The 144,179-nt window shown below is 39.8% G+C and overlaps 1 protein-coding gene and 1 long non-coding RNA gene across 4 annotated transcripts in view; both read right to left on the minus strand.

Annotated features, from left to right (window-relative positions):
- Positions 1-752: 752 nt before the first annotated feature.
- Positions 753-108,263, minus strand: pex5la (peroxisomal biogenesis factor 5-like a). Of its 3 annotated transcripts, XM_031307077.2 has the most exons (15): positions 107,731-108,263; positions 59,255-59,359; positions 46,425-46,536; positions 38,166-38,375; positions 36,469-36,586; positions 35,416-35,506; positions 35,104-35,133; positions 31,812-31,907; positions 20,683-20,799; positions 18,308-18,451; positions 16,111-16,181; positions 14,167-14,385; positions 12,167-12,329; positions 4,945-5,102; positions 753-1,406 (listed from the first exon to the last, which is right to left on the minus strand). In XM_031307077.2, the coding sequence occupies exons 1-15, from the start codon at positions 107,749-107,751 to the stop codon at positions 1,205-1,207; spliced, it is 1,857 nt and encodes a 618-aa protein (XP_031162937.1). In that variant the 5' UTR covers positions 107,752-108,263; the 3' UTR covers positions 753-1,204. The 3 variants fall into 3 exon arrangements, with proteins under 3 accessions (XP_031162937.1, XP_035862772.1, XP_035862771.1); XM_036006879.1 differs by lacking the exon at positions 59,255-59,359; XM_036006878.1 differs by lacking the exon at positions 35,104-35,133.
- A 33,988-nt stretch (positions 108,264-142,251) lies between these two features.
- Positions 142,252-144,179, minus strand: part of LOC118496266 — a 4,049-nt gene continuing 2,121 nt past the window's right edge. Inside the window, exon 2 of the long non-coding RNA XR_004898813.1 lies at positions 142,252-143,057. This is a non-coding gene — a long non-coding RNA (uncharacterized LOC118496266). The remainder of the gene's footprint in view (positions 143,058-144,179) is intronic.

The raw sequence follows: 144,179 nt of genomic DNA on the forward strand, positions 1-144,179 counted from the left end.
GCCGATCTGGAATCTGCTCCTTATGACCTCATAAGGAGCAAGGTTATCTCCCCTTTCTCTGCTTTGCCCGCCCAGAGAATTTGGCCCGCCCATGAGAAAGAGAGAGACATCATGGCTTGAAAACAATCAAAGTGGTAGTTGGTCAAGGCCACACCCCCACCCTCCACCTTGCCCCCCCCCTCTCTCTTCCTCAATAGCGAATAATAATACACAGAAATGGCACATCCTAAGGAAAGCTCATTGTGGGAATGGCTCTAGTGGCTGTAATTCTGCACCAAGGCTGAATTTCAGGAAAGAGACTTCAGATACAGTATTAGGGGATCACTAAGGCCTATATAAAAGCATTCAAAAAACAGCATGTCATAGGACCTTTAAAAAAATTAAAACCAGTCTGAAAATGGCTTAGTGTTTTTTGGTTGCCATAAAAATAGTATAAATAAATATTGTTTTTCGCATGCATTTGAGTAAGGCTTTACAACCTGGCTTGCACATTCCACTTGGGTTAAGAAAGTTATCTGTTTGTCTGAAGTGCAAAGGGAAAACTTCTAAAAGTGTGTTAATTTTAAACAAGAATCCATTTATGAAAATGCTTATTCATGCAGTATCATTATTCTCCATTGAAATAGGATGAAAACAAGCCAGGAACAGAATTTGGAGCTCCAGGTCATATGGTGCAGTCTTTATCATTTGTTCACTGAATCCAGCCTTTAGGAGGGTGAGACCGTCTTTGAAAGTAATTGGATAACGAAACCTTTTTTCTCAAAACCTCATCTTTTCTCCGCAAACAGCATGTGAGGGTTCCTGTGTGAGATTCTCAAGCTGCCTGTCTCTCCTGGCTCAGCTCTGTTCCACTGGATGAGTCAGTTTTTAATTGATGTGTTCTCTAAGGCATTGCCTGTACAATCTTTGCCCGTCCTTGTGCTCTTTAGGGAAATCACAAATTGCATTGCAAATCCATCACAAAGCAGTCACTTCAACCACTTGGAAGAACCTGTCCTCAGAACTGCTCCAAGGTACTTGAGCGAAAAATATGACAACTTTGACGACTGCAGTTAATTTTGACGTGCATAAAAACTACACTATTGTCTCTAACATCAGATCCAATCCACTCTGATGTGTGCACTTTGGTCTTTTGGCTGTTGGGTAGAAATCGAAGAGTACTGTAAATGAAGGGGGAAATGCTATTGTCACTACCTCCCATTCCTCAAATGTCTAGGTTAAAGGCCCGCATGAGGAGATCCAGGTCACCAATATTTGCAGCCTGGAAGAGTTCTGGCTGGTCCATCATGGATAAAGCTATCCTCAGAGCAGCCCAGATGTTTCCAGACATGACCTGGTGGGACTGCTGCCGACTCCGGCTTTTCCTCTGGAGGCTTAATGCAGTCAGAAAGTTACTGGCCGCCTCTCTGGAGAAGAAACAATAATAGGAATCAGTTTGGTTTAGGGCATGCTGTGTGGTTTGGGGAGCGTGCAAGGGTTGATCCCGCTCAGGCCCTGCACACCCAAACAGGTGATTTCACTTGTTAGGACTGAGTAAACATCTTCTTACGGCCCGGTCACACCAGCATTTACAGTCAGCGCATGCTCATGGGGGAGAAGTAAATCTGTGCAAGATTTTTAAAAGTGGTGGCCTTTGAGGGAGTGGAGAACCGAAAAGATTGAAAGTCCAAACCAGATGAACTATTGTAGCTTTTCAGCTGCTTGGCACAGTCTACTTTTATCCCATCTCCTCTGAAGTTAGGAGACAGAAAAAAATCCATCTTTCTATAAACTACGTGAACTTACTGTCCCGTAAAGTGACATAATGGTGCCTTCCTTGTTAGCTAAATGGTTACAGCCCATGCCATGAAACTGCAACGTCCCGAATTCAATTCCAGCCGTAGGACCTTTGTTTGACATTAAGATCTCAAGATAGCGCTGTGGATGGCTGTTTTGGTGTGTGGTAGTTACATTGTACATATTTACTTTTAATAGTATCTCCATAATTTTAATGTAATTTTTAATCTTTATTTATGTTCTTGACTGTTGCAATACTTGCCTACTGCCTTTATTTTTAATTCCATTTTAATATGTTTATTATTATTATTGTATGGACCGAACACCAAAGCAAATACCTTGTAAGTAAAAACAAACTAAGCTTATTTTGATTCTGGCCAGCTAGCTCAGAAAGCTATTGGGACTGACCATACAACTATGGGACTGACTAGGACTTGCATGTTTCCAACTGGCTAGCGTGTTAGCTTAGCAGAGGCAGTAGTTCACCACTAGTCCTGTAAATAGTCCCTCCGTCCGTCCCCAAGCTTCTAGCACTGCCTATTACATGGGGATGTAGGCTACATGAACTTCACTGTGCCTCTTTCTGGTGTAACCGGGCAAGACAATATGAGTGTGTAGCCTACAAACTGTGTTTAATTGACATCTCCCTGATTAACTTGTTAGTTTTTTGCACATTAGCTGGGTCAAATTACACCTGTAGCCAAAAGGTGATATGGTAATTTTTAACATGGGTACGGATCCAGTTTTTTTGTTCAGCGTGACTATAACGAACTGCTAGTTTAGAGAATATTATAGATCCATGACGAAACTGACAGAAGGGCGGGAAAAAGTCACAATTACAATATCATTAGATTATCAAAGGGCATGCATTTGGACATTTTGCTAACAAGTGGGTTGCATCCCCTCTCATATGCCTACTGCCTGTATAAGAGGTCTAATTAGCCAGAATATTGAAAACACCTGTGGGGGCGTACAGAACCTTAATGTATGCTGGTGATCTCATGCATGTGTGTAATTTGCCCAGAATGATATACACTGTTACTGGAAAGACATTGCTGTTACATTTGTTCAATGGTGTTAACTTAGCACCATAAACCAAATTAGGTTCACTTTTATTTTATTGGGATGAAGGCAGACATGTCAGAGAAATATTGAACCTGGGCAGTTAAACTCTACAGGTTAGGTGAGTCCTAATCATGTTTTTATGCATACAATGTGATGTGACATGTCATAGGCCTGACCGTGTTTGGATATTGCAAATGCAGCAACACCTGTTAAGCTAATTAGCGTTACTTCAGTGTAACCTTACAACACACTCTTCCAAAAGGTTGTCAGCTGTCAGTACTCCACTTGACCTCAGCTTCATTCATTTGCTAACTAAACTCGTGGCTGTGAAAAGTTGTAAATGGCTGCATTCTGGAGTAACCCATAGACTATATAAAAAGGAGCAAACATTAGCACTCATAGTTAGGCTACATTTTGACAGGAGGAGCCGGGTATCGAATCGCCGACTCTGTGATGATTAACGTTAGTTTTCATGGGTAAGCTGACCTCTCCGTTTCAGGAGTTTGTGAATGAACAATCATGTTTGTGTCGCAACAGACACCAGAGCCAGTCATTAGCCAATTGTTTGCCTCAACCCTCACTTCAACCCAGACACTGAGGGTTATTTTCTTATCCTTGCTGTCTCTAGGGTAGAAACAACTCTTCCATGAGGATTAATTATTCTCCCCTTAGATGCTGAGGGTCACTGCTTCTCTTCACCAAGCTAAGTGTTTGCCGTTTGTTGTGCTAACATGCTAAATTATATCTTCTGTGCAGTTGGCTTGCTAGTTTTATTGCTCGGACCTGGCTAACTATGTCTTGGCCTCTGTTGGCTACTGCTGCCCTGTAGGCTACCGCGTTGTTTGTACCGCATGTCTATTGTTTTTGGAAGCTTGTTTTCTTTTGGATGTTGTCTGGCAGGTGCATTGTGAGTCTAATGTTATTGATTTAGGTAGCTGAATATGAATACTCAGGTTTGGGTAGCCTATTATGTTATGGGCTGAATTGTTTTTGGCTGCATATTTACTTTTAGGTTTTTGCCATTTCACACAATTATGCTTCTGTAATATTGGGTTTTGTAACCCTTTTTTACACTTTTATAATCAGCCAAGCATTTGAGAAATGCTTCACTAAAAGCAATTGCAGCTACGCTTAACATTAAGTTTATATCTTATGTAGGCTGCCATATGTACTGTTATTCATCTGCTCATCACACTACTAAAACTACTAAAAATCACAAATGTTGGGATTTTGAATTAGAGCTGCAACCATTTTAATAATTGGTTAATTGTTTGTCATTTTCCAAAGAAAAATACCAAACATTCTCTGGTTGCAGCCTCTTTAATGTGAGGATTTAATGCTAATTATTATATTTAATGTTTAAAATAAGTCTGAATAATGACCATGCTGTGGGTAATTATAACAAGGATTTTTCACTATTTTCTGACATTGTATAGACCCAATGATTACCTACTTGTTTAATTGAGAAAATAATAGGCAGATTAATCGATAATCGCAGCCCTAATAGGTGGGTTGCTGAGTTTAAGGTATATTTATCCTTACTTCGCTACATGTATATTCTCTTCAATAGCTGGAAGTACCATTTGGATTTTTCTCCATGGGTGCTAATTAGAGATATTCCGAAACCGGTATCGGAATCGCCTCCGATACTGCCTAAAACACTGGTATTGGGAAGTACTGGAGTTTATGCACCGATCCGATACCACATAATAAAGCCCTAAAGAAAATCTACGTTAAAGTAGTTTATTTAGGTTCTTTTTCCGTTATGACTGACTGTCAAACTGGATAATACAAGAAAGTTCAGGCATTCATTGTTCATGTTTGTTCATGTTTCACAAAAAGTTTAACCTGAGCCAGGCCGTACAACAAATATCACATTCATACAGGGATAGTAGTATACAGCTGTTAAAACATAATAAAATATGACACACTGGTATCGGATTAGTACTTGGTATCGGCCGATAGGCAAGTTCAGGCATCAGAATCGGTATCAGGAAGCAAAAAATGGTATCGGACCATCTCTAGTGCTAATGAATTCTACTCCACTGCGTCAAACAAGTGTAGGAGCTCTGTCCCACTCTCCTATAGCCCCAGGTCACTCACCTGTGTGCCCCCAGGTTAATACAGCTGATGCCCAGGTTGTAGCGGGACCTGATAAAACCTGGTTGCAGCTCGAGGGCGTGCGTGTAAGCCTCCACAGCTTCCTTACTCCGGTCCCCGTTCGCCAGTGTGGCCCCCAGGCGGTTCCACAACAAGTAGTCCTGGATAGGGGGTGAGTAGTGGTGTTGGTTGAGGGATAAGCAATGTCAGAGGGTGATGATGAAAGATTTGTTTTTAGTGAAGTTCACTGGGATGTGTGTTAGATATGTGGCTTGAATATATATATATATATATATATATATATATATATATATATATATATATATATATATATATATATATATATATATATAATATATATATATATATATATAAAAAAAAAATATGGATGTATTTAAAGTAGCTACGAGGAACTTTTAAATGTTTCTGAAACATATATTCTCCATCTGATGTTCATAAATGACCTGTAACAGCAAACAAGACCAACAGTGTAAAGAAAGCTAATTTTATATTGTTTTTATTAATGCCTTTGCCTGGGTCTGATTTCCGCGAAGTCACAAAATGATTTACAGCAGGCAGACCGGCTCTACACTCACACAGTCTGATAGGTCACTGACTTCGGTCTAACATTGGAAAAGCCTGTTATTGTATCCAGCCAGGTAAAAGGTTGCAGGAGATTTCTTTATGTTGGCCTAATTGTATTTTAATTTTATTTTAGAAGTTAATGCTGATACTGGGGCAGGGCAATCAGACAAAAAGGAAATGAAACAAAGAACAACTAAAAGCTAAACGGAGAGTGACAGATGACGAAAACCAGAGTCAACTTGGTCGGGCTTGATGGAACAGATGGAGATTATTACGGGATTGTAAAGGATTCAGAACCGACCCTGAATTGTCTTTCTTCCTCCCAGACCAGAGGCGGCGCCAGGAAGGGGCTAGGGGGTGCTGTAGCTACCCCTAGAATTGCCATAGCACCCCCAAGAAATTGCTGTGGTTGATTTATAAATAAATAAAAAATCGTTAATGTGTAAAAAGTATAATTTATATTTGAAAAATGATATTACATACAAAAATACATTAATAAAACAAACCGATTATTTTTAGGTTAAAAAAACACAGGTGATCGTATTCGGCCAAAGGGTGCAGCACACATTGAACTTTTGACCTTACTTCCGCAGTAACGTATTCACACAGAAGAAGAAGAGCTCAATATTTGGAGCTGTTAGGATTAGAGAAGTGAGTCTAACGCTAGCAGTGGATAGTTTTTTACTCCCTAAACGTCAAGGTGTGGAGACTTTATCAAAATCTGTAAATGAGACTGAGAGAAATGGTGAACTTGTCACCAACCGGGACGAAGAAAAGCGACCGGAGGAAGGTGATCTGACCACGGCTGTGATTGCTGCTGAGGATGCTTAACGTCACCCTGCTGTACATGACATTAGACCAGGGGATCGCACAGCCCGGCCACAGTGGGTGAGTCAGCTGATAGGGGTCCATGCAAGAACTTTACTCTTATCTCTGTCTCGTAGAAGAGCATTACAGTGAACATGTGTTTTACAGAAATGTGAATAAATGGATCACTGAATCTAAAGTTATACAGCGCACTGGACATCGGTTTATTTTTAGCCCAGAAAACATGTTCGCCGTCAGTGGCTTATTTAGATATATTTAGTCACTACAGATATGACTGCATTATTTTGACCATACGTGCAAGTGTGAAAACTGTGAGGATACATGCGCGTGTGGGTGGTGTATTTGGCCTGCTGCATTAATCTTCTGAGCCACTGTATGAGCAGTAACGATTGTTTGAACCTGGCTTGTTGGCTGGTATTTGAAATATGTTTAGTGGCCTAATCAGAGTTCTATGGTGCTGCTGTGTCGGCAACTTTAAATAAATCTCTCTCGTTCGCTCGCTTAGTAAACCGCGCCGGAGATGTGTGGGCATCTGCGCGAGTGTGTGTAACGTTAGCCTATTTGTGTCGAGGTAAACTCAAAATTTCAGAGCACCCTCACTGAAACGTCCAGCAACCCCAAAGCACCAGCAAAAGAACATCTCTGGCGCCGCACTGTCCCAGACAGGTATGTAATGTGTCTATTTCATTCATAAAATAACTTTACAATGCGAGATGTGGTTGTATGCCAGTAGTTTACATGAAATTACATCCCCCTTCCATTTAGCGCCCAGTTTTTATTTCTTTTCAGTCCATGTTTGTTGTTTGTGTATTTTCTTTTTGTCCCCCTGTACTTGTGTAAATCGTCCTTGGGTTTCATGAAAGGCGCTATATAAATCTAAGTTATTACGTTGGTTGCTACAACAAACTCTTGTTAATGCTTTGGGTCGTGACACAGTGATACCCGGTTTAACTTACGATACATCCAAAGTAGGCTAAGTTACCGTATGCAACAATTGAAATGCAACAGTGCATTGGTACCGTATTATCTTATTGTAAATTAATGATTTTCTATCTGAGCAAAACATTCATCGCAACTATATGACCTCCCGGTAATGCTAACTCAGTAATACAGTGGGTAATAACGTTACATGCTTTCCTCCAGTGGACATTATGTAGTTTTTGCTGCATTGGGCACATTATTTTTGCCTTTGTTATTTTTGTAACTATCCCTAGATAATGGTAGATTTGTGTATCTAGTATAGTATTTATTCACGTATAAAGGTTTAACGTGGATATACTGTTTTGCAGCTATGCAAAAGGAAACGATCTTTACGACAGCAGTTGTGCTAAAGACACTACTGCTTTTGTCCTAAGGGGCCGCTAGACAAACTGAAAGTTCCTCGTAGCCACTTCAATTAGTAAACACACTGGCGAACTCCTTTTTGAGCCTGAAAAACTCATCTCCAACATTATCTTAGTCTAAAATGCTTTTCACCTCTGAAAGACCTGATCAAGCAGCAGACAGTGTGTTTAACAGAATCAATAAAATAGAGCTGAATAATCTTTGCTGCTATACAACACTTAACCTTGTATATGCAGAGACAGCATGACAAAGCAGCGTTGGAGACATCATTCTGTTTTTTATGTTTAATTTTTTATGCACAAAGGACGTGTTTGGAGCATTACAGCTCCCTGCTATGACATAACCTAACAAGGGTATTTTAAGGAGGGCTGAGTTACATCACATAGGGTGTCCTTGCCGTTGTTTCCCACCTGCAGGTACACAGACACATACAGAGGTCATGGTCTGCTACAGTATAGGGGTCCTTCATCTTTGGCTAAGCCGAGCAGCGGTATATTATTATCTCTTTGTGTTCAGAGCTATTTTTTTTCCAGCAGGGGAGCAGATATTACCAAGTCAAATGGGGAGGTTGGATTTACCAGTGAGTAATATTCTTGCCGGCCTGGGACATGATTTGCATGAAAAAAGATGCAGAGATGGAGATAAAGATTGTTGTAATGTACTGAGGTAGGTGTGTGTGTGTGTGTGTGTGTGTGTGTGTGTGTGTGTGTGTGTGTGTGTGTGTGTGTGTGTGTGTTCTTAGGCACTGACTGTTTCTCAGAGGCCAAATCAGTTTAGTGTCCAACAGACCAACCGTAGGAGGTAGCTAGTATTATGCTTATTATTGCAAATATTATCGTGCTTTTAGAAAGTAAAACAAAATGCAACAGCCATTAATATCTCAAAAAGTTAATTTTAGCTAGCATGCTGACCCTCCAGTATTATAAAAGTAACAGATTATCACAAATCCTGTATTTTCAACCAGTTGTGATGCAATTACTTCACTTCGCATACTTAAAGTTTGACATTTTTGGCACGTTTTCTACGCTTTAAAAAAAAAAATGTAAAAAATAAAGTGACAAACTTAAATGACAACAAAACTCAGAAAAGCTTTTATCGGGTGAAGAACCATATTTGGTAACTTAAACATTTAAACTAGTGTTTTCGTGCCTCTCCGTGAGGTCGTATAAACACGTTGATTTCACATTGACATCACAGTCAACCAATCTGACCAATCAGGAGTTGCCCGGCGCCTTCTAAACTTCAGTGACGTTCATGATTTTGGAAATTAAAGAAATACGCTCCTGCCTACTCACACTTCTACAATCACAACTTCGAAACCAACCATGGTAAGTTGATGAAACTCACACATTATCTGGTTGTATTACATGTTGAGATAGGTGTTGTTTGTGTAGGATTTCTATATATTAGTAAAACCTGTGGCTTGAAAAATGGTGAAACCATATTTGATTATACATTCACGTAAGACTAGTGCGAGTGACAGTGAGTCTATTTTTAGACATACGTCCGATATGTCTAGTAAGCCTACTTATTTTGTTTTACAATTAATGCATTATAACGTAGGATAATATTACTTTATAGTGCATTGTATGTTGCTACAGGTTTGTATAACATTTTATAGTGATCCAGTGCACTTAAAGTTTTAGTTTACAAATCACTCAAACTGGGCTTGATATTGACTCAAAAACGTAAGCTTTTTTTTTTTGCAGCAGCTGTCTACTCGGCTCTTTTTTTAAGGTCAAACGTGGTTTGTGGGGTCTGCCTGGTCCACCTGTGCCTCAATGCTGAGCACAACTGCTTCATAGAGTAACATGAAGCACTTGTCTAAGTGACTGGACTCGACATGTGTAAGACTTTTTTTTTTCCTTACATGTTACTAAATTATAATTTTAAATGTTAATTTTTAGGTTGTTATGGACTTTGACACGTGAAGAAAGAAAATGGAGAAATTTTTTTTCCTAAATAAATATTTTTGTTAAGTCATGTCCTCCAATAACACTCTAGGGTTGATTGTGAAATTTTTAATTTCCAAGTATTTCAATGAGTGCCCTATAAAGGGTTTATAAAAACATACAGTATCTTTGATATATGGAGGTCTAATATATTAACATCCATTTGTGAATACATTCACAATGTACCATAGAAAATATAAAAAAAATATTTTTGCAAGTTTGCTGTTTGTCATTTAATGTAATAAGCGTTACAAGTATTTTGTGCATTTAGTGCAAATAGCACATGTACAGTAATTGTTTGGCATCATCATTGGCAAAATCTCAATACTGTGTCGTTTTGGAGGAAAGTGTGTTGCAGTACAACTGAGTACAATTTATAGTTTCTGTTTTTAATTATCATTATTGCAACAACAAAAAAATCACAAACATAGGGCATTTTGCCGAAGATATTATGAAACTTTGCATGACTCCCTGTAATGTAGCAACGTATCAACAGCCACCAGCTAGGGAACGCAAACGAACCAGCATCCTTGGAGTCCAATAGGGCTGTCAAAATTGCTCAAAAATGACGTTCGAATATTCCCTCTAAAAAAACACATAATATTCGAACTATTCGAATCTGGTTGCGCATGCGCATTTTGTCAATGACGCGCATTACGTCAATAACAGGACAAATTAATACAAAGAGACATAACTACTTGTATAGGTAGTCTATTTAAGTTTAAACATATTTGACAACGTATTACCTACACAAAAACAAGTAAATCAAATGATGGCCAAGACCGCAGACCTCACGCTCGCTCACTCGCTCACTCGAGCACTTTCTCTCTCTCGCCCTCACGCTCTCTGCGCGATGTGCGGCTGTGCGCATAACTGTTTAAAATGAACAACAATAAACACATTTTGAGTGCTGATCAAGAGTTTTGTGCAAGCAATTTAAGGTTGCGACTATTGTCCCAAATATAGCAGGCTTCATTCAGTGATTGAAACAAATATTATTAACATTAATTGAAGTTTCACAGTAGCCTATATAGAACCGACATTGAACGCTCCGAGCGAGCTGTGCTGTGGTAAACATGGAGCTTTTCCTTGACATGAAACGGTAAATAATCAAACCAGTGGAAGCAGTGCACTTAACCTTTTATTCATGCATATCTATTCAGTCGTAGCATAGGGATACGGTACCTCGGTTCTATTACTTGACAGAACTCCCTGAAGCCTGCCCCATCCACGACACTGATTGGTCTCATGTCCTTACAAATGAACGAAATTAATTTCTCCGTTATGGCCTCTTGTCGTGTTGCAGACAAAGAGCTTGTGGCAGGCGGTGCAAAATACGTGTCAAGACGTGACTGTTTAGCTGGAGTTCCACACATTATGCCATGCTCATTTGGGTGCACATTTTCGAGATGTGACCTCATGTTGCTAGTGGTCGAATGGTATGCTAACTGTATTTTACAAAGCTTGCATACAACTTTATCTCAACTATTTTACCTCCTACCGACCAAAATCCAAAGTACTTCCAGACATGGCTTTTTAGATTTTGGAGGGTTAAAATCGCTTTCTCTGATGCAGTCGAGTTGGGCTCTGCACTTTCTGCCATCTTCCATGCAAGACAAATCAACTTTCAGCAGTGATGCTGTGCCAGACAGTGCGACTCCTGTGACCTGTCCCTGAACCCTCTGGCGCGCTAGCGCGCCCACTCGCAAAGCAGACAGCCAGACAGCCTGCTTTACGTTTTTTTCCACATTTTTTTTTTAATTCGAATATTAATTTTCACCTTCGAAATTCGTTTTTTAAAAACTATTCGAATTTAGAATATTCGTTGACAGCCCTAGAGTCCAATGCGGCAAAAATAAGCAGTAACAATTTTGTAAAATGAATTGGCTGTGAATATATGAATAAGCCTCTGATTAACCATTAAGTGTTTCCTGAAAGGTGCAGAGTTTACGTCATTGGCATAATAGCGTGCCAGCTGGAGTCAACCAGCTGTCGGACATGTTGTTTCTGCAAGGAAACTAGTGCATCCCATGTGTTCACCCACTACAGCTTACAGTCAGCTCTTTGCCAGTGAGTCCTCAGCACATGCTGAATGGCAGAAGAATTCTCAAAAATGGACAACTCAAAATCTCAAAATATTTGGCATGGCTGGATACCACTATGTGTAATTGGAAAATTACTGTATGTTGTGGGGTGAACTGACCCTTTTAAGAATGTGATGATTTTTGTTGTTTTACCATGTATTTCTCAATATGTCAGCACACTGTATGTGTGTTCCTTTAGGGATGACAAAAAGGGAACAAATTAGAATTTAAATATTTTTGATTTAAGATGCAGATTTGCACTTTTTTGCCTTTTACGTTTACAAACATTTTGCACTTTTTTCTTACATGGTTCCTTCCACTGAGGCTCAAATCGACCAGTGATACTATGTCTGCTTGCAGAGCATCTCTCAGTGTTTGTACAGCTTCACTCTGTCTTATCTGCATGTTTCCGTGTGTGTGTGTCCATCCTACCTCGGGCCGCACGGACAGGGCCGTATTGAAGGCCTCTACAGCTTTGTTGAACTCTCCGCTAAGGTTGTAGAGCACCCCAAGGCCCGTCTGCAAATCCGGGTCGACGCTGTCAGAGTTGTGCTGAACTGCTTCCAGAAAGAGCTCCTTGACCTCGGGCAGGGAGCTGTGGACACACACACACACACACACACACACACACACACACACACACACACACACACAGCTAAGGATTAATGTAACTTAAGGCTGCTGAGTAAGCTCTCTTTAGATGGCAGAACTATGATGTGCAATGTAGTGCATGTCAACTTTTATTCAGTGTAAGAAAACTAAAGTGGGAGAGATTGACAGGGGGGTAAATGAGAGGAAGAAAAGGGGAAATTAAAGAGGAAAAATGCAGAGAGACTTGAGTGAAAGGACTAGTTCTGTTTTATTTGTGTTTATTGGTTTAGTTTATGTAAATCAAGTCCTCTGTGTTGGCAGAAAACGTAGTTTAGTGTTTGGAGGCCTTGTATTTTTTTTTTTTTTTTTAAACTTTAAGTAGTTATTGAAATTAATAGCTAATGGAATATTTTTTTGTTTTTCTTTTGTTGATTGGTAAGTTAGTTTATTTGCAATAGACCTCCATACCTTACAACAATATAGGTCATGTATTTCTACCCTCCAATACAACCCATAAGAGCGTTTCATAAATCAGTGCCTCTAGTGGTGGCAGAACATAAGACCTACTGCAGCGTTTTCCGTCCTCCTATCTAAACCAGAGAATATAACAGTCGTGGAAATAAGGGGAGAGAGAGATGGGGAACACTGTGGTCCTGGTTGGTAGCTCCCAGGGCCGACCATGGCCACCCTGCGACGGTCTCCTCCCCTCAGCTGTGTCTTTGGCAGCTCAAGTTGAGTGTTTATGCTTGTGACTGTTTTTCTCTATTCTACCTAAATCTCCAACGTGATATCGAGTTCGCGTAAACATATACGCCACTTCCAAATGGCGTTGATAAACACGCTAAAAAGCGAGTATGCGTCTTGATAACACGCCAATAATGGCATACAAATTGGCATGTCATACATATGCCACTTCATGAGATCAGTCTGAAATCTCTGTAGTTTTAAGTTTAGTTTCACTCCTGTGTTCCTGTTTGGACTTTTAGATATCTGCCTTATTTTACTGTTCACGTATTGCTTTCAGGGATATTGGTGCTGTGTTAAGTTACTATTAATGCAAACTGAATCTTTCCTGCTGTTGCTGCTTCGCATTAAAAGCTTTCTATTGGCAAAGCAGCGGGACGCTTTATTTTGAAGAAGTTATAGGAAGTGCAATGTGTTTGTCACTTTGTCATATGTCAGTTTCCACAAGGCCAGTCATAACAAAGGGAGAGAGGGTAAATGAAAGTTAGAGAAGAGAGATAAAAGGAGGGGGAGAACTGCAAAGAGGAGTGTAAAGAGTGAGGGATGGAGTAAGAAGCAGAAATGAAAAGGATGATATTTCATGTATTTGAGCATAGACCACAGTAATTGTACCTGTATCTCCTCACAGTGACTAAGGGATTAAAGATTTGATAAAGTGCTGCTTTACTTTGAGAAACTACTTATATCTAACAGCCTAATTTTGTATGGTTTGGCAAGATGGATACATGTAGCTCCATATAGCCTATGCCGCCTTGCCAGTGAAATAACACCAATACCAGCTGTGGTTCAGAGACCTTGAAACAAGTTTTTGCTCTCCCTGATAGAGTAATAGCAGTTTAAGTAAAACAAATGAGAATCTGAGATGGCCAGTAAAGTCTGTTTTTGAGTGTGCAACATGCAGCACATGATATATGTGCATATGTTTGTCAGCTACTCAGTGACTCTGAACTGTTAGTTCAGTAATTTCAGTAATGTCAGTAATGGACGTTGCAAAAAAAAAAATTTCAAAATTTGTGACAGATAAAGAGGCTAAAAATACAGCTGACTGCGCTATTCTTTGTTTTCATCACAGGTAAAGTATTGTCTAAATACTCCACCTTTCGTGTCTGCCCACGTTGGGAGCAGTAGACATCCTGCATTGGGAGTTTGGGGATCCCATCAGGTGGGTCTTGCCCTTCAGCAGGTGCTTGTACTTTGGATTGTGTCGCAGCCAGCAGAGCAGGGCCTCGCAGGCATCATTTCGCATACCGGTGTTGGTCAGGCTCACAGCCAGAGCCATGAGGGCTGGAAGGTTGTTTGGGTGGAGCTCCAAACACCTGGATGGACACAGGACGCCGACATGGGAAAGAAGAGATGGTGTAAGGTGTGCACTTCAAAGGAAAATCTATATTTGACAGGCATTAATTGGGACAGGCCAAAGCAAGGGAACATCAGGTAGAGGCTAATGATTTCTGGGTCAGGATGGATGAGCTGCACCTCTCCTGATCTGCCTTTTCTGCAGAGGACAAGGTTTGCATGCTCCCCTCAGCAGCAGCAGGGTTAGATGATTTGCAATAAGTTTGCATTTAGGAAAAAGAGAAGCTAGGGATGGAAAGTGTTTGTAGCGAGTGCTAAAGTTAAATCACAAGTTATATCATTTGGACAACTGCCACAAAGATCTACGCAGGCTTTAGTAATTGAAAATGGGAGAGGAGCAGCATAGTGTTGGACGACCAACTTGGATTAGTTAGGAAACTGGAGGAGGCCAAAACAAGATTTAGCTTTCTTTAAGATCATTTTGAAGACAGATTTGCTACAGTTGATGCGCCAAATTCCTGAAAACCCTCATAATCTCAGTCGAACCAAATTATTTCAGTGCGATGTGTTGTTGTTGAAGATTACATAAACTTTGGTTAATCAAATCAAATCCACTGTACACTTTGTTTCTTGTGCAAAATGTTTAGTGTCCCATGCGTACAAGTGACCAGACAACCATGTCATCCAGGGACTGTCCCAGATTTGATTGAGAAGTGCTGTGAAGACAAAGCTCCATGTTTGAGTGTCAAAAGTGAAGCAACGAAAACTAAGCAAAAATGATTTGCATAAAAATTAAGTCAAACAAAAAGTTTATTTTCAATATAATGTCTGTGTGGCTATATTGAATGAAGTGGTTAAAAAAAAAAAAAAGCTGAATAGGGCAGGATAACATGCTGCTTGCCAACTGAAGAGGACTAATGCCAGTTAAACATCTAATCTCACTTTCTACCCAAACATCCCCCTTACAGATGGAACTATTACATAATAAACAAACTAAAATGTACACCATGCAAACTATGGGAGATCTGAATGGTGTTTCAGAATATGCATGAGTCTATTGGATTAAGTGAGATTCTTGCAGGAACTGAAATATAAATAATTCATCATCCTTTGTAATCTCATTTAAATAGAACAGCAATTAAATGTTTTTTTTTTTTTAATTTATTAGTATTTTATTTTACAGAATGGACCATCTACTGTATGTCACACTTAAACAAGTAAGGATGTTTTTTTTTTCCTGAATGGCTGTCTCCTCTGTGTTCAGTTGACTTGTCAGTGTTCACACTCTCAAATAGGTGCAATGTCTGGCTTCAGCAGTGTTATGAATGAAAGTGGGCCACCTCCCATTGAGGACACATACCCAGGCTCTGTGCAATCACAGAGCCTGGTGTCATGGAATCATGAGGTGTCTCTATTTTAGGAATACAAATCTAAGAATGTTTCCTTCCAATTACTGGTTGGTAAAGTAAAACAATTGAGTAAAATGGTGATGCCGTTCTTCTCGGGACTATAAATGCAGTATAACAAATATTTCCATCAGAATTTTGAATACACTTCTCCCATAAAGTTCATTGAAACCTCTCAGGCAAATTTCAAACGATAGGCTTCATCTTTTAACAATTCCACAGAGTCCCACTTGTGCAAACGTATGGTGTCTCCGCGCAATACCAGCGGACAGCTCCGCCAAGTTTGAGAGAGATTTTTTGATTTTAAAATGGTAATGTAATGCAGTTGTTTCTCCTTACCTCTGGAGGGAGACGATCGCTGCCTGCTCATTCTCATTTTCAGCCTGTGTGGTCCCCAACACTTGCCAAGCCTGCAGCAAAACAAAATACTGGTAACAGTAAACAGCAGGATGGGAACCTGGTATGCTCAAGGGGCTGCAACACAGTTACAGTGGCTCAGCATTGTCCGTCAGGCTCAATAAGTGGGATCCAGCACAGAGCGAATGATGCCAGTGTTTCAGACACAGGAGCTACAGTGCATTTAAACATTCAGAAGTCCTTTAATGGAAATTTTATGTTTTCAAACAAAGGTGCGTGCAATTATGATTTAAAAACAAAAAAGTGTTTAGCTTGGAGGGTTGTCCTTAGATACTCTCAGATACTCCATTAAATCATCCGAGCGATAGAATTCCATTTATTATTCAATTAAGCTATAAGAGATGACTTGCTGAACCACTGCTTTGTCTTTAAAAAAATGAAAGTGATAATTTAGGTGAGGAGGACTCATTTATTTAGAGCTGAACGATTAGTCGCTCAACATCAAATTAATCAGGGACTGTTGTGAGGTGGAGGACATTTGTCAATGACCTATCCTCCCTAGAGGAGCAAATGGCTTATTTCAAGCAGGTCAAGTTGTGATAATGGATTTAACGTTTGAGTCATTTTTCGGTCAGACAAAACACATGACTTCAAATCACAGTTTCCCAGAGCCCAAGGTGTCTTTTTCAGAATTCTTTGTATTGTCCTACAAACAAAACCCATTACATTACCAGAAAAAAACAAATATTCAATTTACAATGATATATAAAATGAAGAGAAGCAGCAAATCCTTTCACTGGAGAAGTTGGAACAAGCAAATGTTTGGCATTTTTGCTTTAAACATAACTCAAATGATTACTTGGTCCTCAACATATATGCACATTCATTTTGTATCCATCGACTAATAGAGGGACTAAACATTTGTTGAGTTGGGAGTTTTTGTTCAGTAAATGTTGAATGTGACTGTGTGCAGGCACTGTGGTTGATCTTTGAGCCAGTGTTGGTCCTCAGCAGGGACATACAAATGGAAAGTACCCTTTATCAGCACAAGAGGGCAGACAATGATATAACTAATCTCAAATCCAAAATGTGAGATTATGAGATTACTTCTCTGTATTTGTGTCTGTAAGGACACACTTAATAACCTGTTCTTAGGCTAATCTTTGTCTATGCTTTTTTGTTCCACTATTTCAATGAATCAATGATTCAGAGGTCTTCACAGTGGGGCAATAAACCACTAAGCGCCCTAGGAGGAATTTTGGAATCGTATTTGCTCCATACACCGCGGGATAATCCTCTCCTCAGAATAACTGGCACATTTCTGTATATTCCAGGGGATTCCGAAAGTACTTTGTATGAAAGCTTTGCTCTTTCAGCCTTCAAAGAGGTCACTTCTTTAGAAATGGGGAGAATACAAAAAGGAGAAAGAGAACCCTGCAGAATGAGCTATTATTCAGCTCACTGGGCAAATGGAAATTCTCATCAAGAGTATGAACAAGTATTTTTGCTACAGTAAACAACTCTTTTAGCAAGAAAAAAAAATCCTTTGCCCTCTACAGGCAATCAGCATCCTGCCTGTGGGTGCTGCCTACGAAATCTGCTTTACACAACCCATGTGGTCGGGGGCATTCTTCCTCTCTAACTTCTCTCAACATGAGGGAGTTATTTGGGTTGGATTTAACCATTACGTAATTTGCGATGAAAACCCACCGGTGCAGGACTTTAGTTTTATTGGCCATCGGTGCTGTAAATGAGCATCCATCCCCCAGCTGTGTGTGTGTGTGTGTTTTTTTATTTAACCTTTATTTATTCAGGGAAGGTTTACTGGGAGGCAGCCTCTCTTTTGCAGGATGCCCTGATCACATTCACACAGTTACACATTCTTACCTGGAAGCTGCCCAGTACAAACACAGTCTGATCTGCTGGCCACTGAGCAGCTCCACTGGAGCGGTTGGGGTTAAGTGCCTTGCTCAAGGGCACCTCAGTGGTGGTGATGAGGGAGGGACAAGTGCTGCTCTTTCACTTTCCCCACCCAGATTTTATCCTGTTAGTCTGGGGATTGGACCGACGACCTCTCGGTCACAAGCTCGCATCTCTAACCTTTAGGCCACCACTGCCGTGTGTGTGTGTGTGTGTGTGTGTGTGTGTGTGTGTGTGTGTGTGTGTGTGATGAATTCACCTCTGAATCTTGAGGGTCCTGCAAGACGGCTCCTTCCAGCAAAAGTACAGCGTTTTGCAAGTCTCCCTCTCGAGACTTCTTTAGTCCTTCTTCAAATGCGTTAGGCAAATCTTTATAAGGATTATCTGTGTGGAAGTAGTAACCCTGTCAGCAAAAAAAAAGGGACAGTGGCAATGTCAGTTTCTCTCTCTTTCATATTCAAATGAAAACCAGGGCAACTGTTCTGTGCAGTTGTATATTTAAGCAAAGCTCCAGCAGCAGGAATTGATCTTTTCTGTTTCACATCAAACCTAGGCTGAGCACCCAGGGGTTTGTCAGTTATCTTTAAATGTTAAACTTTGCATTTTCAAACTGTGATTACCCTGGTGTGTTGTTGACTGCTTCTGAGTGCTATGACTTTGAAGCTTTTTCTTTAAGAACTAGTTCTGCACTGGGATCAATCAGAAAGCCCAGAGGTTTGATCTCATATGATTCCCTTTAAGAAAAAGGTCAGCTGATGGGTAAACTATACTGCTCAGCAATGTGCTCTGTCCTCTGACACCCACAAACATGACTTTATATTGCATATGGTGATACTAAACACATAGGGTAGAATATAGGCTGTATTACATGGATACAAAATATTCTAAATGTATTAATTGGCGGAACATAAATCTGAATATTCAATACATTTAAAGTAAAAAGTAACCAATTTGTTTGCAGCTTCTGTTTCCAGCTTGCATTTTTATTATAGGTTTTAAATGTTTACTTCCTGTTAAGAGAGAGAAGTGTCCACACCCAACAACTGGGTTTAAAGGAATAGTTTGACATTTTGGGAGATGTGTTGTTTTGCTTTTTTTGCAGACAGGTGAGAAGATCGATACCACTGTCATCTCACCTCATGCATTAATATTGCGTTCCATTTACCTCGGAACTCGGAAGCCGGGCCTGGGAATGATGTCACACCGGAGTTGAATGCCATTGTTGAAATTCCATTTGCAAGTCAGATTTTTCATTATGGGGTAGGCTCTAGCCAGGTTAGTAGTTGTTAGCAATACCAGTTGATAACAACGCATTACGCTGTTTTGTGTGCATACAAACAGCGTACCAACATGTTCACAGATAGAAGTTTAACAGGACTGTGTATGACTGATTAAGTGAGACACAAATGAGACAAAAGTGCTAATACACTGTATGTTACTACAGCTTTCACTACCGTTGATGGACAGGGCAGCCATGTTGGATTTTGAGCTTGGGGTACTCTGAGGTTGTCTGGGGGCGTGTTTCTGACTTTGACCTCAGAAAATCAGACCTCTGAGTACAAATGGAATGCACTACAAGTATGAAACTAGGGCCTGGAAATTATCATCTTAGCACAAAGACTGGAAACGGGGAAACAGCTAGCAATATGCTAACTATCTCCACAATGAAAATCTCCTACCAGCACCACTAAAACTCACTAATTCAGACATTATATCTCATTTGTTTAATCCATACTTGTGAATGTAAATGAGTATGTGAGTTACTTTGACCTTCTAGACTCTTGTCAGAGTAACTCACACATTTTACGTTTGTATGTGATTAAATAAATGCGATAGAACATGTTAATTTGTGAGCTTTAGCGATGTTGGTATAAGCATATATTTGAACTTTGGACACAACGTGTTTTCCTTTGCTTCCAGTTGTTATGCTAAGCTAATGCAGCATTCCAGTTGAACTGAGAAGTCATTATTTCCGAGTTCCAAGTCAACTGAAGTCGAATTTGCGACTCGGAAAATTGGGAGAACCTCACCAACCCCGACATCACAATCCAACATGGCTGTTCCAAAAGCTGTAGGAATATACAGTTGTACACAGTACTGTCTCTCTTCTATCTGTGGACATGTTGCTACGGTGTTAGTAACTTTAAAATACCCCTATCTTGTTAAATATAATGGTTTTCCAACTTGTCACTGGTCACCCGGTCAACTCGGGTGGGACGTCATTCCCAGTTCTGACCTCTGAATTCCGAGGTAAATGGACAACATAAGCCAATCACTTACTGACTCAAGCTTTATACCTAATGTACAGACATGAGTGGTATTAATCTTCTCATCTAACTCTCTGCAAGATAGACAATATGTGTATTTCCCTAAATGTTGAACTATTCCTTTAATCTTGGGGGAATAGGTAAACGGGGATTTTGTGCTCTTTTCTATTGAAACCTCATTTTGGGAGTTATGCCTGATTCAGGTATATTTTACATAAAAGTATAGTAAACATACTTCGTATCACTTTTTTCAAATGCTGAGTAAGTAATTTTACAGTATAACTTTTGATAGGCATGCATTGTTTAGTCAGTACTGTATATCTCTACATCAGTGTCAAGACAAATTTTTGCACATGCTGATAGTGACCTTCTCATGTGGAGAGACAGAGGAGGGAATCTGCGCCTGCTCGTTTTCTGTCAGCCAGTTCCGCCGAGCGAGCTCTTCCCACTCTGCCTGCATCTTATCCCAGAATTCGGTATCTGACTACAGACGTCAGAGAGAGAGAGTGGGAGGAAGGATAGATGTGGGAGGGGGGTGAATGAGGGAATGAGTGATTAGTGCACACAATAAAACAACAGCTAATGTAATTTCCTGTCATCCTGTTGTTGGAAATGTCACGTCTGTCTGGCTCACTGCCTGTAAAGTATGCACAGTGATGTTAATAGGTAAGCGTCCCCGTTTTTTCCCTGATAATGCTACATTGTGAACAACAAAATCTGTGTTGAAATCATAAAAATAAACAACAAAACTTAAAACCACAAAAGAACGTACACACAGTTCTTATTAAACCTCATATATATGATTTGTACATACGTCATACATGACTTGTTGGGAGAGAAATTCTTTTTCTGTCCTTTTTTATGTGAGTTTTCTTCCAGCTGGCTGATTCAAATGATTCTTGGCTGTCTTCCTTTCAGAGGCAGAGCGAAGTGGGAAGAATAATGCCAAACAGAGCAGAACAGCCTCCTGTGACTTATTGAGTCCTTTTTAGCCAGAAACTCATTAGTACAGTACATGACAGCACTGTGTACAGTAAATGTGTGTGTGTGTAGTGACACTGTAGAGGGGTAAATGGTCAGAAAGATCTACTGTATGAATTTGTGTCTCTCGTAGTGTCAAAGGTCTTCTCATCTCCACATCTTAGAGGATTGTGTCCTGAAAATTATGTCTTGGTGGCTTTTAAATATGTATTTAATCTTATATCAAATTGCAATTTAAATTTCACAGTGTATGCAAAATTTATTACAATGCATTTTACAATGTAGTCTAACAACTCTTAGATTTACAGCCGCTTCTCTTCTAATAGATGTTTCTTTTGCAGTGGTGAGTAAAAGTAGCAACACTGCAATTAAAAATACATTTACATGTAAACATGTTACTACTGTAGATAAGGTAAAGTACATTAGTGTTTTTAGCTAATGTATCCAAATAAATGTACTCGATATGCAGAATAACACGTTTTATTATTCTATATTATATAATTGGATTATAACTCCGCCAAGGAGGGTATGTTTTCGCTTTGTTTTTCTGTTTGTCAGCAGGATTGGGGAAAACTACTGGCCTGATTTTCATGAAACTTTGGGGAACATACACAAAGTATTTTTCACTTTCCTTAAAAATTGTGAGATAGTGCTTGGTCCTCAGGGAGGTCTGTGCTCTCCCGAGGGCCCTTCCAGTTACTACTGCATTAATGGAAATGTTATAATCTATCAAAGAGAAAAAGGTCAATTTGTGCTCAAATTAGAGCTGGTATACTACTCTATTATATTGAAACTTGTTTGCTGCTTTGGAAGAAGAAAGTTGAATGTTTTCACTGTGTAATCTGGAAGAAATGGAAAAAGATTTCTTTTTTCTTCTGCCCTTTATACTCTAAACTTAGCTTTTTTGTTGAATGATATAGAGTAAGTCACTGGATATGTATGGTGTTTGAAAAAGAGACCTTCAAATTGACAGTTTACTTAGTCAATGCATTTTGAGGAAGAGAACCTTGTATCAGTAAGGGGTGGGTGATTACTATTGTTGTTGCTTTTTACTATTAGATTGATTTGTGAGCAGACCAGCTGGAAGATATTCTCTGTTGTACTATATTGATGTATTGTGAAGGTGTTTTATAATCCCATGAGGGATGGGCCATGAGATGCCAGGACACTTAAATTCATTCATGTGCAAACAGAAGTTTAATGATGTAGCTTGTCAAGGGGGAGCTATCTTTAAACTACTTTATATGTCGTTAGTTTAACCTGTAACATTATATCATAATTTATAAACCGCTCATATGTCTTGGAATTTGCAAAGCAACTAGAAAAGCTGTTGAGTAAATGTAGTGAACTACAAAACAGTATTTTCCTTTGAGATGTAGTGAAGTGGAAGTATAACGTGACATAAAATGGAAACATCCAAGTAAGGTACAATTTACAAATACCTCAACTTGTACTTACTGTAAGTACAGTACTTGTAAATGTACATAGTTACTTTCACCACTGTTCCTTTTGTAATGAATGTCATGGGACCAACTGTTCCAGCACTGCGGCACAATCCCTACACAGACCAGCACTGCTGCTGGCCTCTTGCAATCTTCAGCTTTATGCTCATGTGAATGGTTCCCATGCTACAGCCATGATGCTCATTTACATAATATAGTCTACATTTTTAGTTACATTATTTTCCATTGTGTTGTGGGCCTGTATTTGTACTGTGCCTTAGTCCATCTTCTTGTTATTTGCATCTCATAGACAGTCAGTTGTTTGCGTTGTGAAATCTCATCTGGTGTGTAACCTGTCCGCCCTATAATTGCACCACGTGCGACGACAAATTGCTTGCAGTATTTAAATGGAGTAAATATACGGATGTGTTTTTAATTTACAAGAAATCTAGTCATATTTCTTAATGCTGGTGCTTTTTACACTGGCATTGCCAGTTTAATTATGTGGAACAAGACAACGATACAGCGAGGCAATCTATATCCTGTGTATCACTGGAGTGAACCCATAGCTGCGACTCTAATTTCAGCAGCTCTGATGAAGTGTTATGTGAAATAGATTGAATCCAGAGTGCTTTCTGCTGCCAAATATGTCATCACTGTTTGGAAATGAAGTGGGGGTTGCAGCGTGGGGTGGGGGATTCATTAGTTACTTCATTAATAAATTATTGATATGTGCAACGTAAATAACCATGGCAAAGGTTACGCATACCCTCGACTGTTAGTGTCACCTTCTTTTAGAAAAGGTTTATTTATGTTTTGCCTCTAAAATCCAATTAGTGTTTCTTAGTCAGCTGGACGGAGGTAATAAATACAGTGAAAATAAATGTACGCTGCCAGAAAGGTAATTTGTAGAACTAAGAACTAAGATAAATTATGCCAGGTCAACTGAAAACACAGAAACAAATGCTTTTAAAAAAAATAAAGAAAAAATGGTGCAAAACAATTGCTTCAGACTATATTTCACGAAAATAGTGAATTGTACCCTGACTGGGAAAACATAATTAAAATGGATTATAAAAAAACACAGATGTATGTTTTGGCGTAGGAATAGAATATAAATAATTATTGATTATAATTAACAGCTCTCAGAAGATTTGTTTGGTGTCAGTTCACTGTCAGTAAAACAACAGTTATTCATTGCCAAGCAAACAAAATATACCCTGCAGCATTATCTAAAGATAAAGGATATGTATCCTGTGTTCTCTTGAATTTGGATATTACACAAATACAGATCATAACCACGTCTCAAATTATACAAATCTTTCAGTCAAATGACACTGAATAAATGCATAAAGGGAAATGTAGGCTTATAGACTACGAAGCTTTTGGCAACCATCAAACACGCTATTTCAGGCAAGTTAAGTGACTAATTCATGATCCGCTTACTCAGTGTTTTTACTGCTGAAATGAACATTTTCAAGACCCCATAAATTAAAGCAGCTCCCTTTTGTTGAATTGGTAAACCGAAGTGATGTTTGAATTTCCGTTAATTTGTTGCTTTAGTAAGATTTTTAAATTCCTGGAGCTTTTTTTTTTTACCAAATTATCAGATACTGTAGTGAGATGTTTAGCAAAAGAATATTTGATATAAGTCTTGATATGTGTGTTAGTGCTTCTCAAGTAGACTCTAACCTTATCTGTTTATGTCAGTTTGAGTTTTTTTTATTTATTTTTTTTTGTATTTAACTTTTATTTATTCACCTCTCTTTTGCAGGAACACCCTGATCACATTCACAAAGTTACACATTCATATCTGGAAGCTGCCCAGTCTGCTGCACGGCTGCTGAGCAGCTCCACTGGAGCGGTTGGGGTTAAGGACCTTGCTCAAGGGCACCTCAGTGGGGGTAATGAGGGAGGGACAAGCACTGTTCTTTCACTTTCCCCACCCAGATTTGATCCTGTTGGTCTGGGGATTGAACCGACGACCTCCCGGTTACAAGCACGCGTCTCTAACCTTTAGACCACCACTGCCTAGTTGTATTATGTTCAACCTTTGGAGGAAACTAAGGTTTACTGATCCACCTTGCCCATGGGGCTTACATTACTTAAAGTCTCATTATTTACCAGTGACATGGAGCAGCCTCTAAAACAAGCTCTCCTCATCTCCAGAGCAAGGCTGGCTTTTTAATGTTAATGAGCCACCCACTGCTCTGCTTGATAGGCCAAGTCTGTGGTCAGCAAGACAAAAATAGGAAGCTCGAGTCCCGATAATGTCACTCAGAAAGGGATACAATACCAATGTGTTTTGGCAGACAATGTGATTATATGGATGTCTGTGATAACAACACATTACATTACATTACATGTCATTTAGCTGACGCTTTTATCCAAAGCGACTTACAATTAACTGCTTTTAACTGTGAAGGTTCAAACTTCAGACAACAAGTAGTAAGTGCAAATACATTAGCTTTAAATAAGCAAAGCTACAAAGAGACATATGAAAGTGCAGGTTCAAGAATTTTTTTTGTAGTCGGAAGAGATGTGTTTTTAGCCTTCGGTGGAAGATGTGTAGGCTTTCGGCCATCCTGATATCGATGGGGAGCTCGTTCCACCATTTGGGAGCCAGGACAGTAAACAGTCGGGATTTCGTTGAGTGATTAGTTCTCCCTCGCTGTGAGGGGGCAGCAAGCAGTTTGGCTGATGCAGAACGAAGTGGGCAGGTTGGGGTATGTGGTTTGACCATGTCCTGGATGTAAGCTGGGGCTGATCCGTTCGTGGCCCTGTATGTAAGTACTAGTGTCTTGAAGCGGATGCGGGCCGCAATTGGTAACCAGTGAAGAGAGCGGAGGAGCGGTGTAGTGTGAGAGAACTTGGGGAGGTTGAAGACAAGCCGAGCTGCTGCGTTCCGAATGAGCTGCAGGGGTCGGATGGCACATGCAGGCAGGCCAATCAGGAGGGAGTTGCAGTAGTCTAGACGTGAGATGACTAGAGCCTGAACCAGAACCTGAGCCGCCTTCTGCGTTAGAAGGGGACTAATCCTTCTGTTGTTATGCAGCATGTATCTACACGATCGGGTGGTTGCAGCAATGTTAGCAGTGAAGGAGAGTTGGTCGTCAAGTGTTACACCCAGGTTTCTAGCAGTCTTGGTGGGGACTACCACAGAGTTGTCAATTGTTATAGTCAGGTCTTGGGTAGGAGAGCCCTTCCCTGGAAGGAAAAGGAGCTCAGTCTTGTCGAGGTTGAGTTTCAGATGGTGTGTAGACATCCAAGAAGAGATGTCAGTCAGACAGGCCGAGATACGTGCTGCTACTTGAGTTTCAGACTCAGGAAAGGAGAGAATTAATTGGGTGTCATCTGCGTAGCTGTGATAAGAAAAGCTGTGCGACTGAATGACAGACCGAGAGAGTTGGTGTACAGAGAAAAGAGGAGGGGACCCAGGACTGATCCCTGAGGAACGCCAGTTTTGAGTGGGCAAGGTTCTGAGCTAGATCCTCTCCAGGTTACCTGGTAGGTTCGGTCGGCCAGGTAAGATGTGAGCAATGAGAGCGCAGAGCCTGAGACACCCAGATTTCGGAGTGTCGAAATGAGGATCTGGTGGTTCACTGTGTCAAAGGCAACACAGATCTACTGTACTGTATCCAGAGCATTAATGTGGTCAATTGTGAAATTATGACATATTAATAGTGTTCTGATATGTGTTGTTGTTTGGTAATTGTGGGCTAAATTAAGGATGCTTTCACACCTGGAGTTTAGTTTGTTTGGTCTGGACCATGGTTAATAAATTACTGATTTTGAGCATTATTACTCGAGACTGCAACTCAACCTCATTTTATGAATATTGATGAACAATGTAGAAAAAGGAAAAGGGGCGTCTTTCATTGTCCTACTGTCCTTAAATCCTGTAGTTGGTCCGCTTTGTTTTCTCGCCACAAACACCATTTACAGTCTGCTTGCTGGTCTTTTATGTGTGAAAAGAAACCAAAGCAATGGCAAAATGCAACAAGTTTCCCAACCCATCCATCAGTCGGGCCAGAGCAAACAAACTATTGGTTTGAAAACACCCTGATACTCTTCTTTTCAGGCGTTCTTCTCGCTGCAGTTGTTTTGTCTGCACCAGAGATCGAATTACATCTTTTTCACCAGCCTAAACAGAATGAACCAAACAAACAACGCAAACACACCAGGGGTCCGTTTCAGAAAGCAGGTTTAGTGAAAACTCTGAGTTTGTTAACCCTGAGATGAGGGAAACTCTGGGTTTTCCGTTTCAGAAAGAGAGGTAACTTAACCTCAGAGTCAGTTACTATGGTAACTGAGTCTGTGAACCTAACCTGGTCGGGGGCAGGTTTTCTTCAAGAAACCTTAAGTTTCTCTCAGTCTCCGACTGAGAGAAAACTCAAGGTTTCTTCTCTCTCATTTCCTCATTCATTCATTCAGTCTGTTATCAGGCGCATTTTAATGCAGTTTGTTATCTGCATGAATAAAAAAAATTATTGGTTTATGTTAGTCATTCTCATTTTTTCTCAAACATGTCATGTCCTTTTGTAGACGATGCCGTCGTTGAAAAAGCTGTATTAATTCACAGAGAGTTTACGTCGGGAGATGATATTGAGTCCCGACTAAATGTATTTTCATTTCCACATAACCGATTTGAGAGGTATTTTTTTCACAGTCCATTAGATAGGCCTATGTAGATACTTTATCCGTCCTCATATCACTAACATCAACCATCGTGGACATGTTTTAACATCCCAGCTGATTCTTTGTGTCGCATTACGTTTTTTGCAAACGGCATTTATCTTTATTGGTGATGCGGAACATGCTGTAATAGTAAAGCCACTGTAGCCGTCAGAAAAGTGTGACTCGCTCTGAAACGTTTTTTTAAACGTTTTTTGTAGTGTTCCCTGGACACAAACCAGTGAGAGCAATTAAAAAGAAATAAATGTTTATAAATTATATTTCTGTTAATGATCATGGTGCTGCAGCCTCAGAATGGGATATAGTAGCTTACTTTTTCACCCGCAGGATTGCACCCAAATGAAATTATAGGTGTAATACAATTCCAGTTTTCACTAGTAATATTATAAGTTAACTGTGATTATATGAAAGTAATGCATTGTCAATGCTTATGCATTGACTCGAGCAGCAATTTTCTCCCACAATTCTCTCTCTGTTGCAGCAGCAGCCGCTGTCTTGCTTTTTTAACGAAATATATGTTCAAACTCGCTGTATGTGCGCATGAGTATTTCCGCCGACCAGTTTGTTTGTGGTTGTTACCATGGTGAATCGTAGTATCATGGCTCCATTCATGCTGCCTTTTTATTGTGGTGGTGCACGCGCGTGAACATACTCGGAGTTGATTGAACCAACTCATATCAGCTGTTCTGGAACCAAAAACTCAGAGTTTCCCATCTCAGGGTAAATCAACTCAGACATCAGGGTTAGACTCAGAGTTTGTTAAACCTCCTTCCTGAAACGGACCCCAGGTATAAAAGCACCCTAAAACAAAAGCCTTTCATGTACTCTGTCAACAACACACTTGACAACAATGTAAAAGGACGAGGTATAGCTTTCGTCTTCACAGTTTCACTTAATGTATTTTCTGCACTGTTACCTTCTTTGCTATATTCACCCCTGTATGCACCTCTGACCCCATTAATTTCCTCTGTGGGACAATAAAGTTACATCTTAATTTGCACTTGCCGAGTTTTTGGCAGATGCCTTGTGCACCCTCATTCTCATGTTGCCAGCTACACTGGAATGGTTTGAAGTTTGCTTGAGGACGCACTGATGGAAGTTGTTGAAGGAGGTGAAAGCATTACTCACTACTTTTCCCATCTGCATTTTCCCAGGATTAAAACCACTGACCTTTAAAACAAAAGCTCTAACTCTAACTTCTAGGCAGCTGCCTCTGCAATCTCTCACTAAACCAGAACTGCCTTAGACTAATATCTTGCAAGAAAAAAATGAACCCGTCCCACTGCTGTTTTAATCAAACAAGAGGTCACACAGTCACCTTCATCTCGTCTTTATCGCCACTGTGGGAGCACTTTCTCATGCCTCACAGCCAAAACACTGCTCCCTGAAATCACAATTTACCCTGCAGCTGTTCCAGCGGTTCTCTATTTAATAAAAGTATTATATTGTCATCAGCTCAGAGTAATTGATGGTATCCTCATGTGATATGGACAGTCATCTACTGAGAAAATATCTCTTCATCAGCCTCTTTGTAAATTAATTCAAAGCTGAGTTCCCTCTCAAGGCCCACTGCCATTTTATTCTCCCTTTTCAAGGATTTTTACACACAAACACAGTTTCTCATCAGTGCCAACTTTGTAAAATGGATGATATTTGGGAGCTTAATTCCTTGTCTACTCCCTCTGTGGGTCCTAATTTTCTTTCTTTCGGCTGCTTCGTCAAATTGAATGAATTGGCAGAAAGGCGGTGTGCTGATTTAATGTTATCTCTGCCGTCTGAGCTGTCTTCACCTCCATGTCTTCATAAGTATGAAACAGCATGCACATGCACAGCTTCTTGAATGGAAATGATGTGATTGTGGGCTTTGACATTGGCAGTTGAAGCCAAAATGGCTGACCCCTTGCATCACCGCTCCTCTAGAGTGGAGGCCAGCACTCAGGCTGCTCAATCGAAACTGTGAGATACTGTTACAATCGATGGTCCTGCTCAGACGCTTGTCCAGGAGCATCTGAGAATCTCATCACTTACCTGCCCTCTGGCTGACGCTTGTGCTTAAACTGTGCAAATATTTTGGAGGATGCAGTTTACGGGTAATACAAGATGTGACATAATCGCTAACTTTAATTTTGGGAAGGGATCCCCAAGCAGGCGGTCCGCCTCCTCTGCAGCTGCTTCTCCTACTTTCTCAACGTCTTCCTGTTCCTGCTCTATTATTTATTGACCATTACACATAGCTCAGTGTACAACAGTCTACTGTAGCCCTCAGTAAAGCTGAAGTAACTCAATAGTGCAGGGTTCACTCCCATTTTCAGGGAAAGGAGATGTCCATTGAGGGGTTTTACCGTGAGTATAAAACAAAACTTTCCTGGTTATCTAAACTTCTGTACAGTACAGACACTCGATGTAACCTTTCAAAAATATCTTTAGCTGAAAGAAAACCTATTGCAAAATAGGAAGAAAAAAACTCATTAAAGTGTGGATGAAAATTAATTTCCATCCATCTCATTAGTAAATAAAATAGTAACTTAATGTACGTTGACATCGAAGAAGGAAAGTTGATGAAAGTACTTCAAACTAAAGCGTATTCTTTCTCTGAGATGTAGGAGATTTTCAAAAAAGTAATTTTCCATGTTGTCATGGCAAACTATCACATCCTTGATAGCACAAGAGCGTCAGACATACTTCACAACTCAACACATGGAGGGTGTCGTTACACAGTCCTGTGATGAATTAGGCAATATATAATTACTGTAACTTCGCTATCCCCTCTGGTATCTGATATGTCTGGCGGTAAAATGACTGACCTATTTACCTTCTTATTGTTAGCCAGCTCAGTGTTGTGAATATGTCTCTGGGTCAAACACCCTGTGAACTTGAGTGTGTGTAAATTTAGCATGGACTATTAAACTGTCAGCTACCACCACAAGGGTGAAAACATTACAGGAAGCATAATAGTGGCCATTTGACAAGGAGATGAAAGGGCTGAAGGGGTCAAATGGAAATCCGCTCCACAGGACTTGAAGTACATACATTTAAATTGCATGAATGATATGAGGCTGCTTGGGCAATGATGTTGGAAATGTGATACTGAAAAAAGGCGTCTTGGCTTGAAGTTCACAGAATACTTTGTTTCATCTCCTTATTTAAATATTTCTAAAGAGCACTCTATGGATTTTTCCATCCCTTTCTCAAAAAGTTGGGGACGAACTGCAGGGTTGGAGTTACTACTGAGAAAAAGATGTTCTTTACTAAATAGGAATATGAAAAATATATAAGACCAGTTTCTTACATTGTATGATCAACACAATTCTCATTTGATCCGTCCTGGGTGGTCAAAGGTCTAAGTAGCTCCATTTATTCACTGCAGTGGAGTCATTGGAAACTGTTTGGAAAAGAGCCGGCACTTTAAAAAAAAAAAAATACCTGGAAGGTGATTGGATGAACCATCTGTCTATCATGTCCACCATTGTTGTTTTGAACGAACAGGTTGTGCCATGGTTGTGGCCGTCACACACACTTAAGCAGCCTGTAGCTGTCAGTAGCTCATCACCTGATGCTGATTGGTTCGGTCTGCTGCTGTTCAGACACAAACCCACTACTTGAAGCCTGACAAGATGAATTTCCGCATTATGTGATCCAGTGATTCTCACGTGATCATGTGATATCGCGAGAACTGGTGGTGGGGACATTAAGTGGATGTGCATTTGCCAAACCAACCTGTATGTCCTCATTCTTGAAACCTTTTCCATTGTAAAATTAAAACATGCTATTGAAAACCCCTCTCATAAAGGATAAATGTCAACTTTGTGTAGCTTATCCAAGTTTGTTTTCAAGTGTGGCCAGGATGAGCTCCCTGCTGCCCCTTGTGATAGATAAGGGAAATAGCTTCCACTACAGAAGCAGCTCTCAATAACTGTAGTTGTACTGTAGTATGTTTTTTGTTTCCAACCCTGTCTGCTACATTACTGCCCCAGTAATATGCCCAGTTCAGCTCTGAAATGTTTTCAGAAACTATATTTTGATTTTTAAAGAGGACTTTAAAAATAAGGGCTCAGCGGTTAGGTTGACAAATTGGCAAATAGGGCTGAAATCACAGTAATCTATAGAAGAACACTTTTTGAGCTGCTCGGGATTCAGTATCTTGCTGCTTGGATGCCAGTCATCTGTTTTAAGCAATATCTTTAACTACTAGACCACTCTGATGCTTCCAAAAAACCCAGACAAAGCTGTTAAGGACAGTGCACCGAGGAGACAAAGTTCTGCTGTTTAATATTGAAAAACCCACTTTCCTGTTAAGTCTTATTAAAAGTCAGTGGTGGAGATGGCTCTCTGTTGACAGGTGACAGATGTGAGGTGTACTAAGCAGCACTCTGCTTACCTCAACAGCAGCCTTGGCTCGTTCAAACTCTTCCTCCAGGGACTGATGTCTGGACAGGAGAGCACTGCCCCACCGCTGCTCCTTGCTTAGGCGAGCCTGACACACACACACACACACACACACACACACACACACACACACACACACACACACACACACATTTCATAATATATACATATATGCACAAACAAAATCCATTAAACATACACACTCACATTCACACAACACATCACAAGCAACCTCGCGCGCACACATCCACATAGCACACCACACATACACAATCAGCCAGAGGGAGAGACAGGCAGGGAGAGTGTGCAGGGTCAGCCGTCTCTGCTTTCTCAGGGACGAGTAAATATCCCTACCTCGACAAAGCCTCTGACATGCTTAGGAAGGCCAGCAGAATCACTACTGTCAGCATCTTGCCCCACCCCGTATCTGAATGCCATGCTACTCATCCAGCCTCTTGCAATTTCACTCCCCCACCCTCTCCCTTTCCCATGCTCCTGCACATGCAATATCTGAAATATGCTGATAGCCTCTCGGTTACAAACTTACATATAAAGCCTTGCTCTGCTGTGAAAATGAAAATCGACCAATTACACGCATGTGGTTTTGTGTTATGAGAGTGTGGAGTAGTTTACAGGATCCACATTACACCTACACATTTAAGTAGATGGTTTTGAGATACCCTGTCATGCTCAGATGTGATATGGGACTAGGTTTTCTGTAAATGGCTGTATGTATTCCAGAACTAGCAAATACATTGCAGAGCTTAGGGAATTAATTGCTCCATGTTCCCCCAGAAAGGGGCATTGAGTACCTGTAACAATTCCCATCTCTACAGACTGCCATAATGCAAAATTAATTGGGGTTACTTAATCTCAGTATTAATGGACTCAGAAGAAACTGCCTCATCCATTTATTGTAGATAACAAAAAAAAATAAAAAATAAAAAAAAATATATATATAATAATATAATTTATTTATTTATTTATTTTTTTTTTTTTTCTAAACAAAAATGCATGCAGTGTTAAAATACCACTCACCACATTTACAATGCTCTTTGCTGTGTTGTGTGAAGAAACTGCAGTATGCTAATAGGGTTGTTGAAGGAAAAATCCACCCCAAACAACACTATTTACAAAACCGGTATTGACCATTTTGTTGCTTTCTGGTCTTTCTGGTTGTAATTATTTATTTTAAATCCCCCTGAAGTCTAGCAAGAATTGTCATCCTGAGATTTCCAGTCTAGCCGTAGTTTAACACCAGAAACAAATCTCTGTTGCCAGTGTTTCAGAAACAAACGGGGAGTTTTTCCCGACTCAGTTTTTCATTTTCACTTAAATACAAGAGCGTCAATGTAGAAGAGGCAGTGACAGCAATCAGTTTGCCAACACAAGACTTAATAGACCAGAATGCAATGCAGCCTGTTTTGAATCAGAGGTGTTAGTAATTTGTTTTCATACTGTATGTCCATATGTATACCTTTTCATTTACAGCACCAAGTTCACATCTGTTCTTTTGGGTTTGTGGAATGGCATCATGGGAAATGGAGTCCTGAAGTAGACAAGGCAGATTGAGAGAAATTGACTGTTCGTTAAGCCCTGACCCCCTAATATACTGTTACTGTCCAACTTAACATTCACACACAGTACACAGTTTACAATGATGATGGTGGCAGATTTACCACTCATTGTTTTTTTATTTATTTAATTTCATACAGAGGCAAAAGCTGCTTGGCTGGCGACTTTCGATTATTCTGACTGACAATTACAATTGACAATACATTTTTGTTGTCAGACTTGATCAACTATAGCTATCTAGCTAATTAAGCTATCATTGCCTACATGAATTGGTTGAAAACGTTCTTTCCGACTGTCTTGTTAATGTTTCAGCTGACGTTTTACTTAATTAATCAGATTCCTGTAAAAGGAGTCTTTAAATACTGTATGCATTTGATGGCTACATACATGATGCTAAAAAGTCTGATGCTAAAGCTGCATGTCTCCGGAAAAAAATCAGCATCCTCACCAGTTAATAATTCATGTAGCTAGAAGACATGGAAATATAAACAAAGAATTGTTGTCTACTGCAGTGTAGAGCCGGTTAGATCACACTGTTGTTTTGTTTCACCATAAACCAGTTTGGCTGTTTAGCTTACATATTTGTTTGTATTTTAAACTGTATATTTTTACTTTACTGTTACAAGAGAAAAGACTTGTGATGAGAATTAATCAATGTGTATTACAAACATATCGCTATCTTGGGTAACATTGGCAGGAGTTGCTAAAGTGTAAACTGCCCTAAATGCAATAAAGAGCAGGACAGAGCTGCTAACTTAACCCCAACTTTAACAGCATCTAGGATCGGCTTCCACTCAGTAGGGAAATACATTTTGTCGTGAACATGGCTTTTTTTTTAAGATTTTTTTTTTTGGGACAGTGATAGTGGAGAGACAGGAAATGCGGGGAAAGAGAGTATGGGAATGAAATGCAGCAAATGGTCCGGCCAACCAGGAATAGAACCGGCGACTCCCTACTCAGGGCATTTGCGCCAATGTATGCGCCCTAATCACTCGGTTGTCGGGTCTTCCTGGAATCTATTGGGCTCTTTAAACTGATGATATTTAACACTGCATCATCATCTGAGGGTGGATTTTTCCTTAACGCCCAAATTGTTGGGCCGTTTTTGCATGTTGGTTGAGTGTGTGTAAATCTCATGCAACACAAGTCTCCCTTCTTTGCATGCATTTTCTGTTTGTGTGTGTGTATGATACCTGCTAAGTAGGAAACTAAAACCACACTTTACAGTGTCTCTGTCAGCTATTATGTAACTCCTGAGCTAACAAATTTAGTGTGTTTGTTTGCCAGTAACTTCCCTCGGTCAGTTATCTTTAATTCCATATTTTTTATTTATCAGAATGCTGAAAAGGTGATGTATGTTTAGCTAGCTTGGTGAGATCAACACTAATGAGCACAGAGTCAGGCAGCTGAATAATTCATAGGCTATTAATTTAATAATGGTGTCTGGAAACAAGACCCGTAATGCAGACCTACACAGAGACATCAACTCAGGAGGAAAGCACTTGACATTTGGACCTCGTAGCACCACAAGGGAACAATCTCAAGGCCAACAGTATATCTGGATTTCCTAAAGGTTGCCTTTTGGCTTCAATAATCTCCTCTTTTTGGTCTTTTAAGTCCAATTTCATGAGATGGTGCAATGCTCTTCCCCATGGTGCAAATGTATAAGTCTTTCAATATCATATGAAAGGATGCATAGGGAGGCTTACATGTCTTCCACTAATATACTGCCTGTTGAGCTGAAATGGAAGAATTGTAGGTGTTAGGACAAAATGATGGGTAAACAATTATTAGGAAGAAACTTTAATATTAAGGCTACGTTATCATGCATTAACACGCAGTTGCTGAATAAAGTTAAATTCATCATTTCAAAAAAATATTATGAGGGTTTCACCATCAGTCACAACAATATGTTTGAGGTGTGTGAAGCTTTCTTACTTCAAAAGGACGTTGATTTCAAGTGTAGACAGCGCATACAATAATGATGATTACTGCCTGCTCCTGTCACACTGAGCACTTACTTGAGATGCTAAAGCACACTCGGTCTCCACTTTGGTATTTGCTTCCAAGTTCTTGTTCAATGGCTCTAATTGAGTTTTACAGTCTGTGGACCTAAAGTAGAAGAGAAACATGGGGTTTACATGATACAGACACATTGAACTCAACTTTATCTTTTTTATTTTTAAATAAAGAAATATGTAATAGTTAATGACCACCCTGTTCACAATCCAGTGGCCATGCATGTACCCTATGACGTGTGTGGACTGGGGGATGTCTGGTGTGTGTGCTCACGGACGTTAGGCTAGGTTAAATAAGCGATGGTTTTCTGATGGACTTACGATAAAGGCACTTCTTGTTGTGGCTGCACCGTAGATATTATTCTTTTCCTTTCTGACGTTGTGATAGACATTTAATCTGTAACAACCAACCATACCCAATGCACAGTTTCTGTTTATGCATATGGTATAAATGGACTTCTTCTTGTCACATTTTTGTGGCTGCATGTGAGCTGTCCGGTGCTGAAGTCTTTCACCTTTGCACATGAAGGTTGTTTTTGTCTTTGCCTTGTGCTCACTTGTATCAGGCTTATAACTATTTTGTTGAATATTCTTTCACCAAATTTAATTCAAAACTACATTTATATCAAATGGCCTGTGTGCCATTTCTGCTTTAATGAAAAAACTCTGAAGTAACTCTGAAGTCATAAAAATCGCCTATTTTTGCACCCCACATATTGGTGAAGCTCCACCTTAGCACCGGGAGAGAAAAAATCCTGGCGTCAGCTATGAGAGTGGTGATGTTGGACCAAAATAATTAGCTGAAAGATGCTATAAAGCTCTGTTGAGGTGAGGGAAACTACGGAGTCGGCTAACAATTCTGTGAGTTCATCATTACAAGTGACCCCTTTCACATAGGCTACATCTAGTCATGTGATATATTGTTTATAATAAAAATATTGATCTAAAGCACAGAATGTAAATTTTAAGGCATGGAATTGTCCAATTTGGGCGTAATTCTTATGGATGATACAAAATGTGGCCATCTTAATAATGCCTGCTCAGGACAGTACCTACCAAAGAAATTCATTGGATGAATTTTTAGATGAACGCCGTCTCTCCAACTTCCATTTTCTGTTGCCATTCCTCTCAGGGTTGGGGTTCAGCTCTTCCCATTTATCCAATGTTGAACCAACTGGTGATGGTAACAAAATAATTAAGAATAAAATAACAATTAAATCAGGAAACAGACTAAACTGACAAAAGAGGCAAGTAAAGTTAATTTGTTTCACCATTGATCAAATGAATCACTTCAAATCTAAAATTCACCTCTGAAATATAATTTACCCTCAGGACAGCCTGTTATCTGTTAATTTGGAAAAAAGCGAATGTGTATTAAGCACAAAAGTACATTTCAATTTTTGTCATTAAGCAATGACAGTAATTAAAAAAAAAGTAACTATGTTTTCCATTAGTTAAAAAGCAAACCTTTTCACCCCGGATTACAACCACTAATGAAGTTATTCTGATAGGACAGTGAGCTAAAAATAGGGTGACAAAAAACATCTGCTCACAATTCTAACAGGACATACAGTTAAGTTTTTCTTGAAAATAATGCTAACTGGGTTATAATCAGTCTCACTGCCATGAATTATTCACCACACTGTAGTTTGACTCAGTCTGCATGATTAGTTCTCATTGAAGACTTTAACCTTTTTAACTGACAAATAGGAAAGTAATTGGCCGTTTCCTTTTAATGTCTTTTAGGAGGATCCCTTTCATTACAGTAAATTGGCTGGATCCTTCTTTGGTCTATCTTGTGTGCGAGGGGGTCAGTTCCACAGATGATACATGGATGATGATGGGAGTTTGAGTTGTTGTTGGGAGATTTATGGCTTTTGAGAAACTGGGTAAGATGGTTGCAACAAGATAAAGCAGGACAGGGGACTGTATAAAATGATGGGATTTTATTTTTTATAAATGTTTAGATGTGTATGATATTGTATGTATATGATAGAATATATTGTATGTATATGACATAGATAAAGATAATACGACAGCACTCTAATTTGATGCTTTTTATTGCCACACGACGGACGTTTCGGGCAGCGCCCTTCCTCAGCATGTGCACAGGCAATTACAAACAATGTATGTATATGACATGACAGAATGGATCATGTAAAATACACACAGACTAAGAGAAATTTATTTTTTCTCTGTTCAGTAGAAATACCTCACTGTACACTTAATGCAGTGCTGCCTGCTGTTTGGCTGAAAACACCATGTATGCTATAGCATTAATATACAGAATCATACCTAACAGTACATGCAGGTATGGCTGGGGAGACTGATACCAAACCAACTTTACTCACTGAGAAATACAGTAGAAACATGTTTTTTTTATTTTTATTTAACAATAGAAAGCAAACTACTCAAATGTTGAATTTGATCTAAACACAAGCAGCTGTACAAGAACTTAACGCTTAAATAAAATGCAGCAAAATACACCAAAAATGAGCAAAAGAACAATCTGATAAGTATTCATATTTAATGCCCGCTTTTAGTAATTGACAGTTTTGTAAGTGCTTTTTCACTGTGTACCAGGGTGTTGCTGTCCTTGTAACAGGATTTTCAGGACCAAGTAACTGATTGGTTGGTCTGCATCATTGTCCCTAAGATGAACTATCTTTTACCCATAAATTGCACGATAGGAACGTATATTTGTGGCTCTTTTAAAGATTGTGAAAAATCCAAAGTTTACAATCCGTCTCTACCTGAGTCTATTGACGCCCTCTCTGGGGTCCTCATGCTTTGTCCTGTCTGTTCAACGTCCACCTGGATCAGCTCCGTCTCATCCGTCTTCTTCCTGTGAGGGTTGTTCTTCTGGCTGTTGCCCCGGGACGATAGGGGGCTCCTTTTGTCCTTGCTGCTTCTCCTCTCACCAGGTTCACTGAGATCCAGCAAGTCCAGTGTTGAAGAGAGAACTGTGTAGGACATGACAATAGTTAAGTTTAGTTTGTTTATGCTTTACGATTTCTAACCAAGAATTCTTGGGAATCTGAGAGAGAACACTCAACGGGCACACATCTTCTACTTGCATGATGGACATTAACCACCAAGTGTACTGTAGATTGCACCAGTAATATACTTTGTTTATTGTTGGTTTTTATCAATGTGAAGGACTGCTAGTTTGACAAGGTTCACTACTGATTAATTCTGAAGCAGGAAAAGTACAGTTGAATTGCACACAATTTGACTATTCAAACATGCTATTTTCCAATGTTTTATTACTGAGTAAACTCATAGTATCACATTAAAATATTCAGGTATAAATGGATCCTTTGAGTGGTCTTTAATGCTAGAAAAACACTGTTGCAATCTCTTATTTGCTGTTTTTTCTCTCCATTCTTTTGTTAAATAATTGCTCTTTGAAATGTATTGAGATTTTTGGAAATGTTCCTTTCTCTTTGTAAAAAGATAGAACAATAGGTTTCACTTATAGTGCTGCATGAAGCTTTGATTTTGAGCCACACATTTTCTGACACAGCGAGTTGAGCTGTCAAGGGTACTTAAGCTGTCACGGTATTGCCCCCTCGGTGGACATCTAAAACGTTTGCTGCTGCTCTTTTCAGAGAATCTAAATATACTACTGGCCACTGCAGTCTGATAAGGATAAGGCAGGCAACTCCTTGAGGAGCTCCAGTTTGGTCAATTAAGTAATTCAATCGCAGGTTGTTAGAGTGGCAAAGAAGGACAGAGCCTTCTGTCAAGGGGCTCAACTTTTGTCTGTGCTGTCGTCCAGCTTCACCACTGTAGACTCTGTAACAGCGTTACAATTCTAAGCTGATACCCAGGTTTCCTTAGGAAAAAAAAGAGAATGTTTGTTTGATTTGAGTAATTATTGTGATACATTTAAAACCTTACATCATAGCAGAATGTAAATGTTGTCTTTTTCTTTTCCAGAAGAATTTTGTATGTACTAGATTTCTTTGAATGTAAATCATCTTCTTATACTTTCTTCTTACTGCCGATTTTTCTATTCTCTTTTTACTGCCACTTTTCCTTCACATTTTGTCTATTGAATATGCTCTGTGTTAGCAGTTCGATTTGTTGTAGTTTGAGTCAAATAAGCAGTATGTCCTGTGGCTGGCTGTGTGTTGCCATTTTTCGCTGTAACCTTAAAGGTGCTGTAGGTAGGATTGCGAAGATCCAGGACTTAGCCAAAAAATTTGAACATCGACAACTTCTCAGTCCCTCCCCCCTTTCTGCTAAAGCCCAAAACGTACTCCTAAGCCCCTCCCCCCACAAGGGAGAATGAATGTGTGTGCATGAGCAGTGATTGACACACAGTTAGACCCCCCTGGCCTTAATTGGTGCATCTGAACAGGGAGCTGTGGATTTTTGCAAATCGCACTACAGGCTGTAGGTGGTGCCAGAGGAGCTGGATTTATTTTTTAAATTACCTGCTTCATGTAGTTCTACTTGAACATAGGGTCAGTTTCAGCAAATATGACAGAAAGTTAGTTTTATAAGTCTTACCTCTACATCGACAGTAGTCATACTCATGTGAATATCTTGCAACTGAAATAAGTAAATGGATAAATAAAACAAAAGCAATCAGGGTGAAATGCACACAGGTGCCTAATTCCAAGGGGGACTTTATCCAATCTCCTAAATCTATTATTGTTTTTGTCACTGCCTCCTGATTTTTATGAATCAATGTCAGTGAAAAACATTGTGTAACAAACATGGGATGGCAAATGTTGCCTAAAATTCAGGTTCCGTTAAGATAAGAGGTTCATAACCCCAGTAAAACAGTCTTTTTATGCATTGGTTATTTGAGGAACTTACAAAGTTCTCTCACTCATTTTCCAGGACCCTGACTGTGTCTTTTGTGCAATGCGAGCTACAGACACATGGCTGCATAATTGGCGTGCTGCTGTTTCATGACAGCCAACTGAGAGCATTTGTTGACTGAAATCTTTTCCTAATTAGAGAGTATGCTTGTCTTCCGTGCCTTGTGCTCTTTAGATGACAATTACAAATCAAGGGAGATACTCGTGGGGGAGGTTGTGTGAAGAGTTTTTAGCATTGAAAGGAAACACAATCTTTTTCTAAAAAGGCAATGATGTCAAAAATGTTTTGGCACCCTTGAGTCTACTTGAAATGTTGAGACTGGGAAGACAATTGCAAAAGTTTTTCTCATCAACTGGATATTTTAACTGGATGCTTGTATACTGTATATTAATCTAATGGATAACTAGTTTGTCTGTGGTGGCCAATGAACTGATGGTGAGCAAATACATACGATTACTGTGCATTTCATTGGAGTCTTTAGCTTTTCAGCTTCACACACAATGAAGACTGACGAGCAATGGGGTAATGAGAGGAGGAATGGCATACATACTAATACAACCTTTGAGAGTCAAACCTCTCAGGTTAGAAGTGTTACTGAGTTACCAAGAAACCCTCAACCCTTAACTGACCATTTTCTACAGTTTACAGCAATAATGTTCCTGTTCAATATTCGTAGTCATTTTTGAAACAATGGGTTCTTGAATTCTGACCGAGACGAAAGCAGCCTTCTCATTTCTAGCCAATAATCGTTTATTTGGCAGACAGAAAAAAAAACTAGCAGATTTAGTAACGATGCTCTCTCTGTTTCACTTGTTTTAAAACAAGAACCCTGAAAGAATATTAAACAGGCACATAAAAGCTACATAACTTATTAGCCCCTTACTGTATAATGGTATGGTGTGAAATGAAAATGAAAAATGTTCATTATTCTATGTAACCCAGCTTGGATGCTAACTATACAAGCCATGCGGAGGTTAGATGTATCATATGTTGTTCCTCTGTATGCTATTTTTGTTTTTTCAATTTTACAAGGGAAAAGGTTTAAGGATAAAGACTAACTGATGAGTTTGGCAAATAATGGTAACAAATAACGGTAACAGTAACAGTAACGTTATCTTGGGTAACAATTTCAGCTGAGATTGTTTGAGTGTATACCCGTAAATCCAATACATGGATTTCTCGGCAACGTCATCACTGCTTGCGCACGCAACCGGGGGGCAGAAAGAAGACATGTTTCGTGTAGCTAGTAGTAGTAGCAGCATAGTGTAAGTCAAAATGCCAAGGAGTTGTTGCGTGGCAAATTGCACAAACAGAGCCAGTGATGGGTGTCTGATGTTTAGCATACCTAGGGGGAAGCATGCTTTTGCCAAAAACCGGTGGAGGTTGGCTTCAAGCCATAAGAAGGGCAGATTGGGGTCATATGCAAGAGGCTCCCATTGTATCAATCAGAAAAGTTGCAGCTTGTTCAGCTAATATCTACCTGTCAGGGCTGTAGTACACAAGTAGACAAGTTTAGACTGCTAGCTAAAGCTACGCCGATGTTTTGCTAACGTTAGCGCAACAGCGTTAGCATAGCCTGCTAGGTAAATATTACGACTGCCTTTGGAGTTTCTTATATCTGCGTCCACGTTGTCAACATAAGACCTGTGGCGTTAGTGCTCCTTTTGTACCATAATGTTATTGAATAAAATATTAAGCTTCGCTCCTCCGAGATAGGTGGGTTTTTATTACGTTACACACAAAGCTAACTGGCTATAGTTAGCCTATATGCTAGTGGACATTAGCTAACGTTGCAGAGGCAGCGGCAGTAGAGTTTCGGCGAGCTAACCACGACAGTGTTGTCGCCCTCTCGCCCACAATCAACCTCTGCTGCTAAAAACAGTCAACCTACAGTGATGTTTGAAATGGAGACACATATCGTACCTTTCGCCCGGGAATCCTGGCCATTATTTTAAGTCATAAACCAACCATAGGGGTACACTCAGGGGTAACCCTGCTGCTAACATTGGCTATTACATTAGCCTAAAACGATAATTATAGCCATACATATATATCACAGTAACACTGCAAAATTAAAGACAGACAAACAGATCCAACTAAAATCACGTTTATTGAGTCAGCAGTTATATATAAACAATAAGGAAAGCTTAAATACTTAAGGTTGTTGCAGTAGCGGACCAGCTCACCTATCTGGCTTTCTGCCCCTGGTATGCGCACGCACCCTGTAATGTTTGTAAACAGGAAACCCGTCTATAGAACAGAACAGCTAGCCAACTCCTATGCAGTGGGGGAAATACCACACAATGGATTTGCCAGTTCTGAACAGCTAATGCTAATGTAACCCTTAACCTCATGTAGTTAGTTGATATGTTCATTGGTCTTCAGAGTAACTCTAGGTTAACACTGTAGATAATAAGCAAGTTGTCCATGCATACTAACGTTTGCAGCTTGCGATAGAGCATACAAACACTGTTTAAACCTTACAATTTAGTTTTTGTGGAAGGTGATAAAAACTCTTTGTACCAAATTTAACGCTCACTAGAGAGGCTAACCTATGAATGGACAATTGCTGTTTAGGGGGAAAGGTGTCGCTAATGGTCAAATGGGTGTTTCCTAATAAGACAACATTTCGATTTACAATGTTTACATTTAGCAAACGATATGTTTCAAGAGAGAAGAGATTGAACACTGAAATCTCAAACAATCAATTGTGTTCAAGTGAATTCAAAGGTAAGAACCATTGTGTCTTTAGAGTATTCATATGACTATTGAACCAGAATGTTAGAGCAAAGTGCTGACAAAAAGAAACGATTTTTAAGTGAGTAGGGAGGAGAGGGGATTTTATGCAGCGAGAGGGTGTTGATGAGAGGCTCTTCTTGAATAAATTAGTTTCAGCCTACATCTGCTATTGAGTAGTGATGGATATCCTAACCAGAGTAGTGGGAAGGACAATGCGCTTTAATTTGTCTCAACTGAAGCAACCAGCGGATTAGGTTAGTTTATAGCTCCAGACTTTTTCTCATTTTTTACTTAAAGTTAAAATTTAAACAGACATTTATTTGACTAGTGGGTTTCTAAACCCCAGATACCCATGCAACCTATTTATAATTTATGATGGAGTTTTTAAAGTTCCATCAATGGGCAAAAATAGTCATCAACCTCAAAATCAGACGAAAGTAAAACAGCATGCAAGAGAGCACATGATGTAGGTCTCATGTGGATTAGCATATTTGAGCTGGTAATTATCATTCATTATTGATTTTCCTTGCTTGCTTATTCCAGTTTAGTATTATTCAGTGCCAGTTCATCACAGTGTGAAAACAGATTGACAGACAATCACAATGAAAATTCTCTTCACCTGCATATCTTTAGACTGGGAGGAAATCGGAAGCAGCTGGAGCTAACCCAAGTAAACGTGGAGAATGAGAAAACTGCTTATAGTGTTTGAACACATGCCATTCCTCTTCCAGAACCACTTGGCAGCACTGATATTTACATGTGTAGGATTTGCTTTCAAATGGCACATACCTCTACAATATTGCACATGGACTACATACTAGACAGGATCTGACCATTTTGGGAATTTTGAGATTCGTGACCAATTATGTTAGGCCTACGTCATTGTCAGCGGGAGCAGCAGGAGGCACTGGGGAGACAGAAGGTTGAGAGTTTCCCCACAACATTCGCCCATACTCTACCCGCCTAAATCAGCACAGTCAGTGGCCAGTTTGGAGATGACACATGTCAGCTGCAATCTGGTTCTGCAAATCATCCGCATTCAAAAAATGGTCCGGCTCAGTGATCAAGGTCCTATTCATGTGGAAACCAAGATGGCACTAGGCATCTGTTAAAGTCAGAACATTCAATTTCTCAACACCTACTTTGACCTAGTTAATTTTTAGTTTATTCATTGGCATGATGAGAAGGTTGTAAGGAATATAAACTGTACAATACACATCTAAGGGAGACACTCTTGAACATAAATTTCACGTGCTCTACTGATGTTAAGACGCTGCCCTAAATAGGTAATGTTCAGACAGATTAAGCTACGTATTTTACTAAGTAAAATCTGATTTGCCAGTTTGGGCCAATGCTTTGAAAAGTAGTGGGTGGGATGTGGTCCTCAATAGGCTATTATTATCATTGACTACGTTTATATGCACATAATATTCAGTTTTTTGCCCTAATTCCGAAAAAGACGATATTCGGACTAAGCTGTTTACATGGCTAATGAAAGTGAGTATTCCACTAATATCCCTGTTTACATGTAGCCGTGCAAAACAGGATTTTTTCAAAGTTTACCAGCCGCGGCGGACTTTTTGGACTGTGCGAACACAGCGTCCCTCTTTTATTCCTTCAACCAGCTTCTTGAAAAGGTTGGAGTAGTGATGTGTGGGCATATCCAAAAACCTGTTGATATCCAAGTATTTGATAATGTCTAAAAGTAGCTGTGTTTCTCCTTCTTATTGGGTCTCCAGCCTTGCAAACTGTTGGCTGGTTGGTTTGTGTACAGAAACCATAACAACACACAGAGCTAACCATAAGCCAGCGGTAAAAATCCCAATTGAGATGCATATTCTGAATGTTCAAACAATGCCTCTAAAACCCGAATAATACCGGAATATCCTATGTCTTAATCGGAAAATGCTATATTCGGTTAAAGGCCTTATTTGGAAAATCCAACCGGAATATGCTGTTTACATGACCTGTATCAAATTTGGAATATTGTCATATTCGGAATAATAGTGGAATATTGGTGTGCATGTAAACGTATTGATTGATGCATTTTTATCTAGAATTATGATTCATTCTATATAAAGCATGGCTTCCGCCCAGTTACATGTACACCACATTGGACTGTAGTGACCCCCAAACTCAAACTCACATTTTACCTCTAAAAAATGTCACAAACTCATTTTTATGCTTGGCTGAGGTGAAAAAGTTGGTGTATTGATAATTACAAAATGCGAAAATAGCGCAGAGCAAACTTGAACATGACTTACATAAGGCACGAAACAAACAGAAATTCCATATTCAAATTGTGTTTTCCATATTGTTTTCCACAGTTTCAGGTTTAATTGGAGCTACATACTGCTCATGGTGAAAAAAGTATTTCAAAATGACGATAATTTTTGAGCTGAAAGGATGTTTTTCGATGTAGAGTGCCGCTTTATCGTCACCGGTGTTGCTTGGGGTACTCCTGGATGAACGCCACTATCACGTCTGGCGTTTGGCTACTAGGGATGCTAATTTAGATTTTCTAACTGACGATAGCTGACCCTTGTCAACCAATCATTAACCGTTAACTGACAAGCAGGCAACTGATGTCCCAGTTCACCCGTCCCGGAGGCTCAGACATACTTTCTGCGTTCCGCAGACAGCCGTAGACTTGTACCGGTTGCACAACCCCGATGTTGCGTGCATTGTCGTGGGCGCAAGCAGCCACTTTCCTGGAACTGGAAAAAAATCTATTCAAAAGACCTAAGTGGTTGAAAACAGATATCACAGATTGACTTCTCTGAGTGTATTACTAAACAGAGAGAGAGAGAGCATGGAGACCAACAGTAATGCATTAGCTGACAAACAGAAACAAAATGAACCTCCATTAGAGATGGTATTGCATTTTCCATTCATGATCCATTTTTAAGGCGAGCACATAAATAGCTGGACATACCGTGTCTAAATATGTACATCAGATTGCAGTGAATTATTGCCCAGGCAGCCGTGTATTATCGGTTGCAAATAAAAGACGTGGTTACTAGAGAGCTTTGTTTTGTTGCGTTTGTTCTGCATGTTAAGAACATCAGATAACCTACTCTTTGTGTTGCTAGTAACAGTGATCATTGATATGATGTTGTGTTAATTAGACACATGGCCCAGCAGAATAAAAAAAACACCCTCCCCAGTATAGTTGCCATGGTTGATAAAAACATGTTGACAGGAGACAGCATCCAATGTGTCCTTCAAATCCCTCATGTGTTAACAACCACAGCATGGCATCAAAGAGCTTTTCCTCTATATACTGCAGGGTAATAGTACATTTGTATTCCATATTATACTTTTGACATGGAGGCCTGTCTTAATGGTTAAAGGGCATCATAAACAGCAAATGACTTGTACTACTGGGTAGTCATCTACATATGTTTCACGTTGTCATCAAATTAACTGTACTGTACCAGCTGTGTTGGAAGTCACTGGGCGGGAAACCCCATCACACTTGGTCTCACAGAGGAAATCGTCGATGGAGGGACTTAAAAGTGGGCGGCTCTCTTGTTGCTCACTCACCAGCTGTAAGGGCAAACAGACAAAACAGTTCAGGCTCTCACTCACAATGAAAATCCCATCATACAAGAGTCTCTGGTATGTTGACATTAAGTGAAGTTCAGTCCTTTTAGGCATGATACCGATGACACCAGTGTCCCCATACTGACACATTGCTGCATTGCAAAAAAATGTCAATATGCCTGTGTCTTTTTCTGAAGATAACACACATTTGTGCTCCTTTGCAACAAATTTATTCACAGCATCTTGACATAGATACTGTACACTGAAGTGGTTCAAGTGTGTGTTGATCCACTCAGATGTTAGGCATGTTGCAGCCTTTGTTACAGTTATAAGAGTTTGTACTTGGGATAATGCTTATGTGAAGAGCTTATAGAGACTTGACATGTAACAGAGATCACATTCAATCATGTACTGTGTATTTTGAGTCATGGTAAGGCTCAGTGGCTGCTCATTGATTCCTAGCTACATGTGCGAGCAATGTTTGAACACTGGCATATGGTTTTAGTGCTGCATTAGTATGGGATTAGTACTTTTGAGTGGTAGCTGATGTTGCCCAAATGTTTCAACTTCTTTTGAAAGCTTTTCTGACAGACATTCAGAAATTCGGTACAGTATTGTACTGTTGAGCTGTGGAAACCAGTTTTAATTATTTAGTCCAGTTTAGCCACAGTTGCCATCTTTCTCAGCTGCGTGCTGTGCGCTACAATACATCACATCAATACAGCATCTCCGTATCAGTTTAATAGAAAAAGGAGCATCTGTATTTTTGAAGGAATGGAAAATCATACAGTTGGGATTTCTAAATACCTTGATATACCCTAATACATTGGAGAGCAATTTCAATCAGATTGGCCCTCATTTATCAACTTAACGTAGAAAACAGCGCAGATATGAGCGCAGAAATCATCTTACGACAGGCTTCACGTGTGATTCATGAAACATTCGTATCAGAGCGTAAGAATGGTCGTGCATTGATAAATGCAGCGGCTGGAAACGATCGTAATTTAAATATCAATATATTCTCGGTTTTGAGGCCTTGCCCCTACAATTTACGACATGGCGAGACGTAATCCGGCTAAGAAGCAGCACTTTTCAGAGGTGGAGATTGAAACCCTGATATCTCAGGTTCATTTGCACTAACGTGTGTACTATTTGGCAGCCTGAAAACTGGTATTAAAGGCTGTAGAAAGAATGCGGAATGGAAAGAGATCACTGATGCTGTCAACAGCATTGCCATAGTAAATTGGACTCCAGCTAAAGTTTAATTGATACATCCTTGACATATGTATGCTACAGTCCTAATAGTAATATACAGGCTTATATTGTAATCTCTTAGGCCTACATGGTGTACCTATATTTAAATAAACACACAGTAGCGGAGTTTATGCAGTGTCTTTTATTTTACTCGTATTTTTCATGAGTCAGAGCCAGGCAACAGCTGTGAGGGAGAGCGCGTGTCCTCCGCCCCCCGAAAAACAAGCCGAAATATATCAATGGCAGAAATAAATCGTTCACTTGTGGCCATCAACACTTTAAAAGAGAAACGAACACCTGAAGAATAAATCTAAATGTTGTGCATCGTCATGTTTCCTGTATTGAATATCATTGCCAAACATAACACTATGCCTTTTAAAAGCGAGGAATCATATCCTGTCTCATTCATATAGCCCCATTTGGGGCTGGACACTGCTCTCTGGGCATCGGGTCATCTGGCTCCATTTCTACATTTATGGCACCCTGTTTTCCTGCTCGATGTTGTGTAGAACCCCACAGGCTAAACAATGCCCTTAATCAATCCGATGGAGCGCTCCACCATGGCCCGTGCGCGTACGTGTGCATAGAGGTCCTCTAAAAGAGCCAGATCTGCCATTGCTGATAAGTGATCAACTGATGACTTCTCCTTCTCCTGTTAAACTGATTATATGCTGCACCGCAAGTCCACACTGACTCGAAAACTTGCGTACACGAGTTCAGACCAGACGTGAGATTTTATCGCAGCCTACGCTCACGTTCAAATTGATAAATGCCTTGCTTTGCGTAGGAATCGGCGTACACCCGTCCTACGCCTGTTTTACGTCGTACGCACGTTTCATAAATGGGCCATTGTGTTTGGGTGGATACTTGGTGTGACTGCACTTTCAGAAGAGGTCTAATCAGGCACAATAAGTGAAGGTGTGTAGGGCATTTACTATTTCAGATTCTAATGTTTAGATATAAGTAGACATTGTTTTAAGTCTTTGACATGCACATTTAAAAAAGAAAAAGAAAACGTTAGAAACCCAAGTAAGTGTACACAATTAACTAAAACTATGTCTTTCATTTACATTGTATTTATTTAAAAAATCAGATTACTACAGAAACATGACCAGGCAGTACATGTAATCTCACTGAATGAGTCCTATAATAATCATTGAGAGAACCACTGAGATGAGCTGGGCTGAGAGAAACCTGCTGGATGTGTCCTAAACAATAATTGCTTTAGCATTATTGCTTATCTCACTTTCCAAGCCATGAAAATGCTAATCACCTTGCTTGTGATGCACCAATTTGTAGGCTTGCCAGTGCAGCTGCAGGATAGGTTACATCCAATTCATTATTGGTACCCTGAATCCTCGATACTCCAGGTGCAGCTGGCCACAATTTGCAAACCAATGCTTCATAATTTTGAAGTTAAAAAACAGTTTTTCGGGTGGTTAGAGGTTTACTACTCTACGCAGTGGCCGCAGGTTTGACTCCATCCTGCGGCCCTTTGCTGCATGTCATTCCCCCTCTCTCTCCCCTTTCATGTCTTCAGCTGACCTATATAAATTAAGGCCTAAAAAATGCCCCAAAAAATCATTAAAAAAAATGATTTCCCCATAGAAAGGGTAAGCTGCCACCACTGTTGTCAGCCCGTTTGGAGTGTGTAATGCCGGCAGTGAGGAAACATGACATTTGCTATTGTAGCTTTCCAGGCCATGTTCGCAGGCAGAATTTTAATGAAGTTAAAAGTTTAATTACCAATCATGGAATGGACTGAACACCACCTGCAACATGCTTGATATGAAAGGTGCTGAATGGGGTTTTCATAGCATATCTACACTGTGCCCTCACAATAAAATGTATAGTATATATATCCTGTGTGCCTTTAGTATTTAACCAATGTGTTTGTCAACATTGGCTTTACACCCTCATTGTTTAGGGTCCCATTAGTCTATATTGACGATAATTAATTTACGGGATTGCTCCGGTGCTGATGTCCCTCATTTTCGGCTGGATGGCCCTCACCTATATTCAGACTTTCATTCAATATATTAAGATGTTCATTCAATATATTCAGACTTTCATTCAATATATTTAGACTTTCATTCAATATATTCAAAGGTTCATTAAATATATTCAGAATGAGATTCATTCAATATAGTCAAACTTCACATATATATAATAATTTCCTAAACGGCATGCCATAATATATATATATATATATATATATATATATATATATATATATATATATATATATATATATATATAGAGAGAGAGAGAGAGATTAATTTATTTATATAACCATGTTTTACATATCTGAGATCCCAAACAGAAGTAATGGGTAATTTTCTATTTTCACACAGTTTTGTAAGCTGGTTAAGAGGGCCTGGAGTCTCCAGGCACACAATAGATATTTAGGGTTAATTCATGATGAGATGGATATTATGAATTTACTTGCATATTACATGCATATTTGAACAGAAATGTTTCTTTAGTTGGCAGTGATGTCCAACAACGAGATGAGTAAAATGAAGACATGTAGAGGATGATGATAACTGGTTTGCAATAAGATTCAATATTTGCTGCACAAAAGAAAAAAGCTGAAACTTTTGCAGCAGACAAAAAAAAACTTTTGAAAAGAAAGTGCATAAATAAGATCCGGGGAGGGGTCGTTACTTTGTTGAGCGAGAGTTTGTGCTACGCTGAAGAATGCTGACCCAGCATAGGTAATTAGAGTTTGTGCTGTTCTGGTGTCAGAATAAAGCTTTGGTCCATGGGAGATCTCACAGTGTGAAGTAACCTGATTTCACTCTCTACTGCTGCTAGTCCATGCATTTCCCCCCAATTTTGGACTGCAGCGACAAATCATAGGATGCAAATACACTTGTTTTTAAAGGTCGAATTTATCCAGTGATTTACGGTTTTTGCTCAGAAAAGTTTAGTCTGATTGAAGGCTGAGCCACCATTGACTAAGTTACAATGGTTTTGTGTTGTCAAAGAGGCCTCATTTCATCTTGGCTTCAAAACTTCATAAAACCTGAATAATAACCACTCAAATGGTGACCTTTGTTTTTTTTTGTTTTTTTTTCATATATTTTATTGGATACAGCGTTCAAACAATATTTACCACATAGTACAACATAAGTCTCCATTTTGTGTTTTCAGAATAAACAATTCTTCAAAACAAATGTCCTTTCCAAAAAAGAACAAAAAGGAATAAATAATAGGAAATAAAAATAAGTAAGTAAGTAAATCAATTACTAGACATATATATGCGTATACACACATACGCATATGTACACACGCACATACATACATATAGCTCTTAGAGAGCGAATCCAGGAAACAAATCAACAAATAACAAATAAAATAAATGAGTAAGTTAGGAGGACTGAGTGAACTGTAGAAAAAGGTTAGTAGTTGCCGCCAGTGCACTGCGCCAGGTTGCTAGGATACATGGACCAGCAGGAATCATGAGGGCTATGGCTCGATTACACTTATAATGCAGCTGATTGTGTGGCGGGCAGCCAGTGAGGTAAAGCGAGGTAGGAACCTATGCAGACAAATACTAAATATGCCACTACAGTGACATTTCCCTAACGGAAAGCTGGTTCACATAATTAATCAGTGGTTTCCAATGAGAATAACATTTATCAGTAGAGTCTCTGAGAGTAAACTTTATCTTCTCAAGTTTTAAGAAAGACAAGGTGTCACATAGCCAGGCTTTAAACAACGGTGGTAAGGGTGACTTCCATAGAGTCAGAATTTTCCGACGAGCAATTGGAGAGGTAAAAGCAATAACATTAACTTGAGTTGTTGTTAATTTGAGTCCGTCCGGAGGTCTGCCAAAGATTGCTATATGGGGGGAGGGACAGATCCTCAACGTCAAAACCTTCGAGAATGTGTCAAAATATAGCTGCCAGAAGTTGAACAATTTGGGGCATGACCAGAACATATGGGTCAAATCACAAGGGGTCTGAGAACATCTATTGCATCCCTCGTCCGGGCCACCCGGATAAATCTTGGCAAGCCTGGCCTTGCTAAAGTAAATGTTGACCTTTTAATGAAAGAAATGAATCATTCCAAATGGCTTCTGCTGCTTTAATTAGATGATTTTTACCCACTGAAACACTAACAACCTAAAGGAACCTAAGGAATGATTAAATTGAAATACCCATCGCTGGCAGCGAGAGGAGAGAAGCTCTGCTTGTCATTTAGAGAAAAACAGCAGCATTCATCCACCCTGCTATTATTTACCACATCAAAACACTTTTTCCCTTTTAGCCTGCATGTGTTTGTTGTTGATGAGAGAAGGTTATAGTGGTCTAGCTCACAGTGTTGTGTAGGCTGTGATGTATATTTTTGAGAAAACGGGCTTATTTTTATCTTTTAGAATATTTTAATCTCAACTATTTAATTTATTAGTCTAAATGACCTGCAACAATTTAGAAATTGTTTTTAATTGAAATTCTAAACTCCAATGTGACATTTTGCTGTCTTTCTCTGTTTTTAAATAATTGTAAATTTAATATCTTTGGGACTTGAACTGTTTTTCATTATTTCTTGACATGTTGACATGATAATTAATTAATTAATTGAATTGACAAAAATAATTGCTAAATTAATTTATTATGAAAATAACCGTTATTGGAGCCCTATACTGTAACACTCAGTCGATTCCTGTGTTCCCTACAGTATGGTCTTGGAATTGTGATTTAATAAGGACCAGTTGTTAGGTTATTAAAGTATATTAGCACTTTCAGATGTATCAGCAATCCATTTTTTTTTTTTAAGATTCTTTTTTGGGCATTTTTAGGCCTTTATTTGGATAAGACAGCTTAGACTTGAAAGGGGAGAGAGAAGGGGAATGACCTGCAGCAAAAGGGCCGCAGGTCGGAGTCAAACCTGCGGCCGCTGCGTCGAGGAGTAAACCTCTATATATGGACGCCCGCTCTAAAAGGTGAGCTAACCAGGGGCCCATCAGCAATCCATTTTAACTTATATATCAATGATGTCAAATGCTAACTAATACACTACTGTACATTACTGCACAGAGCGATATGTTTAAATGTCATGAAAAGCTACAGTATGATACATTATTGATATTGTACATTATATATAATTAAAAAGAAATCCTTCTGTTTTGTTGTGTTTTAGGATCCTGAAAGACCTGAATTCAACAAATCAAATGTAGCTCCATCCAAACAGCTTCTCAGCTGACTGGTGCATTCAACATAAATATACAGTGTGCTCTCTTGGAGACATGGGACCTGGGGACTGGATGAGAAGAATCTCTTGACAATATAAATGACATTCATAAATGCACATGCTCGCAGTGGATGATAACCAGAGAAACATCTGTCAGTGAATAACAATTTTTTGTATGCTTGCGCAGCATCGATTGGGGGCATCTTGGTTTTACAGTGTGCATTAAAGAGAGGTGGACTGTTAAACCTCTATAGTCTGCGTGAAAAAAATGATGGATGACCTTGGATTTCTTCATTCCGAGCAATAAAATGTATCTACATGCCTTTTCTTAATAATCACTATTTTTTATGTGACTGACTAAAAGTCTGCACTAACAACGGAGCAGCATGCTGGACATTGAGAGCATACTGTACCATAATCTTTAAGTAGTACATTAAATTCATTAAATAGTCTGGATGTGTTTAGAGAATAATGAGAAATGTTGACAGAATCTTGGCTAAGAGCCCTGCTGAGTCATGTTCACTGCTTAAAGTTGGCAGCGTTATCATATTCTCAGAAAATACGACATGTTAAGTTGTGAAATGAGAACATTATTTGTGATAAACTGCAACCAGCTTGGCCCTTAATTGACTCAGTAAGAATTACAAAAACAGGATGTGTGACACAGCAAGCTGCTGCTTTACCAACTGAGTGATGCAGCTCTTAGGGTAATACATTTTTGGCACGTATTCTAAAGTTTTTGTAGCCTGCACTTTGTGGCTGCACTAGGGATGGCAAGGTCGGTTGGTTCGTTTTTAAGTCGGTCCACCACTTCTGAGTGAAAAATCTCAACATCTATTGGATGGTTTTGCTGTGAAATGTTGGTGACATTTCCTCTAGTGCCACAGTGAGATTGACATTTGTGGTTTTCAGTTAAATGTATCCACAATAGTGTTGCAGGGATGATGTATTTTTTTTTCTTTCTTTTTTTGTGTGCATTTTAGCCTTTAATAGACAGGACAGCTGTAGACAGGAAAGGGGGGAGAGAGAGAGGGGGAAGACATGCAGCAAATGGCCACAGGTCGGACTCGAACCTTGAGCCGCTGCGTCGAGAACTGAGCCTCTGCATATGGGCGCCCGCTCTACCAGGTGAGCTACCCAGGCGCCCGGGATTGTATGCCGACTCAAAAGTTAATATCGCCCTGGTTCCCTTGACAAAAAGCCAATGCTTTTTTCCGTTGTTTTTTGGATCATAGCACAAAAAAAGCTTTGTGGCAAAATATTTATGATACTTACACGTTTTGTTCAGCAAGATAATCTTCAAAAATGAACACCACTTTCGTGTTCGCTATAAACGAACAACACCACCACTAAATGCCAACTAATTTCTGGGTTTTATGACACATTCCTGCAGCACTCTATGGTTGGAGGGAATACTAGGAAATATAGTTTAGACATTCATGTTCAAAATTTAACTGCATCCAATACGCTGGTTTAATTATAATCGAATACCTGCAAAACTTGAGATGAGAATTCCCTAATGGCAGCCTCAGCTTCACTTTGTTTTTAGTGCTAATTAACTAACTTTAGCATGGGAACACACTAAACTGAGATGGTAAACATGGCAAACCTAATACATGTTAAACATTTGCATATTTGCATTGTCATTGTGAGCATGTCAGCATTATGACGTTAGCATTTCGCAGAACTTACCGCTGTATCCAAGTACAGCCTCACAGAGCTACTAGCATGACAGAGTGACTTGTAATCGCTGTTGGTCGCATCAAATAATTGCAAAACTGCCTGTCAGATTTGTAGTTTTTAAATCTCAAAATTCACTGTCAGTTTTTAACAGATACACCTGAAATGTGGCTGTACATCACCGTTGGCAGTCTCATGATGGAGGACACTGAGTTATCTTCACTGCACACTATGATCAATGTCGATGTTCTTCAAAGCACTTCCTGTGATTGCCATGGGGGCCAATTTTAAATAATGGTCTTGAAATGATGAGACCTCTGCATTTTCCCTCTTCTAATCATCCAGAAAATGGGGACAGGAAATCTACCACATTCATCTGGGGAGATGCGTTAGGCACTTTGGTAGCAGGTAGCATGCAAACGCGCATTATGGGTTGACTCTTAAGCCAAGAGAGCAGCTTCCTGAGCTGTTTGCCCATTAATCTCACTACAAAGAGGTTACTGTTTTCCCCATCTGCTTTTGTCCTCCTTTGCTCCCCTTCTGTTATACCCTTTTGCTCATATCCTATGCATATTTTTGGCACTTTGTTAAGGAGTATTGTAGAAAATTATGTAATGGAAAACTTGAGCTAATTGTGCCGCTTGGGCTTGACTCCAAGAGATCTCTCAGATGTTGCTGTTAAGGGAAACGTGTACCAGTTAAACTTGACAGAGCTTTGAAGGCGGGGAGGTCGAGGTGAGGACAGGAGGAGGTAGAGAGGATGGAAAACACTACATAAAGGGAAAGGTGGATGAAAAATATCAAAGTAGAGGACTTACACTGGAGGCTATGTTAGGGATGGTTATCTTGAGAAATAATTACAGCCAATATATTTTAGTATGTTTAGTTCACATTTGGAATATGTTGGGTCAGCAATTATATCACATTTAACTCTTCAGAATCTGATTTTTTAAATCCAAAATTGTATTTTCTTGATTTTGATGTCAGTGTTCTCTATAATGCAGCAAGTTGTGTACTCATTACAGTTCTGTGGAAGCTGTTGTGGGTAGCAATGTACTGTTCCATGTACTCCCACGGGCCTGTATACTGGAGTTCAGTTAGTTGGGTATTTTATGACTCATCATAATGTCTTTACATGATTTACCCTTAGGCTGCAAATTGGAAATTAAATTGTTAACAAGTAAGACAAAATGATCTACTATTGTGTGTTTTACGTCTTTAAAGGATAAGGGTGACATTAGTCTGTATGATCTTATATTCAGCTAACCCCATGAAAAGACCAACAAAGCAATAGCCTGTCTCCTCATACTTTCCAATTTTCTCTGCTCTGTATGTGGCACTCAGCCCCAAGCCAATACTTTCTATTTAGGATGAACATTTAAAAAACAGGTCACAAATATATAGTTTCAATTTGAAAGAAAAAACAACTCAGTAATTTTCTAAAACAGCTGGGCACTGTAGTTTTTTGCAAACATTAAAAGTAAATAGCGCATTTGTTGGGGACTATTTCTAGCTGCAGAGTACTTTTCTAAGTATCTATGGCACCAGAACGATGTGGCAGGGCTGTAGTACTTGAGTCCGGACTCAAGTCGTTATTCTGTCTCGGACTTGACTTGGACTCGTCTCGGACTTGGCCATAGATAGATAGTAAGAGGATGCCTGATTTAATGCTGCTTCCTTTGTCTTTGTTGTGTTTCCTTATCTTCTCAGAGAGCTTGGTCTGAGCGGAGACCCCTGACTCTGTGAAGCCCAATGAGACATCGTATGTGATATTGGGCTTTACAAATAGACTTGATTTGACTTGACATGTGGCGTGAGGAGCCACAGCCTGTCACTTAGCCTCTGCCACTTGCTAAGTGACATCAAGCTGGGACACATTGCCTCTCAAACTGTAGCCTCAGCCACTGGAGAGCACGGCAGCAATCATGGGTTTGGTTCTAGATGTGGAAACAATGTCACGTTATCAGCTTTAAACTGCAGTTATTTTAAATGCCTTTATTTTCCTGAAAAGGGGGGTTTTAAGCAAAGTGATATATAAAATGTTTAAATGAGAGGTGGACTTGGAAATCTAGAGGAATCAAAATGAAATTCTTTACATAAGAAAACAAAACAAACAACCTAATTCGTTTTTTCTCTGACGTTTGCTTTGCAAGGTTCAGGCATGAAATATTTACCAGCTGCTCTTAGCAAAAACAATTCTGTTTTGTAACAGCTGCTTACTCACGTGTGTGCTTGCATATGAGAGAGTTGGAGTCGCCTGCCTGCCTGGAACAGTGATCATTGTCAAGATTTTATTTTTTGGAGGCATCCCTAGTTTGTTGCTGTGTTTTGTACTGCAGTTTTGAGCAGTCACTTGACAGCAATGTCGCAGGTACTTTAACGTGACTGGATTGACAGTAGGGGTCATTAATTGTCATGTTTTAAAGTGCTCATATTATGCTCATTTTCAGGTTCATAATTGTATTTAGAGGTTTACCAGAATAGGTTTATGTGGTTTAATTTTCAGAAAACACCATATATTTGTTGTACTGCACATTGCTGCAGCTCCTCTTTTCGCTCTCTCTGTTTTAGCTACAGAGCGAGATATCTCACTTCTGTACCATCTTTGTTGGGAGTCCTACATGCTCAGTACCTAGGTAAGGACTGCTAGCTTGTCAGTTGCAGAGTATGAGGGAGTACCATGCTAGCAGCTAGTTGAGCATTATAACGTGTGTTACAAAATGACACACGTTCGTCACGGAAGTAAAGGCTGGACTACAATAGAGCTGTTTGGAGCAGTTTGTGAACAGTGTTTTCTCTGGAAGATGGTAAGTCCCTTTGAGGTGGACTTTGAGTTTTTTCAGTTTGTAAACCTATAATGTGCACAAAAATATATATAACACAATAAAGGAAAGGGGAAAAGTCAAAAAGCACAACATGAACACTTTAAGGTTTATTGAAGGATTGCAAGAATTCTACGGCCTCTTTTACCAAAGATTTACCAACCTACTCTTTACCAATGTCAAAAATGCATTGTCATCAGTCATGAAACAAGATCTGTTTTCTTTGTTTCTAAAACATTTAATTTCGGAGATACAATGTTTTAGAATGGGGCCCTGCTGTTCTACTGTAATAGCAAAGAGTAGTGAATAATCTACAAAAAACACTGTTATATTCTTTAATATATTGATAATGATAAATGTAACAATGATTGTTTTGATACATTAGAGCATATATTTCCTTTATTGTGTTGTCTTACTTCTGATAGGTTTGTCCTGTTTTTTAACTATATGACTGGGCTGTTGGCTTGGTGGTTGGTTCTGGTTAAATGCCATTGGTTGTTGTAGCTGTTGACACTTCATAGGCAATCAGTGTGAGAATTATGAGTAGATGTAGGTTGGTAAGAGATCCATAACGTCACCAATTTGATGAATAAATTAGGGAAGTAGAAGGGAAGTAGAATCTATTGCGTCTATTCAATAGATAGCAGATATGTTGTTGTACAGGGAAGTTGTTCTTCGCTAGTGTTTTCTTGCCATTTTTCTTTTTGTAATTTAAATTATGACAAATCATAAATTAAACATTCAACAAAATAAACTATATTTCTAAAAATATGTAAAGTCATATCATGTTAGTGTGAGCTTCTGCCTATCAGTATAATTGAATCCCCTCCACTTGAGCGGAAGCATTATCTTGGTTGTATGACAGCTTTTAAAAACCAGACGTATTAGAAAATCAAGCAAGTATGAAGCATGCTCCAGGTTATTAAAACACAGACATATATACAAGAGGGCACACACACACACACACACACACACACACACACACACACACACACACACACACACACACACGCATACTGTACAAAAAAGCAATCAAACACAGAGCAAGGAAACTCATATTGGCATCTGGAGTACCGACTCCATCCAGCTACAACACTTAAAGCAAAAGAGAAGTGAAAAGCTCAGCAGCAGGTACAGTCATTTGCTGCAGTATTTAGTACACAGAGAGCTCAATCAATAGCTCAATGCCATGCTGTGTGGCATAGCATTGTGGAAATGCATTCATACGCTGTTTGTGTTGAGGATTAGCTGCTTATGAGGTGTAAAAGGTTCATGAGGGAGTTTTTTTCAGTCCTGATTAGGAATGGGAGAGGACATTTGTGTGATCTCTAGTTAATCCCTCCCCCATTCATACTAAAAGCACAATACATGTTAACTAGAAGAGCACTATAAATCTTTCAGAGGCTAATTTGAAAAGAGAAAAAGTAATATGGATAACTGCAGCAATTTGAGGCTGCTTCTATAGATCATAAGATGATAATTCACTGTTTGTGTAAATTTAGTGATGTAGGAGGAGGGTTTTATACCCCATAGAGCAGCTGGAAATGAAATATTTGTTGCTTCTTCGTTAGATGCAACAGTCAAAAGGCTTAAGTAATGAGTTAGTAGTAGACAGTGGAGGTCAGTCATAGGACACTCAAAGCTTTGCTATTGTTCAGTATGACCAACACAGGAGGAAGTTCCAGTTGGAGGCAGGGGGGAGGGCAGGGGGGAGGGCTAGGAGGGTGTGTGTGTGGCGGGGGTGTTTCTGAAATGGTTCTGCCCACCTTGGTAGTCACTGTGAGGAGGGGCTTCCCTTCTGATGACGCCTTACTTGGTATCTCCTTCAGGACCATGGCAACAGTCTTATCTGCAGCCCTAGAGTCTTTCCCCTACAACAGTGAAATCAACAATGACTTGTGTCAGGACAGTTGGACAACTCAGTGCTTTTTGCCCCCGTCCAGGGCATCTTACAAAAAAGACTTTATCTTATGATGATGGAAATACTGTGTGGGGCTATCTACGGTAACAACACATCGATTGAAGACATTTCCACAAGACTATGGCAATGAAGAGAGGGTTACTGCACAATGTAGAGGGTTGACTGTAGACAGTGATGAGCATGGTCGTCCACAGTAGTACTTAAGTACTTATGATGACAGAGTATCATACAGCGCTCATTACACAGACCACATTATTTACTAAGAATGATGTAGTGTCTGGCAGATAAATGTCTTCTGAGCAGCTGAAATTTGTCATGTATCTCTGGTTGTGCTGGCATGTTGGAATCACAACATAAAGGTAATTGAAAGGTTCAAACTTCAGTACTGAAAGTGATGCAATGTGATGATTAAGTAAACTGCAGACGGTTTTCATGTTGACTTTATGGCAGAAAACCAGACATTTATTCACTTATCATTTTGCCCATAGCTGGAAAATAGATTATATTGTACGCTATTAATCATTTTATGACACACAGATGTAGCAGAATTATAATCACACAGGAGACTACACATTTCATCTCAGAGAGCTCATCCCCTTGCAATTAAATATGCTGACCAGAGACAAAACTGCTGTTCATCATGCTCAGATTCTACATTTTGTAGACTCAGGGAAGCTGCCTGTTCAGACTGTGCATGAAGCACACTGAAAGCCTTTGAGCTGAATCTTATTAGGGCTTTTCACATTTCCACATGCCAGAAAAATGAATTAGGCATTTCTTCCACTGATTTCCTCAGCTAATCATGTCACAAAATGCATTTGCCTTGTCTGGAGGGAGAGTTCCCTTGAAAGCATAATGCTCCTATTAGAGTCCCAAAAGCCACCTGCGCTCACTCTCTAGCTTAGTTGCACTCAGTATAAATGAACAACATCCATCGCTAAGACGACACCAGTAGCAACGCACCATTCACATGGCAAGAGATGATTCTGAAAAACATTTGTTTTTAGTTGTTTTTCTGAATGGCAAATTATGCAATTTGAAAAGTGCTAAATGTTCCTTCTGTGCCGTATGTGCAGGTGTTGATTAAGCCAACAGTGTCGAGGATATCTTTCACCAGTTACACAGTCAGTTTGTATTGGCTTACAGTGTTGGCCCGCCTGCTGTTGTTTTGTGTCAACTTTTGCTGAACTGGCTCTTATTTTTCTAGGAATGAATATAGATATGTTTGGCAGCGCACAAGAGTGGTCAGTAATCAAGGAACTTGATAGCCTTTATTTATTTATTTATTCTACATTTTTGTTGTCCTGATCAACACAGCAGTTTGAAACCTGGACAATAAGATAACTATGTGCTGAAAACGAAGAGAATGTAGACAAAAATATAAATTAGTAATTGTTTTGTTTAATAACATCTGATTTCAGTGTCTGAGCTGAATGAAACAGCAGATTTTCATTAAACAGTGGTCTTCCCTAAAACAGCAGTTTAAGATTTGGTCACCGTGGGGCTGTTCTGGAAGATAAAATAAAATAAAAACAAATTATCTTTAGCAGATGAGATTGACTGCAGCATTATCCAAACCGTTTAATCAAATCATTAGGTGCTGTTGGTGGCAGAGGACATAAATGGCTCAGAAAATCAATTTAAAATCTCCCAGCCACCACATCGTGTTCACCGCTCCAAACTAATACATTTAGTGGAAAGTAACGCAGGCGTTCACATAGGTAGGATTGAAAAGCTTTATGAATTTCATAAGATTCAGTGTTAGTGAGTCTGGAAGAGTTTGTTCCACATGCAATAAGTTGTATCTATTCTGGGCAAAAGCATCATTACTTGAAAATGGTCTTTATAGAGAACTGCAATTTTGCTTTCATGCTGGAGCAGTGACCTTGTTGGGTGAAGGAGTCAGCATGGCTTCAGTCTGACTCAGTTCAGACTCAAGATCGTCTCATTGTTTTCTGCTTTCTGTCCGAGTTGCTGTTTTCAAAGTCCCTGTCTACAGAAATAACAATACTGAATCCTTCAGCTAAGGAGCTAATGGTGGCCTGTTTTTTTTCCATTCAGATGACTGCTTTTTAAAATGCTAATAGAATGTTTTTTTCTTTGCCAGCAACTTTAAAAGCTCCTCAATATTACTGTATTTTCCCTAGTGCCACTCTTTGGCACAAGTACTGGTGAACTTCTCAGAAGGACTTCAAAACCCAGAACATAATTTTGTGGAGTAAGCCCTTTTCAGACATTGAATATGAAACATTGCTGGCTTCATCTATCTGTGCTGGCTTTTTGTCATCATTCAGACATACAGTAGGTGTCACATCTGACCAGGCACAGCTTTGCTCATGACCTGATTTAAGAAGGGTCTGGTATCCGCTTTCCATCAAAGACTACCTGCATTCAACCCTGTGTTTCTAATGTGGGACAGTTTGAGATCAAATCTGAGGAGCTGTGATATCTCCATGAAGCAGTTTACACAGAAAGTGTGTTGCATGAATAGCAGGCACCAGGCTTTGGCACTTGCATTATTAAGATATTTTGTCTTATGCATGTTCTTAATTGTCCGTCCATTTACACCAAAAAAAGAGTCAACAGTATTAATAAACTGAAAAGGTGTAAATTGCAGGATTATGCATTACAAACAATGGAGGCATGGTGGTTCTGACTAATGATGAGTAAAATTACATTTTTAATGCAGACCGGCTATATTGTACATCTTTTGTGGCATTCACAAGACATTGATAAAATAATCTATACCGAATTTCACGTGTCATTGCTTCTATGCAAGGAAATTAAGTTTGTTACTAAACCTCTTTAGAGATGAAAAACTGTAAATGGTTGAAGGAGAGAGGAGAGTTTTGATCGGTTAGGAGATGCCTGTACTCTACCTTACCTTTTTAAATGTCTGAAATTGAGTTTAGTGGTCAAAATATGTCGCTGGACATGAGACCATTCTTTTCGGATTTTTAAGAGTGCAGTGCAGTGGGAAGGGGTTATGCTGTAAGCTTGCCTACTTTCTGTATGAAAGGGTGAAGCTTGTTTCCACAAGCTATACTGTATGTCGCATCTGTTCTGGGGGGAAGGAATCCTAACTTCAAAATGTTCTGTCAATGTCTATAAAATAAAAGTAGTGGATCCAGTGGATTGAGGATTTTGTAGGAATAAAAACAAAAGCATTCTTTTCATTAAATGTGGACTTCACAGCAGCTCCATCCTACATAGTTCATGTAAAACATGGATTTCACAAGGGAATACCAACTGCTGAAAATCCGGCCACCTTTCTGTTCATCCGTTGAATAGTGTTAAACTGGTGATATTTAAGTCCTGCATTATGTAACAGGAGAGACCTCCCTACAATATCTATTTCAGAGTCAAAAGTAAAAAAAAATAGCCACCTATATATATACCACGACATGCCCCGCATATATATATATATATATATATAGGTGGCTGTACACAGGATAAAAGATTATATCATTTTTGTTTATCTTTTTAGTTCCCTACTGTATTGCAAAGAATGGTCAGAACCTGGAGCACAATCTGCTGGCCAGATTGGCTACATGCTACAATCTGCTGGCTGTGATAATGCAGCATAATTTTTGTTTTGTCTCTCGGTGCTCCTGACAGACCTTTAGCCCCTCACATTATTTGCTCTTGGCTTCAGAGAAATGCCACAAACAATAGCTGGGATGCCTCTCTGCAGATGGAATATTGATCAGTCAGGGACGAGTCCATACTTTACGAGCGCTTGAGAGGAAAATATGTTGCACACTCCTGGTTACAGTGGGCCATTATGACGAATAATGTGTAGACTGTAGCATACTAACTGGTACTCAGGGAGCTTTTGTAAATAAGTCATGGTAATCGATCCTCAGTACAGGGAACGGGCCCCTCAACACAGACTAAAGTTCAGGCTACCAAGCAGAGCCTAATCTACACTCCGGCATGCTAAGTTGATTACTGAACCTGCGCAGTCACAAGCATAAATTTTGGGTGCAAAAAAGTTTCGCAATTTTGGTGGTCGGAGATGCTCAAGCAGTCCTGGTGCAGCTCAAACTGGTAAAAAGCGGTTGAGTTGAGAGAGCTTTAAAAATGTATATCATCTCTCTCTCACAGGGACTCACAGTTCAGTAAAGGGCTTCTTTCTGGACGAAATAGAGGTGCTTGTATTTCTACACTGTTTGTTTAGATCAGAAAGTCCCAGCCCCTAGGTTGAGGAAGTAAAATCTGAGAGGTTGCACGATGATTAACAAAGTAGGAAATCAGAAAAGGACATTTCTGATACACAAAGTTATGCAATTTTTTTCCAGACATACATTTTTGCATCATTTTAAGTTTCAGGCCTTTGAAAATGATTCAAAATGGTCACAATGGTTGACAAATGCAACCAGTGGGGAGAAAGTACCAAATAGACAGTGCTTTGTTCCAAGGGCTTACAAGCTGAAAAGGTCAGTGTGCCACTTTATTCACTTTGAGGCGAGCAGGTTGTTTGGAGCCACAAACCGGCACCAAAAAAGCTTTGTATCACCATTTCCACTGGCACCAACAACCATGCCACGCTCAAAGTTGGTTAGATCACCTTTCGTTCCCATTCTGACATTCAGTTTGGAGTTCAGGAGATTGTCTAGACCTGGACGACACGCCTAAATGCATTGAAGCAGCTGCCATGTGATTGGTTGATTAGATAATTGCATTAACGAGAAATCTTACAGGTGTTCCTAATAATCCTTTAGGTGAGTGTATGTTGATATCACACACACAGCAATGCCACAAAAGCATTTGTTTTTGTTTTCACGCATAAAAGTCTAGGCAGAAATGGGCGTGGTCTATATCAGGAGATTCAGCTAGATCCAAGGAACACGAGGATATATGGTTTTTGAATGTGCAATGTACGATTTGGGAGTTATAGGGCCAAACGCGTTTTTTTCTGTTATAGTGCCACCTAGTGGCAGAAGTTTTTTTGTTGTGTTTTGTTTTGTCTGCTGAGGGTGCAGAGTTTTGGACCAGTCCTGACAATGGCACCCCCACCATGTACAGTTTAGGCTGTAGCATGCATTTTAGGGGGGGGAAAAATAATCTTTGTGAAAACAATAGGGTTCCACAGCCCTGCTGTGTGAACCGCGTAGCTTTGCTACCGCGGTCCTTCCAGACTCAGGCTTGGACCCCTAATTATGCAGACACATTTAATCACAATGCAGACAAACACACACACACACACACACACACACACACACACACACACACACACACACACACACACTCACTCACTCACTCACTCACTCACTCACTCACACTCTCTCTCTCTCTCTCTCTCTCTCTCTCTCTCTCTCTCTCTCTCTCTCTCTCTCTCTCTCATATACACACTGTGGGCCACTGACTGGCACTGAGGCTCAATGTGTCAGAGGATCCTGAACACTCCAGATATTGAAGCTAAATGATTTCTAATAGTTCTAAAACACCAGATAAGCTAGGCTAATACCTATAAATGTTACCTTGGGTCTTTAATTTTATTGCTGCCATTTCAACTGACTGGTTCATGAGGAGTTTTTCTATCAGTGTGACATTTCCTGTCACTGTTTATTGGCTTTCATACACTTTTTGGGGATTGCTTCCTATAATGAATGGGGTTTGGTGGCAGCACACCTAATACGCCACTGAAAACTGCAACCTAATGTGTTCTTGATTTTTTTTGGGGGGAAGAATTAAAGCTATAGTGCGTAGTTTCTGTCTCCCCCAGGAGGAATTCTAAGTAATTACAACAACACTGTCGGCGCATCCACATGATACAAACCTTCCGTGATTGCGCACCACCCCCCACCCTTCCTCCACACAGTTGCTTGTGGTCAAGGAGGACACGGAGGATTAAAAAAACATGGACTCTTCAGAAGATTATCTTTGCTTGATTTTCTGCATGTGAAAGTCGCCGGACGACACCATTTTCTGAACAAAACCATACTGAGAAATACGGAGAGAGTTTTGTGGAGCTGATAGTCTTAATTAGCTTTGTATCAACTCATTTGGCAATGGCTTGAATGTTACCAACATTCATTAATATAAAAAAATGACGCACTGTATGCTTACAGCTGCTCATACATCACTGCCCAAAACTATTGGCCAGTACTGTAGTAGTCTTTGCAGCAGTGTCACGTCAAAGATGAGAGCCTTTTTTGTCAATGATGTCCAACACAAATCATGTCCGGGGATTACAGCCTGCAGCTGATGGAAATTTACGTTCTAGTACAAATAACTGCCCTCTATGCCAAAATCTCGTCTCCTGAGGATACATTTAGTACCCACTCATGTACTGAAAGTGGTTTATAGGGACTTGGAAAATGTGACATAAGTCATTGTGAGCCAAATAAACATGTCTGAGCACTAGACGTGATCTAACTCTCAAAGCCTAAAACAGTTTGAAGGTGCATTCAGGACCACAGACAGGTTTTGGTTGGTGATGAAGCAATGTTCTTTTGTGCTCACAGGCAAATTATCTTATTGAATTGCAGTTATTCTAATATGAACATAATTATGACCCTGAAACACAACATGGTGGATTTATTTCTCATCTCTAATTAGTTGTTTAATTTCTTGGTTACCTTATTTTCTCTATGACCAAAATGCAATTGAGGCCACAGAACTAATTAGTGGCATCAGAGGCTGCAGCAAAGTTGTCTGGTTTTAATTGTCTTTTGCGTGAATAATGTCATCTAATGCAGCATAATGTAGCATAGGAAAATATTTGTTACAAAGTTAGTAAATTATTTTCATTGGGGTTGTTTTCTAGAAACAGTCGAGCAAGTGAAACACAGGGATTTACACTGACAACAGCAGAGTCAAAATCCTAAATATTTTGCCTGATTTCGTCCGCAAAATGACGACGACTGGGCTGTGTGTAGGCTTTGAAACAGCTAGTCATTTAATGCGATGAACGGCCAATACCGATGTTCTACCGATAAATCGGTGCATCCATCATTTCATTTGCACAGATTTTTACCCCCAGATTGCTTGGGCAGCAGTGCTCAGCTGGTGATCTGTATAAAAATGTTGCCTGTGTGTGTGCCTGTCAGGAATCTCTCCCATAGTACTGCAACTGACAGACAAGTCTGGATGAATTTGGGCTTTGGTGATGCTTTAAATTCCTTAGTCAACAAAAGAGATTTCAGGTGATTTGTGGTAAGCCACCCTGTGCCTGCATTTTTTTGCACCTGCAGCATTTAACAGGACATGTCAGGCTTCTGCTGTCAATCAGACCCAAGACAAATACTTTTTAGAGTTTGCTTTTGCTTATTCAGGTGTCACATAGGTGAGATTGGTCTTGTAGAACAAAGAGACGACCAGAATTATGGAGGAAATATTTATTCATAATTCAAATTGAAAGTCCAAAGAGAAAACGAAACTTTGGACTTTCAATTTGAATTATGAATAAATATTCCCTCCATACAGAATTGTTGAGACAATCATAAGGAAGTGTTGAAAAAGTTGAACCCACAGATTTTTTTGCCCTTTGTTATGGTTTACAGCTAGACTGGGTAAACCCAGCCCGATCTGCCTTGATTTCGCCCTGCAGCTCAGGCTGGACACCTGTACATTTATCTATCCTGCTTCCGTTACAATTTTGCAGGAAACAATCACAAACTGGCTTATCCACCTGGCACGCTATTGGCGGGTTTAACATGATGACGATAGAGAAGCGAACAAGCAGCTTCTTGTTTACATTCAACATAGCGGCCACCGAAGCGCAGCAACCCGTTGATGCTGCTGTCGCTGCTACGTCACCCGGAATTTGGTCTGATTGGTTGAAGGACTATCCAGTTGCGTACAGAGTCATTTGAACTATGTCCGTTGATCACGCCTCTTGTGCAGTAGACAATACAGAGCAGACTCCCCAGACTAATGTTCAATCTTAAAAGATCGACCTTGGTCTGGTGATAGCCAGACTAGTTTACAGCAGCTACTGAATTGAAATGAGACAATGCAACTTTTATTGTTTATTCTTGTTTTGATTGAACCCAATATCTATGGTGTAACAAGTCACAGCTCACTGATTCTCACTATAATATATATCTCATTGGAGGCTAGGCAACATATATTGATTACCAGCATTTATGAACTTTGTTTACATTTTGTTGACTCTGTACCATGAACTCAGAATAGTTCACTTGTGGACTTCACAATAATTCATTTGAATAACCTTTTTGATGATTGTTGGGGTAGAGTCTTAACACCATAAAACTATAATCATTTCCTTAATTGGCAGCATTAGAATAATTTCAGCACCTTCACAACTCTTACAGAAGGTTAAGATTAGCTATTTATAACTGTGTTACATTCAGTATTGATTTATTAGGTTAAGAAATGGTGTGACTTTTCGATGCAAGTTATGTTGAGTTACAGCTTTCGTCATCATGTGGAAACCCAAACATCCTGGTATCCCATGCAGCAGCTTAAAACAAACACTAAGGATTATGTTGAAATACTGTACAACCTTGCTCTGCTGGGAATGTCAGGATGAAGCACACTCACACTTAAATGAGCCTATAGAACCAAATATAAACCATATGTAATATAATATAATAAAAAATAATAATAGAAAATCCACAGACAAGCTGGAATTGTGCACATCTGAAAAAAATGCAAAACTTATCTACAGCAAAAAACTTTTTATAACTTAAGGCAGATCTGACAATGTTTATCCTATATGCAGTCCCAATTTATTAACCAAGACTTAATTAACTACATTTTCATCAACAAACAAGATCTACAGTAACTGTCCACTATTAGATTTACGTACAGGGAAATCATTATTCCACAGGTTCCCTGCAAACCTAATTTCAGCGCAGATATATTTCATTATGGAGAGGATGTGCCATGGCAGAGCTTTCACAGAAATTAAGTAATACTCTAGGAAAGGCAGAGGACTGTAATGCCTTATAATGGGTATAGATGGCGAAAAACTGTCCCTGAGGTGTTTACAGGCTGCCGCTCCCAAGGACAGCTGAGCAAATACGGCTTAAATAGAAATCAGTGCAAAGCTATCAAGCTGTCGTGTGTGTGCCAGACTATTATGGCCGAAAACACCCACAAACCTACCTCTGACTTCACACCATTAAGAATCACCTTTCTGAGCTACTGGTTGCTGTAACTGAAGTGCCAATGCAGTGATTGGCAAGACATGTAGCAGTGCCAGCACACCACTGTCTGCTGCTGGACTGTTGTCACACTGACAACCTGGAAAGGGCCATGGTCAACAACTAACTTTTGATTAGGAGTATAGATATATGCACGTTATATGTAGTTCGATTAAGAAATATTCAGGCGGAAAACGATTGTGTGAACTGTGGGATTTGGGTGAAGTGGAAATTTAGTCCTATTGTCTTTTATACTGTATGTATTATGATGATTCAAGAGAGTAAATGTTCCATAATATGGCTCAACATTTTAAAAATATGCTGGTGTACAGATGAGCAAAAATTGGAATGGCTGTTTAATTTTTCTGTGTTTAAGTTTGCTAATGCTGACCTTACACCAAATGACTTTTGAAGCGATTTCACTGTCGCAGACACAATTTCAGGATCGGAATGAAATCATGATAGTCTTGCTAGAGTCCTGTCGTCTCAATCGTGGTGTAAGGTGGTCATAAAACTCTGCCCGAGCTGTCTTAGGTCATTCTTTTCCCCTCTTGACGTTCTGACAAAATCAAACGTGTTTGATATTATCGTAAGTTTTAAATCTTGGTAGTGAAGTTACGTTAGCGGTAGCTAGCTAGCTGTAGTCTTGCAAATTGTGATCCCCAGTCTTTGCAAAATCATATAGTCTTTGACTAAAACTCAGTGACATTATGACAGATTGTCTTTAGATGTGAGATGGTGTCTTTTTAAAGTCTTTTTAGAGTGTTCTAGTGTATGGTAGGCATACGTTTGTTCTAAAAGCTTTATTTCCAAAAGCCTGGAAAAGAAGGCAAGATTGATTATTTTATTAGTATTTATTACACGTGTGCTTTTTCTACCCAACTGTCACAGTCTGTAACATTTGGAGACACTGAAGATGCAATTAGAGCACAGCAGTCGGGACATTTCCAGAATGCAGTACTGGCCTACAAATGTTTTCATCTCTTAGAAAGAAGTTACTTAAGTGAACAGCTGTGTTAAAGTTGATATGCAAGGATGTAAGGCTGTAGCACACAGAAGATGCAGTAGCCCTGAGCTTGCATGCTGATGTTACCTCACATGGTTGTCAGTTTGAACCTCAGGCCATCAGAAAGTGGAAAAGTGAAAACATTGTTTAAAAATAAGCTAAAACAAATCATCCTCCTCCAGTGTTAAGCATCTGTTATTTTCTTTTTAGAAAAATCTGATGACTGTCTTAAAGGCTAATAACTTCTCAAACTACTTGGTTACAAAAGAAAAAAAAAAATGCTTATCTTTATATTTTAAAAGATAATTAAAAAAAAGTATTTAAGCAGGACACCAAAAAGAAACTCACAGTTAAGTAGCACTGTGTTACTTGTACAGTGGTTAAGTGCAATTTTGACCTTGTTCATGTTTAAAAAGTGTGAGTCTGTCCCAGTAGAGCTGACATCACATAGAGCAGTGCAGTGTGCTGTGAAGTTCATTATGAGTCTGGTGCACACAAACACATCTGCCATCACTACTCTTCAATCCGACCACACACTGTTGTCTGGTGTTGAAAACCTCATAACTATTCATGCTTTTATTAGAACCAAAAATATTAAATCATTTTCAGTTTGTTCATTTTAAAAAAAAGGAAAATTAAAATTTAAAGACCCATTGTATACAAATAAATTGCTCTCCAATATGAAAATACAGTATTGCCAATGTAAAATGGTTGTTTGAGATTCAGCCATTAGCAGAAATGAGGATTTTAACAGTTCACCTGAGGACAGTAGTTAAACATTTGTAATCCGACAAATATACTTTGATGGATTTCAGAACAGGAATAAAATGAACATGAAAGAAAATGACAAAAACATTATTTTTAATTGTATGTCTGGTGTAGTATAAGATCCCTTCTTAGTTTAAATATTGTTGTTCTGCCTTTTAAATCCAATGAAGATTTAACACACTTCTGTCGCTGCATGGATGACTTGAACTTGAACTCAACTTGATTCATTTGTGTATTCAAAACTGAATTACACGAACTAACAGTTAATCTCTTTCATAAATAACATAAGCCAAGAATCAAATTTGATATATCTTTCCTCTTTTGGTTCAAATAGAATTAAATGCTAAATCTGCCAAGAAATTCAACAGCATGCACTGTCATAGAAATGAATGATTCCAGATATTTTCTGACCCTAAAAACTGTCTGAACGCTGCTCTGCTGAACTAAAAATGACAAATGAATGCAGAGAATCACTCTCTGATTGTGAGACCCATTCCCATTAGTCCAAAATGCAAAATAAGACTTCATATGGCATCACTTTTTGTCTTTAATAATCCCTCCATTAATCACGTTTCGATATTAATCACCCTATATTGATTATTCTACATCAGTTATGTGATGTGTAGCATTGTAACATTTTAATCCAATATTGCAGATTTGTGAGCCCAGCTCACATTTGTCACATATACTCTGTATGGAGAGCAACTCAGGCAAATAAGATTAATCTATTCCAAGTGTAACTGGATTCTCTTTGCGTTAGGTGAACATAAAAAAGGCTGTCAGCCAGCGTCACAAGCGATGAACACACACACACACACACACACACACACACACACACACACACACACAGAGACTATAATATATCAACAATCATATCAATATAATATGATTCCACTACCACCCATGATAAACGGTGTTGGACTGTACAAATCAATAGGGTTGTTCATAATGTAGAAAATGACCAGCAGTAAACCGGAAGTAGGCTCAGCCACCGGACGTTTCTCGTGCACCTGCTCTATGGGCCACACAGTGCAGAAGCAGTGCCAAGCAACCAGGTAAGGCTCCATGGTGGCTTCATGTGCCACTGAGCAACCTCATAGGAATGATCAGGGCTCAGCTTCCAACACGGTATCCAGTTCTTAAAATAAATCCATGGTGATATCACTGTAGGTCAAAGGTCAGGAGGACACTGAAACAAGATCACCTATATTATGCAAAGCAAACTCCCACCCGGTGACATGAACTGAAACGGGCTGCATATCATCAAAAAACGAGCCGGCTGACCACAACATGATACTAAACCTTTCAGCCTGTATGGGAGCGATGTGTATGTAATCTCGGTGGATACTGTAGGCTCATGTTGAAACATGAAACACAGGCTGCTGCTCATGAAACATTAACACTGGATCACAGAGCATGTAAAAAGCATGTCAATTTAAACTTGGGCTATACAAGGACCCGACTCTAGGGGCAACTGGCATCCTACACTAGAGGATGTATGTTTTACTCATTAATATGTATGCACACTTAACACTGTATCCACATGGCTGAAAACACTTGTGAACTGCCAACCCAGTCTCACGGCACGTTGTGAAATGGTCACGTTATGTAATGTATTGATTCGTGTACAGGATACGTTTTTTTCGTGGTGGTGAGCACAATTTTATTTTATGTATTTAAATGGGATGCATATTTCGTGATCACAGCACGACTATGGGAGGGTGTAGTATGAAAAGCCGAAAATCCGCGTAGGGAGGTCGGTCGGAGTGGTGGATGGGTCAAACAACACAGGACTTTCACCCCAGAGACTGGGGATCGCGTCCTGTGTGTGGCTTTTTATTTCCCCGTTGTTGACGGTTCCTTTCCCCCTTCTTCTTTTCCTAAACACAACCGTCCTGTTGTTGCGTGTCTCCCAGAGACTGCGGGTTGTGTCAGTGTGTGGCGTGTCCTTTCCCCGTTCTTCTTTTCCTAAACCCAACCTCCGTATACATGCTTCTAGGGCTGGGCGATAGGGAGAAAATCAGATATCACGATGTAGTTGACCAAATACCTCGATGTCGATATTCTAGGGTTGACAGTTGGTGCTTTAACAAAATATCTTCACACTTAGATTTTAGATAAATAATCATCAGTAATGTGGACATAATGTCTAAGTGGGGAAAAGGCAAATAATAGAACAGCTAGAACAGTCTAGTAAGTTCAGAAAAGTACATCACTTTACTGTAATGCAGGCTGTAAAACCAGTAAAAGACACCACTTATGTCATATCACGATATTAAGATATCCAAAATTTAAGACAATATCGCCACAAAAAAATGACATAATTGTGTCCGGTACACAAATCAATAGATTAAAAAAAAAGTGACCATTTCACAAACTGCCGTGAGACCGGGTTGCAACTGCTGGGAGAAACGGCTCAGGAAGCGTCGGCATCTATTTAAAAAGTGTCCCTTGGTATTCATTCCAGACAGCTTTGGGCCCCTCCCAGTTGAAGTACTCACACAAGATGTTTTTTGGCAGTTGAACATTTTAATGACAAGAATCCGATTAGGCAAGAGTTACACCAAGTTTCTTCTACTGTGCTTGGTTGAGCACTCTGAGTAGTGGATAATGAATTCCCATTTCTCATTATAAATGCATTTATCAACATTTCTTTATATTGTGTAACTGGGGCTACTAATATAGAGAACATACACAGATTTAACAGTCTGGCTAGAGGTACAGTACATGTAGGGCATGTGTGGAGAACACAATGGGATTTAAAACTAATTAAACCGTCAGTAAATGTGCATTTTGTCACCCATGATGTTTCTTTTCATGAGAAACACATCAAACAATTAGGGGGACTGGTATCATTCATATATAGTATTTAATAATGATAACATCGCAGACATGAACCACATTTCTGGAATACATATGGCTTCGGTGCTGTGCTTGAGTTGCAATTCTGTTCACTTTTATCTTACTAATTGTAACACTTGTCACAAATGTCAAATGTCACTTTATTCACATTCTAAGCTTGTGTCTCACTGTTAACAGATGCTGTTAACACATGCTTTTCTTTCCTCATTCCCCCTTAAAGCTGTATTCTCTGGAGATGACTCCACTATCGGGTACCACAGAACCAGATGATAGGCTTTGTTTTGACTTCCACTCTTCTTAGATCAGTAAGTAATCATAAGTTGATTCGTGTACAGGATACGATTATCGTAAGTAATATACAGTAAGTAATCATAAGTTTGATTCTTTCATTGGACTCTTTAAATTACTCCTCATGTCTGTTGACACAGGAGTGGGATTGAAGCTCTAAAGTAAAGTCTATCCACAGCTCGCAGCACTGTTTTGGGAGAACTCAATGGTGGTTCTTTATGGTCATGTCAGCCACAAGGACAGGGAGCATGCTTTCATGTGAGTGGCCATGACCATGATAGTCAACACACAAGCAAATCAATCTGCTGTCACCTATTAATCATTAAAGCTAGAGGACACTCAAAATCTTGAATTTGCAATCATACTATATAGGTGTTACTTGTGTCACATTGCCATCAGCTCCAGGAATTAACTCCTCAGCACGTCACTGCTGTTATTTTTGCCTTCATTTTTCATCTTCTTTTCCTGAGGCCTGTACTACGAATCCAGATCAACATGCCCTGGATTTACTTCAGTTACCCTAACAACCGCGGTCCCGCATAAACGGTGTCACGGCAGTGGTTAACAACTAGTTCAATCAACCCAGGGTTTCCCAATCCAGCGGTTCGCACGTTCACATAAAAGAGGCGGTGTTTGCACAGCATGACTAATCGCAAACATCTACCAGAGCCGCATATTTTACATAAGAAGAGCAAACTATAATTCTACATAAATATGAAGAACACAGACACAATCTTACAGGCAAAACGCAATACAGTCGCTGCTTCCTAAAACAGGAAGGAAATTGTGAGATTGTGTAAATCACAACACTTATCAATATCACTTCCCCATCAGTTAGGCGCAAGATCAGACCATAATTACACTTGTGCTTTCCATAAACTGCCGTTGCTTTAGCCTATTATTTCAGTTGCAACCCTGGCAGTGGGAAGCGATCGTGAGAGCAAATAAAAAATATAAAAACACAATTCAAACCGATGTGCGCATTGGCAACACACGGCTCAAGAAGCCGACAAAACTTAATTCCCTCCGCTGAAAATCTATATCTTTCATCAGAAATGTTCACAAGTCATTTTTTGGAAGTCCAAGTCAAGTCTCAAGTCTTTGAGCTCAAGTCCAAGTCAAGTCTCAAGTCTTTGAGGGGCAAGTTCAAGTCAAGTCTCAAGTCTTTTGCCACAAGTCCAAGTCAAGTCTCAAGGCTCTGGCCATCTGATCTGTCCCTAACACTGTATTGTTAAATATTATGAATTCAAAGCAGGTCCTGTAGCTACCATCCATACAGTACAGTATCAAAATCAGTTGTAGGATAACTTTATGGGGTCTACTTAACACATCCCTCTAGCCCTTGGACCTGGTGAAATATTAACCGAAGTCTGTCACATCATATGGATACAACTATAAAGATACAATTAGCTTGTTCCCAGCATTAGCACAACACTTTGTGATGGTTAGCTTGTTACCTGTGATGATAAATGCTAAATGCAACGCCTCTTTCACTCAAAAAAATGTCTAATGTCGAAGTGGAAATCAAGAGAATAGTGGCAGCGCCACACCAGTTACAGAACAACGTGCATCTCAGTGTCAGTCCAAATTACGCACAATAAGCAGTTTGAACTCACTGATGTAATGCCATTTATTTTCTAAGTGTTAGTACGCTCAGTGAAACTGAGTCCAGCGCGAGGGAGATCCGACTCAAAGGAGGAGAGGTTAGTGAGGCCAGCGTCTCCACGGCAGGTGACAGTGCGCACGGATCCGCTGCGCCACACATGGATGAAATAATGAAATAGTAAATAGGACTACAGTAACAGAAATATGTGCAGAATTAAGACAGTCAAGACGGCCCAGTGTTTGGTGGACCGGGTACAGCTTGTTCACTTAATAGCCTACAAGTCATCCACGGGATCAATTACGCATCACATGACACAGGGTTTGTTCCTGGGGAGATGGATCCGTGCGTCCCGCCTCCTGTGCGCCATGGATGTCTGAGCCTCAGCAACTAATAACTATAAAGATACAATTTGCCTGTTCCCAGCATTAGCACAACACTTTACGATGGTTTGCTTGTTACCTGTGACGATATATGCTAAATGTAACGTCACACACCTTGCATGTAGCTGTTCGCTTACTGCCACTGTTTACGAAGTTATTGAAAGCAAAACTAATGACAAAAGGCACAACTCCGGGAGGACTTGGTGTCGCCATCGTCAATGCATTTTTTTGATATGTGAGTGTGCGCACATAAGGCATAACGCATGCGTTACGTTGCACATTATGTGAAAGGGCAGGGGATATGCAGCTTGTCATACGTTTCCCCAACGTATATGCGCCAATAAAAGAAAACAGAAATACATGAATAGATAAAAATAAATTTAGATTTAAAAAGCAATAATTGCATGAAAACAGGTTGTTGACAAGTCTCGAAGCTCGAGTCCGAGTCAAGTCTGAAGTCTGAAGTCTTTTGGGTCGAGTCGCAAGTCAGTATTAAGCCAGCTGTTTGTGCGACTTAAGTGCGACTTGAGTCCGAGTCTCAGACTTGAGTCCCCATCTCTGTCTTTCATAAATATCCATCAGGGAATGTTAACGGGGTTGTCGGTCTCTAAATGTTTTAATTTTTATGAACACACCTCTCTCTCTCTCCGTGCACCAAGCTCCCCCGGATCTAAGGACGGTGACGCCGTTATCAATCGAGTATTGATTGGTCAGTAGGCGGTGCTTTTACACCGGTTGATCTCTCATCTCCAACATAACCTGCTCCCGAGCAGGTTAGATGTTCAGCATAAGTTACCACGGCGAGTTAACCCAGTAACAAGTGATCCAGCGTCGTGATACACAAAACCCTGGGTTGAACCTGAAGTTACCCCGTTAACGCCAAATCTTGCTTTGTAGTACAGGTCTCTGGTATCCAAAGCAATTGTGTACAGCTGCAAATTAAACATCCAAGACTTTCAAGCATGGACAGCTGCTCCTTTTGATTGACAAGTTCATTAATTTAGAGACCTTGTCAATCAAGCTGTAATATTATGCCAGACAAGATGTGTGTTGTCTAACTAAACAATTTCTAAATGGCTAGCAACAACAAAGATCACATTTCCAATGGTCTTAGTCCTTGATTAACCTCAGATCAGTCCTTGAAGAGTGCTCCTTCCTTGCTGACATGACTCAAAAGTTTTACAACATGATACTGTAGCTGTACAGGATCACTGTTTGTTCTTTCTTCGTCTGCTCTTTCCCTGCTGCCATATGGATGCTTCACTCTGATGTTCTACAACCTGGCTTTACTCTGCCACTATACTGCTACAGCCTCACATAAGCTATGTCCCAATTCAGGGGCTGCAGCCTTCGGAGGGTGCATTCGTAGACCGATTGCGTCACACCGGCGAGACGAAGGCTGTCCTATTTTATTTAATTTCGAAGGCTCCTTCAAATGCAGTCCACAAATGCGGCCTCCTTTTACAGAATTCGGAGGACTTAACTGTTGTATCCTTCGCAGCCCCAGGATTCCCAGCACTCATTTCGTCATTCAATCAGAAGCACAGGCAAACACAAATGCTAACAACCAATATTTCTTTTTTTCTTTTCTTCTTTTCCTTTTTTTTTTTTTTTTTTTTACAATTTTCGTCTGCTATTTCATTTTTAAATTTACTTCTGAGAATGTTTTAGGCGAGAAATTATCTGTGTAAATGTCGTATATAGGCAGTGTTTTAATGTAGGCAAATTAAAAATTCGCTCCAAATTTGTGTGTAGAAGCTCCATAAACTGCCTGATGCCAACTAGCTCTGCGGGAGTAGCTAGATATCTGGCCGTCCAGTCACGCTCAAATACCCTGCTGTGAGCTGACTGGAGCTCTGGGTCTCAGCGACAAGAGATGTTCACATGTAGGCTACGTGAGGGTTTATTATTTTTTTTTCATTCTCTTTAAGACACTTGACCAAATGGTAAAATACAAAGAACAACTCTACAACTCTGGCTCTATTTCGGTGATGTAATTAACGTTTTCGACCTTGACCTAGACAGGCAACTGGCATCCTACACTAGAGGATGTATGTTTTACTCATTAATATGTATGCACACTGGACACTGTATTCACTTGGCTGACAACACTTGTGAACTGCTGGAAGAAACGGCTCAGGAAGCATTGGCATAGGTGTAAAAAGGGGCCATTGGTATTCATTCCAGACAGCTTTGGGCCCCTCCCAGTTGAAGTACTCACACAAGATGTTTGTTGGCAGTGGAACATTTTAAAAACAAGAATCCGATTTTTCTGAAGTTGCTTGGTTGAGCACTCAGAGTAGTGGACCTGGACCACGACCTGACCATGAATTTTCAAACAGGTTGGCTCTTGATAGGAAAACAATGGAGAAACCAATATTAGAAAAAAACAAGGTTCACTCTACATGAACCACAGCATCAACAACAACCAATATAGGAACAAAAAGTAATCAATAAGATGGAGAATGGTATAATAATTGTGGACTGAGAGAGGAAAATAAACGCCCTGCTGCCAGTTTTCAGCAATAGACAGTAACATTTGAGTGCCTCTGTAGCATTAGACATTTCTGCAGCAGTCTATCGTTGTAACAGTCACCAAAGTGGTTAGCCAGCACCTAGTTGCTACAATTCACAACATGATTTCTAGGAGACAAGGTTGTTATTTGACACCTAGTTTTAGTTTCAGTCAGAATCATTCTGAATAGTTCAAGGCAAACCAACACATGCAATATGTTAAATTCATTCCAGATTCTCCTTCCTTCCAGATATCACACATACACATCTGAGAATGACTTTGAGAGATAATAGGGGTGGTCATGAAGGTAAAAGAGAGCATGACTGAAGGATGAAGGCAGATGATGATGGCTGGGCGGTAACACTCACCCTCAGGGTGAACTCTCACTCTGCCTCTACTTTAACTCTCTCCCCCTTGGATAACTCCTCATATCCTAGCAGAACAAAAGCCCTCTCAAGGCCCCAGTGGCCAGTTTCCTCTTTCCCCATTACCTGCCCATTAAGACAAAATGGTGGAGAAAGAGGACACTGTGCCCCTTTTGCAGAGCCAGCCCAAGTTATTACTTACACTATAGCTGTGTCGCTACTTGCAGCTTGGCCTGCAGCTGCTAATGATGAAGGATGGCAGTAAAAGGAGGAGGATCCCCTCTGTGCATTGAGCAGGAGGGTACAGTAACCTGATTACTAGTGTCTGTCTGGAAAATGGGATTACATTCTCGCTGCAGAGCGGTCTCTCACTTTGAGCCTCCAACTGTCCTAGATTCGGGCGGCTGCACTGTCTTTCTCTCTGTGGATGAGTTTATATCATTGTGCTTTGTAAGGAGCTGTCATTCAAATGGCTACTAGGCAGCTGTCTGCCCCTGAGTACTTAATTGCAAGATGTGGCTTTCTGTCTTCTTCATGCATTACTGTTCTAGTCTATCAAGATGTGTTTTGATTTAATTATTAGCCTACAATGAGGGATGCAGATCCAGCCGCCTTTCAATTACATGATGAAGATGTTGCTGAGTACAGTATACCACTGGGAATTATAGCTGAGATTTGCACAGCAAATCAGGGCAACCTTCTCATGAGTTAACTTAAACTAGAAAATTGACTTACATTATTTTGATACCTGCAATTCAATCCAGGCACACTCATTTTATTATGTTTGTCGGTCCGTCCCATTCTTCTGAACGCAATATCTCAGGACCCCCTGGAGGGAATTTCTTCAAATTTGGCACAAATGTACACTTGGACTCAAGAACAAACTAATTAGAGTCAAGAGGTCAACGTCACTGTGATCGTGAATGTGATATCTGAGAAAACCTTGAGGGAATCTCTTTGAGTTTGGCACAAATGTCCACTTGTCCAAAAGGTCAAAGGTGAACTTAACTGTCACATCATAATGTTCTGCAAAAACATTTCTTTGACCATAAATCAAACCCTTAACTCAGAAGCAGAAGGGGAGATTGTGACCATATTTCGCATTTGGTCAGATACTGAATTGGTGACACTAGTCTTGAAACGTGGTGATTGTAAAGATCTGTGCTGCCAGGTTGACAATGTTTGTGAAGCATCCATGTTTCACCAAAAGTACACTTAATACTTTTTTTTTTAAATAAATTGCCTCAAAGTCTTTACTACATATGTTATTTAACCGTTAAGACTGCAACTTGCCTGTTTGGCAGAGGCATACATGTACAACTGCTAGGCGGTAATTCTAGTTATGTTTTTTAATTTTTTTTTTTTTAAAGATTATTTTTTTGGGGCTTTTCCCTTTATTTGAAAGTGGATAGACATAAAAGCTGGAGAGAGATGGGGAATGACATGCAGCAAAGGGCAGCAGGTCAGATTTGAACCTGCGCCGCTGCAGGACTCAGCCAACATGGGGCGAATACTGGGTGAGCTAGAGGTCGCCCCGTTTTTTGAATTTTGATACTTCAAAATTCTTATACAAATATGTGAATGGAAACATGGCTTCATAGACATTAGACATTAGATCATAGATTCAGTAAAACAAGACCAAGTGTCTACAGTTATTTTAGCAGCTATGTGAGGCTCTACTTAGGTACAGTAATGCTTTGAGCTAAATGCTAACTTCAACATGTTAATGTGCTGATGTTTAGCTGGTATGTTTACAATGCTCACCATCTTAGTTTAGCTAGCTTAGTTAGCTAAACTAAATAGCACAGACCACAAAGTAAAGCTGAGGCTAATGTTTTGCAGGTATGTAAGTCATAAACCAAAGTATTGGACAAACTGAAGTTTTGAACTGAGGGTGCTGCTAGATTAAAAGTTAAGTGATTACAGTTCATTTTTAAGGGGAACGTGATTTAGTTAACCAAATGCCATGGCAATCCACCAAGTAGTTGTTTAGACATTTTACTAAACATAAATGACAACGTGATGGTGGCACTAGAAGAAATTGTCAGGAGATCACCACAGTCAGCAGTATTTATCCTCTGTATACCATGAAAATATCTACTATTTTCATTACAACCATCCAGTAGTTGTAGTAGAAGTGGTATAGAGCCACACCGCTAACTTTGTCAGGGTTGATAGACATCTATTACCTCAAATGACCACATTGGATTTGTGTGTGTTCTGGCCAACATTAGTTTTCTCACCAGAATTTTGGCAGTGAAACAATGTTAATCAATGCAAAGCGTTTGCTTATTTAATTTAAGTCCTTTTAACACCACACGCCATTGTTGACTTTAGTGCCAACAATGATGGTACCTTTATCCAACTGGTACACACACACACACACACACACACACACACACACACACACACACACAAATCAGGTTGCCCAGACACAGGCCCATGAGGCCCTTGTTACCTTGAGTGACTTCGCCCAATTAAAGCCTTTGAAAGCAGCAGCTGCAGGAATAGAGAATTGTAGGAAGGAGCAGGAGGGAACGGGACATTAATGTGCGAGCATCAGCACCACACCAACCTCCCAGCCTGCTGATCATGACCAATTTCTAAGCCGATCCTCCTTTTTTCCACAGTCTTACATGCCAGTCAGCTCTGAACAAAAATCCAATCGATGTCCTCAGTGAGGATACTGAGCGAGTTATTTCCTGCTTGCTAGTATGTGTAGCTCACTGATTACAGTCCTAAAAGCCCAACAAACAATCCAAAAATGGACCCCCAGTGCTCTCCATTAAAGCTGAAAAAGTTGTCAAGTAAGATGTAATACATGTACACCACACAGATTCGGATTTGATTCATATAAAAAATGAAAGGCAGGAGTCAGGCTTTCAGTGTTTATGTATTACCGAGCATCCTAGGGCAAATGTAGATCCCCTGTTCCACTTGCCCACCCCACCCTGATTAGTACTGTGTCACATTCTAAAGGCCCAGACACTCAACTCCACCTCCCTGCTGTCGCCCAGCCTGCCTCTCGTTCACCGGTCCTTCCCTGGAATGGATCAAGGTCCTGCTGCGCAAACAAGATAGGCTGCCAGTAATGGCTTATTGTTTGAGGATGCTCAACCATGCTGTGAGAGGAAATGGATGCTCTTCAGATGCAGCCATTTACATATAAAAAAGATCAGATGAGGATGTGGCAGTAAATCAGTCAGGATTTCTTCTATTTTGCTTTTTTAATTTTTTCAAGATTTATTGCAGAATTTCTGTAAATCCTCAATATGACAATTTCTTTGCATTGTAAGTAATTGTACTCTAAAGTGAACTGATACTGTTTGTTCCAGTCAGGCATTTTGTCTGAAGAACTTTATCTGGACCAGCGCCTATTTGGGCAGATACTGTTATCTGTAAAACTGAGCCAGGAAGCGTTTTGGACTTCCAGTGCACGGACAGATCCAAGTGATTAAGCAAACATTTAAAAAAGCTATTAGTTAAACCAGAGAAACACGAGGCAGAATTACACCTTAGACTGCCAGCATCAGCTTCTCGAGCTCACTTTTTTTAATAGAATTTCTGTTTTTCTTGCATTTTTCTCTGAAACACACATTCTCTTCATGCACATACACATTGTCCTTTATGAAATAGCTTACACAAAACCAATTTCCACCACAGAAAAAAATAAAAAGCAGCCTTTTAGCATCAATAAAGTGATGAATTACAGGTTTTTGAAAGCTGCTTTTAGACAAGGTATCTGTTTTTAGCAGCGTTTTATGTTTGAAAATTAGTCATGTGGGCTGGCACTGGCTGTGGACACCAGTCGTTTCGTTATACAGTAATATACTCACTTTATCTCATGAACTGAGCTGAAGATGCTGAATATGAGATTTCATGGGACATCTTTACTGTAAAATATCCACCAGAGGAACAACGCTGGTGTCCATCAGCTTAGAAACTTTAAGGAGTTATAATTACTAAGTTTATAATTGTTACGTTTCAAGAAAAAGCCAGAGCCTCAAATGTTATGCAAACTTAATGTAAAGGCGCATCCATAGGGACCATTAAGCAGCCCTCGCTGCACTTAGCAAATCATTTATGGTTGCTGATGTTTTAAAAGCATTTACTGGACAAGTTCAGCTAGTCCAATGCGAGTTGTTCAACTAAGAGAAGTGGATACCTAACATCCTCTTTAAAGTGGAACATTTAAGGAGTTTGAATATTGAAGCTGCTTGTCTATTATAACATGTTTCTGTGGACACAATGAACTGAATGAATTTGTGGACAATGACGCTGTACCGGCAAGGCATGCAATGTCATTTCATTTTAACAAAGGGTGCAGTCAACCATCTAATGGCTCTATTGTGATCATCACATTGTAATAGTACAAATCTATCAAACTTAAGGCATGACCCATAGAGAGGTGCATGCCTTTAATGGGAACTGCCAGCTATTATATATGGTTCTCTTTTATAAGAATGCTTTACAATGGGCAGGAATTTCTTCTCATTCAGTATATATGTGTGGATGTTAGAGAGAGAGAGAGAGAGAGAGAGAGAGAGTGTGTGTGTGTGTGTGTGTGTTGTGTGTTGTGTGTTATAAAAAGAAACCGTGACAAAGACGGAAAGAGGGAGAGACGCCCACTGGCAGCTCATTACCCTGTTCACCACAATCACAAGGAATCCATCAGAAGATAAATGTCCTCTCATAGTACTATTGATCTCAATGGAGGCAGGATGCCATCTAACTCAACATGGCAAGGCATCACTGACTACCACACAGCGCAATACACAGCCATGATTCTCTGTCTTTCACAAAGCCAAAACGTAGTGGTGATGTGTCACCGTTTAGTCTTGGCATCTGGCATCAGATTAAATGTTTTAAGAGTCTTTACTTAAAATCAGCAGTAATCCCTTTTGAAATTTGTCAAAGTACCGGTAAATCAAACTCTGATCAAGGGTCACTGTGGCCTAACGCCATTTATTGCAAGTAAAGGCAGCATCACATAGCAGTGCCAGTTTTACGTCTTCTATCTTTTGGCAGAACTCAGACCAGACTGGATTTTCCCCCTGAGCTTTTTTTTTAGAAGAAGACTGATGTCCCGATATGACTGCTAGCACTAAGCCGAACATAACAAAAACAGATTTTCGGGAGACCATGGCCATTCATGCAGAGCAGATGTGCAAGGTGAGATACTGACAGCAGCTTTATTGCCAGTTATTTCTAATTCTCTGCCCACTGGCTCACTGGGTTTCATTTGCTGTTGTCCTGAGAGCTTTTTAAGCAGATTTAGACCCTTTGTGCCTTTTTGTCTTTCCCCTCAAGATGTTTGTCTTTGACGCTAACTACTTTTAAAACTAACCAGCAGTCAGTCACACCAGCCAGCCAAGATAGCATTATTTTTTATTCATCATCAAACAATGAATTAGTGCAAAGCAGCCCATTAGCATCACATGTAATTAGGATAATCTATTATAATATCACCCTTTGGCAAACACACATACAGTCCCACTTCTACAGATGCCCTTCCATGCCAGATTACAGTATACTATATGGGTGTGCAAAAAAAACGATTCACATTCGGATCGCGATTTAAGCTCTACCGATTCAAAATCAATTCATAGAATTCCAAAAATCGATTCATTTTTTTTTTTTTTTGTTTTGTAATGGCGTGTATACTATTGTCCTGAAATGAGTTTAGCTCGCCATTCCCATAGATGGCGCTGCGTCGAATTCACACTGATGCCTGGGCACTCTTGTTACAATCAAAAGAAGAACGAGTGCAGCAGAAGTAGTTCAGTCGGCGCAAACAATGGCAAACCTCACAGAAAGAATTATTCAACCTGCTCCATCCTCATTGAAGGCGAGAGTTTGGGCATATTTCAGCTTTTATAACCTCGAGGGGAAGACGGAACTTGATAGGAATCATGCTATATGCAGGCTTTGCAAAGCGAAAGTTAAGTATTTTGGAAACACCACAAACTTGAGAACTCACATGGTACGCCATCACCCAGAGATTAACATTAAAGACGTGGACGAACAACAACCTAAAGTACCTAACATCCAGTCAACCAACGCACTCTCTTTCAATGCTGTAAACTCCCACCGAACTCTGAACGAAAATTTCTTTTTATTTAACAGTTTTATTTTATACTTGAATTAATTATGTTTTAAGTCATTGTTGATAATTATTGTGAGAAATCATTAACATAATCAATGTCTTCACATAGATGAGTATCATTAATCATTAATAATCATATATAACTAAAGGCAAACTGAGCAAATTTGTTATTTCAGAAGAGTGTATCAAATTGGTAGCCCTTTGTATGACTCAGTACCCATGAAGTAGCTCTCAGTTTCAAAAAGGTTGGTGACCCCTGGTCTACTGCAATCACATGGGAAAAGTAACTACATTTACATACTGTGAATCGTTTTTTTTAATCGAGAATCGTCTTTGAATCGAAAATCGATTTTTTATCGAATCTTGAGCCTAAAAATTTATATCTAATCGTGACATTTTCTGAATCTTGCACCCTTAGTATACTAGGATGTGCTTGTACAATAAAATCCAGTTTAGACTTCTTGACAAAAGCATCACATTCAACATGCTGTGGAGACAAAGGAGTGATGATTACTATTCCAAGTCCTTCCTCTTCTGTGGCTAAAACAGAGAAGGAACCTGACCTCAAAGAATGTCCTTTAACGCATGGGTTAACTTAGTACTGTAATTATTAGTTGCTTGCATGAGTAAGTGAGAAGGATGTTTACTGCATGGAAACAGATATTCACTAAGGACAAAAGGCAGGGATTCCTCAACACAACATTCACAAGTTCGGAGCAGAGGCTGGCTTTGTGCCTGAGCATCGATCAGGAGATCTCAAATTCCACAATAGCCCCATGTGTGTGGCCAATTTAGGTTCCTATTTTTAAAACTGAAGACTGAAACAGCTCTTTTCAGTTTTTTTTATTTTTATTATCTAGTTGTTGTTGCCATTACTTACATCAATCATGAGACCTGTTTGATCTGGCTTTGGACCCTTAAACATGACACTTTTGATAATAACAGACTAAAAACATCATGACCTACCAATCAGTGCAAAGAGCTGCCTTCATCAATGCAGAACAAAATTGTGATTGATGATTTTCTCGTGTTGAGTCACTCAAGTAGACTAAAGTGGTTATTTCTGATGAGGGACAGATGCTGCTGTTGTAGCATTCTTTATTTAAATGTCAGACTTCCAACTCAAATCACCACGCTGAGTAGTTCATCATCAAAGGACAATTTCTACGCTGGTCATCTAGATTGGGGTGTGTGTGTGTGTGTGTGTGTGTGTGTGTGTGTGTGTGGAGGGTGCTCTTCAGACAAGATTGGATGTGGACAACGGTTCTGATTACACAAGGGTCTGTGAGGCACACGTAATCACGTCATACAGCTTAGTTTCTTACCATCTCTCACCCTCTGCCAGACTGGAGAGTTTCCATCTCGAAGGCTGCCTTTCGAAGACTTTGCGCAGCAAATGAATGTAGAGAGGAACAAACTGTAATAATGACCATGCTGTGAAGATGCAACCATCTCGTCTCTGATAGTTCCAATATATAATTTTTCTATTACAGTCTCAGTCTGTTATTGGAGTTAAAGCTGTTGGCCGGAAAAGAGGCTGCCAACAGCGCAGTGAAAATGCCATGCATTATCTCGCTCTTCAAAGCATGAACACACCCTCTGTTGTGCACAACACACTGATTTACATTAACAAAAAAATAATGCTAATAATGCTCCGACAGGATTTATGGCACTGGAACCTGCTGGTGTTTTTACTGTATTTATATTATGCATGACTCTGGATACCTGGAGTTGCTAATTTGATTTTACAAATGCATTCACCGCTGTTGGTCATGGATATGAGGAGCAATATCTCTGCATGGATTTAGTTATTAGAAGGATGGATTGGAGTTAATGAATCTTCTATTACAAGTTACAGGATCTGTGCACACAAAGTAAGAGAGGAGGTACTTTTGACTTTAAAATAATACAAATGAAAGAAAGAACGTTTGGGTGGTAGATGACTGAATATATATCCCTTCAGCTCCGTACAGTATTACGCAATTAAACGAAATGATTGGTCAAATAATTGATGAGTCAATCAATTTTGATATCTGTTAAGTAATTTTGGTCATGCTACCAGTACCAGCATGTCGTTCCAATATTAATTAATATTTGCAGCTTTTCTTTGCCCTCTTTTATAGGAAACTTAATATCTTTGGGTTTTGGTCGGACAAAACAAGCAATGTGAAGACTTCACCATGGGCTCTGGGATATTGTGATGGGCTTTCCCCCCTCTTTTCTGACATTTTATTGACCAAAGGAAAAAAAAGGATTGACAGATTAATCAATAGTTTGTTTTCTGGGGAAATTGATTAAATTGCTGTTTTTATTATTTTGCCCAAACCTCACCCAAACCCTTGACAAACTGCCTGAGCTTAATCAAGTTTTAGTTGTGCAACTGTAGCTTTACGTTTAGCTGTTTGAAAAGTGAGGTAGACAAAACCAAGTCCAAACATTCTTTGTGAATTTCACAAAACTGTACTAATCTTTCTCAACAACAACACACTTCTATCTTCTCTGTGTCTTTATTTCTCCCGGCACCATTGTTAAAGCTCTGACTGACCTTTTCTGTGGCAGCCTGTCTAACTACCCTGGGGCATATGATAGCTGGAGGATAAGCTTTAATTGACGTGATAGCATTCTTGAGGTGTGTAACGTGAGGGAGCGGAGTAGGTATGGAGAAATGTTGAAAGTAGAAAGGTTACGCTCCTGAGTGGTCTTTGTCATCTTAACTCATGAAGAGACATTTCCAACGTTGAGCAATGATGTGATAGGAGACAGATGAATATCTCACTAATTTGAAGTGTTTCTTTTTTCAGCAGAACCATGTGGTTTTTCCTCTAAAATGAGGTTACGGATCAATTTTAAAAATATATATTATTTCAGAGATGCAGTGCCTGTGGCCAAAGAGGATAGTTGTACAGTCAATTTAGGAAAGTAATTTAGAATTTCTTCAGTAGAACCATTTTTCACTGCCTGACAGCACCTAATTGAGCGTAAAAGTGAAAGCGAAAGTGTTTTGCACGACCTTTACATCAGACTGTATAGATGTCTCTCTAGTTGAGCTGGAAACAAACAACATTGCCAAGCCTGAGAAAATACTTCACTGGCTGCTTTAAGTACTGCGGACACGCAACTCTTATCTCAACAGCTCACTTATCTTTTGGAAGCCGGAACAAGATAAATCTTTTTTCAACTCTAAATGAACCTGAGTGAATCTCACTTTGCTTTTTGACATTCATTTCTAAAATACATTTAATAGATTTTCGAAAAAGATTCCTGTGATACAATATTTTAAAGTTCACAAGATGAATCACAGTGGAGTTTTTTAGTAGACCAGAAATAGAAAGTCGGTTAGGGTTACTTTTTACTGTTAGATTTTGATCAGTGTAATTGGCTGCATTAATAAATCCTAAATATTACATCAGATGTGTTAGTAGTTAGGTTAGCATACATTTATGAGCTAGCCAACAAGTTCCAATCCTGTGTTAATTGTTCATGTATGTCTTGGTATATAAATAAATGGCAAAATTATGGTATGAAATGTCAGAAATCTTTTATATCAAAATTGCTCACTTTTCTGTAAAACGTTATATTTGTATTACTCATCTTGAACTCAGGATCATGTACATAATTTGTCCAATCAATGTTTGTGGCAACCAGCTAACCATGCCCATCTTATAAAACCATTCTTCACCATTAACTTGTTGGTCAGAGCAGTTAGCAGAGCAAATTCGCGAGTCAGAGCTGTGTGTGCAAAAGGCTTTGTTTACATTTCCAGATATATTCTATTTCACTCGTAAAGACACTAAAACTTCTGTATATGCTAGCATCCACATGAGGGTGCACACACCCACACCCAAACACACTTTTAAGGACACATTAAACTCTTAATGGAGCATCTTGGTACTTTGACATTTGCTTCTCTTTCTGTGAGGAGAGGACATTGTTTTCCATTAGAGAGTCACTGGATCTAACCTTGGGACTGACTGACCTCTAAAAACATAAAGGTTTACCTGAGCGTGGCGCTTAACTCCCATCTGGCCTGGTAGAGCTCCGTAGTGACAAACAGTAGAGGGCAGTGGGAATCTCCCAGATGGATACCTATGGTGTAGGTTTTGATTTATAGCTCTGCGTTGATAGTACTACTGCAACACATGACAAATGACAGATGTATTTTAAGTGATTGAGCCTTATTGTACTTAAATTACATTTCCCACAGTAACCATGTTTACAATATTTCATTCAGAATCATAGCCAATGATCGTTGCCACTGTATAGGTGTGCTGTAACCCCTAAACGCAGAAGTATAAATCCAGCATGAATGTGTACAGCCACATCATCCTTCCTACTGTGCCATTTCACTGACTGACTGTCATTTCTTTCTTCTTGTGGCACCTTTGCAGAGGGAAAACATATTCCTCTCTCTTGCTCTTGCCTACTTGCATTTTAAGACATCTTGCTCACTTTACAAAATGTCAGACCAGTCAGACAAAATGCCCCCTGAGGAAATAAGGTCAATTGTGATGACAGCCTGAGAAACTGAGGTACCCAGGTTTGACATTATTTACTGTATATGGTATCTCTGAATGAGTCTCCCTATTTGACATAGGGGAAAGAGGCAAGGGAGAATGTAGGCTACAACTTCATCAATGTAATCACTTTTCTGTGTGGGATGATCCGACACAAACATACCACACACAGCTGGAACACCCCAAAATAGCAACAGAATGGTATCTATATTACTTTAGTCTGGATCAATGGAAGTACATGTCCAGGATAATTGCCTGACTGATAATTGTAAAATAATAATAATAATAATTGTAAAGATTTACAAGGTATATGTTTACGGCATTTACTATCTAACTGGGACGTTTTTAGACCGATTTGGTGGGGATTTGCTTTGGACAAAATATACACGGCAATACACTGGTAAGAGCAAATTATGTTTAACAATGTATCCATCTAATTTATATAGCTCATGTTACTGTATTTTGTGAACTATTATTTCATTTAATATTGTATGTGGCGTTTTCTTTTGCGGGGTGCAAATGTTCCACCAAAACAAGTTCCTTCCCAAGACCATTTTGCTTAGCCACCGTTGCTGTGTCTGGAGCTTAGCGCCGCCCAATACGATTGGGATTGGTTTAAAGAAATGCAAACAACCCAGTGTTTTTTTCTCCTATCCCAGAATGTATGTGTGGTGTAGCCAGACCTTACTCCACAGCATTGTCAGCAAGCCCCTAACTGACACACAGGCCTTTGATACAAACATAGAAACACCTATACTCTCATTGCCTCTGTCAGTGATGGATTATGCTGAGAAAGAGCAAAGAATTGGAAGATACAATAGAACAACATTCATCTTGTCACAAGAGATGAGGGTTGTAGAAATAAATAGATAAAACAAGGACATATATAGTGGGATATTTTGTTTTGTTTTGCTTTCTTTGGCATCCTCAACATATTTGTTCCCAAATAACTAAAATGTCACATCATATTGAAACACTTGTTTATCTCCTTCAAGGTAGTTGTTCCCACTGAAAATGCGGTCCCATTGTTCCTCCTCCTTTCTCCCTGTCTTCATATCGCTTGCTCACTCTCCACATGAAACTCTCGCCTTCATAGTCCAGTAGCAATTTGCATGTTTCGCTCAGAATTCTTCAAATGGTAATAACGACTTTGCCCAGTAAAAGCTGACTATTTTTTTTTTGTAAATTGTAACCAAGTAGTATAAGATAAGAAACCTTTATTGTCACTATGTTACAATGAAATTACGAGCGGTGCAGCGGTTTAACTTGCATATCAGGTTGGGTCAGGCTCAGGTCAGGCAGTACGAGTCTGGGTCGATCAGGTCTTAAGGATGTGGCTACTGATCTGTGTTGTTGTCATGTTGTATGTTATTTGTTTTCAAGTCTTTCTCCTTAGGCAAGGCAAGGCAGCTTTATTTGTATAGCACATTTCAGCAACAGGGCAATTCAGAGTGCTTTACATAAAACATTAAAGAGCAGTTAAAAACTGGAAAATATAAAAACAGATAATACAAGATTTTATGACGCTAGTGTGGGACAATGTATAAGCCATCACTATATACTAGGGCTGTCAATCGATTAAAAAATTGAATCTAATTAATTACATAATCTGTGATTAATTAATCGAAATTAATCGCATACATAATTAACCAGTGTTGTAATGTAACGAAGTACAAATACTTCACTACTGTACTTAAGTAGAATTTTCACGTATCTGTACTTTACTTTATTTATACTTTTACTCCACTACAGTTTCTAAATAAAATGTATACTTTTACTCCACTACATTTCCCCTAAGCATCTTAGTTACTCGTTACTACAAAATAAAATCAGAAGTAATTTGTTACACTGGAAAAAAAGCAGGTTGGGCGAATCATTGCTCCTAAATTGCCAAGATAATGCACGCTCCATTCCAGTTGGTGACCTAATGCCTGTTTGTTGTCAAGCGGCAAAAAAAAAACAAAAAAACATAGGCCAAAACTAAAGAAGAGGAGGAGGAAGCAGAATGACTGATAGTGTCATGGAAGCACCTGGTGCAGGCTCTGCTGCCATGGTAACAGACGATGATCACCCTGACGACAGTGGTGATGAAGATAACGTTACACACCTTTGGCCATAAAGTTCATAATCAAAGATTTTTTAATTTTTACTTTTACTTCTAATACTTAAGTACATGTAATATCAGAAAATTACTTTTGATACTTAAGTACAGTAAATATTAGATACTTTAAGACTTTTATTCAAGTAATATTCTAAAAGGAGACTTTTACTTCTACCAAAGTCATTTTCTGGTAAGATACTTGTACTTTTACTCAAGTATTGCTTTCAAGTACTTTATACAAGACTGTAATTAACGGTGCCTGAACCGATACTTTTTAAGAAAGTAAAAAAAGAAAAGAAAAAAAAAGGGTACTAAACAACAGTTGGTGACATTAAAGACTGCTTGTTTATTGCTAAGGCCATATGGTCAAAATGAAATGATTTAATAATAATGTATAACAATAACAATAACTTTATTTCACTAGTAAATTGCTGTTGAACGACAAAAACAACCACGAGATGGGAAAAGGACATTTACAATAACTTCAAATGCACTACGACGCTGTAGTTTACCAGTTTCATTGAACGCACTGTCTGTGCTGTTTTTTCCGACGGCAGCTGCAGATTGTTACATACCGGTGTTGAATCCTCTACAGTAAAACACAGTCAAACTTTACACCGTTCAGCGTTAGCTGTCAGCATTGTAACCGTGTTTAATCCAGCTACTAGTTAGCGGTAGGCTAACATTAGCTGCTGTTGAGTATAGTGTTAACTAGCTAGCGGTAGGCTAACGTTAGCTGCTGTCGAGTATAGTGTTAACTAGCGTCACATGCAGCGGTGTTTGTGTTACCTGTATCGTCTTCAGAGCAACAGAGAGAAGCGCAGACATATCAGTGGCACCTGATTTCGGTAGCCAGGGTTGGCAGGAAGAAGATTTTTACAAGTAAATGTTCCAATCAATGATCCAGGCAGCACATTCTCGTCTCCCTCCTTCATTTTACAGTCGAATGGTGGCTAGAACGGCTCCGCGTCAAACGTAAATATGGAATGGATTAATCTGCGTTATTTTTTTTAACGCGTTATTTTTTCTCAGATTAATTAATCGAAATTAACGCGTTATTTTGACAGCCCTACTATATACATGTAATCCACCCGCAATCTTTGCCGTTGCCAGAACAGCCAGTCTCACTGGACTTACTTTTTAATTCTCATTATATGCTTACATATAACAATATAACTTCAGTAACAGTTAAAAATATAAAAACAGATAAAATACGAGAATAAAAGTTATAGTGCAGTAGAAGTGAACAATTATTTAACGAAAGGCAGCATCAAAAAGAAAGGTCTTCAGCCTTGATTTAAAAGAACTGAGAGTTGTGGTGGACCTGCAGTTTTCTGGGAGTTTGTTCCAGATATGTGGAGCATAAAAACTGAACGCTGCTTCCCCCTGTTTAGTTCTGACTCTGGGGACAGAAAGCAGACCTGTCCCAGATGACCTGAGAGGTGTGGGTGGTTCATAATGTAGCAGCAGATCACAAAATTAAAGAAATTGTGATCACAATGAGACATCCTAAATAGATAAAGCTAACTAACACAGATGCCATTTAGCTCTCTTGGTTCAGTTTGTATTTCTGCTGGCAGGTATTTAATTGTATTTAATGATATTTCCAACTAATGCAACATGTGTCACAGACAGGATTACAATACAAAACCTATTAATTAATTATTATTATTATTAATCAGACAATTGTGTCGAAAGTTATGCAAGAAACTATAGATTATTTCAATCTTTTTCTGTCCATACTGTAGAACACAAAGGTGATTTTAGGCGGTAAATTGACCTCAGGAGATGACCCATGATGCTTGCATCATCATAAGAACATATTTATCATCGTTCTCTCGGTTGCCAAGAAGCATTGTTCATTCCCTGCATGTATGGAGAGAAGTCAGAGGGGAGCAGGGTTCTTTGACCTCTCCCCTGGCACACTGCTAGCGCCTGTCATGTGAAGAAAAAATGAACCACACATCCATGACTTGCCTTGTTACCTACACTTGTGTGAACATACCCCATGCTCATGGGCATACAGCTGCACACATGCATGCAGTAGCACGCAGGTATTTTCTGTGCATCTTGAAATCACAAACACATAATAAATGAACAGGCATGAGCTGAGATGCACATGCAGTCAGATTGAGGCCTGTGGGACTGCTCCAGGCGAGGAGTCGGTCCTGCTATGCTAATGAAACCTTCCTGCCTTTAGACCTCTCAGCTGGTGTATCCTTGAACTCTGCATACATCCCATCTGTACTCCCAGCTCCTCTCTGTGCTCCGCTCTGCAGCCCAGCCCTCAACTGCTGCCAGAGAATTCATTAACTGCATGTCTCATAGGTATTTATAGAAATGCAAGGCAATTCCCTCTCACCCGCTTCCAACAGACAAACTCCTACAGAAAGGTATGGTGCATAGACACTTAAATACACTACACTGGATTTGAGATACAGTTAGTGAACAACTCAAGGAAAGTGGTATAACTTGACCTTACCTCTTGCCTCCTTTACTTCTTCACTTAGAGGAACAACTGCTATAAACCCATCTGCCTCAAAACACTAAACAAATTCCACATTCACAAATTCTCTGTCTTTGCAAATAATGTTAAATTGCCACATTTTTCAGCTACAGTATCATTATTCTCCACACATCATCCTTCATTCAGCATGTACAAATAACATCAAAGATTCCTATTTCCACCTCAGCCTAACACAGGAGAGCCAAAGAGAGAGACAAAGTATTGGTTTATGTGGCAAAAAGCTATTGAAAGTAATTTAAGGGAAATTAGAGCAGCTTCAGTTTACGTTTCATTATATATCGACTTTTCTGCAAACAGTTTGCTTTTGTTTTTGCTGTAAACTGTAGTAGCACTCAGGTTGTAAGTACAGAGCTGTGACAGAGAGCATAGAAATTATCATTAGTGGTGATCATGAGAGGGAAGTGATTGGTATTTGTGGGTACACACTAATTGGTGTGATAATATGCAGACTTTGTTTTTTGCCGAGCATCCTGCAATTACCTGACAAGATCACAGACGAGAGCGAGACGAAGAGCTATTGTGTAGGGCTGAGGGTGAAGATAGAGTTGCTAGGTTCAAACCCAGTGGCAGGATGTCGGGAGTCGGCAAATCAAAAGATGAGTATCTCTTGCTCCAGGTGTAAAAACTGATTCTCCCAGCAAAAACAGTGATGTGAATGAGCCATGATGAAGACAAGAGCAGTGTTTCATGTGTTCCCCATGTAGCCTTTGGATATACCTCACACAATGTGTGGATCTGTTCTCACTATCCAGTTTACAGTATCTGCTGTATCCTACAAAGCACAAAGAGAGAGCCAAACATAACATGCATGTGTATCTGTTTGTTTAAAATGCATTAACTGTAAAGTGACCAGGCAGCAGGAAATGACTTACTGTAAATCATCTGATCAAGTCATCATCTGCCTGTCCGCACTACAAGCGCGCCGACTGCACATGTCCTAGGGGAGTAAACTGGACGCTTGAACAAACTGGAAGCCAAATACAACAAACAAGTGAACAAGAAAGTTGAAGGGGGGTGGTGATGTAAAACAGCAGTCAGCAGTGGCAAAATGAGGCGTTTTTTGGTGCAAAGAACATCGCAGCCTAAAACATTTGGTAGGAGATAAACCAAAACTTTGAAATGTACCACAATTAACACGATTCTGTCTGTCAGTGATCCCCTGACATTTCCTCTTTGACAGGATTTTCAAAGTCAGTATGATTCATCCTCTGGGGGCCGTGAATGTCTGTACAAAATCTTGGCAATCCATCTAATAGTTGTGGTATTTCACAGTGGTAGACCGTCCAACTGTCAGGGTTTTGGTATTTTGTTCTGTTTTATTGTGTAGTCTTGTTTCTCTGTTTTGCTTGGTTTCCTGTTTTATTTTGTAGTCTGTCTTGTCTCGCTTGTCTTGTCTAGCTTTCTTCCTGTCTTTGTTTGTTTCCCGCCTTTTTTGATTTGTTCCACCTGCTGTGTCACCTGCCTCTCGTTCCCTCATTACCTTGTGTATTTAGTCTCTCTGTTTTCCCTTGTCTCTTGTCGGATCGTCTCGTCTTGTTGCTGTGCGTTCTGTTTGTTTCTGCATTCCCTGTCGTGGATTTCCTTTATGTATTGGATTATAGCTCCAAGTAAGTTTTGCTTGTCTTTAAATAAAGCTCTTTAAACTGCATTTGGGTCCCAGCCTTGCCTGCCTTCGCACCAGACGTGACACCAACAGACCAACATTGCCATCCCTAGAGTCCTGCTGATAGTGGGGCCAAAGAGTTGCTGCTTTTCTTTCTTTAATATCTTTGTAAATTAGGTATCTTTGAGTTTGCACTGTTGATCGGATTAAACAAGACATTTGAAGACTTCACTTCTGGGAATATGTGGTCTTTTTTCACTATTTACTGACATTTTATAGACTAAATGTTTAACCAATTAAATGAAAAAATAATAGGCATATTAGTCACTAATAATAATGTATTATTGCTATTAGGATATACATTAATAATAAAAGTAAAGTTCAAGGAGAAACACAGCCAAATTAAAGCTGCAAACAGCGATGGACGGGCCCTCGCGCCTCTGCGTGCATTTGCGCGCCACTCAGACACCGCAAATCGTCACCAATGAGAAGGCAACTCCATGCTGAGTTCAACGATACCTCACACAAGACTCACGTCATACAGTTCATTAGCTGTGAAAGAGGGCGTGGTCAAAGTATAGGGGGCGGGCCAAACCTTTACCAATAAAAAAGGAAGTCTCTGCTGAGTTCATTGATACCTCACGTAAGACTCTACCTTAAATGGGTCACCATTTAAGAAAGGGGGCGTGGTTAAGCACAGAGGGGCGGGCCAAACCATCACCAATGAATAAGGAACTCTCTGCTGAGTTCAATGATACCTCACACAAGGGTCTACATCAAATGGGTCATTAGTTATAAAAGTGGGCATGGCTAAAGCTTAGGGGGCGGGTCAAACCATCACCAATGAAGAAGTAACTATCTGCTGAGTTCAATGACACCTCACACAAGACTCTACCTTAAACGGTTCAAATGTTATGAAAGGGGGCGTGGCCTGAGTATGTGGGCGTGGTTAAAAGTATAGGGGGCGGCTCAGTATCACATGTCGACCACACATAAGTTTCTCTTATAATTTTTTATATTCTTTCTTACACTTTTCCTGTATTAATGCACGTCCATTCTTGTAGTAATTCACGTAATGTTTTGCTCAACACAGACGGGGCTTTATTATACTCGGAACAGACCCCGCCTCTGCCTGCAGCGCTGTGGACGTGTGTGTGTGTGTGTGTGTGTGAGTGTGTGTGTGACTGTGTGTGTGTGACGGCCGGCGAGCCGCAGGACACGCTTGTGGAGTTTAACTCCGAAAAGACAGTTAACCACAGGTTCCCGTTAATCTTATGATGGACATGTGTTGTGATATTTAAGCAAACAAACCGTCAACGGCGAAATAAAAGCCTCTTATTTACGAGCGCAGTCTGAGAGACCTCCAGCTCACAGCGAGGTGTCTGAGCAAGACTGGCCGAGCGACGAGCTAGAAGCCGGGGCAGGCGCTTGCTGGCTGTCGCTTCACTTGAGCTTGAGCTTCTGAACTCCGAAAACTTTGAAGCAAATTGTCAATTCAGCATCAATTTCTCGCCTAAAACATTGTCAGAAGTGAATTTAATGATGAATAAGAATAAAATGTCCCGTTGTTGGTTGTTGCAAATTCCGAGTTGGCAGTGGGCGTGACTTATAAGTTCGACCAATCAAGTACACCTAGGAAAAGGGAAAAGGGAAAAGACCCTGCTCTGAAGTAGGAGCTAAAAAAGTACGCTACTGAGGCCAGAGGAACTTAAAAAAGTGTTCTAGGAACATTTAGTTCTAAGAACTGCAAAAATCCCTCCGGTCGGAAAGCCCCTAATATTGGCCTGTAGATGTCCTCAGGCCTGGACCCATGTCAATCATGAGAAATTTCGGGCAGATACGAAAACGTACACTCAAGTTACAAGAAAATAATTCCTTCAGTTCCAATAGGGCCTTCGCCGCTGTCGGCGCTTGGGCCCTAATTAAAGCTGCAAGCAGCGATGGACGGGCCCTCGCGCCTCTGCGCGTGTCAGGGTTACTGGCGGATGCTGCTCCTTGCGACCGTGCATTTGCACGGCACTCAGACACTGCAAATCGTCACCAATGAAAGGGAACTCCCTGCTGAGTTCAACGATACCTCACACAAGACTCTACGTCATACAGTTCATTAGCTGTGAAAAGGGGCGTGGCTAAATTATAGGGGGCGGGTCAAACCATCACCAATTAAAAAGGAACTCTCTTCTGAGTTCAATGATACCTCACACAAGACTCTACCTTAGATGGGTTAGCATTTATGAAAGGGGGTGTGGCTTAAACATAGGGGGCGGGCCAAACCATCACCAATGAAGAAGGAACTCTCTGCTGAGTTCAATGACACCTCACACAAGACTCTACCTTAAACGGTTCAAATGTTATGAAAGGGGGCGTGACCTGAGTAAGTGGGCCTGGTTAAAGTATAGGGGGCGGCTCAGTATCACATGTCGACTACACATTATAAGTTTCATGTAAATCGGATGATGTTTGTCATATAAGGCACATTTCCTGTTGCCAGCGGGGGGCGCTATGACCAAAAGTAAATTTTGGACTGTAGATGTCCTCAGACCTGGACCCTTGTCAATCATGAGAAATTTCGGGCAGATACGACAACGTGCACTCAAGTTACAACAATTTCTTTATTCATCGCTAAACACTCAAAATGGCCGCCACGCCACGCCCACACCGTTTGACGAAAAGTCTTTCTTTTAATAACTTTTCATCTTTAAGGTGTTGAGATGGTACAGACCAAATTTGAAGTCCGCCGGATGAAATCTCTAGAAGGAGTTCGTTAAAGTATAGCACCTTGTGTTTTGGGCCTACTTCCTCTTGCCATTAGGGGGCGCTATGGCTTTAAGTAAATATCGGCCTTTATTTGTCCTCAGGGTTGGACTCTTATGAATCCTGAAAGGTTTCGAGCCAATTGGACAATGTACACTCAAGTTACACCCACTTCCTGTTTTGATGGCGAAATGCACAAAATGGCCGCCCCACCACGGCCACGCCCTATGACGAAAGGTTTTTCTTTTAACAACTTTTCATCGTTAATGTCTTAAGATGGCACAGACCAAATTTGAAGTTGATCGGATAAAATCTAGGAGGAGTTCGTTAAAGTAAGACGTGGAAATGGCCAAAATCGCACTAATTTCGAACTTTGAAATCAAAATGGCAGACTTCCTGTTGGGTTTAGGGTATGGCTCCAATGACGTTTTTTGTACATCACGACATGTGACATATGTGTACCAAGTTTCGTGAGTCTACGTTAAACGCACTGCAGGGGCTCAATTTGTTTAACTTTGTAGGGGGCGCTAGCGAGCCATTTTTGTGCGCCTATTCCCGAAACCCTTAAAATACGTACATTTTCACCAGACTTGATGCGACTGCCAATTTTGGTGAGTTTTTGAATATGTTAAACCCCCAAAAAGCCAATTCATTTGCAGAAAATAATTCCTTCAGTTCCAATAGGGCCTTCGCCGCTGTCGGTGCTCAGGCCCTAATAATCTTTTTTAGTTAAATTTGTACCACTGTCTGATGTAGAGTCACAATCGTAGTGCACAATCTGCATATTTAGTACCTTAACAAAGGAGGGGAGGCACTAACTCATCACTGGGAAGTCCCTAAATATCACGGTGAAAATCCTGCTCACATCTGCCACGGCGAAGTGCATATTTGTTTATCAACAGCTCTCATCCGTGATAGCTCATATCCCCCCAGAGGACCAAACACATGCTCTCTCCACTCCTGCTCTGAGACGCCTGGTTTCTGAAGCAAATTAATTCCCAGTTGGAGAATGACTGTTATGAATGGGTTGGGTGAGAGAGATGGATGGGCTACCCATTCTTCTGCACAGCCCTCTGCTCCCAGTAACAAAGATGCTGGGGCTGTCCTACTTTTGTGGGAGGAAAAATGTGGCTTTGTACAGTAGCTCAGGGGGACTCTCCATGTGGGGCTGCCGTGTTAACTGACTTGGAGCACAAAGACACCCAGAGGAAATCTCCCAGCAGAGAGAATGATGCAGCTGTGAAGCTGCGAATTTGGGTGTTTTACATTGATTATATCCCTTCCCAGATACAGACATTGTGTTTGAGAAAGCCTAGTGTGTGTGTGTGTGTGTGTGTGTGTGTGTGTGTGTGTGTTTGTGTGTGGTGTGATTGTGGTGGCCGTCTCTCAAATTGTCTGCCTCATCAGTGTGAAAAATGGGTTTACCTTCAGTGTGTTTGTTGGGGTGTGTTGGGGGGGGGTTCAAGTCAAGGCCAAGTCGGTCCCATGACTTTCAGTTTTAGACTTCTAATGCTGTGTAAGGATTGTGAGCTGGTTTCTGCCATAGTGTAAATGACACTTATCCTTTGTCACCTTTTTTGTCAAAACTTAAAGGTGTGTATTTATTTGAGCATTAAATAAGCAGCACACGTCTAACATACAGTCTGACGCCATTATTTGTCTTTCAAGTATGTGAGTGAGCTGCACATCTGTAAGACTGTAATTTTAGCTCCTTTTAAACAGTCGGGAATGTTGCGCCATTATTCTGTCTCACCGTCCTGTAGAAAAGATACGGACACGGAATAGGGGGAACGGAATTGTTCTGCCTTTAAGTCGATAGCAGGACAGTTGGCATGGCGGGACTACACACACAAGCTATGTTTCCATCCACACGTTTTTATCCAAATTAAGTGATATTGAATGAAAAATGCCTTATGGAAACAGTAAAATTCAATTGAATTTCATGAATATCGACTCAAAAGAAATACGTTCGGTCTCATCGGATTTTATCTTGATCGATATACGGCTTATGCGATAAACGCTGATGGAAACATTATTTGCTGAATAAATAATGAATTGCGATTAAGTTTTAGGTCATTTTATGGTTGCAACCCGCCACAAAATGAAGAAGAAGAAGTTTTAGTTCATTTCCGGCCAGTATTTCCGCTCTGTTTGCACACATGGCGGGTGTCAACAAAGACAGATGTAAGTGGACGAATGAGGAGACGAGAGACTTTTTGAATTTAATTTACGAGCAAAATATAACGCTGTCGTTCCCACACCACAGGCCGCCTCCGTTGTTGTCGGGCATTTACGTGCATCTGCATCATCATAGCAATGTGTTGATAGCGTCGTTTTCTTATTATAGGTTGATATGTCGGCTGGCACATAAGCACATAACAACTTGTGCAATATTGATCATTTGTTGGTAGATGGCGCGATCCATTTTGTCTAGCGAAACTTTGTTCGCAAATGTTTGCTTGAATGTTGTGCGATTCAGTGCAAAAATAAATGGAAACACCTTAAAATGTCTCAAATCAATTTGATATACCAATTTGACCGCAAAACAGCATGTGACGTCATTACGCACAGGTTTTTATTCGCTTTAAAGCCGTTGGATGGAAACACACTTTCACCAGCTTTATTCACATGAGTTTTTTTACCGAACTTCAAATAATTCGATTGACAAGTGGATGGAAACTTAGCTACACACTCACACTAGACCCTGACACTGTTGTGTCACTCGTCACGCTTCTTTAGCTCCCGGAATGCTGGCATGCTATCTAAAATCACACCCTGGGAAAGCATTATGCACGCATTGTTTGGTTCAGCGTAAAAAAAACACATCTGCCGTAATAGTGGATATTCTTTAGGGCAGTATTGCGGAATCTTGGTGTTAAAGGGGCTTTTGCTTATTAAGCTTCAATAATATAGCCTGACAAGGAACTCATCATTGACGGAGCTCAATCCGAGGGGCGGGATAAACGGTTGTCTTTCAAATTCTCTCTGCACGCAATAGGATAGCGCAACAACAAGGCAGAGCAACGAAGAATTTAGCGAAGCTAGTTGATAGATTAAACTTTTGCCGTATCTGGTCGGCAAAACTCCGAACACATCTTCCTTTTTTAAGAATGACTTCAGTGCCGTTCTTTGTTCTTTTCTCAAAGAAAAGCTTAACTCCAAGTCTTCCAGAAGACCGCTGTTCCCAGCAGCAGCAGCAGCCATAAGCCCGCCCACCGACTCTATACACGATATGATTGGCCTGACCAGAGTTTGGTTTTTCCAGCTCGCAAGCCAACGGAGAGTGCCTAGACCCCCCTGGCTGCAAATTAAATTAGCTGCCGCTAGGGTGCGTCTAGATTTCTAGGCTATCAATAATATTCATATTGGTTTAAATCACTTCCTTCCACACCAAACGCATCAAACCATGAACCAATGTAACTTCATTGGATCATTAAGTAGGTGTATGTATGTATATATTTATAATTATTGCTGATGCAGTGTGTCTTAATGATGATTGGCAGTCAGAGAAAATCTATAATATGGCTCAAACCATAATAATCAATAAAAGGATAGAGTTGCAATATCAACTATGTAAAACAATCTCCCTTCTTTATTGGATCGTGGTAACCTAGCAGAGCATCAGTGATCAGCCAATAACTATTGCAAGGTGATTAATAGGCATTTACATTTTAGGCTATATTGATATACTGAATAATGAGGGAAATAGCAGAGCACACTTTTATTCATAGATTAGAGACACCATAACATATTGTTTAACTTTAGTTAAACACAATTTTGTTTTCACTTCACTTTAATGGATAAATGCTTCACTTTGGGTTTATGAATCGTTGTCAAAAGGAAGCTGTAAACAGGTCTAAGTAATTAGTCTAAAAGCTTTATTAGTCACTGAGAAGTTTACATTTTTGACAGTCTGCTCTGTGAGGGGCACATTGACGGGACATGAATACTCAGGAAGCCAATATCATCATTTCAATCTCGTCCATGGATTCTCAAACAGGGAAGAGAGATTGACATGAAGTCTCACGCACATACCTGCACACAGACACACACTCCTACTGTCAAACTTTGACTATAATGAACTGTAGCTCAATGTATGGGGGAGACACAGGAGGTCATGGGTGAGATCATAATCTCAGTCAGACAGCAGGAATTTGTGACGTGAAATCATGGCTGAGGGACAGATTAGAGACTTGATTAAAGCGTACATGAAATAAACATAAACATAAAATAAAATGACTTTGTTTGTGCACCATGACAATAATGTATGCCTTTTTCTCCTATGCCTTGCCTTCATCCCCACCTGTCATATCCACTTTCATCATTCACACCCACATCTGTCCCCAGATTTTTTTTTTTTTTCGAACATATTTTTTTATTGAACAAGTTTTGCAAAGCACCAAAAAGACAAAAACGATAGAAAAACAGGTACAGCATTGAAACAGCACAGGGTGAAGACAGGCAGCTAAGAACAATAAGTAATGAGACCAACATTAAAATTAGATAACAAACAGATAGACAAACAGACTAACAAACAAGCAAAGAAAAAAAAAAAGGGATAAATAAATGAAAGGAGTTTCAGGGAGCATGTATTGGAAAGCAAACTTTGCATCCAGGATGCTGTATCTAGGCATCTTCACCATGACGGGTGATACTATTCCCCTGCCCCCCTCCAGGCCAAATCCATCAGTCCTAATTTCAACCTCTGGGCCTTAGCAGATCCCAGGTAGTCAAAGAAAGAGTCCCAAATCCTGTAGAATGTGAAGGGTTTGTCCTTTAAGGCCGTGGAAAAGGCTTCAAAGGGGATGATGTTTGTCACAGTACACAACCATTGATTTAGGTTTGAGGCTTTATCAGAGATCCACATGAGTAGAATACACTTCCTGGCACTGGGCAGCAGACTATGCACCAGTCTTGTGTTATGAAGATCAGATCAGGTTTTATTACATTTTTTCATTTTTAATGATTTTATAGGATGGTTGTTAGGAGAGCGCAGATGGCAGTGAATGGCAAAATGACCAAATTCCCATGCTATGTAAGCAAGAACAACAAACAAACAATCAGCTTATAGGACAACTGCTGCTGATGTATGCTTGAATCCCTCTTAGTCCCTCTCTAGTCTGCTTTATGAGCTCCACAAGCTGCTCAGGGCCTCTATAGAGCCTTAACTACCCAACCAGGGAGGGATTCCCATTATGCCCCCCACTGTCACCAGTGACTGCGGACTGGATGCCAGCCACCTTTGTGAGCACAACAGCACAATGGGAATCATTTAGGTTGTTTATCTGGTTTATTCAGCAAACATCACTGTCTTTTAACATGTGTTTCATTATTTGTGAGCAGAAAGAGACATACAGTATATAAAGCACCTTCAAATAATATCACGTGTGACCACAGTAATTTACTAAAATGTCTGTAAAAAGACGGAGGGAGCGAGAGTAACTCCAACGCTGGTTTCAGACAAAATTTCGTAAGAGTGAACCGTTTGCAAAATGTAGATCAGTACATAACCTTCCAGCGCAGCCAATAAGTTTGCTACAGATCTGAATGTAAATGATCACAAACAGTCCTTTTCTTACCTGGTATTCCCTCTCCTTTTCTGCCATGCTTGAGATTTTTTACTCAAGTCCTGGTAGGACGAAGAGTACAGTTAATTTACATAACTTCATTCAGAGATTCACAAATTAACTTTTTTCTTCTTTGCAGTAAAATTACCAACATCATAACTGCCGCCTTTCGTCAATACCAGAATCGTATTGGATCGTCATCGGGTCAAAAGGTGAACTTCAGCTGCAAACCCTGCCCGAAAATCTCCTTTGCCAATATTGGCCTTACTCTGAGTAATGTCAAATTTGCACTTTTGGTGTGAGGTTATTTAAAATCCTCCAAACACAGCGTTCAAATTAATATTTAATATAATTTACAGTACTATTGCAAATTTTGTGGCACAAGCACAAAGTCAGATAATGTGCATTGAGCATGTACATTAATAATATCCCTATTATATTCCTCTACCACAACATGATTATGTATGTTGAAAGCATAAAGCAGCTAGCTTCTTTAAAGTAAGATTTTGTTCCTGTTTTACTAAAAAGGCTGAAAAGTGAATTGCTCTTCAGTTAAACACTATCTGACATTTTGTTGGGAAAAAAAAATCTGTATCTCCACTATACTCTTGATTCCACAGACATACCTTTCAGAGCAACTTTACTGTTAAACAATGGCCTGTTCCTTCTAATTATCCTTTGGTGTGGAAATATATTCCTTTCTCTAGTTAACATTTTAGTGGTGCTCATTTCTCATAATTTCCCTGGATCAACTGTGCTCCAAACTACAGCGACTGATCAGCTTTGGACTTCTTACATCTTGTAGACATTTAGTTTCCTTCCCTACTGCACATCTCCAACAAGGAGAGCAGTACTGTCTGTGGAGCTTTCGTTCCAGCCGGATACCACCTGATTTCACTCATTATCCTGCTCCTGAAATAGTCGGGCCTATTAAATCACTCTTAATCATGACCATGGTTCATTAAATCAAGGAGACTTTGAAACGGTCTCTGTGGGAAAAGACCCCTATGTCATGCCTGTAGCTGACCACCACAGCTGTGCAGTGAACAGTGAAGCTTTACTAGACTTAAATCAGAATGATCGCCTGATCAACTGTGCAACTATGATTAATGAATGCTTGTATTGTGGTGTAAGGTGCATGCTTGCATAGACTCCTGCTGGTGTTGTGATTCCCTGTCGACTTGTCTGTCAACTGGTTAATTGCTGTGCTCTGTTGGTTGATTATTCTGCATCTCTTCATTTAAGCACAAATTAATTTTCTTTTAGCATTAATTGGAATATTTTAAATCAGTAAGACATGTTATGTTGCATTCCATAAAACACATCTGATTATGCTAATTAACTGCATTTTAATGTGTCAGTATCAAGACTCTAGGAAGTCAGGTTAGGAAGAATCTAATAGGGCTTTGGTGTACAATGAGGAGAAAGCAAAATCACAAAGGGATGCACTCGGTTGCCAAAAATATAGATACCACCAAAACAGAACAGAAAACAGGATTCTGCACTCTTTTCTCAACAATTTCATATTGTATCAGTGGCCTATTTACTCTTACAGAGTACTGGAGGGCAATCTCTTAACAAATAGTCTTTCACCCAACAAACCAAACTGTTTCAACAAATCAGGAGCTTCATGAAAATATGGTGTGTACTGACTGAGATCGTATGAGGCTTGATCTACTTCTGATCAACGATAGCATCCATCCAAGTTCTTACCCGGGGAATTTGGTATACGGTAATCAAATTATGTAATCATGTTATGCTTAACAGAGCAAATATCCAAAGGCCTTGGAGCATCACTTCCATTAATCCAGGATGTCTTTTATGCACACAGTACAAGCGCTCTCATAATTAGATTCACTGTAAACATGAATACCGAAGCAGGGAAACCACCACAAAAATTACTCTGCAATCTATAATGTCAAAAATGGGAAAGTGCCATCTGAGGGAGTATGGATGGAGACAATCTCAAGGTCTTTCTTATATGTAGTACATCAAAGCATAAAATATTCGGCCCATTAACTCTCTTGTAGCTTTTTGTTTTGATAAAGATGCCATGCTGAATCAGCTCGCCTCGCAGCATCTTCAGTTGCACCTTCACAGGAAGAGCAATGAGGCTGACATCCACACCTTTGAATTGCTTTTCTTTAACTGCATCAATCAGTGTCATTTCTAACACTTGATACAATAAGGTGATCCTCTGCTCACTAAAAATGGACGCACTTTGTTTTACGCACAACACAAATCGGTAACTACTATAAGATGCTGATAATACCTTTATCCACACAAGCTTATGATACTTCTGAAGATATTACCCATGCAGAAGCCCAATCTAGCAGGACAAGATTTGGCATTGTTCGTTAAAAACTAATGCCAAAATTGTATTATTGTGTGCAAATCTGCAGCAATTATGCAAAAAGAGTGTTTATGGAAATACTTTACGCTCCATGGATTATACTGCCACATTAACCCACATATAGATGCACCCAGTCAGTGAGAAATGAGAAGGTCAACAAATGAAAGATACCATGACAAAAAGAGATAGGACATCCTTATCTTGTTTCCACAGCCAACAGCTTCCTGAGCTACAACACTGTAAGCTGACAAATCTTGCTGACTGACAATTGTGTAATAAAAAAGGACTTACAAGTGTATCTACTTTGAGGAAGGAAATCTGATAGCTCTGGTTATGATCGACTGACTGAAGCTGCATCGCTGTTACATCAAGAAGTGTGTACAGTATGAGCTTCATTTAAAATTCCAAGCTATGGAGACTTACAACTCTCAATGATTTATCTGACAAAGTTCTGGCTTTATTACTCACAAATTTCAGGTAACTCTGATTTCATATGCACATGCAGACTTGACTATAAGAAGAAAGTGTTGTAAGCATCAAGATAAATGCACCTGTTATGCAAGCGAGTGTCGTGGCAAAAGATCCATTACCGACAGCATCTGCTTTGCATTTACTGGACATTTGCTGCTAAATTAGCCCCACATAGAATTCAAGAAGGAGCCATATCTTGTTTCGGTTATGATCTAAACAAGGCACAGTGTAATGACTTGGATGCATGTGATGAAGAACATATAATGTGTGAGATAATTGAAACATTATGGAATGGAACATGGAAAACTGAGATTAAAATATAAAACATGTATTTATTCTTAGATGATGCCTTTTACCATGACTCCGTATCGCAGGCTTTTCATTGACCCTTAAAAAACACGACTGTGGTAATCCAGAAAAGAGCTGCTGACCGCCTTTCCATGCATTTTCAATGAATACTGCTGCCTGAGTAATATATCGTGAAATATTAACTGTTGGTCTTTAATGCTCCCGAGTACTGACTCAGGAGTGATTTTTTATTAGGCTGCACTATCAACCGTCTGGGAGCTGAAGTTTCTCTGTCAACCAACAATTCACACATCTAACATTAAAAAGAGGCTATAATTAACCACTGAGGAAGTGTTACTGAATAATGTTATTGTTTTCCACTATGAGCTTATTGTGTCCAAATGACAATGTGTGATTATTGTACATCAAACGTGCAGTGTTGGGAAAACTCTGGAGAGCAGTTAAATTATGTAGGCATGATATAGATTTATTTATATATTTTTTTATGTTTCCAGCTTTCCTGTCATGTTTCGAACGTTTTGTGCTTTCTTGTCCCCACTTTTTGGTGTCTGGGTTGAGTTTTAGTCTCTTAGTAGCCACTGCAGTTTGCTATATGGAAATTGACGTCAGATTGCATGACGTCACGTGAGCATAAGCATGCACGTTAAAAAACTAATGACTCGTTGTCCCCAGTGTCAAGGCTGCCCTGCTTAAACCGGTATAGGCGTACCTCCTGTTTACATTTGTCAATTACCGGCAGGTGCATTAGTCTCTCTCTCTCTCTCTCTCTCTCTTTCTCTCTCTCTCTCTCTCTCTCTGTTTTTTACTATAAGAAATCATGTAGACTGTAGCTGACTAAGTTCCTTGGCCATTTGTCCGCTGTTTTCCGAGCAAACGTCCCTCAAACATACATGTCTCTGTTGTCAGCGTAGAGTTAGTTGATCTGCAGAAATATCTACTTGCCTAGGACTAACCGTGATTACCTCATATCCCTTGTGTAAAAATGCCCTTGGTATGAACTAGGCTGCATGTAGAAGTGCGCCCTGTTCACATCACTTCATTCGTTCCATCACAAATGAAACGGTTCGTTCTCAATGGAAAAGGAACAAGCAAAATACGCTGGCTTCTTACCTGTAAATGCCCCTGGTACATATTGAGCACACAGTCAGTCGCGGATCTCTCCGTCAGCGGATCTTTAGACTTCTTCCAGACTTGTGAAGCAGAGAGTCAGACTGGAAGTGTTGACATTAAAAGCTGTATCGGAGTTTTCGGACGGGAGGTCCCGAGGAGCGCACAGAGCGGAGCTGTCCTCTCCTCAGGTGCTGAAGCGGACTCTTTGCGCTCATCCAGGATTTCTGTGCGCGGGGACACCGAGGCGCGCCGGGCGCAAGAGGAGTGCGTCGTCGGACCTCACTTTTACCTTTCCTCCCAGTGTGCTGACGCTGGATTATGACAAGTACAAGCATTTGCTGTCCTTGTAGGAAATAGATCACAGCGATTTAAGTCTTCAATCCTGAACGCATTGCCGTTTTCCACGTATCTCTCCTCCCCTCTGTCTCCCTCTCTCCTCTCCTCCTCTCTCGGCTGTGTTCTAAATGTTTTGACGCTCCTCGGGTTTCGTTCTCTTCTTATAGTGCGCTTCTCTTTCCTGTTTGCTAACTCCCTCTGACCCAGCCCTCTGGTGCCTCCTCCAGTGCTGACGTGCTCCACAATGAGGCACACAAGAACAGAAAACACGTGTCCAAAAATGTCCACACCATTTATTCCAGATTTATTTTGAAAGTATCCATCTGTAGTTATGTAGAATATTTTTTCTTCTTCTTTTGTGTCCTGTAAACAACACATAGCAAGTTTATTTAAAGAACTTCGGATCAATTTCATTACATATTTTTGTTAATTTCTGTTGATTTTCAATCGTTGAAACATATGTTTCTGAATTAGTTCTCTCTGGCATATTATTATGCAACATACTGTATTGTGCAATTTCCTAATTAAAGGCTAAAAGCTGAAACGTGTGGTGTCTGCAGTGAAGATCAAATTAATTTTGTTCCCAGTTGTCCAATTAGTGGAAGAAACAATTATATAACCAAAACTATGCAATTCATATAGTTTCCAAGTAATTGTGTAGGAGAACTAGAGCTCATTATCTGGTATAAATGTGTGAAATATTGTGGGTGTACTTAAGAAAATCAGCCTCATGTGGACAAACAATTTTTCATCCTATAAAACTATATGCACCAAAAAATAAGAGAAAATATTAAAACAAGACATTTTCATCTTCTGTCTAGAGTCCTGTTTGTTTACAGTTTTTGAAAAGCCATGGCACACCTGTAATGTTTAGTATCTACCTGCAATTATCCCAGCCTGAGATAAAACTTCCAGCTTGACCTAGAGGCTAATCAAATATGCTCCATGCTGGCTACTTGTTGACATGTGCTGTTCTGCCTTTACATTATAATGTCTATAATGTCTATATATATATATATATATATATATATATATATATATATATATATATATGGACAATGTTTCCCAATGCATGAATCCTATTTAATTGGCAATTTCCTTTAATCAGCAGCACTAACATCAGGTCAAAAATGTTTTTGTGTTATATATGCTTTAGTTTATAAAATAATACATATGACATATCAAATACCTGCAAACAAAAAATCCCTGTGATTTGTGTTTAGTGCTAATTAGCCAACATTTAGCATGCTAACATGCTAAGATGATGAACATGGTAAACATTACCTGTTAAACATTAGCATGCTACCATTGTCATTGCGAACATGTTAGCATGGTGATGTTAGCATTTAGCACAAAGCACCGCTGTGTCTGCGTACAGCCTCACAGAGCCTTCTTGTTCTTTTGAACATGTTTCATAAGCCGCAGAGGTTAAAGAACTCAAACTATATTGATGTAAAGAGAGGAAAGCTTCAATATTATCCTACATTGAGTGTGGATATAGTTAAAGTAGAGAAGCTAATGCACAAGTATGTGGTTTAGAGGAAGGATACCTGAACCGAGTCGGGTTCAGACAGATATTTAGAAATGATTTTCGGGTTCGGGTCGGGCTCGGTCACATCAGCGCGATAAGGCATTGAACATTTTAAATTTAAAAAAGCTTATTATGTAGGTGCATGCCTGTGTTAACGTGCGCTTGTTGCTCCGTGTGCGCTGATGCGCTCACCTGTTGACATTTCCGAATGCCTTCCTACAGTTGCTTAATAAAAGCGGGCTTTCCACACAAACAAACGTATGTGTCATTAGTATGAGAAAAAAACTGTGTCGGGCTTGGACATAAATATCTTAATGCCTTTCGGGCTTGGGCCGGGTTCGGTTACTGCTCTGTCGGACGCGGGCCGGGCTCGGACAGAAAAATGCAGCCCGATCCGCACTCTAATGTGGTTATCCCACTTGCCCTGTTCATTTTAAAGCTTTTAGAGCTAATTATAGACAAGCATGCTATCTGTCTGAAAAAATTAAAATCACAAAACCTTCGGGTATGAGGTTTTCATCTGGCAGCGTTTAAAGCAAGAATATTATGTGAATTGATTTTGAATAAAGACACTCAGGCTTTACTTAATTACTTTGATGAGAGAATCACACCTGAAGAGGCACACATAGTGCCTCTTCAGATGTTTATAATAATTGTGATAAATGATCATTAAAAGAATTGACACCCCTTTTTGATCATCAGCAGTGATATTTCTAGTGCAAAAAACATATTGTGAGCAATACAGGCTCTATGTATTCACTCCGCCATAATTCAGTCATTATCTGTGAGCATTTAAAGTTGGATCACGCCCATTTTTGAGTTAGCCTCTCAGGACAGGTCTTTAAATTCTAAAAATATAAACCTCAGACACATGTCAGAATACGTTGATCTCTGGCTTCTAAGTGTTTCATATGAATTAGTGCCCGAATATTATGAATGAGGACAAAAATAGACGCAGTTGGCACATTTGGTGAGCCCATTATGAGCAGACGTATACCAAATTCAACAGACAAATTTGATGATTAAAAATGTAAATCTCTATTTTATCTCATGTATCATCTATTGGCTGATAGGTACATCATGTGACGTCACAGTGGGTTTAATTCAAGTTAAGGTAGGACTTGGACTCCCTCCAAAAATGTGCCGTTGCTGAAGCTGAACATATGGGCAAAGCACACACAGTAAGGGATTGTCAAGTTTTGTTGAACAGAATTTAGGCTTCATGTTTGATGTAAAAAAATCCCTGTGGCACAGCCAGGTGGCTACTGCACTGTTCAGTACTGTCAGTCAACGCAATTCTGTACCTCAATTCACAAACAAATACAAATTGCTGTCTTATGGCCTCTGCCATTTGTCAGTCTGGGTATTGTGTGTTTGTTCTTACAGTGCAATAGAGCGGAGTGATGTCACCATCATGCTTTATTTGCTTGAGACGGGTCTGACCTTCAGTCAGTCTCACCCAACAATCTGCAAGTGTGTGTGTGTGTGTGTTTTTTACAAACAAACCTATTAAAGGAAGTAAGTGTTATTTGTTCTGTACTCGTAACCGGAGAGACCTCGGTACTGTAGTTATTCACACTAATATAGGAACAGCTTGATCAACGATAACAAAAAACTGTGCACCACAGAGCTGATTCTTGTACTTCTATCTGTTTGGTCACACTGCAGTTGTATGTGACTTCTACTTTTTTTTTTTTTTTACAACAAACCCAACACCTGAAACCTACATGCTCCATTAGGTCCCCTCAGACAAAATGTGATTTATTTTGATTTAGCACACGGTGTAACTACCACGGTGTAACTACCACGCTAACATCTAAGTCAGCCAACAAAACACAGAGCTGAAGAGGAGAATGACAAAAAGTTAATAGAGCAAACAAATTATGTCAAATGAGCTAGAGTGGCAGACATTTTGTACCAGTTTACACCCCGACAAACACGTTTCCCTTTGAGCATCTGCTGCACCTTGGGTGAAGGACTACACCAGCTTTTGTGATGATATTACTATTATATTAAATATATTAATGTTAAAAGACTGGCCACAATTTTACATATTTTACTTTAGCCCCAGTACCTCTTGTGTATTAACAACCTATATCTGGGTTTTTTATTTTGTATTTTATTTGTGGAAAAACTGCTGCTTAGCCCTGTGACTAGTGCGATGTAATTATAATACTCAAGAAGCACAAACTGGGGCCACATATCACCATGTACTGTAAATCTAGTGAACAGTACAAGTTGGCTAATCATAACCTTAAACATGTACTCAACACAAAGAGGTGAAGCTGCAACCAGTCATCTAGACACCAGGCAGTAAGTGGATCTAAGAGCTCACATGGCCAATGGTTGAAATGTTCTTTCAGTGCTTTAATGACAGTCAGGACCTGTGATATACTGTTTCTTTATCAGTGTCTGCAGTGAGCCGACCCGTGATGTCTTGGAGGATTAAACAGCATGCGTTGGCCTTGTTCTCTCCTTGGGTAAATTATAGCCTGATTTACGTCTGTAGCCTGGTATCACAAGGCTAATGTTGCCGAGAAACTGGATGGTGCAGGCAGAAATGTGTCTCATTGAAGCAGGAATGTCTAATTACAGAGAAACTAATTTGGAGAAAAGAAACATTTTGCAGATGTTATTTCTTTGGGGGGTAAATGCTACCTTTGCCAAGGTTTTATGGTTTGTACTGTAAGAGAATGTTTCAGTCCTGTTTCAGGTGTGATTAAAGAGGTTGTTTTGTAGACATTTTGAAGTTGAAAGCAACTATTAATCCCATCATATGTGCTTCTGTGTATTTTCTGATGCTGAATACATTTAGCATGTGAATATTATTAGCAGCCCAACATTCACAGTAAAGCTTACATTTGCCATCATGTTACGTCAGCCTTGCCCTGCCAACTCTGGTTTCTTGCAAACATTAACCCCATAATACTGGCCAGATAATGCTCTCATCTCCAACCCACTCACCCTGCAGCCCTCTCTAATGTTGGGCTATCACAACGTCTGCATCTTTAATGCCCAGATGACATGTCCACAAAGGAAGTAGCCTCTTTAAATATGTAGCCTATCCAGTTGTTTTGCCGGCTTCATTACCACGGTTATCTGTGCACGGCATGTGATTCATAATTTATGTTTCTCAAATATTCCCTCAGGAGAATAGAGGCGTACACAGAAATCCCATTCATCATACTGCTTCAGATTAACCAAACTAGGAATATTCATAATGCAGAAGTAGTTATATTTATCAGAAAATGCAGGATTTTTCTTGATGAATACAAAAGTAGATGAAGGGGTCTGCATTGCTTTGATATCACTACCCGCTGATTGTTAGAGTGTTTAGAATGCAAATAGCCTGCTTTTGCTGCTTTTAGTTGTTTGGTGGCCGACAAAAGCAGGTTGCATTCACAAGCCCGCTGAGCTGCGAGCACCTTCAAACAATGTTGACCCCCTCAGTGCCTCTCCTTTTATCTGTGCACTTTACTATTTGTGGTAAGGTCAATCTATAGAGATTATTTGTATTTTATTAAGGATCCTCTTGAGCTAATGCCAAAGGGGAGCTCTATTCCTCCCAGCATGGCAGGAAACATAATCAGAGACCATATAGCACTAACAATTTTGACAACAGGGCAATATAAATAGTGCAAAGTGCTTTGTACTATGACTGAAACACACTTGTTTTTAATGCTTCTTTTTGTGCTTGTTGATAAGCACTATATAGGGTCATGTTCTTGCTGTGGGTTACCTGCAGGCGCTCTGGTTTATTTCCAGAATCTAGACACCAGACTACAGCCCCTTGTGACCTCGAACAGGATAAGCTGTTTAGAATGAGGAAACCATGGAGTGTGTAAAGGATGAAGTATTGACTTTGCTAGAAGAGGATGATGAATTGGTTTCACTCCAATACCAAATAATTCAAGGATAGAATCACCAACTCTGATATGATTTATGTTTAAAAGCAATTAATTTACTACCATGTGATAAATGGAGAGCAATATGTTGTGATGTACAAGGTGAATGCATCATTAGAGCTACTTCTGAACACATTTTCATTATCACCAGATGATTTGCCTGACGTTTACTACGTCTTTTTTATGATTATTATTCTCTTAATAGTACACATGTTAAAACACTGGACTGTTTTAATGGTAAATAACAAATGTCTTTATTGTGTGAATTTTCTGTAATAAAGGCATGGCTATGCACTTACACACAACAGAAGCAAATGAGCAAGAAGTGTATGCACTCAATTCCTTTTTATGTATCGATGACTGTACTATCAATACTCAAAACAAGACTGCTGACACTTGATAAACACCTTGGCTGTTTGTTTTATAAAGTGTTAAAGGAACACGCCAACTTATTGGGACTTTAGCTTATTCACCGTAACCCCCAGAGTTAGATAAGTCCATACATATCCTTCTCATCTCTGTGCGTGTTGTAACTCTGTCCGACGGCTCCACCGGTAGCTTAGCCTAGCACGGATCCTGAAGGTAATCGGTTCCAACTAGCCTACTGCTCCGAATAAGTGACAAAATAACGCCAACATGTTCCTATTTACATGTTGTGATTTGTATAGTCACAACGTGTACAAATAACAAGGTCACATGAGACACAGCCATCTTCTAACCGTATATAAACTGGGAACTATATTCTCAGAAAGGCGAAGCAGTGCTACTTCTGCTACTTGGGCGGAGTGATATTCTTGCAGCACCTGAGAAGCCCCGAGCAGAGAGTAGAAATGCTACCTTCAGGATCCGTGCTAGGCTAAGCTACCGGTGGAGCCGTTGGACAGAGTTACAACACGCACGGAGATGAGAAGGGTATTTATGGACTTATCTAACTCTGGGGGTTACGGTGAATAAGCTAAAGTCCCAATAAGTCGGCGTGTTCCTTTAAATGAAATAAAAAAAAAACTGCTGATGCTAGTAAAGTAAGTCCTTTTAATTTATAACCTGTTAGTTGTTGAAGTAGAAAGATCGTGTGTCGTGGCCTAAACGTTGCAGGATTTGGCAGGTGACTCGCGTTTCCATCCTGAACATAAGCCCCTACTTGACTCTTTCATCAAGACAGAAGTGCACTGATGCAGTAGATGCACTTGACCCTGATTAAAACCATGACTTTACATTGTTGGATTTTTTTACTGTTCAAAAATACATTATGTTCTTTGTGTGCAGCCTTTTGAATGAATATGAAGAGTTGAAGGATGACCCACTCAATAAATCAGTCAATAGCTGAATGAAACATTCAATCGTTATTTAAATCTGTATCTTGTGCATTCGCCTTTTTGACTCTTCCAACAACATTACACCATAAATCCTGCACCACAGAGAAAAGAAGCACATTTGTACGTTGAACAAGTTGTCATGGCAGTTTGGCGCTACACTGGCGAGCAGGTTGGCTCGCACGTGAACAAGCTCCTCGTCCACAACAATGAGCAGTTAGTCACCCCCTGTATCTGATCTGTCTGTCACTCTCTCCGCCTCCTGTCTCATCTGCTGGCTCATTCTGATGAATAGAAACCTGACACCTTCAGAACAAAAGCATGGAGATATGATGAGATGAGATATGAGACAGACGGGGGGGATCCACAGTGTGTAGCCCGAGGGTGGGTAATTGTCGCAGCAGGTTGATAACTACCTAAGTTTCACACAGATGCTAATTTAGGTATCCCGTTAGCTTACTGCAGTGTTTAATGGTAGGGAAAACCCTGTGTGTGTATGTGGAGTTCCTTAAGTGAGTACACTGTGAGCCGTCATTGTGTAAAGTTCACTAATACAATATAACATACACACTAATTCAAGACTGAGTGACAGAGGAACATCATGAGGTACAGGAAGTGAGGGCAAAAGACCCATAACTTTTCAAATCCCTGTTAGAAATATAGAGCTATTGCAGGGTTTTACATGATAAATGACTGAGGGTAAACAAAATAACATGTTTGTTTTTTTATAATTGGTATTCCACTATATTATAGCAATCAACATGTTTTTTTTTTTTTTTTTTTTACAAATTTGAAAGTGTAGGAAAGATGTCTCTTTTTGAGATAATATATTAATATTCAATAGTAACTCATGGGTTATTGTTCAGAGATGTGTGCTCAGGAAACGCTTGTTTAATCTGCCTGGAGGCTGCAAGGTTATGGTTAAATGAAAACTTTACCAATCTGAAATAATGTTATTTTTTTTTTGTTATTTATAGGTTATGATACAGTGTATTGCTTGTGCAGAGGCAACCCACCACAACTCATTATTTTCAATTATCTCCACCCTCTTAGTCTGTCTGTACTGATTCACATGTGAGGTGTCTTGCAAACCAACGTTTTGCTTTGGGAATTAAACATTAACATTTGCTGCATTCAAACTAAAGGCCTGTTCGAGTTGTGATGTGGTGGTGAAGACAGGAAGGCCTAGATTATAGAAGAGAAAGAAAATGAGATTGACATGAATTTGTGACCAGGGCAACATTACATAAGCCAGCTTTTTGTGTTTTGAGCTGGATTTAGATAAGTAATAGTAACATTTGTGCCAAGTGTGACACAGATATTTTCATATCCAACCTGCATGACAAATAATAATAATTACATTTGGCTCACAAAGGATTTGACATCAGTATTTTGTCTTTTCCTCTTGTGTAAATCCCCTCAAAGTTGGCTGCATGCTTGGTGTGTGTTTTGACCGGGTGCAGTGTATTCAGGCTTTCGAGCTGACAGAGAGATGGTGTGATCAACTCTCAGTGCCGCCTGTCAGTGGTGACAGCCAATAACACCTCTGTGACCTCCCAACACACAACAGAACAATGGGATAATAAGCTGGATAGACTTTTAGTGATATACACACACATACACAGGCGTAATGTTGCTGTGTGAAAGCCTCATAATTTGTCATGTTGATGATGATTAAAGCCTACCAGAAAACGTTGGTTATGTGAAAACTACATGCTGGCTACAGTAAAAACAAAGCTGCTTTTCTTTAATCCTGAAAACTTAAATACTTTAAGTATCTTGCCAGTTGCAAAAACACTAATTATGACAAAAAATCTTACGGTCTATTTGGTTGTTTTGCAACTTTTAATTTCATATGAGCTTGTTCAGCTTTGAAGGCGACCTTTGTGCCACCATGAATGAGAAGTCATCAAAATGCTCAGAAAATTTTTTTTTGTTTCTATGACAACTCATTCTGCTAATAAAGATCACTTGACATTGTTAAAAGCTTGAGGTGAGATTGTCAACTGCTGTTTCTAAGGACAAGAACGAACACTGAAGCTCAACTGTATTCATGCACTTGATAGTATTGCATTGTTACCTGTGTTTTGTTGCATTTTTAGCCATTTTGAATGATCAGTTTCATTCTTCTCTGCAGCCAGGAGCTGGGAGATGTTACCTGAAGTATCGATGCAAGTCCAGTAGAAAGGTACTGTGGCCGACAGGGGCAAACGCCCTGCAACTTAAGAAAACACACGCAAATAGACAAAACACAAGCAAATTAAGAAAACAACTTCATTAATTTGACAACATATGTGCAGCATTCAGCAAACGCGCTGCAAATGCACACAACACAACCAAACACATAAACACACTGCAAAATAAAAAACGATGCAAAAAGAAAAGCACGCAAACCCTGAAAAAAGAAGCGATGCAAAAAGAAAAACAACTTCATTAATTTGACAACACATGCGCAGCATTCAGCAAACGCGCTGCAAATATGAAACGATGCAAAAAGAAAAGCACACAAACCCAGAAAACAAATGCAACAAAAAATCGCTGCATCTAGATTACACAACGGAAGTTCTCCAAACCTCTAGAGGGAGCAGCTAGTGGAACAGCTTGAGCTCTATGCTCCCGTCTCATGCCCTCCCGGCTGGTGCCGTCCCCAATCTTCGGCTTTTCAAACTAAAAGCTTGCGTCTGGTCCGCCATGTGTTTGTACTTTGGTGTGTTGGATGTTTGTGAACTAAACAGTACGGCAATCATGCTAATGAATACAATAACTTTTTCAGCAGATGTCTTACTTACAACACGTTGGAGTTAGCAAAGCAGTTTTGTGTTTATATGTGCGAGCGGGATTTATTCAGTTTGATAAATCCCACGGTAAATTGGCTGGTTTACTAAACAGGGTGGGACTATGAATCCTGTCAGTTTTTTATATTTCAAGAGCGAATTGCTCCACAATATGAATACAGATTGATCACTTATTTTGTTGGTAACCGTTGTTGTATAATCACAATATTACACTTGAGGATGCCTATTCTTCAGTAATGTGCCTTTCGGACCTCGAAATTAAACCCTCTCATGTAATATGGCTTAAACAAACGTCAACATTAAACGCTGATGCAGTTTTAAATCTTTTATTACCACGAGTTTACAGACGTCTCTGCTAATTGAGTATCACCTGTGACCTGAGCCGAGACACACCCACCAAACGAGAGAAAACATATCTCAAACATAGACTTAATATTTACAGTCTATGCAGTTGCTCTCTCTCTCTCTCTCTCTCTCTCTCTCTCTCTCTATCTCTCTAGCTCTCTCTCTATCTCTCTCTCTCTCTCTCTCTGTGGGGTTGAAAATCAAGCTGCTCCCTCAAGAGGTCTGGAGAACTTCCGTTGTGTAATCTAGATGCAGCGTTTTTTTGTTGCATTTGTTTTCTTGGTTTGTGTGCTTTTCTTTTTGCATTGTTTCATATTTGCAGCGCGTTTATGTATTTGGTTGTGTTGTGTGCATTTGCAGTGCGTTTGCTGAATGCTGCGCATGTGTTGTCAAATTAATGAAGTTGTTTTTCTTTTTGCATTGCTGCTTGTGTTTTGTCTATTTGCGTGTGTTTTCTTAAGTTGCAGGGCATTTGCCCCTGTCAGCCACCGTAGAAAGGCCCTTCCAGACTGTGTTTCCTGTTGGGAGAGTCACAAAAGCAAAAGAACAGGTATGTTGCAAAGATGATTAACATACAGTAAATGTGTTGCTATAGTTATGATTTGCCTCTCTAGATCCAGATAGAGCATTTAGAGCCTTTTGTTGTGATCATATCATTATGGTATCAAACACTTAAAAGGTGATGAGGTGAGGTCAAAAGGTGGTAGTTTCCTCCTTGTGAAAGAACAGCAGGTGTAGTCAGCTTGAATTCTTGTCAGGTACAATTTACTATACAACAAAAAGTATCATCTCAAACATAGAAACTTTTAGTTTTTCCAAAAGAAATGCACTGCTTGTGTTTGTTAATTGTGCATTGAGCATGTTTACTATTACATTAGTCTTGCATTGCAAAACCTATATCCACAGCGCTGTGCCAGCACTGGTGAATGGTCTGGCTGCACGGGTTAACATTCTGGTATGTGGGAAAAAAATGCTCTGGCTTGTTTATATTTCTTTAAACCAATCATGATCGTCTTGGGCGGTGCTAAGCCTGGGATGCAGCAACGGTCCCCTTGCAAAATAAATAGTGGGAGGGGAGGTGAATGAATGCCTGACATCCGGCGAGTGAGAAACGACTAACATGATTTTCTTTAAGTGTATTTTTATCTTCTTGGAGCAACAGTTAATTTTGCTTTTTTTTCAGGGAGGGTCACATATATTTTAAGGTGCTAAATAATCCACTAAATTGATTTAAATATCTTTATGTGTAAAATGTCTTGGTGTCATTGCACTGTCCTCTATAGAAAACATCACCCAGCTTTACCTCTAATTTGTTAAATAATCCTGCAAATGTCGAACACCTTGTCAAGTGTCAGGCAGTGTCACCTTGTCAGAGAACACATAATAGTGGTATGGTGGTATAGAAGCAGACAGACACACACACACACACACACACACACACACACACACACACACACACACACACACACACACACACACATCAAAACCCAGAAATAGGGTCACACCCCCCACCCTCTCTCAGTTGTTGGATTATTAAAGACTGCTCTTGTGCTCCTCAATCAATTGGAAGGACTTTTAAAAATGGATTGCTTTGGTGAAATGATTTGTGAGCTGAGCAGTTTGTGTGGGTCTAAGTACGGACAAAGTTTAATTACGGCTAAAAAATTAATAATAGTGCCCTTGTTAAGGTTTTAATATGTCTATACACTTTTCACATAATTCTAGTTTACCAGGTGTTAAAAGAAGATTTCTGTTTTTGTTAGGGTCAGCTCCAGAATGAGTGTAAGTAAAGTGAAACCAACTTTATTTTAAAGCTGCTGCATGAAACCCCCCGACCTCCCATCATGCGTCAACTCTGAGTAGTTTATTCACAGCATGTCACAGAGATCACCTGTCAATCAAAGGGAGTACTATGACATGCTATTTGTGGAATTTTCAACTACTGCTCCAACCCAGCCTGATCTCCCATAATAAAATTCACAATCACAGACCTTATACTCCTGGCTCAGTTCAGACCTCAGTTGACTGTTCCCTGTACTCCTCTTAGAGTTAAGAACAAAACTCAATAGACCTAACAACATTACTCATCATTTGTCAATATTAGACTGAGGGAATGAGTGTTCAGAGACAGGACTAATGATGTGGAGACAGTGTCAAGGAATCCTTCTAAGGACAGCATTTCTTTCACTTGTAGCAACATTTGCATGCATCTGTCATGTTTCAATGTTGTGCACCTAGGAACTCATCTGTCGTGATCCTAGCCTAAACATTATTTCATATCAGATTTGTATTCATTACTCCCACAATAATGTGGTTTTGGAATAAATACTCAATTCAATACATTTTACTAAGCACACGATGAGTAGTGCTTCACTCAAGTTGAAGATGTGTTTATGCAGATATCAGATAGACCCTCAAACTTCCAAAAGCCTTATTGTTTACATGTCACAGTATTCTGGTTTATTTTAGAATCACACAGCTTGCATACACTGGCTTCATAAAATCAGTATAAGGACTTGTTCAGGTTTCTGTAATGAGCATTAGAAGTTTACATGTGCAAAACTGTAAACAGGACACTCTAAATCACCTGATAACTAGAAAACTAGTGTACATGTGAATGTGTAGTTCATCAGCATAAAAATGACTTGTGTCTCAATATTTAAGCCACATAGCTTACACATTTACAGCTGTGGAGAGCTCCCCCCCTGCTATGGCTGCCAGAGGTTGAAGGCTCCGTTTACACAGAGCATGTTTGCTTCCTTTCATCCGTACCCCTCTTTTAAAATCACTGTTACTATTACAGTATATTCTATATCTGGGAGATGCAAAGTCTCAACCAGTCACAGTTGCTATTGGACGTTAAGCAGGTGTGCTGGGAAATTTACATTTTCTCAAGAGCATTTTGGCATTAGAACCACTGATGGAAACCACATCCCAACTTTGTCATCATGTCACCCACTCTGCAACATGACATCATGACTTTGCGTAAACATACACACCACTTTCTAAAGCCAAGTGGCGTGTTATCTGTACGCATTTTGAGCTATCCACGTGTATGTCTATGCCGTATTGACAATGAGGACATACGTCATGGTAGCTTGCTGTCAAGTGACGATTTGGGAGGTGTCTGAGCCCACCCACCATTTTGGGATCCTACACTATCGGTTGCCAGGGGCAACAGTGTAAGAGCGACACAGAGACAGAGCAGGAAAGATGGCTCGAGGAATTAGCATCATGGCGAACAGTTGGGTTTAGGAAACGTGACACGGGTTGGATTTAGGAAAAGACGAACCGGTTGGGTTTAGGAAAAGAAGAACGGGGTTTGGTTTAGGAAAAGAACAAAGCGACGGTTGAGTTCAGGAAACGTGACACGCGGGACACGAAGGAAACGTGACACGCGGGACACGAAGGAAACGTGACACGTGGGACACGATCTCCGGTCTCCTGGGTGAAAGTCCTGTGTTTGACCCATCCACCACCCCGACCAACCTCCCTATGCAGATTTTCGCCCTTCCATACTATTCGCTACGGCGTAAATTCACACGCAATCGCAAGGTAATGTAAGTCAATGGAGGCCAAACGGCGTTGATAAACACGCTAAAAAGCAAGTATGCATCTCAATAACACGCCCAAAATGGCATAAGAATTGCCGTGTCATACATACGCCACTTCATGAGATCAGTCTGCACTCTGGCACTCTTTGGCAGCTGTGTGGTGTCATATGGAGTCAAGACAATCCTGTGCTGACCCCTTACACCACAACAGCTGGCTGATGTTCTGACAAATTTCCACTGGGGACTTGAACATGCTATTAAGCATGTGTTAATCACATCCCCCTATGGTATTTAACAGTTAAATGCTCCATCAGTTGTGGGAGGAATTAGTGCTTACTGTATATTTTTGGAATAATGATTCTGTGCAGTTTATTACTGTATGGACACCTAGCTCAAATGAATGCAGTCTAATGCAACAGTACTGTAATACATCCTACCATCATGAAGTTTATTATGTTGAGTCGTTGTTAAAACGAATAAAAAATACTATCTAGCTCCATTTGTTGCAATGCCTTTGCAGTACACTACTGTTAGCATTGCTGCAACTCTCATGTGATTCCACAGACACAGACTAAGAGAATGACTGACAAGGTGAGCATAATCATTGCCAAGGTTGGGTGATTCCGCCAGGCTATATCTGATAAATTAAATGAGATGGAGAAATGATGGGGCGCCAGCCCAGCAATGCAGCAAAGATCCGCTCTCTCTATTAGCCTCTCTCTCTCTCTGCCTGTCTGTCTCTTTCTTTTTGGAGCCCAGTCTAGTCACCATTGTGACAGGTGAGCAAAAGGAAAAGCAGAAGGTAGACACGTATAGAAATTTGTGTGCTTCTTTTAGGAAACATACTCGAGAGGGAAATGGATATATATTGTTTCCTCCCACTCTTTTGTCGTGGCGTTTACTTTACTTTCTCTATTTCTTCTTCACTGACTCAAACACAAGCATGCAAGGCCCCCTCACACACACTTTCCTTCATCTGGGAACACTTTTTTGCCATTTATGATGGATATATACTGGAAAAACCACTGACAAGTTTTTCAAACGGAACAGCTCACTGCAATTTCTGCATTTTTTTGCTTTTAATTATACTCGTATGAGAGATAAAAATAGCCCAACAATATGTTAATGAGTCTAGTCATTGTACATTGTATTGTCTGCACTCCAGGTGACTCAGCATTTCAGGTGCTAATTTATATACCACCAAAGTCAGGAACAACATCTTATTCCACTACTGCACAGTCAGAGCATTAGAGTGCTTCCTTGAGTACACACACACGGATTACATGCTGATCAGTCGTCTCTCAACCCATCTAAAGAAACACCTAATTCATCAGTGACCAATTACTGGTGACCTTTAGTGACTTCTGAACTTGACATCACAGCAATCTTTATCTCATGCAGTGAAGTGAAGGCTTTGGGAAATTGTATGGATGTCTCACAGTTACATTACTCAATCATCCGTCCTTTTGCAGTTTCAGTGAGTAAAATGAGTCATCACTAATGAAAAGTTACTTAGTTTTTTAAATTGTATTCACATTCACTGAACCGACTCTGTTTAATAGCTTACAGTCATCATTATGTTGAGTCAGTGTGGAGAATGAGATGTTTGATGAATGAAGTTGTTTTTGTTGTTTTTGTCTATATTTATGTCCTCTGTTTTGAACAATTTGTGATGAACTTGTTTTGCTTCTTTGAGTTAAAATGACTATGTTGTATAACAGTCTGGCAAAGCTGCAGAAAAAGTAGTACAGAAAGCTTAAATGCAATAAGAAGAGAAATCCTTATTGTACATGAATCAGAATCAGAAAAGGATTTATTGCCAAGTAAGTAACACTTACAAGGAATTAGCCTTGGTGGATTGTGCATGCATAAACATATTAAAAGGAAATAACTAATTAAGATTAGGATTAAGACATACTTTATTTATCCTGCAAGGGGAAATTACATTTACATGAATCAATACAAAAACAAATATGTACAATATAACTGTTTAACAATACAAAAAAGGGCTTTATGGTTTAGTGCAGGATGTGCAAAAATGTTGAGGGATGTGCAAATGATCAGGATAGTATGTGCAATGGACAGTGGATGTCCCTCTGGGTCTTGAGGCAGTGTATAAAGTGTAGTGCATGCTTTAGGCCTGTGGAAGACAGGGCATTGGTGACAATGACTTATGTTTTTTTTCAGTTGTAGTTTCACTTTGTATTGCATATCAGAAGAAGAAATGGTGAATGTCTTAATCTAATTAAATATTAAAACATACCCTCTAACTAACAACCAGCAAATATCTGCAGGCTGTCACAAGATGAGCTCTGACTGTACTGGTTTTGTGCACCTGAACAGCAGCACACACTGAGACCAACAGTGTGTGCTGCTGTTTGAGAATTCAGTGCCTGTTTTTTTATGATGCTGTTCATGAGGCAATACTGAGCTCGGTCCGCACAGTACATCTAAGTGTGGATGGAAATCCCTGAGGGGAGAGAAAAACTACACAACTCAAGGGTAAACAGCTGCTCAATACAGGGACACACAATTAAAACAGAATGTTTTTATTCAGTGCCAGTCGAAGTCATCTTTATTGTAATGTTTTTACAGACAACATAATTGATTTAGCTGTAAACTACTATAATACATGACTCCAGGATAAATTGTAGGCTAGAAGCAGTGTCACAAAAGTGGGTATATCGCTATACGCGGCGCATAGGGGCGCAGCACCATGGGGGGCGCCAAAGCGATGGTAAAAAAAAACAGGAAATATTGGTATTTTCAATATGTAGCTGCTGTTGTGCATTTCTAAATCATTTCTCTTTTCAGAAGACTAACAGGCTAGAGCAGGCGCCCTGTCTCATAAGATTCCATCATAGAATGTTGACATAGAAGAGGGAGGGGGAGGGGAGGGAGGGGGAGCGCTGAGTGAGCAGGTACGAGCGTACGAGTAGTCAGTTGTCGTCTATGGAAAAAGAGCAAAGCAAAACAGCTGTTGGGGATAAAAATAGAAAAAGAAAGAGGGAAAAGGAGTGTTAAGGGATGCGACAGCAGTTAAATAAGTGGATGGTGAGAGGCAACAGGTAGGATTTAAAGTGTGACGTCTGTGCTTGGAGGCTTGCAAATATTCATGTTAACAGACTAGCTAGCGTTTGCTAACACTGGGAATGTAGCAGCCAAATGGGTTTACGGCTAGCTTAGAATATGCAAAACCGAGGTTGCTGAGCAGAAAACTGGTAAATATAAGGTAGAATGTACAATAAATGACAATAATCTGGAAAACATATCTAATGCTATAACTCTGGTTTACCATGGAATCATGCATAGATTTGCTACCAAACTTGGAGGCTTGCAAGTGTTTGCTAACTTAATGCAAACCAATGTTGCTGATAGCTACATTTAGATTTTGGTTAAACCCTATGGTGCCAATCCCATGCATGACATATCTCTGGTAATATAACTGGTAAATATAAGGTAGCATGCACAATAAATGACAAGAAGAAAAATTAATAAATATGAAAAAAAATATATAAATATTTAAAATACAAAATGTGAATGTAATTTCAACAGCAGCACAACCTTACTGCATAATAGTTGTTTTATCTGATGCCGTCACTAGGCTGATTTAAGAATTGAATTTAGGCTGCTATATTTAACAGTGAGCTCATTTCATTCAGGTGTGAGGATGGTGGATCAGGAAAGACAGGGGAAGGCAGCAGGTAGGTCTAAGATTAGGTGGAAGTGTAGGGGGAGCCACTTGATACCAACAGATTCATTTCTTAATATTATTGATGTGGAAAAACTAATGAAAAGTCTATTACATAATGTTTGTTTGACAATATGTCTTAGTGGAGAAGAACACAGACAAGGAGTGAATGAGACAGACATGAGGTCAGCGATGGCATCACGTAGAGATGAGACCAGTGATGGCATCAGGTAGGAGTTCTATTAGTTTGACCACACAACACTAAATGTCCAGTATGGTTTGAAACTTTGTTGACTTTGTCACTGTGTCCTTTTTGGGGGAAAAATAGTGCAGACAGAGATGGAAAGCCACTCACCACTCAAATCACATCAACCAGGGGTGATGATTAGGTTGCCAATTGTCACAGAATTGTTGCTGCATATCCCTCTGACACTGGGTAGTTGCGCCACTGGCTAGAAGGGATCTAAGAAAAAGTATCAGTGTGATGAGTTACTATTGTCCTCTTCATTTCAAGTACATGGACTTAAAATGTGGTGAAACCAAATGTGGGCCGGTATCATTATCTTTAATGGTGTTAAGCACCACTGCCATACATCGGAAGGTTTGAATTCACTACTACTCGAGTTATGCCAGTAGTATTAAACAACTCTGTCGCAGCACAGCATATTTGAGTATGTTAAGGATGTCACTGAAGGAAAACATATACAGTATCGAGATGTGTTTCAGTATAAATCAGGCTTCACACACCACAACATCATTGTCTGTCCCCTCTCAGTTTGCTCAACTGGAAAACCTACCATTATTATGAGAAGAAGCACTGTGAATGTCCAGACCAACCTGAAGGTTTTAGGCATAAGATTAAAAATGATTGGATATAAACTTTAAGATGATCAGGTTGAGGATACATTTTTTTTGTTATGGTTAAAGGTGGTTTGGGTTTGGTGTAGTCATGGTTCTGATATGAGTTTTAGAGGGACGTTTGACTCTGCTCACAACAGTGGAGTCCATAAGAAAGCAGAAAATACTATGAAAAATCTTCAATCTGGAAAAAACTAGAATTTAAGAAGAGGCTAGAACAAGTTCAAGCAGATGAGATAAATCAAGAGAAAGCAGGTACCCAAAAACATCACCAGTATTTTCTGTATAAAAGATCTCGAATTGATTCTGTCATTATTAACTGTTTGTCATCCGAGGGTGGGTCTTCTTTCAAACTGATTATGATGGACAGTGCTGTGAGGATGCTTCATAGCTAAGTCCACAACTTTGATAAACTTATGTCTTTAGGGATTATAAACATTACTTTCTCTCGCAGTAGAGGGGTTAAGCCTCTTACAGATTTAAAGCAAATGTCCTACTTTCCTTAAGAACTGAGACAAATCTGTGATAAATTTGGCCCATTCATTCCATTGTTTTTACACTATTTCAATTCAAAGCCTGACATCTCAGCATGTAATAGGTCCAATCTTTGCCAATATAGAAAAATGTTAGCCAGCAGTTGAGAAAAGCACAGAGGTACCAGTGTCTTTAAAAGGAGCAATCACTACCTTACATAACACTGGCAAGTCCGCTGTATTGCCTCCAAGGGAGTTCACAGTTCTTCTCTCTTTATTTCGAACAAGTCTCATGTGTGTGAGCAACAACAAACACACACACAGCTATTCTATGCAGATAAAAATGGTTTATATGGGACTTTCTGTCATTGGATACATGTATGTGATCTGTGAAGGTTTTACAGCCAGCAGCAAGCAGATGATGTGCCTACATGTACGTAATGCTTCTGACCTCATATCAGTAGGTATCAAGTAGGCCACTTACCACCAGTAAGTGTGACCTTGAGGCCACTTTCCTGAAAGGCCCCGAGATGTTGCTGCACTTTATTTGCATTTTCTTTCCTCTGGAGATAAATGCAGCCCACAAGATGCTGAAGGAAATCTTGACCACTGGTTAAAGTTGTGACGCAAGTGTCTCAATCAGAAACTCGTAGGAAACAGTTACAACTAAAAAAATTAATTTGGTATTTGGTATGAATTTGAGTTGAAGGATAATCAAGCCTAACATGGGCGTGGACCCCAGTGATTGAGTTTCAGGTTGATGGAAGAGTTCAAACTGAATTCAAATATAATCAGGCTGTAGTTTTCTGCATCACGGCATCAAATACTCCTCATCCATGAAGACTTCTCTGTCACATTACCGTCACTCTGTGTAACACCTCAGTCGGTGCTCTGACAGCAGCCTGTATTTCTTTTACGAATCATCTCGGTAATTAGTCTCACTGTGGGATTGTTAAGACGCAAATCTAAAAGAAATGTGAAGGAAATAAGCCAAATTAGCTGGCATGTGGCTGCAACGCAAAAACAGCCTGTAAATGATTCTTTTTATGAAAATAAAAGAAACAATAATTCAGATCCAGAGGGGCTCATGAGTTAGTGTGTAGGTTCTTCACTTTTAGTTTAACATTGTGGAAAGCACAACTTAGATAAAAACACTGCCACACAGCGTCTCGTTTACTGCTGGTATATTTATTAATTTATGCATCTAGAAAGTTACCTGCTGTAGGTCCAACAGACAGAAGCGCTAAATGAATAAATATACCAGCAGCGAGCGAGAAAGTGCAGGAGTTTTCTTTATTTTCTTTTGAAATTAAAAGGGTTATCAGGTAATTTCACCGGCCACAAATGTTGCCCTTGTCTACATGACATGCATGTAAAGTATTGTTCGGTGCATCAGTGACAGTTGTGAGAGGAGGGACAGGTTGAGGTAGATTTGAATGGAACAAGACAGCTTTGAAATAACAAAGATGTACTGTATTAGTCGTACAACTAAATCAACAACTAACAAAAACTGCTCTGTCAACACGAGACGCAGCACAAGGGAGAGCAGAGCACACTGACTCGTAAATTTAAATGCATCTAATGGACCACTGCATGATTTATGCACTCTTCTTAAGTCATTACCACATTTTGAGTTTTAGTAGGACAAGAGTGGACACACACGTGTATCTAATTCTGCACATTCTACGTATATACAGTACATTATAGTTTTGTAATTATTAGAATGTGTAGATTTACATGCAGGTTTGATTTTGTGCATATTCAAATGTTACAGTATACTTCTCCACTTTTGGTAAAAGAATTGTTGGGCATTGTATAAATGCTCACAACCATTTTCTTTATCTAAATCTCTCTCAGTCTATGAGCACTTTTGTTTTATTTAAATGCATCTTTTTGCTTTGTTCCCCGGGCCTCGCTGTGATGAATGATTTGCATAAATCTGCAAGCTGCATGATTCCTTTTTGTTTTGAATTGCAAACATTTGTTAAAACTATGTATTGTTCAAAGTGTATATGTATAGTTCTTGTCATGAAAAATAAAAGTCTTGTTTTTTGATTGAGGAGGTAAAGGAGTACGACCCCAGTCTGATAAACAAACATCAAATGAAATGTGGCAGGTTCAGACGGGCTGAGATTGTTATGTGACGTTTGAGAGCTCTGAGAAAACTAGAAGACTATTCCCCTCTAACCTGCCGGTCCCAGTGTTTGACCGCTGAGTCATGCTCCCTCTCCACACAAACAACAGCAAACATCCAACCATCTATTTTCTATACCTGCTTATCCTGTGCAGGGTCACAGAGGGCTGGAGCATATCCCAGCATACACTGGGCAAGAGGCGAGTTTCAGCCTTGGCAGGTCGACAGTCTATCACAAGACTAACACCCATTCACACCCATTGTTGGGGTCACTTATTATTATAAATCATATTCTTTATTCCAAAACAGTTTATTAATGCTAATAAATGTATGTTTCATATTGACATTGAAAATGTGCCACCTTCAATGTGGATGTCCAATCAGTACTGGTGCTATCTGTATTCTATTGAAGAAATACATTTCCCAGTTTGTGCTATATTGACTAGCGAGTTCTCCCGCTACCATGTACCAGGATGCATTGCGTGCAAGCGGCAACTTTGCTTAGCTTTTTTAGTTAACAAAATGTCAAGAAAGGAAATATGTCTCAAAGACACATCTTGTCTTATCATGATGCAATACACAGTTAACTAAATTTGGTTTATATTGTGTACCTGTATTTTCACCAAGGACTTGATAGATAACACATGTATTTCAAAACACAAATAGGTAAAACACGTTGAAATAAGTTAAATAAAGTAGATATTATGTTAAAGAGACATTACAACTGTACCTAGACTACATAACTACAGGCTGTCCTGTATCTGCTAACACCATATCTTGTTTAGTTAATTGTTACCTTTGTGTCTAAAGGTGCTTTCAGGCAGAAAGTAGCTGCTGCCGCTGCCTCCATTCTAATGTAAACAGTAGCCACACCTTGAGGTCAGCAGCATCAGCAAGGAGAGAGGGTAGCTTACGTGAACTCACACAGCTACTTCCCACTGCTGTCTGAATCAGTGATGGTTGAACTGTGTCTGAAAAGACCATTTTGACAGATCCCTGACTGATGGAACCATCAAACTTTGACATTTTAAGTCCCTTGATCCAGCACAGCTGCATCTGTCTCACAGTTTGAAGTACTGTGACGTTTCCTCTCACGTTATAGAATAGTTAGGACAGAGTATTTTGGGGTTAGAGAAGCAGGCTTGTGGTTTAAAGTTTAAACTGTCTCTTGGTTGTTGCTTGTAAACCGTCACCTCCCTGACAATCAGAAAAGAGCTTTTCCTTTTCCACATCCAGCAGATTCAGCAACATTCTGTCTGTGTTTGAGTGAGTTTGCAACAACCTCAAGTTTTTTTATTTACTTGTATCAATCAGTACAGTATGAAAGTATAGAGTCCTTCCAGTAGAAACACAAATCAAGAAATAACTATGTACATCTCAAAAGAGGCGTTCACTTTGAGGATAATGTCCTCCTATAAAGCAAGTAATCCAGACAGTCATTTCCATGGCTTCTTTATCATTGTTACTTATCTGGAAATGTGTATTGTTTCCTTGCGCTCCTCTCTACATTGGAGGACCTAATCTCCATTTATATTGCTACTTAATGCTCTGGGTGCTCCCTAAACAGCAGACAGGCCTCACGCTAGGCCAATACTACCGATATGTGTACAGAGAATACTCCTCGTGGGTCTACTGTATGTCAGTTAGAAGTAGAGCTGGGGGTAAACGATTATTTATTAAACGATTAATCGGGCGATTATTTTATCGATTAGTCGACTAATCTAATTGGACAATTAATATAACGATTATTTTTCTGTTGCTCGATTAATAAAAACCATAATGTATCTCAAATAAATACCAAAAAATTCTTAATATATTTTATTAAACAATTTTGCACAGCAAAAAATCTTCTGCTTTACACAAAATAAAATAATTATTTTACTGTTATACAAAATGAAAGGCCAGCCTGTTTACTCTTTTACAGTACCAACATAACTCAAAACTCTTGTTCAAAAAAATCAAGTTGTAGTGCAAAAAAGAAAAACACTGCAGTGAACAGTACAGACATTCCTGAGAGTGTTTAACACAACATAACAGTCCCAACATAAAACCTGATGCATAATCAAACTCACTCTCTTAACTGCTATTCTGTAGGTTTACATGCTAATGCCGCTGTGCACTTTGGTGGTGCTAGGCTAACCAACGCATCTTAGCTCTCTGTGCAGTTTGTTCGTGCTAGGTTAGTAGCTAACGTTCACGTTAGCTAACGTTAGCTACTATAGATAGCTGTGTTCTGCAGCCGTAAGCTAGCTACCATTCAAGCCAACATTAGATGATAACTAACGTTAGCTAAACACAGCTGTCTAGGCGCCAGTAGCTAGCTAACGTTAACTACTAACCTAGCACGAACAAACTGCACGGAGAGCTAAGATAGTTAGCTAGCACCACCTAAGTGCGCAGGCTACACAACACACTACACAAACATGAAATTAATTTAGCTAACGTTAGTACTTGGGACTATATTTGAAGTATTCCCATACCTTCGATGATTAAGGGCGAGCTGTTTTTTTAGGACTTTTTCTTTTCATGAGGCTTTTTGCAAGGCTTTGTTGGGAATTCTGTGAGGAGGTTGCTGTTTCCTGCAATGTTTTGGTCTCCCACATGTGTGTGTGGCGAAGCGTCGACGCAAAAATACGACGTCGACGTAATTTTGACGTCGATGCGTCGACGTCATCGACGCGTCGCTGCAGGCCTAGTTAGAAGGGTTGAGTAGAGAGTAAATGTGCGCGTGTGTGTGTGTGTGTGTGTGTGTGTGTGTGTGTCTTTAAAGATGGTAGAAGAGAGATAATGGATGTGATAGTTATGTATTTAATGTGTGTATGTTTAGTTTGTATACAGTAAGTGATTGGTTGACAACTCTTGAATCAAAAGATGGAAAAGCAGTGACATGGGAGTAAAACAACTGCCTGATTATTGAGTTAAAAACAACTGGAGTATATGCAGTTAATATTTAGATCTGAAACTAATTGATCTAATTGATACAAACTGATACAAATTGAGCCGTAAGCTTGACTTTTTTAAGTTTGTTTATAGGTTTTTAAGTTCATGATAACAGATTATCAGAGCTTTTGTGTCAAAGGACATTATGTCAGCGTTGACACTTATTATCAGACTTCTTCACAGTTTCCTGAGGAGCTGACATTTAGCACCAGAATTAAGTATGAATTACTAATGAATTAATCATTATTTGAACAAATGTAAAAAACTAGAGCAAACATATCATCCAAATTAATGTTTTGACATGACATTGGTAATAGACAGAGGTGTGGACTCGAGTCATGTGACTTGGACTCGAGTCATGAATTTGATGACTTCAGACTCGACTCGACAAAATGTACAAAGACTTGCAACTCGACTTGGACTTTAACATCAATGACTCGTGACTTCACTTGGACTTGCGCCTTTTGACTCGAGAAGACTTGCTACTTCCCATGAAAAACACGGCCGCACCGCTCTCAGTTTATCTGCATCTGTGAAAAAAATGTGCACCACCTGTATGCATGCAGAGAGCACGCGCGCTGCCTGCCAATCACTGTAGTCCCACGTTGTTTTGATTCGACAGCATCTAAGCAGGCACATTGCAAGACAACCAATGAAGCACAAGCAACAACGCGCCAGTTGGCAAAATGATACCGAAGATAGTTCCGTTTGGCTATAAAAATTACGAGGTAGTCGACAAAAAAAGAGTTGCAATTTGCAAAACGTGCAGGCCCTTATTTGATTAATGTCATTGTATAAAAAGAGGTTTAAATAAATACAAATCTTACAGACATACATGATTTGTATACATTTTATTTCTGTGGTAAGAGGACTTGAAATGACTCGAAACTAAAATGGTAGGACTTTGGACTCGACTTGAGACTTGTTGGCTTTGACTTGTGACTAGACTCGGGACTTGCCTCATCTTTGACTCGACTTGACTCGGGACTCGAGGGCAAAGACTTGAGACTTACTTGTGACTTGCATAACAATGACTTTGTCGCACTGCTCAATGTGAGCATCATACCTAACAAAACAAACTACAGTATTCAACTTCAAAAAGTTTCATAAAACACCACCATTCATTCAACTTTGCAAAAATAAAAATGCATTGAAAAGAAAACAATTTTCAAGAGTACAAGAAAAGTTCACGGATTCATTACCATTATCTCTTTGTATTGTATACAATTACAATTACATCAATGCTTTTATTTAGTATGTAAAATATGGCATTATTTTAAATAGATTGGGTTCCTGTAAAAAAAAAAAAAAAACAGCTGAATCTTTTCAAATTGTTGAAGATGTTCTCAAATGTAGACAGACATATGACTTAAATGACACTGCAATCAAGTTCTAACTAAATGTACTACTGGCTGTTTTGTTCTTTGAGTGAACTTGGCTAAAGGGAAATTAGATTATTACTCACTCTGATGTTTTAAGATGACGTCTGAAATTAAACCTCTTTTTCCCCTCTAACAGATCATCTGAAATCACACTCAGTTTATCTGTACATTTGACCGAGAATATTGTGTGCAGAGACAAATCATGTGGATGCTGTTTTTGTCCAAAGTGTAAATCTGTCTGACGGCCGCCTGCTTGGCTCCAAATCACCTGCTGTTCCATCTCACCCTGCAGTATGACTTCACAATGACGGAGGCACTGAGAACTACACACAACAAACTGGATTTCTTCACCATTACAAGTGCTGTTGTGTTGCCAAGAGAGATGCAATTTTTACTCCTTTGTATGAGATTATATACCTTTTATATTCATTTATATTCTGTGAAGCATCACTAATAGAGACTTCCAGATAGAGCAGAAACCTGCAGGGTGAAGGAACAACCAGCTCCTGGGAGACTAGAGTGGAGGGAGATTACATTTGATTTCTGGCTGAGGTGACACTTCGCCACATCCACACAGATGCATTCACAGTGAGGATGTTGTGATCCAGCCTGCTGCGTCATCAGGCCCTATGTATAACGTTAAAGGCACCTTCTCTCTAGTGCTGATGCCATTGTTTATCTAAGATAAATGCTCCTGCTAACTTATAGGTGCCTAAAAGTGGATACATTTAATAAAACAACAATAGAGAAAATACATTTAGCATTTTCAGGTGGCATAGCTGGCTTCACAATTAATCAGCAACTTTTTCGATAATCAAATAATTGTTTCAGTCATTTTATAGCAAACTGAATAGTGTGTGTGTGTGTGTGTGTGTGTGTGAGTGTTTGTGTGTGTGTGTGTGTGTGTGTGTGTGTGTGTGTGTGTGTGTGTGTGTGTGTGTGTGTGTGTCTGTGTGTGTGTGTGAGAGAGAGAGAGAGAGAGATTTGCACAGTGTGATATAATCAGCTGCACTGGCTGTCCTATCCAAGGCAGTTCAGCTGATGAGACTTTGTTGTTGGATTGTTTGGAAGATTTCATTGGCTGTCTCATAACATTTGAGTCTAATTTGACAGAATGGTGATACTCTTATCTAAAAATATCCAACTTTCCGTTTGAACATGAGACTAAACCAGACTAAAACAAAATGTGAGTGTGTGTGTGTGTGTGTGTGTGTGTGTGTGTGTGTGTGTGTGTGTGTGTGTGGTGTGATTGTGGTGGCCGTCTCTCAAATTGTCTGCCTCATCAGTGTGAAAAATGGGTTTACCTTCAGTGTGTTTGTTGGGGTGATACATAGGGAGCGTCTGCAGGCAGAAAATTGTACGATCCCTCATCAGCATTGCTTTTCTGACAACATTTAAAATGTGTGCAATGTTGGTTCTTTTTTTAACACAGATATTGTGATTTAAGGCCTTTTGCGTGGCAAAAGAGTTTGATTGTCATAAATGCATGGACAAGTTAGTTTCATTAAACTGCTAGTTTGCTTTCTTATGTAGATGCCACATACAGTACTTATAATAACATAGTGATATATAGTATTACTATTTTGGCCACCAGGGGGCAGAAAATATCAAAATACACAGCCACCACCACATCTCCAGCTTATACAGTTGTCAGGGCTAAAGTGTTAACAGTTTCAATTCCAGGGGACATTGATTTGGAGATGTGTCTCAGTCCACCTGAATATTCACTCTCCTTTTTAGGCCTGGTTTGCTCTCCACAAAATATCTGGGTTTTTAGCTTCAAGATATTTGACTTCCTCCACAAGCTAGATGCATCCTTGCTAAGGAGGTACAGTAGCATACAGTGATTCAACCAAATAGCAAATAATTGGTTCTGAAAAAAACAAAACAAATGAGCTAAAAGAGGCTTAATATCACTGTAGAGCTGTGGAGTGGTAATTCTTTCACATTACAGGGCCATTTGATTTAATGTTAATGTCAAAACGTAGTTTCAAGATATATTACATTGATTCAGTGTGGCAGGTGTTCTGTTTTAAAAGAATACATATTCCTTCCGAAACACATGCATTCATTAAGATGTATAATTACTTCAATGTTAGAGTTTAATGCTGCATTTCTCAATTCCTTGGTCAGTTTACATAATAATAATCAATTATGTTTCTGTTGGCATTGATTTGAGTCCTTCATTTTTATCTTTGCCGACAGGGGAAGATTAAAGTCCTTGTGTCCCACCCACAAACAACATAGTGTGAAGAATCCACCTACCAAAACACACAAGTAATGAAAACATATAAAACCGCAAAACATTTTTCATTACAGAACCTATTTGTATACCAGCAGCCCCTCTACTCAGCCTTTGCGTTGCTTATTTTATAAAAAAAAGTGACTTTGAGGACGAGTGCAGCACAGTATAGAAAGATACTGTCAGTCATACTTTGAAATAGAATTATCTATAGGTCATGTTAAAAACGGCAATACAGTTAATTTCCTTCTAATTAAACCCCAAACCTTTACTTTTTGACCCACAGAGCAGTCCTGTGGGGGTAGGAGAACTAAAGAGACAGAATTGCTCAAATTGCAAATGGCCAATTAAGAGCCAAATGCTTTGCCCGTGAATCTGGAAGTTAAATGGCAAAGTGTTCTCTGGTGTCCTGTACGCTGGGCTAATGCCGCACTATCTACTTGTTGTAAAGTGAAGGTGAAACAGCTCATTACGTCAATGACACCATCATCACTGGTGTGTTTTAAAATGACATCATAGATCCCAAAACATCTCAAACTTCTCTCTAGTAGTGACTCAAATTGACCTCTAAATGAACAAAATGTTGTGACTTTGAGAACTCAGCATTTTTGTGTATGTGAATCCAGGTTTTTTTTTAAATTTGGAAGGCGGAAGGAGTTGTTCTTCCAAATTTCCTATTTAACACCCTTGTGCAGATGGATGAGACCTCTGCCTGGTCAGCCAGCAAGAGTAATTCTTAACTAAAATTAGACAAAGGAGAAGAGTACAGGGATAAAAATAGGCACATCTTTTTTTTTCTCAAGCAGAGCTATTTCTGTCTCATTTCCTCATACAAATCCTGACAAGTCATTATTTGAAGCCATTATTTCTTCTTGTTTTGGCAGCTGGGTCATTGGCATCGTTATTCAAAGTGTCATCCAGGATTTTCTCCAGGGACTGTTAAAATATACTGTAGTTACTAATGCTGAGATCACTGTAGTTAAAGGTTAAAATTATGAATTAGATTTGATCACTTTTCAATCATTTTTAAAGCGTGACTATACATGTCACATTAGCTATTTTTGAGTTGTTATTTTTAACATTTTCCCAAGGCACAGTTTAAATGTTTTTTGGCATATTTTACTATGTTGATAATTTTGTGTTCTTATCTTAAATATTTTCTCAACAGCTCCCTCAGCCCACTTTCCTATCTCAAATCTTGTAACATATTGACAACCCTTTAATTACTGAATACCTGACACGTATGTCCTGCTTGACAGTCCAATAATTACATATCTTCATATTAGACAGTAAAATCTGGAGAGTCGATTGTACTGTAGCAGTACTTAACACATGTAAAAATAATGAATACTCCCTCTGTAGCCCTAAAAAGTGTCATTTTATTTGAGCTACAGAGTTTGAAGTTTCAAAGTGCTTATATATTGTTTAGATTCTTATTTTGGGATTTATGGTGATATTCTGGTATATGTGAAAAGCAGTCTGTTTTTAACAATAATCATTAATACATTCATATGTTGATATTGCTAAAGATTGTTTCTATTATGTGATATTTTCTCAATGCACAACTAAACCATGGACAAAAGTGTGATGGTTTTCATAAGATTTCATGCATTTGATACAGTTTCTACAGGTGGCACTGTTTTTTAGTTTAGCCATGGTTGTAAACACAGTGATCACCCCTAACTACCATATCATTAACAACCATGTCCATTTATTTTTTTCTGAACAAACTGCTGCATGAAAATTCAGAAGTATTCCATGTATCGTATAAATGTTTCCTGGAAAAGACATGCGTTCGCATCTCTGGAGACAGATTGATAATCTATTCATTCACTGAGGGACTATACCATTTGTATACAGAACTTGTATACTGTCTTGAGCAAAGTATTTCATGGAAAGAAATGGTATTAAAAATATTTGTGTCCACTGGGCCAACATGACAAGTTTCAGTACCTGACAGATTCCATTTTTAGCAGCGAGTGAGGAGGTGTCGTGGTGACCCCAGCTCCATGTTCCTGCAGCCCGCCTGGGGGGGGTGCAGCTGGCAGACAGAGATTGGGCTCAGCTGGCACTGCTGGAGACTCTTCCAGGAGAGGGAGGCGCTGTGTTTTCCAGCGCCAAAGGCCAGGACTGCCCCTCAGAGCTGAGGCTGCTTGTCCATATGTGCTCTTGTTTCTCTATACTTATGAAGACTATTGCCTCATAACAATACAAGGACGAGCTAAAGCTGCTCTGCAGGTATTAACAATGTGCTGGTCCTCACTCGTTTAAAGACTTGAGGTTAGTATAAAATTTAGTAATAGATAGGTTCAAGGTTAAATGTTACAGTTAGAGCTTGGAGTTAAAGAATACAAATACTTATAGAGTAAAGGTGTGTGTGTGTGTGTGTGTGTGTGTGTGTGTGTGTGTGTGTGTGTGTGTGTGTGTGTGCGTGCGTGTGCGTGTGCGCATGCGTGCGTGTGTATGCTTGTGGCAACATGTTAATGAAATACACTAAATTGTGTTTTTTTATTTTATTAATCGCATTAAAGTGCTCATATTATGCTTTTTGGCTATTCCCCTTTCCTTTATTGTGTTATATATCTTTTTTGTGAAAAAGTCCACCCCAAAGGGACTTACCATCTCCAACAGAAAACACTGTTCACAAACTGCTCCAAACAGCTCTATTGTAGTCTAGCCTTTACTTCCGTGACGAACGTGCATCACTTTGTAACACACGTTATAATGCGAGCTCCTCACGGATGACTGAGTTTCTTACCCTATCTCTAAGGGAGACGCCAGCCACCCTCCTGAGGAAACCCATTTCGGCCGCTTGTACCCTGGATCTCGTTCTTTCGGTCATGACCCAGCCTTCGTGACCATAGGTGAGGGTAGGAACGAAAACTGACCGGTAGATTGAGAGCTTTGCCTTCTGGCTCAGCTCTCTTTTCGTCACAACGGTGCGATAAATTGAATGTAATACCGCACCCGCTGCGTCGATTCTCCGACCAATCTCCCGCTCCATTGTCCCCTCACTCGCGAACAAGACCCCAAGGTACTTGAACTCCTTCACTTGGGGTAAGGACTCATTCCCTACCTGGAGAAGGCACTCCATCGGTTTCCTGCTGAGAACCATGGCCTCAGATTTAGAGGTGCTGATCCTCATCCCAGCCGCTTCACACTCGGCTGCGAACCGATCCAGTGAGTGCTGAAGGTCACAGGCCGATGATGCCATCAGGACCACATCATCCGCAAAGAGCAGCGATGAGATCCTCAGCCCACCGAACTGCAACCCCTCTCCACCCCGACTACGCCTCGATATCCTGTCCATAAATATTACAAACAGGATTGGTGACAAAGCGCAGCCCTGGCGGAGGCCAACTCTCACCTGAAACGAGTCCGACTTACTGCCGAGAACCCGGACACAGCTCTCGCTTTGGTCGTACAGAGATTGGATGGCCCTGAGAAGAGACCCCCTCACCCCATACTCCCGCAGCACCTCCCACAGTATCTCCCGGGGGACCCGGTCATACGCCTTCTCCAGATCCACGAAACACATGTAGACCGGTTGGGCATACTCCTAGGCTCCCTCCAGGATCCTTGCGAGAGTAAAGATCTGGTCCATTGTTCCACGACCAGGACGGAATCCACATTGTTCCTCTTCAATCTGAGGTTTGACTATCGGCCGAACCCTCCTTTACAGCACCTTGGAGTAGACTTTACCGGGGAGGCTGAGAAGTGTGATACCCCTGTAATTGGCACACACCCTCTGGTCCCCCTTTTTGAAAAGGGGAACCACCACCCCGGTCTGCCACTCCTTAGGCACCATCCCAGACTTCCACGCAATGTTGAAGAGGCGTGTCAACCAAGACAGCCCCTCCACACCCAGAGCCTTGAGCATTTCTGGACGGATCTCATCAATCCCAGGGGCTTTGCCACTGTGGAGTTGTTTGACTACATCAGTGACTTCCGCCTGGGAAATTGACAACAATCCCCCATCATCCTCCAGATCTGCCTCTACCATACAGGGCGTATTAGTCGGATTTAGGAGTTCCTCAAAGTGCTGCTTCCACCACCCTATTACCTCCTCAGTTGAGGTAAACAGCGTCCCATCCTTACTGTACACAGCTTGGATGGTTCCCCGCTTCCCCCTCCTGAGGTGGCAAACGGCTTTCCAGAAGCACCTTGGTGCCGACCGAAAGTCCTTCTCCATGTCTTCTCCGAACTTCTCCCACACTCGCTGCTTTGCCTCTTTCACGGCAGAGGCTGCAGCCCTTCGGGCCCTTCGATACCTTGCAACTGCATCCGGAGTATCCCGGAAAGACTCCTTCTTCAGTCGGACGGCTTCCCTGACCACCGGTGTCCACCACGGTGTTCGTGGGTTACCGCCCCTTGAGGCACATAAGACCCTAAGACCACAGCTCCTCGCCGCAGCTTCAGCAATGGAAACTTTGCACATTGTCCACTCGGGTTCAATGCCCCCAGCCTCCACAGGGATGCACGAAAAGCTCCGCCGGGGCACCATTTGAAAGGGAGCTAAACAGGCTTTCCAACGGTATAAGATTTATTGCCAAAAAGCATTGTTACCACAGAGAAATAATCTACCAAAGACAAATTTCCTTACTTTTTGTGCTAAGTTTATATAAAAATTGTTTTCATTTTGATTAATCCAGTATACAGCTTCCTGATGATAAGTAAAAATAGAGGATTAAAAGTTAAGCATGACACAGAAGGTGATTTAAGGGATGGCAGGTGTTCTGTGTCATTTTGAAATGTGATACGGAGTAAACAGATCGAATTTAAATTCTTACAACCCTGGGCCCAATATCAGGAAGGCAGTAATCTAAATTATCTGATGAACCTCATGATTGAACAGTTTGTTCCAGGCTCTCTTTGTTCCCGCTGTGCACAGAAATCAAACAAGTCCCAGGGGGCTTTTACCTATTACTTAAAGGAGATGTTGAGGGAACATTTATCATTTGTGGAATTGTCGTGAGCTATAGTTATATTTATATCTTATATATTTAATCTCATCTGTGCTTTTAGGCCATTTACATAGCAAATTACTCTGAATGTAAAACAAACTGAATGTATAGTTTTTCTGTGACTGTTGACATTTGTATGTGTGTCTGTTCCCACAAGCAGGTTGCAGATGCACCAATAGGATGCTTCCGGAGGGCAGCTGCTGGAGTCCACTGAGCCAAGAGAAGATGTATGTTGGTCTTTGTGTCAGACATGAGGAACTACACAGTCATTGAAAGCTTAATGCATAAGCATTGCATAGTTTTTGAATGCAAAAACAAAGAAAGCATGTATTCTGTGAGTAACACAGAAAGAAAAAAACAAGTTTTGCAGCTTTGAATTTTGAATTTTTTGAATTTTATTTTCTATGTACCCACAGCAGGTGATGTGGTGGTTAAAGCTGCATTTCACCATTATGGGTTAAGTAACCTCATAGCAACAGAGCCTTGACAAGACTCCAGCAGGTACAGTCACAACCTTTCAAATGTAAGTTCAGTATTCACTTGCTTTTTTATCCCTGGGCTGGTCCTCCCAAGTTCTGAGGGAAAAAAAAGCCCAGACTGCTCTGATTGTGGATTGAGCGTTTTGATACATGCAAATGACACTTTTTACAATATGGGACCTTTAAGATTTCTATTCTATTTCTATACATGAACTGAATCTCCACCAATATCTTTCTCTCAGCTTTTCTAATGACTCCATGAAGCAAAAAATACTGTGAAGAATGGGGGCTTGAGTGCTAAAAAATCAGTCGGCCACATCTCTGTCGTATGTTCCACTTATTCTTTATAACAGGCCTCTGTTGGTCATTAACCCCAGGTAATCAGGTGTACCATCCCAGCTGAAAAGCCGCCTGGTTACTGCAAGCTATTTTCCAGTTGAAATGTCTTAGTTTGGCTGTAATGGGCTCCTCCTCATTTTATGGCCTCTTATGTTCTTCAGCACATTGCCCTTTTCACACGCAATTACCCCCTCAGCTCTATTTCAGGCTCATTAGCAGGACTTGCAGGCTTATCTCTCCCTAAAAGCAGCAGGCTTCAAGGGATATGACAAGTTCTTCTGCTTCTGGAAGAGAATTGTTTAGCTCATCTAAAACTGTAGAACTGTAAAGCTATTGAATTTCAAAATGAGAAGCTAAAGTGAGCATTTTTTCTTATAATAGAAAGGATCACCAAGGGAAGATAAACGCAAGTTTGAAATTATATCGAGTGATAGTTTCATCACTTCGACTACTGACACTGTATTGTATTAGCACTAAGGATTTCTGCTGCAGATTCCTCCATGCTTTTTTAAAAATCACCTTGGGATAGTCCATCAGAAACTGCAAAAGAGGTTTGATCCCAACAACAACCTTGCAACCTTTAACGGTTTTTATGAGAAATAATCTAATCCTCTGCTCTCTACCTCATTGTGTGTTTGTGTGGATAAAAGAGGGTCAGCTGCTTATTGTCAAATGTAAGCCCATGTAGCAGAAGCTCAATTGCATTGCTTTGGGAACATTAGATAACCTTCAGAGCAGGGCATAAAACACTATAGTCAGCAAATACGTCATATAGTGACATTGCCTCATGGCGAGGTCACCTGCCAGCTTGTTAGATATAACTGACCTTTTGAGAACAGGTCTTTTTGGCAAATAAATTGTTTTGTCTCTTGGACATCTGCACTGTGAGGTTTAAGAAAAATGTAATAATAAGTCATATTTTGTAACATTATGAGAAAATCCGCTCCAGGATTTTTTTAAACTTAAAATCAAACGCAAATTTGCCAGTAGTAACATTCTTTAGAGAAATGTTTTCAAAGTGCAGAGAGTTTGAGATGGTCAGGCGGTTCACATTTAGAGCTTTGTTCCCAGGCTTTGGCTGTCAGGATGTTGCTTGACCCGAGGAAATGAACGATTGTTTTTGAAGTTCAGTAAAGTAGGACATTTCGGTGGATGCAAGTGAAAGTCAGATACATAGTTTTGAATCCACAACTGGAGCTGCCAGTACACTAAAGCCAGTTTAATAAGGAGATATTAATTTGAAGTGTATAACAATATTTATTAGCAACAGGTTAGCAACAGAGAAAGACTTTGGCATTTACTGTAGTCGACTACACTTAGGCGAGGCCCATATGAAGATAATAATAATAATAATAATAATACGTTTTATTTGTAACACACTTTATATTTAAGCAAATCTCAAAGTGCTACATAGAAATGCTAAGGAGAAAAAAGTATTAAAACTAAAAGAAACAACAAAAGGACAAGGAAAGGGGTAGGTAATCAGCCAAAAGATCTGCTAAAAAGGTGGGTCTTAAGGCCACGTTTAAAAGCGTCCACAGTCTGTGGTGTCCTCAGGTGGTCGGGGAGAGCATTCCACAGCCTGGGAGCAGCTGAGCAAAATGCCCCATCGCCCATAGTACAGAGCTTGGTTCTGCGGGGTTTCAGGAGATAGGCTGAACCAGAGCGGAGGGAACGTGTGAATGTACTGCAGCTTCAGGAGGCTTTTCCAGAGATCCCAATGAGGAGCGCATTGCAGTAGTCGAGCCTGGATGAGACAAAGGAATGGACAATAGATGTTGTGGTCCACGGTGTCAAACGCAGCAGTTAAGTCCAGGAGAATGAGAAGACATGGGGAGCCAGCGTCTGCCGTCCTCAGTAGGTCATTTGTAACCCTGACCAGAGCTGTTTCCGTGCTGTGGCCTTGGTGGAAACCAGACTGGAACTTCTCATACAGGTTGTTTTGGGTTAGATGGTCCTGAAGCTGTGTGGCAACAACTTTTTCCAGCACCTTGGAAAGGAATGGAAGATTTGAGATGGGCCTGTAGCTGGCAAAGACTTCTGGATCTGCTGTAAGATAAGTGATAGGACAAGATGAGTCGAGATGCAGGAGATGGTGGCGTGAAGTCAGCAGGTAGGATGATGGAAATGTATTGCTAAATGACAGTAGGCACAACTGGAGCCACATGTGCAAAACTCTAACCACAGTCTGCACAGCAGCAGTTCATGTGAATCAAACTCTAGTTCGTTTTTCATTGCTTGAACACAGTTTTAAAAATTCTACACACTTATCCCATGGCTTTAACCACAACCTGCACAACACTGTGGATCTACAGCACTTTGTTCAAATGTTTAACACACTGCTGTCAAAGCTCTTAACCACAAATTCAAAACAGAATGGTGCATTTCAATTCAACCTGGTGCATTTCAAATGCTGCTGATTGTAATTTCAGCTGAAAGCCTGAGCAGGTGTCTTTTGTTTTAGACTTGTTAGTGAACACATACTGTGTATATATATATATATATATATATATATATATATAGGGAAAGCTCAGAAAGACTTTTTAAAATAAAAAAAACACCAAATAAGAATGAAACAGTTATACACGTTATAAAATAAAATCATGTGAAAGAATTTTACTCTTTTCTTTAAAGAAAATATTGATTTGTGTGAAGTCACTGAAATAATTCAACTGTAAAGATTAAAAATGTTTTTAATTTTCTGTCTTGGTGTTTGATGTTAGTGATTTTACTGTCAGTGTGTTCTGAGTGACAGTGTGTGTTGTCTCAATGAGGATTGTTTGGCTGCACTGAGCCTGTTTTGGGACGTATGAAGAGTTGTGTTGCTTTCGAATGAGTTTGCAGGTTATGTGAACTGTTTAGCTCAGGTGACTGTTGGTAATGCAAACTGTGGTTAAACTTTTGCACATCAGCATGGCTTCAGTTGTGACCAGTGTCGTTTAGTAATCGAAAAAAAACTGTAAATCTCTTTGAACATCCTGGAGGTTTTGGTGGGGATGGTGGTGGGTTGTGCAATATTGCAACAGGAGAAAATAGCAGAAGTTAACCCATAGAGAAATAAAGGCTCTTCCATATTGAACGTTTCCCAAAGCTTCATGATGATGTGATTGTTTTTACACCAATGCAGGAGAGCTGTTTAGGATATACCAAAACCTCTGGAGACTTATG

The sequence above is a fragment of the Sander lucioperca genome, chromosome 11 (genome assembly GCF_008315115.2).
Source record: "Sander lucioperca isolate FBNREF2018 chromosome 11, SLUC_FBN_1.2, whole genome shotgun sequence".
In the NCBI taxonomy this organism is placed as follows: Eukaryota; Metazoa; Chordata; class Actinopteri; order Perciformes; family Percidae; genus Sander; species Sander lucioperca.

Bases quoted from the DNA above. Each gene is read 5' to 3' on its own strand.
- pex5la (XM_031307077.2), bottom strand. From the start codon at position 107,751: ATGTACCAGGGGCATTTACAG. The intron at 38,376-46,424 runs GTACAGTACAGT...TGTCCTACACAG, and splicing joins AGTGACTTCCAACACAGCTG to TTCTCTCTTCAACACTGGAC. The intron at 14,386-16,110 runs GTAAGGAGAAAC...GTGTCCATCCAG, and splicing joins GCGATCGTCTCCCTCCAGAG to GTGTTTGGAGCTCCACCCAA.